At 42.8% G+C, this 144,179-nt stretch overlaps 1 protein-coding gene across 1 annotated transcript; it reads right to left on the minus strand.

The window, feature by feature from the left end:
- Positions 1–47,410: 47,410 nt before the first annotated feature.
- LOC115103390 (pinopsin-like) lies at positions 47,411–107,045 on the minus strand. Its single transcript, XM_029624301.2, has 4 exons — positions 106,673–107,045; positions 92,118–92,446; positions 64,819–65,052; positions 47,411–50,021 (listed from the first exon to the last, which is right to left on the minus strand). Exons 1-4 carry the CDS (start codon positions 107,043–107,045, stop codon positions 49,668–49,670), a joined length of 1,290 nt encoding a protein of 429 aa, XP_029480161.1. The 3' UTR covers positions 47,411–49,667.
- Between the last annotated feature and the right edge of the window lie 37,134 nt (positions 107,046–144,179).

Here is a 144,179-nt window from a genome sequence, read left to right on the forward strand (position 1 = left end):
TAGGAAAGGTTGTCTTTAGCTCACAATCTGTGGATGCTATACGATTAGAAAAGGTTTTTAAAAAATGGTGTAAAACATCACAGCACAATTTAAAAATATATGGCTCACGGAAACCAAACGAGGGTGGTCTATGGTGATAGGTGGGATGGGCTGAGAGTGGCTGAGGGGCGGGATTAAAGAGCTGAGGTCTATGGTGATAGGTGGGATGGGCTGAGAGTGGCTGAGGGTTGGGTTTAAAGAGCTGAGGTCTATGGTGATAGGTGGGATGGGCTGAGAGTGGCTGAGGGGCGGGTTTAAAGATCTGAGGTCTATGGTGATAGGTGGGATGGGCTGAGAGTGGCTGGGGTTGGGTTTAAAGAGCTGAGGTCTATGGTGATAGGTGGGATGGGCTGAGAGTGGCTGAGGGGCGGGATTAAAGAGCTGAGGTCTATGGTGATAGGTGGGATGGGCTGAGAGTGGCTGAGGGTTGGGTTTAAAGAGCTGAGGTCTATGGTGATAGGTGGGATGGGCTGAGAGTGGCTGAGGGGCGGGATTAAAGAGCTGAGGTCTATGGTGATAGGTGGGATGGGCTGTGAGTGGCTGAGGGGCGGGATTAAAGAGCTGAGGTCTATGGTGATAGGTGGGATGGGCTGAGAGTGGCTGAGGGTTGGGTTTAAAGAGCTGAGGTCTATGGTGATAGGTGGGATGGGCTGAGAGTGGCTGAGGGGCGGGATTAAAGAGCTGAGGTCTATGGTGATAGGTGGGATGGGCTGAGAGTGGCTGAGGGGCGGGATTAAAGAGCTGAGGTCTATGGTGATAGGTGGGATGGGCTGAGAGTGGCTGAGGGGCGGGATTAAAGAGCTGAGGTCTATGGTGATAGGTGGGATGGGCTGAGAGTGGCTGAGGGTTGGGTTTAAAGATCTGAGGTCTATGGTGATAGGTGGGATGGGCTGAGAGTGGCTGAGGGTTGGGTTTAAAGAGCTGAGGTCTATGGTGATAGGTGGGATGAGCTGAGAGTGGCTGAGGGTTGGGTTTAAAGAGCTGAGGTCTATGGTGATAGGTGGGATGGGCTGAGAGTGGCTGAGGGGCGGGATTAAAGAGCTGAGGTCTATGGTGATAGGTGGGATGGGCTGAGAGTGGCTGAGGGGCGGGATTAAAGAGCTGAGGTCTATGGTGATAGGTGGGATGGGCTGAGAGTGGCTGAGGTTGGGTTTAAAGATCTGAGGTCTGGTGATAGGTGTGATGGGCTGAGAGTGGCTAATTAAAGAGCTGAGGTCTATGGTGATAGGTGGGATGGGCTGAGAGTGGCTGAGGGTTGGGTTTAAAGAGCTGAGGTCTATGGTGATAGGTGGGATGGGCTGAGAGTGGCTGAGGGGCGGGATTAAAGAGCTGAGGTCTATGGTGATAGGTGGGATGGGCTGAGAGTGGCTGAGGGTTGGGTTTAAAGAGCTGAGGTCTATGGTGATAGGTGGGATGGGCTAGGTGGGATGGGCTGGTGAGTGGCTGAGGATTAAAGGGGTCTATGGTGAGTGGGATGGGCTGAGGTGGCTGAGGGGCGGGATTAAAGAGCTGAGGTCTATGGTGATAGGTGGGATGGGCTGAGTGTGGCTGAGGGTTGGGTTTAAAGAGCTGAGGTCTATGGTGATAGGTGGGATGGGCTGAGAGTGGCTGAGGGGCGGGATTAAAGAGCTGAGGTCTATGGTGATAGGTGGGATGGGCTGAGTGTGGCTGAGGGTTGGGTTTAAAGAGCTTATGTTTGGTAATGTATTATTGTTATGTGACTGCTTTATATAAAAGTACCACGTATGTAAAATGTGTATGCAAAATGTATGTATATGTATCAGAAAAGCTGTAAAATAAATATAGATATATTTGTCCTCTGAAGAGGGGCAGGTGGTAGAGGGGTTAAAAAATAAATAAATAAAATAAAATAAATGCTTTGTGGGTGTATTTTGGATAGCTAATTTGTGTGATTGCATCTCTCAGCACCCCCCACCCCCGCCTAAGACACACACACACTGAAATACACACACACAAATACAGAATCTCTCTCTCTTCGTCACACACACACTCATTGAATCATTGGAGCTCAGCTTTGATTAATCCCTCTTCCAGGAGCTGTGGAGAGGACCATTGCTTTACTTGATTTCAGCAGCTTGATGTTAAAGCCATTACTCTGATTAGTACATGAATTAAACACACTTAAGGTGCACCGCTCAACATCCATCTAACCTTCTTTTATAGGTCCCTCGAAGAAATCCCTTTAAAGCACCAGTGCATGACATTACCGGCAATATTAATATACTATGTGGTCAATACTCAAAGTAACTGTCCAGTGTTTCCATATTTCTATGAAATATGACCTTTAATTAATTACAATATGAGCGAAATAGTTTTCCTTCCAAAACATTTTAATTCTTGGCTGATTTCTTTTGAGTTTCCCATGATGTCAAGCAAAGAGGCAGTGAGTTTGAAGGTAGGCCTTGAAATACATCCACGGGTACATCTCCAATTGACTGAAATTATGTCAATTAGCCTATCAGAAGCTTCTAAAGCCATGACATCATTTTATGGAATTTTCCAAGCTGTTTAAAGGTACAGTCAACTTAGTGTATGTAAACTTCTGACTCACAGGAATTGTGATACAGTGAATTATAAGTGAATAATCTGTCTGTAAACAATTGTTGGAAAAATTACTTATGTCATGCACAAAGTAGATGTCCTAACCGACTTGCCAAAACTATAATTTGTTAACAATACATTTTTGGAGTGGTTGAAAAACGAATTTTAACTTCAACTGTAGTTCTGTCCTTGAGCTGTTCTTGTCTATTAGTGTTCTATATTATGTCATGTTTCATGTTTTGTGTGAACCCCAGGAAGAATAATTGCTTCTTTTGCAACAGCTAATGGGGATCCTAATAAAAAATACCAAAAGTGAAAGGAGGTAGAAACATTCTGAACATTGAAAGAGTATCTGTAATGTGTTGTTTTGTTGAAAAATACATTTAGGTGGGTTCGTAAATTCACTCTGGTGTGCCAGAGAGCGTTCAGAGTGCGCTCTAGGCGTTCATAAATTCAGAGCGTTGTCAGATTGTCTGTTCATAAATTCATAGCGTTTCACTCTCGGAGCGTTGGTGTCTGTAACTGTGCTGCTGGCAACAATTGAATTACTCTCTTTTTGCAGACATTTACACCGGCCATATTCAACTGGTGTTGAGCGTTCATAAATTCATCAGTTATTCTGCACTCTGGCACACTATCTTACTTCATTTGCACACATTGTATATATACTTATTTTTCTCTATTGTGTTATTGACTTTATGTTTGTTTATTCCATGTGTAACTCTGAGTTGTTTGTGTCGCACTGCTTTGCTTTATCTTGGCCAGGTCGCCGTTGTAAATGAGAACTTGTTCTCAACTAGCGTACCTGGATAAATAAAGGTGAAACAAAAATTGAAAAAAATAAAACACTCAGAGACAAGAATGCTCTGAAATCAGAGTAGATAGCCAGAGCGAATTTACAAATGCACCTTTAATATCTTTATTTGTATTATTCACAAAAGTGCATTGATCTATAGATGCATTATTTAAATAAGTGCTTTAATCAAGAGGCACATGCACATCATTCTAGAACAGAGTGCATTGTTTAAAGAGGTCGCCATGGAGATGAAGACTGATGCAGTCTTTAAGCATTGTTTCAGAGACCTTGACATCGCGTATCCTGAAAACGTTACAAGTGAGTCAGGGGAAAAAAAGTTTTATCCTGCTGTAAAAGCGAACAAGGGAATAAAAGGAGTCCTTCTGTTCTTCATGGATGATCCTAATGCTTTTCCATAAGACCAACAATTAACTTAAAATGTCCGAAAACAGAACAATGAGGCAACTGTACATTGGTTCCAGCCCCAAATTTAACATTAATATTTATAATAACGACACTGATGGTTCAAGGTTCGGAGACCAGTCTGGATCATTTGTCTTCTACTTCGACCAAGTAATCCTCTTGGTCCTCAGGAGCAACCTCTTGTTGCTGAACTTAAAACCTCTCCACTGTCACTATCTGCTACAGTCTCCACTCCCTCTGTTCCCCAATATGTAGTCTCCAGCACAGCTTGGCTCCTCAAACCATATCATTATTCACACTTAGAGACTTCCACCCTGACACCATCCAGAGGGTAAATGCTAGCCTCTCTCAGGACCGTGTGCGATGACCCAACGACGGTAGTGCACCACGTGATGCAGTAAACACCATGTATCATTCACATCATCAGCCCTCATATGCTGAGAGTTTGGAGCTTCGCTAGCCACACTGCCCTCCACACCACCCTCCTCAATTCCCCCCACAACCTCCCTCTACTTTTGGTTACCTTCCATACTCTCATTCCCTGGACAGGCCTGGGAAACTCCTGTTCCCCATAGCAGGCCCAACACTGCAAAAGGAGCCACACCAAGGCCTCCTGTGCACACCCAGAATGGAGCATTGGCAGCCCCTCCGATCCCCTGCAGCAGTTCCACTCTTTTGGCTGGAGCTTCATCAGGGTGGACTGAGCTCTGCCAACACTGCTCTTCCAGTTCCCGCCCCAGCCCCTGCATCCAGCAACTTGAGGGAAGTCTGTCAAATGCTCAGTCTACTCTGCTCTCACATGGTTGACCAGGGGCCTTGGCAAACTCTCAGCTCACTCAAAGAATAGCTGCAGATGACCCTATGCCTGTTAGCTCTTATATGAATGTGCTGAATATCCTCTGACTCTAAATCTCGTAGTGGGCTTGAGCTAACGCACCTAAACGTGCAAAGTATGATTTAAAAAATGGACACAACTGACATTTGGTTATGGAGGACTGGCCACCCCACATATGCTCTCTCTAATTCTCTCTTTCTTTCTCTCTCTCGGAGGACCTGAGCCCTAGGACCATGCCCCAGGACTACCTGACATGATGACTCCTTGCTGTCCCCAGTCCACCTGACCGTGCTGCTGCTCCAGTTTCAACTGTTCTGCCTTCTTATTATACGACCATGCTGGTCATTTATGAACATTTGAACATCTTGGCCATGTTCTGTTATAATCTCCACCCGGCACAGCCAGAAGAGGACTGGCCACCCCACATAGCCTGGTTCCTCTCTAGGTTTCTTCCTAGGTTTTGGCCTTTCTAGGGAGTTTTTCCTAGCCACCGTGCTTCTACACCTGCATTGCTTGCTGTTTGGGGTTTTAGGCTGGGTTTCTGTACAGCACTTTGAGATATCAGCTGATGTACGAAGGGCTATATAAATACATTTGATTTGATTATCTCGGAAACATGGTTAAATGGTTCTGTATCTGATAAAGACATTGAAGTAAATTATTATAATGTATTTAGATGTGAAATATTACATTAAGGGGGAGGAGTGGCCATACATTTAAAATCTAATTTCATGACGTCCCAATCTTTAAATATTTCTGTTCCCAAGAAATTTGAGTTTATTTGTTGCTGGGATTTACCGTCCCCCCTGCTGCCATGGCGGATGCTACTGGTGCTCTATCCGAGTGTTTATTATTTGTTGCTGGGATTTACCGTCCCCCCTGCTGCCATGGCGGATGCTACTGGTGCTCTATCCTACTGGTGCTCTAGTGTTTATTATTTGTTGCTGGGATTTACCGTCCCCCCTGCTGCCATGGCGGATGCTACTGGTGCTCTATCCGAGTGTTTATTATTTGTTGCTGGGATTTACCGTCCCCCCTGCTGCCATGGCGGATGCTACTGGTGCTCTATCCGAGTGTTTATTATTTGTTGCTGGGATTTACCGTCCCCCCTGCTGCCATGGCGGATGCTACTGGTGCTCTATCCGAGTGTTTAACACCTTTTTTGTCCTCGGAGTTCTGTTCATTTTAGGGGATCTTAATCTGGATTGGCCTCAAATCAGTTTAGGAGTATATGCATTGATTTTAATCTGACTCAATTGAGCTCAAAACCCCCACGGCTAAATGTGAAAAACCCTTTTAACTCCTCATTGATTGATTTAATTCTTACTAACATCCCCCATAAAAATGTGTCAAGTGGAGTATTTGCATATAATTTCAGTGCACATTGTCCCATAGTATGTATTAGAGATACGAAACAGCATCCTCGTTTAATTAAAAAAGAGAACATTTAAAAATATTTATTTTCAAGGGTTTTTACATGACAGGAGTTGGCTCTAGAACATTTCTCTTCCATATTTATTCCTCTGGCAGATATACAATTCTAACCCTTGGTTTTCTTCTGAGATATCGGAGCTCATTCTGATGAGAAATCAGGCCTGAAAAAAAAACTGACTCTGTAGTAGACTGGCAATCTGTCACACCCTGATTTGTTTCACCTGTCTTTGTGATTGTCTCCACCCGCTCCAGGTGTCGCCCATCTTCCCCATTATCCCCTGTGTATTTATACCTGAGTTCTCTGTTTGTCAAGTCAACCAGCGTTTTTTCTCAGCTCCTGCTTTTCCAAGTCCCTGTCCTGACCCTGAGCCCGCTTGCCTGACCACTCTGCTTGCCCCTGTGCCTGCCTGCTGACATGTACCTTTGCCCCACCTCTGAATAATTGACCTCTGCCTACCCTGACCCTCAGCCTGCCTGGTGCTGTTGCCCTACCTCCAGTTACTGACCTCTGCCTGCCTTGACCTGTCTATTGCCCCTGTTGGATTATTAAACCTTTGTTAATTCAACATTGTCTGCATCTGGGTCTTACCTTCATACCTGATAGTACGAACTGCCCGACTGACCCAGCAGACTCAGGCCAGCTGTGCAATGCCATCTCCTCCCAAGGAGCCTCCATTGGTAGGCACGAGGAATTGCTTCGTGGTCTCAGACGTTGGTTGAGCGCCATGACCGGACGTTGGACATGGTGCTGGAACAATTTCGCGGGTTGTCTGGGGGGCAGTCTGCCATGGTGGTAACCCCACCGCCCCTCAGTAAATCGGCGGTTAGCAGCGCCGCCCCACCGGCCTCTCCACTTTCCTGGTAGCCCCGTTTACTTCCACCCGGAACGCCTTAATGGCGAGCCGAGCACCTATCGGGCGTTTTCAGCTCAGTGTGCCCTTATTTTCGAGCTTCAGCCCTCCTCTTTCCCCTCGGATCACACCAAGACAGCCTACCTCATCACGCTGATGTCTTGGAGGGCTCCCACCATTTGGGGACAACGGTCGGCCATTTGCGTGAGTCTGGAGGGGTTTGTGGGAGAGGTGAGGAAGGTTTTTGATGCCCCGTTCTCTGGGAGAGAAGCTGCCCGGAAGCTAATCCAGCTCCGGCAAGGGGGCCGACTATGCGGTGGATTTCCGGAGAGTGTGTGGAACCAGGAAGCACTTTGGCAGCGGAGAGTGTGTGGAACCAGGAAGCACTTTGGCAGCAGAGAGTGTGTGGAACCAGGAAGCACTTTTCGACATGTTCCTGCACTGAGCTTCGGAGGTGGTTAAGAATGAGCTTGCTGCTCGGGAGTTACCCATGGATCTTAACTCCCTCATAGCCTTGACCCCTTGACCGTAACGATCGATGGGCGCCTATGGGAATGCAGGAGGGAGATGAGGTCTGTTCTCGGCCACACTCGCTCATCCACGGTTTCTCCCTTGCCTCCGAAGTCGTCCTCAGAGGTCCCCAATGCCTGCATTCCTAAGAGAATCCGAAGACCCGAGTCCCCTCGGGAATCATCGGGGACTGGTAACTCATCTCCAGAGTCTCTAACCATCTCTAAACACAACCGCTGGCCGTGTTGAAGGCGGTCTTCCACTCGTCCTCCTCTCGTTTCCAGATCCAGCTTGGAGAAAACAGTGGCCCCCTGGAGTAGGGGCCACTAATTACCTCCGATAAAGCCATGAAGGAGGGTGTCTCCGGGTTCCACTCTCGGCGGCCAACGTGCGAAAGTCTACCGCATAGTCTGCCACACTGTGGAAGTCTTGACATAGTTGAAGTAGCTTCTGAGACTCTTCTCTCCCAGACCCCAGAGAATCAAACATCTTCCTCACCTCCGCTATGAAATCCTCCAGACCAAGGCAAACAGCAGAATGTTGCTCCCACACCGCCGTAGCCCCGGTGCCCTTAAGACATCAGCTTTTGAGATACGCTATCTTTGGACAATCTTGATTTATTATTAGAACCGGCTTGCTGCATGATAGATAGTCTGAGATCTTTTACACGCACCAATACTACATTTCAACATTCTGCCAAGGTGACGTACTTCCATAAGTAGGCTGCTTCATTTCAATATTTATTGGCACAGTCAGTTGGGTCAGTCATCACAGTAAAATTAACTTTCAGATACCCATCAAAAATGGCAAAACGGAAGGTGGATACTGAGAACTCAGGGATGTAATAAACAAGGGGGAGGCAAATGTTCAGAGATTAGTAATCCTGGAAAACCTGTGTGTCTTCTGTGCGGCAGAAAGGCTCAGGGTCAGGTCAGTGAAAGACATGTCTGAGACGGGAAGACTAGAACACAAACTAGAGGAAAAAACAAGAATATGGACATGGAACAAAGGCTACAAAAGGCAGAGGAATTAAAACGAGGCCTCAAAAATCGACAGGGCACAGACAGAAAACGTAGGTTGGTGGAGACAAGCACAAGACAGGTGAAACAGATAAAAATGCTCTGTCTAAAAAGATCTGTCTGCCAAATCAAGAAGGCCAGGCTGCTGTCAAGGCCAGTTTTATTTTGGCAGAAGAGATGGTTTAATCAGCCCTGGTCATTTACGGAGGGGATTTCCTCCCTCTGCCAGATTAAAGCTGACTCAAGTTTGCCCTGAAAAAGGCAATCTTTGTTTTTGTCAGTTCAACAAAACACCATTGCCGATGAGTAGACCAGTTGTTGATTGATCTAAAAGAGCAGCTTGTGAAAAACGGAAAAGATTTTATTGCATATTCCTTGGCTGTTGATGAATCACCGACCATTTTTTCTGACATTGCCCAGTTGTCAATTTTCATCCGCGGAGGGACTCCAACCTAAGCGTGACAGAGGAGTTTTTGGCTTTACGTCCTTTGCATGGCACAAAATACGGGCATGATTTGTATGAAGAGGTGTCAAGATGTGTAAATGAGATGGAGCTGCCTTGGGAAAACTTGTGGGTTTGACAACCGACGGAGCACCTGCAATTTGGGACACAGGAGCTTTCCATGGACTAGCTAAAAAGATATCCTGGAAAAGATGCAAGAGGAAAACGCTAAGGTGATCTTTCTTATCTTTTTTAGACCAGGTACACCAGGATACTGTTGATCACTGTAAAGCTTTCTTCAACTTGAAAATGGAGCATGCAACTGAGCATCAAAATGCTTGACACAGTTAACTTTATCAGAGCCAAAGGTTTGAATCACCGCCAGTTCAAGGCATTTCTGACTCGAGTTAGAAACGGAGCATGTGATTTGCCTTATCACACAGAGGTGCTGGCTAAGCCAGGGAAACCTTCAAAGATGTTGATCTGTTGTGTATGCTATGAGGAGATTTGTCTGTTCTTGGATTGTATTAGGGAAAACACAACACAACTCCTGAAATTAGTAATGTTTCTGTGTGAAATGGCTTTTCTGTGTGACATTAAAAATCATCTGAATGCAATAAACTTGCAGCTGCAGGTCGGGATCCGTGTCATCTCTGATATGTACAGTACAGTGAAGGCATTTAAAACCAAACTGACTTTGTGGGAGACGCAGATGCTGAAAGAAAATTTGAGCTTTTCCCAGCTGCCAGACCATGAAAGAGAAGCTCTTATTCCAGTGCATTCCCGAGCACACAGTTGGCTGATCAAAATAGGTACTGCTTTCATTAAAGCTGACTTTGCACATTTGCTGACTTTGAAGCACAAAAATTAGGTTGGAACTGCATTCTCTAACCCATTTGGTTGGCCTTGACGTGGAAAGTCATCACCAAACCTCCAAATGGAGTTGATTGACTTCAATGCAATGATGCACTGAGGGAAAATATGCTAGTGGGTTCAGTTATAAAACCCTTCCTCCCCTGCACAATGCCCCAGCTGCGCATCCAGGCTGCTCAAACTTTGTCTATGTTTGGCAGCACATCCCTGTGTGAACAACTGTTTTCTTTGATGAACCTGAACAAAACATCACACAGACATCCCACTGTACTGCTGAACACCTCCACTAAACTTTGAGACATTTCTTCATCTTCAGAGCCTTACATCCCACATTGATGAACTCTTCAAAAGATGGGACATCCACCTGTACCACCATCTTCAACCTAAACAAGTGAACATCCCTGTGCAATCTTCACTAAACTTTAGACATTTTACCTAACAGTTCAAAACTTTAAACATCCCCCTTAAAATCTTAATAAACTTTTCACATGCCCCTGTTACCTAACATCTTAAACAAAGTGTTGTTTTTGATTAATAACATTTTTGCACTTTATTTTTTGTATTTCAATCCAATTATATTTAAAATATTTCAGTTGAGTTGATAGAAATCCCACTTGCTATTATTGTTTTTTCACTAAATTTAGACATCCCTTTTGCTAAAATAGAAAATATAGTCATACCCCTGGTGCCTAATATCTTTTCTTTCACTTTAATGTCCCCTGTTACCTAACATATTTATAAAAGGAAATCCCCCTGTCCTAACATCTTTGAAAATTAAAGATTACTGACAGAGCATCTTAAGAAAATATTGCATTATTTATCTGATCATATTGTAATATATTTGTTAGGTTTTCCACTGTTCAATTAGGTTCACTAGACTATAGACATCCCCCTTACCTAATCTTCACTAAACATTAGACATCCCCTGTACCTAGCATCTTGTACTGATTTTTTTATTTCCCCCGTCCATCTTCACTTTGACATCCCCTGTCCAGACATCAAACAGCAGAATGTTGCTCATCCCCCTGTAGCCCAACATCCCTTACAAACATCAGCTTTATGAGATACGCCTATCTTTCAACAAACTTTAGGAGGTTTCACTTGTGGCTTCTGCATAAACTAGATAGTCTGACATTGCTCACTAATTAATTGAAACCCTGGTCAAGGCATTCTGCCTAAACTTTAGACATCCCCTGTACCTAACATCTTCACTAAACTTTAGAATCCCCCTGTACCTAGCATCTTCACTAAACTTTGGACATCCCCCTGACCAGTTCTTCTACTAAACACAGGATGAGATCCCCCTGATACAGACATCTTCACAGATGGTTAGACATCTCAGAGATGTAATATATTCACAAACTTTAGGGGTAGGCAAATGGCAGAGATTAGTAATCCTAAGAAGAGTCTTCAGGCTAAACTTTAGGCATCCCAGGGTCAGGTCTTCAAAAACATGTCTGACATCCGGGAAGACTAGAACATCAAACTAGAGAGAATCCCACTGAAAACATCTTGACTAGATTTAAGACAACTGGCAACAGACAGACAGAAAACGTTATAAATCCCACTAGGAGATAATGGGGAAAACTAGAAGAGACTTGTAGACAAGCACAAGACAGGTGAAACAGATAAAAATCCACTGAAGTGTACATCTTACTAAACTTCTTCCCTGTCTAAGCAAGATCTTCTGACTGAAACTTTAAGAATCCCCCTGATAAGTATGCATTTTCATCATTTTATGACATCAGGCTTTTTAGTTGAGAGAAAAGGTGGTTTAATTGACCCTGGTCAGTTCAGTAAACTGACATCCCCCTCTGCCAGCATCTTCTAAACTGACTCAACGGTTAACCTGTCTAGTGAATCTTTGACATTTTCATTTCAACATCTTCACTAAACTTTGATGTCCCGATGCTGTGCTTATGATCTTGATGTAAAAATAAATCCCACTTGTACCTAACATCTTCATCTAAACTTTGACATCCCCTGCCTCCCTGATTGCTGAATCATTAACATTATTTTCAACTTGACAATTATATCCCCTGTACCTAACATCTTCACTAAACTTTGGAAGGCATCCCATGTACTCCATCTTCACAAAAGTTTGATCCCCCTGTGACCTAAATAATTTTTTTAAATCCCATGTACCTAACATCTTCACTAAACTTTCATGGACTACCTAAAATACTAAACTTGATTAATCCTCAGCCTAAGATCTTTCATCTTTTTTAGACATCAGGTCCTAGCATCTTCACTAAACTTTAGATCCCTGCTAATTCAGAGGCTTTCTTCAACTGGCCTAGACCAGGCTGCATGCAACTGGTTTAAATGACCCCTGACAGATAGAACTCCATGTGTATCTACTGATGTTGTTCAATCAGGTATCCTGGATATTACAAAACTGACTTGCAGGGATCGATTCTGGGTCCTGTACTTTTTACTGTTAACATATTGTCTGTAAAACTTTAACCTGCAATGTATGCTGATGATACTTTGTGTATGCTATTGCTCCCACCTTGACCAGGCTCTAACTATAGTCTGCCTTCATTGTATCTTCAGAAAACTTTATTGACCTGAAATTAGTATTGAACGCCCCTGTAAAACTAAGTATACAGCATGTTGTTCTCAGAGCACTTAAAAATAACTGATTTCAACATATGTATGATGGTGTCCCATACTGACCGTGTACATCTTCACAAATTTCTTGGCATCTGGATAGATGAAAAGCTGTCTTTAAAAAGCATATTGCATGTTAAGAAGCTGAGGATACAAATTGGCTTCTTCTAAAGAAATAGGTCCTAACATCTCAATAAATAGTAGAAATCCCATTATTCCGTAACATTCCTATCTTTAGTCCTAGACTATAACATCATCTATATGAACACAACTGCCACTTCATTAAAGCCGTTAGATGCTGTTGCACACTGCGCTTTATTACGACAATATTAGTACTCATCACTGCATTCTCTACCAGAAAGTTGGTTGGCATCCCCTGTGATGTCACACTAACATCTTGGTTGGCACTAAACTTTATACATCCCACTGTACCTAACATCTTTTAAACTTTAGACATCCCCTGTACCTAACATCTTTAAACTTCAGACATCCCACTGTACCTAAAATCTTTACTAAACTTTAGACATCCCACTGTACCTAACATCTTTACTCAACTTTAGACATCCCACTGTACCTAACATCTTCACTAAACTTTAGACATCCCACTGTACCTAACATCTTCACTAAACTTTAGACATCCCACTGTACCTAACATCTTCACTAAACTTTAGACATCCCACTGTACCTAGCATCTTCACTAAAACTTTAGACATCCCCCTGTACCTAACATTTTCACTAAACTTTAGACATCCCACTGTAACATCTTCTATCCCACTGTACATCTTCACTAAACTTTAGACATCCCCCTGTACCTAACATCTTCACTAAACTTTAGACATCCCCCTGTACCTAACATCTTCACTAAACTTTAGACATCCCACTGTACCTAACATCTTCACTAAAACTTTAGACATCCCCTGTACCTAACATCTTTACTAAACTTTAGACATCCCCTGTACCTAACATCTTCACTAAACTTTAGACATCCCCCTGTACCTAACATCTTCACTAAACTTTAGACATCCCACTGTACCTAACATCTTCACTAAACTTTAGACATCCCCCTGTACCTAACATCTTTACTAAACTTCAGACATCCCACTGTACCTAGCATCTTCACTAAATTTTAGACATCCCCCTGTACCTAACATCTTCACTAAACTTTAGACATCCCACTGTACCTAACATCTTCACTAAACTTTAGACATCCCACTGTACCTAGCAACTTCACTAAACTTCAGACATCCCCCTGTACCTAACATCTTCACTAAACTTTAGACATCCCCCTGTACCTAGCATCTTCACTAAACTTTAGACATCCCCCTGTACCTAGCATCTTCACTAAACTTTAGACATCCCACTGTACCTAACATCTCCACTAAACTTTAGACATCCCACTGTACCTAACATCTTCACTAAACTTTAGACATCCCCCTGTACCTAACATCTTCACTAAACTTTAGACATCCCACTGTACCTAGCATCTTCACTAAACTTTAGACATCCCCCTGTACCTAGCATCTTCACTAAACTTTAGACATCCCACTGTACCTAACATCTTCACTAAACTTTAGACATCCCCCTGTACCTAGCATCTTCACTAAACTTTAGACATCCCCCTGTACCTAACATCTTCACTAAACTTTAGACATCCCCCTGTACCTAACATCTTCACTAAACTTTAGACATCCCACTGTACCTAACATCTTCACTAAACTTTAGACATCCCACTGTACCTAACATCTTCACTAAACTTTAGACATCCCCCTGTACCTAACATCTTCACTAAACTTTAGACATCCCACTGTACCTAGCATCTTCACTAAACTTTAGACATCCCCCTGTACCTAACATCTTCACTAAACTTTAGACATCCCCCTGTACCTAGCATCTTCACTAAACTTTAGACATCCCCCTGTACCTAGCATCTTCACTAAACTTTAGACATCCCCCTGTACCTAACATCTTCACTAAACTTTAGACATCCCCCTGTACCTAACATCTTCACTAAACTTTAGACATCCCACTGTACCTAACATCTTCACTAAACTTTAGACATCCCACTGTACCTAACATCTTCACTAAACTTTAGACATCCCACTGTACCTAGCATCTTCACTAAACTTTAGACATCCCCCTGTACCTAGCATCTTCACTAAACTTTAGACATCCCACTGTACCTAACATCTTCACTAAACTTTAGACATCCCCCTGTACCTAACATCTTTACTAAACTTTAGACATCCCACTGTACCTAGCATCTTCACTAAACTTTAGACATCCCACTGTACCTAACATCTTTACTAAACTTTAGACATCCCACTGTACCTAACATCTTCACTAAACTTTAGACATCCCACTGTACCTAACATCTTTACTAAACTTCAGACATCCCCCTGTACCTAACATCTTCACTAAACTTTAGACATCCCACAGTCAATCACGGACTACATGAAGAAACCCAGCCCAGTCACGGACCAGGATGTCTTGCTCCCAGGCAGACTAAATAACTTTTTTGCCCGCTTTGAGGACAATACAGTGCCACTGACACGGCCTGCAACGAAAACATGCGGTCTCTCCTTCACTGCAGCCGAGGTGAGTAAGACATTTAAACGTGTTAACCCTCGCAAGGCTGCAGGCCCAGACGGCATCCCCAGCCGCGCCCTCAGAGCATGCGCAGACCAGCTGGCCGGTGTGTTTACGGACATATTCAATCAATCCCTATACCAGTCTGCTGTTCCCACATGCTTCAAGAGGGCCACCATTGTTCCTGTTCCCATGAAAGCTAAGGTAACTGAGCTAAACGACTACCGCCCCGTAGCACTCACTTCCGTCATCATGAAGTGCTTTGAGAGACTAGTCAAGGACCATATCACCTCCACCCTACCTGACACCCTAAACCCACTCCAATTTGCTTACCGCCCAAATAGGTCCACAGACGATGCAATCTCAACCACACTGCACACTGCCCTAACCCACCTGGACAAGAGGAATACCTATGTGAGAATGCTGTTCATCGACTACAGCTCGGCATTCAACACCATAGTACCCTCCAAGCTCGTCATCAAGCTCGAGACCCTGGGTCTCGACCCCGCCCTGTGCAACTGGGTACTGGACTTCCTGACGGGCCGCCCCCAGGTGGTGAGGGTAGGCAACAACATCTCCTCCCCGCTGATCCTCAACACGGGGGCCCCACAAGGGTGCGTTCTGAGCCCTCTCCTGTACTCCCTGTTCACCCACGACTGCGTGGCCACGCACGCCTCCAACTCAATCATCAAGTTTGCGGACGACACAACAGTGGTAGGCTTGATTACCAACAACGACGAGACGGCCTACAGGGAGGAGGTGAGAGCCCTCGGAGTGTGGTGTCAGGAAAATAACCTCACACTCAACGTCAACAAAACTAAGGAGATGATTGTGGACTTCAGGAAACAGCAGAGGGAACACCCCCCTATCCACATCGATGGAACAGTAGTGGAGAGGGTAGCAAGTTTTAAGTTCCTCGGCATACACATCACAGACAAACTGAATTGGTCCACTCACACTGACAGCGTCGTGAAGAAGGCGCAGCAGCGCCTCTTCAACCTCAAGAGGCTGAAGAAATTTGGCTTGTCACCAAAAGCACTCACAAACTTCTACAGATGCACAATCGAGAGCATCCTGGCGGGCTGTATCACCGCCTGGTACGGCAACTGCTCCGCCCTCAACCGTAAGGCTCTCCAGAGGGTAGTGAGGTCTGCACAACGCATCACCGGGGGCAAACTACCTGCCCTCCAGGACACCTACACCACCCGATGTTACAGGAAGGCCATAAAGATCATCAAGGACATCAACCACCCGAACCACTGCCTGTTCACCCCGCTATCATCCAGAAGGCGAGGTCAGTACAGGTGCATCAAAGCTGGGACCGAGAGACTGAAAAACAGCTTCTATCTCAAGGCCATCAGACTGTTAAACAGCCACCACTAACATTGAGTGGCTGCTGCCAACACACTGTCATTGACACTGACCCAACTCCAGCCACTTTAATAATGGGAATTGATGGGAAATGATGTAAATATATCACTAGCCACTTTAAACAATGCTACCTTATATAATGTTACTTACCCTACATTATTCATCTCATATGCATACGTATATACTGTACTCTAGATCATCGACTGCATCCTTATGTCACTAGCCACTTTAATTATGCCACTTTGTTTACTTTGTCTACATACTCATCTCATATGTATATACTGTACTCGATACCATCTACTGTATGCTGCTCTGTACCATAACTCATTCATATATCCTTATGTACATATTCCTTATCCCCTTACACTGTGTATAAGACAGCAGTTTTGGAATTGTTAGTTAGATTACTTGTTGGTTATCACTGCATTGTCGGAACTAGAAGCACAAGCATTTCGCTACACTCGCATTAACATCTGCTAACCATGTGTATGTGACAAATAAAATTTGATTTGATTTGATTTGATTTTTACCTAACATCTTTACTAAACTTCAGACATCCCCCTGTACCTAACATCTTCACTAAACTTTAGACATCCCACTGTACCTAAAATCTTCACTAAACTTTAAACATCTTCACTAAACTTTAGACATCCCCCTGTACCTAACATCTTCACTAAACTTTAGACATCCCACTGTACCTAACATCTTTACTAAACTTCAGACATCCCCCTGTACCTAACATCTTCACTAACCTTTAGACATCCCACTGTACCTAACATCTTCACTAAACTTTAGACATCCCACTGTACCTAACATCTTTACTAAACTTCAGACATCCCCCTGTACCTAACATCTTCACTAAACTTCAGACATCCCCCTGTACCTAACATCTTCACTAAACTTTAGACATCCCCCTGTACCTAACATCTTCACTAAACTTTAGACATATGAGTTTTCTTGCACCTTATTTGTGGAACAATCTTCAAAATGTTCTTAAATGTAATGTTGTGGTTCCTCTAGGGCTGTGGTTCCCAAACTCGTTATAGTCCCGTACTCCTTCCAAACACTCAACCTCCAGCTGCGTACCCCCTCTAGCACCAGGGTCAGCGCACTCTCAAATGTTGTTTTTTTCCATCATTTTAAGCCTTCCACACATACACACTATACGATACATTTATTAAACATAAGAATGAGTGTGAGTTTGTCACAACCTGGCTCGTGGGAAGTGACAATGAGCTCTTATAGGACCACGGCACAAATAATAATATAATTTTTTATTTAACCATCTTACATATAAAACCTTATTTGTTCTTCGAAATTTGTGAATAACTCAACACAGGTTAATGAGAAGGGTGTGCTTGAAAGGGGGTTGTATTGGAGAGAGCCTCAGTCTTAAATCGTTTTCCACACACAGTCTGTGCCTGTATTTAGTTTTCATGCTAGTGAGGGCCGAGAATCCACTCTCACATAGGTACGTGGTTGCAAAGGGCATCAGTGTCTTAACAGCGTGATTTGCCAAGGCAGGATACTCTGAGCACAGCCCAATCAAGTAATCTGGCAGAGGCTTCTGGTTAAATAAAATTTTCACAGAACCGCTTATTGCAATTTCGATGAGGCTCTCTTGTTCAGATATCTGTAAGTGGACTGGAGACAGGGCATGAAAGGGATAACGAATCCAGTTGTTTGTGTCATCCATTTCGGTACCTGTCTAATTGCACACCCAACTCACTCAGGTACTTTGCTATATCTCATTTGACATTGTAGGTAAGCTTGAGTTCATTTGCACACAAAAAAAATCATACAATGATGGAAAGACCTGTGTGTTGTCCTTGTTAATGCAGACAGAGAAAAGCTCTTCTACTTCTTAACCATAGCCTCAATTTTGTCCTGCACATTGAATATAGTTGCAGAGAGTCCCTGTAATGGGAGAGTCCCTGTAATCGTAGATTCGGATCATTCTGGCGAGAAGAAACATCACCCAGAGAGGCCAGTCGTGTGAGAAACTCATCATCATGCAAGTGGTCAGACATGAAAATTATGGTCAGGAAAGAAAAGTTTAAGCTTGTCTCTCAATTCAAAAAAACTTGTCAATACTTTGCCCATATCATTGCATAGTGCAGAAAATACACGAGAGTTCAGGGGCCTTGCTTTAACAAAGTTAACCATTTTCACTGTAGTCTTTCAAGCTGTCAGGCATTCAAATCAAATCAAAATTTATTTGTCACATACACATGGTTAGCAGATGTTAGTGCGAGTGTAGCGAAATGCTTGTGCTTCTAGTTCCGACAATGCAGTAATAACCAACAAGTAATCTAGCTAACAATTCCAAAACTACTACCTTATAGACACAAGTGTAAGGGGATAAAGAATATGTACATAAGATATATGAATGAGTGATGGTACAGAGCGGCATAGGCAAGATACAGTAGATGGTATCGAGTACAGTATATACATATGAGATGAGTATGTAAACAAAGTGGCATAGTTAAAGTGGCTAGTGATACATGTATTACATAAGGATGCAGTAGATGGTATAGAGTACAGTATATACATATGAGATGAGTATGTAAACAAAGTGGCATAGTTAAAGTGGCTAGTGATACATGTATTACATAAGGATGCAGTAGATGATATAGAGTACACTATATGAGTATGTAAACAAAGTATGAGATGAGTATTACATAAGTAAACAAAGAGATGAGTATGGCATAGTTAAAGTGGCTAGTGATACATGTATTACATAAGGATGCAGTAGATGATATAGAGTACAGTATATACGTATACATCCTGGGAGAGAGTAACGTTTAATGTGATTGACGAGGCCACCTGTATTTGACATTGTGTTGTTATTTCGCTGAACACTAGATGGTTTAATTGTATTTTTTGGCAGTGAAATGAGGCTACTCAGGCGAGAGAAGAAAAAAAAAACACACCCAAATGTATAGCCCTTTGAAAAATATAAACGGACTGTTTGAACATTTTAAGAAAAAAAGTGTTTATACATTTAAAAAAAAAAAGTGAATCACCTTATATTTGGTGTACCCCCCGACGGCAGGGGTACCCCAGGTTGGGAATACCTCCTTTAGGGTCATTCAGAAAGCTGATTGAGGACCATATTACTGATGAATGTGTTTGTTTTTTATGACCCTGTTTTTCTTTCTACTTGCATTTTGGATTTATATTGACGTGTGTATTTTCTATAATTTAGGGCTCATCTATTAAGAAGGTATTGTAATGTTGGGTGTATCACCAGGTAAGGCCTTCAGGAAACATTTGTTTCTGTCAGGATAAATATCACAAAGTATGTGGTAGTAGTTATCAGACTGGTGCTGATCTTAAACTTATATGTCTGCCTGTCTCAGTATGACTCCCTGATAAAATAAAAAGTTAAATAAAGAAATAATATCTTTAACCTGGTTTAGGGGAGGTAATTTTCCTAAACAAGACTAGTCAACATTCATGCACTGTGATAAAAAAAAACAGTACAACAAAGTGCAAAGGTCAGTTGGAACACTATGAAATGCAATGAAAGGGTCATATTGAGATGGCCCTATGATTTCTCCATTGAAGAGCATGATCTGTCCCTGAGCATTCTTTGCTCAGAAATTAGATGGTACAACTGGTACTCTCTGCTACTTACTTAAAATAATTACCCTTTGGTGACTAAACTGACTATCAAAATGGTACAGCCTATGAAAGGAAGACCTTACACCCGTCAATTAAAATGTTTTACAGCTAAATCAAGTTTACACCGCAGAGTCATTTTGTTCTAGAGTTGGGGTTATGCACACGAGTTAGAGTATCTTGGGCCGATAAATAAAATGATGCATCCCTTTGATAATGTCTTATAACTAGCCCATTGTAGCGTATACAATCCTCTTTAGAGCTATCATGAAGAGGCAACTGGGTAAATAGAGGGGTAGCTGGGTAACTACAGAAGGGTTCCAGCATTCATCTCACTTTCCAGTAGTGCCGAAGATCAGAATTGTTTCCCTTAGAAAAATAGAAAAAAATCCTCTGTACATTATCTCACTGAGAGAAATGAAGTTTGACGTCCAATCAATCTCACAAACGAAGCTTTCGGATCATCTCTGCCGATAAGAGAGACCTCCAATTATCATAGCAAAAGGATCTCACACAAAGGAATTGCAGAAGCTCTTGAGACGTTCACAGAGGGAATATTTTAGTTTATTGTCTATTCCATTTTCTTTGGCAATGTAAACATATATTTCCCATGCCAATAAAGCCCACGGAATTGAATTGAGAGTTGTGGGCAGTCTTACCTCGATTGATTCTAAAGTTACACATTGTGGTCCTGGAGTTTCAGTGATATAGTGCAGAGTTCAGTTCCAACCAGGCGACCACTCCTGACTGCTAATCAACACACTAATTTAACTAATTGACCTATCACACCACAACTTAAAATATTTATCTATCTCAATGATTAGTTGAATTCCACCTATCTGGTCTCTCAGGTTCTAAGGCAAAGTGGGTAATGTCGTGTTCATTAGGGCACAACACAATGGAAAATAGAATGTTTTTTAGTGGACACGTTCAGATAGCGACTTCCCGTTTCACTCTGTTTTGGATCGTTTTCTTCATTTTTGTGCCTACTGAACACAACCCTGTACTTGGGGCTCTTCAAAGACCAGGGTGGCCTTCCCCTATATTAGAGGCTTGTTCAAAGCAATGTATAACAGCCAAAGAGCGCTGATGATTTGATTGAATGGATAGTGTGATGGACATCTTTATTGCACTAGTTCTCGATTGGTATAGCACGTTATAGTACTTTCAGTTGAATGGATAGTGTGATGGACATCTTTATTGCACTAGTTCTCGATTGGTATAGCACGTTATAGTACTTTCAGTTGAATGGATAGTGTGATGGACATCTTTATTGCACTAGTTCTCGATTGGTATAGCACGTTATAGTACTTTCAGTTGAATGGATAGTGTGATGGACATCTTTATTGCACTAGTTCTCGATTGGTATAGCACGTTATAGTACTTTCAGTTGAATGGATAGTGTGATGGACATCTTTATTGCACTAGTTCTCGATTGGTATAGCACGTTATAGTACTTTCAGTTGAATGGATAGTGTGATGGACATCTTTATTGCACTAGTTCTCAATTGGTATAGCACGTTATAGTACTTTCAGTTGAATGGATAGTGTGATGGACATCTTTATTGCACTAGTTCTCGATTGGTGTAGCACGTTATAGTACTTTCAGTTGATCTGTACAACGTCAGCTAGCCTGCTTTCTTCCAAAACCAGAATGTCCTGTCATTTTATGGTGATAGACACGGAACGTAGAATGTAATTGGTTAATAATTGGTTAAAGTAAACCAATGGCAGGTCCCTCCCTAGTTCAGGAGGAGAGATCCCTAACATTCAGAAGTTTAACAACTGGAAGGACGGGTGGAAGCATAACATTTAGAATCCATGAATTTCTACAAGGTACACTTACAAAACTTTAATAATTTTACTTAAGTTAGCTTTCAGTTGGAAATACAGACAGTTATGCAAATAGTTTCTCAGCTGTGAAAATGTATTTGGGATTTTTTAAATTGCTGTTGTATAATCATATTTGTAGCAAGAAGCAACAAACCATATAAACCACTGTAACTCAATTCACCTTCGTACTTTAACTCTCATTCTGTTATCAGTCTTTCCCCTCCCTCCCCTCCCTCCCTCTCTCCCTCTAGCCTTCAGCCTCAGGGACCCAGGAAATTAATTAAACGACGGAAAATGACAGGCTCTCTTTCTCCCAACTCGCCCCAGCAACTGTCCTTTTCCCTCAGGCCCCAGGGACGACACATTGATTTCCCCGCTGTCTAATTTTCTCAAGCCATGTCTTCCAGGGGAAGTTTTTTGTAGCTTGAGGGGGTGGGATAGAGAGAGAGAGGGAAGAGTGAGAGGGTGGATAGGAGGGAACACACAAACAGTCACTGTCAGTGAAGGCCCTTCAATAACCCACAGTGCCGTTCCCTAGGCATACCCTCCCTTTTTTTAAATGTTTTTTTCCCTGGCTCATGGAGGAAGGTCACCCAACAAAGGAAGGACTCCTGTAGTGGCCGCAATTAAGATGCCGTATTGCTGTGTAGCTTACTTGTAATAGGCTGCAGTATAGGAGGGACTTCATGTGGGTTTGTCTGATGCACAAACAACAACAAACATATTCAGTTGATCAGAATAGGGATTGACTGTTGATAATTGTGAAGTAAATATATTGGTACTGTGTTTTTAATTTACGGTAAAGAGTCCTTACACATATTTATACTGGGGATATTTCAATTTCTCGACTCAGAGCTCAAACAATATATATGTATATATATTTTTTTTTTATAAAAAAACATCCATCTTGCCTGCTGTTCTTCTAGCTTTAGAGAAATACGTAAATATACAAATACATCACAGTGACTAGTCTGTTTGAGGGACCAAGCCCCCATTAAATACGTCAAGGATTTTGTCAGGCAATGATGGAGAGGATAATAGTTATTATTTTTTTCAAACCTTAAGTGTGCTGCCCTTTACAGCCAGAATTGCAAAAGTACTGGTTAAAAGCAGGTTAGCGTTTTTTTGTCAGGAATCCCGTTCTGGAGGCAGCTCTGTAGAGTGGTCACTAGCTGGCACAGCCACAAAGTCATACAATCTGATTAGGCAAGTCAGTAAAGAACAAATTCTTATTTACAATGACGGCCTACCCCAGCCAAAACCGGCCGACGCTGGGCCAATTGTGCGCCACCCTATAGGACAGCTGAATGTGATACAGCCTGGATTCAAACCAGGGACTGTAATGACACCTCTTGCACTGAGATGCAGTGCCTTAGACCGCTGTGCCACTCGGGAACCTTAACCACACTGCTAATCCTGATGTCTAACCATAAACGTACATGAATAACAATGTCTGTGACAAATGACATTGTTCCAGTATGAAAGATGATGACTTGGGATTCATGGCATTGACAGGTGTGTCAAGAAGTTCAGGTCGGGGCCTCCAAGTGGTGCAGCGTCACGACAGATCCAGGTTAGATCCCGGGCTGTGTAGCAGACGGCCGTGACCAGGAGACCCATGGGGCGGTGCACAATTGACCCAGTGTTGTCTGGGTTAGGGGAGAGTTTGTCCCGGGCCGGGATGTCCTTGTCCCATCGCGCTCTAGCGACTCCTTGTGCCGGCTGGGTGCATGTACGCTGACTTCTATCGCCAGCTGTACGGTGTTTCCTACGACACATTGGCGCAGCTGGCTTCCGGGTAAAGCAAGCATTGTGTCAAGAAGCAGTGCGGCTTGGAGGGGTCGTGTTTTGGATGACGTACGGCTCTTGACCTTCGCCTCTCCTTTTCAACAGGACAATGACCCAGCACACCTCCAGGCTGTGTAAAATATATTTTGATTTGTTTAACACTTTTTTGGTTACTACATGATTCCATAGGTGTTCTTTCATAGTGTTGATGTCTTCACTATTATTTTATAACTCCCCAGTCCTTAACGATTACAAGCATACTCATAACATGATGCAATCATCAGAATGCTTGAAAATATGGAGCGTGGTGCTCAGTAATATGTAATATTTGTTTTGCCCCAAACATAACGTTTTGTATTCAGGACAAAAAGTTAACGGCTTTGCCATATTTTTTGCAGTATTACTTTAGTGCCTTGTTGCAAACAGGATGCATGTATTGGAATATTTGTGTTCTTCACAAACTTCCATCTTTTCACTCTGTCAATTAGGTTAGTATTGTGGAGTAACTACAATGTTGTTGATTCATCCTCAGTTTTCTCCTATAATAGCCATTAAACTCTAACTGTTTTAAAGTTGCAATTGTCCTCATGGTGAAATCCCTGAGCAGTTTCTTGTAGTCACTGGGTGTATTGATACACCATCCAAAGTGTAATTAATAACTTCACCATGCTCAAAGGTATACTCAATGTCTGCTTTTTACATTTTTTTTTATCATCTACGAATAGGTGCCCTTCTTCGCGAGGTATTGAAAAAAAAACTCCCTGGTATTTGTGGTTGAGTCTGTGCTTGAAATTCGCTGCTCGACTGAGGGTCCTTACAGATGATTGCATGTGTGGGGTACATATATATTAATTGGCACCTTCTACCATACCTGGCACCTACTACCATACCCCTTTCAAAGGCAGTGATGTAAAATATTTAAGTAAAAATACTTTAAAGTACTACGTAAGTTGTTTTTTGGAGTATTTGTACATTGCTTTACTATTTATATTTTTTACAACTTTTACTTTTATTTCATTACATTCCTAAAGAAAATAATGTACTTTCTACTCCATACATTGGAACATCCCATCCTACTGCCTCTGATCTGGTAAACTCACTAAACACACGTTTGCGTGTAATTTATGTGGAGTGTTTCATTGGCAATCTGTAAATAAAGAAAAACAAGAACAAGAAGATCACTTTTAATTGAGTCATTTTCTATTAAGATATCTTTACTTTTATTGAAGTATGACAATTACGTACTTTTTCCAATACTGTTCAAAGGCACTTCATCTTTTGTCTTGCCCATTCACCCTCTGAATGGCACACATACACAATCCATGATCTCAATTGTTTTAAGGCTTAAAAATCCTTCTTTAATTAACCTGTCTCCTCCCCTTAATCTACACTGATTGAAGTGGATTTAATAAGTGACATCAATAAGGGATCATTGCTTTCGCCCGGATTCACCAGGTCAGTCCAGGTCATTGGAAAGAGCAGGTGTTCCTAATGTTCTGTACACTCAGTGTATATAAGAAACATGTCCAGGTTGATATTGTATGACAATATCTTGTTTCCCATGATGCCGCAGTCATCCCCCTCTTCAAAGGGGGAGACACCCTGGACCCAAACTGCTATAGACCTATATCCATCCTGCCCTGCCTATCTAAGGTCTTCGAAAGCCAAGTCAACAAACAGGTCACTGACCATCTCGAATCCCACCGTACCTTCTCCGCTGTGCAATCTGGTTTCCGAACGGGTGCACCTCAGCCACGCTCAAGGTACTAAACGATATCATAACCGCTATCGATAAAAGACAGTACTGTGCAGCCGTTTCATCGACCTCGCCAAGGCTTTCGACTCTGTCAATCACCATATTCTTATCGGCAGACTCAATTATTTCTCGGATGACTGCCTTGCCTGGTTCATTACTTTGCAGACAGAGTTCAGTGTGTCAAATCGGAGGGCATGCTGTCCGGTCCTCTGGCAGTCTCTATGGGGTGCCACAGGGTTCAATTCTCGGGCCGACTCTTTTCTCTGTATATATCAATGATGTTGCTCTTGCTGCGGGCGATTCCCTGATCCACCTCTTTCTATATACTTTCGGCCCGTCATTGGACACTGTGCTATCTAACCTCCAAACGAGCTTCAATGCCATACAGCACTCCTTCCGTGGCCTCCAACTGCTCTTAAACGGAGTAAAACCAAATGCATGCTTTTCAACCGATCGCTGCCTGCACCCGCATGCCCGAAGCATCACCACCCTGGATGGTTCCCCCTTGAATATGTGGACATCTATAAGTACCTAGGTGTCTGGCTAGACTGCAAACTCTCCTTCCAGACTCATCAAACATCTCCAATCGAAAATCAAATCAAGAGTCGGCTTTCTATTCCGCAAGCCTCCTTCACTCACGCCGCCAAGCTTACCCTAGTAAAACTGACTATCCTACCGATCCTCGATTTCGCGATGTCATCTACAAAATGGCTTCCAACACTCTACTCAGCAAACTGGATGCAGTCTATCATAGTGCCATCCGTTTTGTCACCAAAGCACCTTATACCACCCACCACTGCGACTTGTATGCTCTAGTCGGCTGGCCCTCGCTACATATTCGTCGCCAGACCCACTGGCTCCAGGTCATCTACAAGTCCATGCTAGGTAAAGCTCCGCCTTATCTCAGTTCACTGGTCAATGGCAACACCCATCCGTAGCACACGCTCCAGCAGGTGTATCTCACTGATCATCCCTAAAGCCAACACCTAATTTGGCCGCCTTTCGTTCCAGTACTCTGCTGCCTGTGACTGGAATGAACTGCAAAAATCGCTGAAGTTGGAGACTTTTATCTCCTCACCAACTTCAAACATCAGCTATCCGAGCAGCTAACCGATCGCTGCAGCTGTACATAGTCTATTGGTAAATAGCCCACCCATTTTCACCTACCTCATCCCCATACTGTTTTTATACTGTTTTTTTATTTTATTTATTTATTTACTTTTCTGCTCTTTTGCACACCAATATCTCTACCTGTACATGACCATCTGATCATTTATCACCCCAGTGTTAATCTGCAAAATTGTATTATTCGCCTACCTCCTCATGCCTTTTGCACACATTGTATATAGACTGCCCATTTTTTTTCTACTGTGTTATTGACTTGTTAATTGCTTACTCCATGTGTAACTCTGTGTTGTCTGTTCACACTGCTATGCTTTATCTTGGCCAGGTCGCAGTTGCAAATGAGAACTTGTTCTCAACTAGCCTACCTGGTTAAATAAAGGTGAAAAAAAAAAAAAAAATAGATGAAATCACATTACTATGGTCCGGACTTGATTCCTGCCCAGGTCAATGGATTATTCCACTGATGGATGATTAAGGGGCTTGGGTTCAGGGGGTCCCTAAAAAAAATCACGGCAACTCTTACTTAATCCATCACGTGAGGGGTGTAATCACTTGTTGATGGGTGCGTCTATACAGGGAGATGGGGGTAGGGCGAGACTGATGAAGATCAAGGGAGTAGTGGAGGAGAGGAATAGGAGGAAGGTAAATCACTGCCTCTGCTTCAACAATTTAGACCAGCCGTCAGCCAGTGAGAGATTAATGGAGAATGGAACACTATCGGTTTTCCCTGGAAATGTTCTCCTCTGGCCTGAGTGATTCAACTCCTGATATCCTCACTCTATCTCCAGTTTTTCCCCTTCGCCCAACCCACTGGGCACAGGCGTTAGTTTACTTTCTAGTTTTGATTTACATTTGGTTGAGTTTGCAAATAACGTGAATTCAACAAAACATTTTTCCATATCATTGGATTTAGGTTAAAAGTATAAATATGAAATGCCCTTACGTTGCCCATTGGCACAGACATCAATTCAACATCTATTCCACGTTGGTTCAATGTAATTTAATTGAAATGACGTGGATACAACGTTTATTCAACCAGTCTGTGTGCTGTGGGTAATGACTTTTTGCAAATCCAATCAGTTTTCCATGTTGATTCAACATCACATATATTTGTTCTGTTGAAATTAAACTTGTGTACTAAACTTAAGTATAGTGGTTCAAGGGATACTTCAGGATTTTTGGCAATCAGTTCATGTTCATTGGGTTCGTGATGAAAAAGGATGGCTCCTGGGAGGAGTACGTTGAGGAGCTCCAATGATTTTTCGTTGCTAATGACATTGATAAGGCCGTAAAGAAATGCACTGTGTGGCTGAGTTTGTGCAGGGGGGGGTGACATATTCTACATGACATTCTCTGCTCGTCTCCGACCCTGCTTTCTGCAAAGGGTTATGAGGATACAGTGACATGTGAAGTGACCAGCTCCGTCAGAAATTGTGCAGAGATTTCATTTTCACAACTGTAAACACAAGGCAAATCAAAATGTCTCCAGTTTCATTGCGTAGGTCTGCGTAGGTTTTCGGTGCACTGTAATTTTGGAGATCAGCTGGAGCCGATGTTGCGTGACAGAATTGTTTGCGGGGTATCAGATTAGTCTCTCCAATGGCACCTATTGGCTAAAACCCAAATCCTTGGCGGCTTAGACTGCTGCAAATAGTGCTGACTGCTTTACACTGTGAGACCAGATTCTCTGACTGTGTCTGACATTCATCTCACTGTACGTAGTCGGCTTGGGGGGGAGGGCTGTTTCACATGTGTGTGTGTGTGGGGGGAGGGGAACAATTCCAACAGCTGTAGGTTTAGTGCTGCAACCTGTTACTATCGTAAACACAGGGGACGTATAGCTCGAGTATGTTTGAAGAAGTCCCAGTCTCTGGCAGCTGACCCATGCCCACTAGGGCCACACAGCAGACACATTTGATAAACTGTGAACCCTGAGGAGTAGGTGGTCTATGGTACTCATGGAGGGCCACAGCCTGAGAGGAAGAAGGCCTGTATGGCCACAGTGCTGCAAAATGGCCAAAAGCATGTCATAGAAATATATACAGTAAATGCCATTTAGCAGATGATTTTATCCAGTGACTTACAGTCAATACAATTTCACTTATGGGAACCAAACCCATAACCCTGGCATTGCAAGCATCATATTCTATCAACTGAGCCATACAGAACTGGAAGTTGACTCAGGCTCTGGATGTTTCACTGATTAGCGAGGAAACCTTCCATCGGTTGTGTACACAGAGCTCTTACAAGGTAATGTCGTTTTAAGGCAATCGTCCCAGGTCCAATTGAAGTTCTGAGTAAGATGTTGTGGACGTAAAAGCTATCGAACGGACCATAGCAAGCTACCCCTGATCCTCATTTAGGCCACTGGAGCCAGATAACTGGGCTGCGATTGGTTTGTGCCTTTGGCCATCGAGGTCACGGGGGTTTTATCACATTCAAAACTCTCTGGATTTGATTATCAAGCAGCATGAAGAAGCTTTCCAGAGCCTTGGGCTTTGCAGAGGGACCCTTTTGTCCATAGCCATCAACCCCAAGTAGCCCCCTAAGTCCTTAAAAGGTCACTCAGTACCCTTCACTCTCCGGCTGAAGGTAGACGAGTCTCTGGATAAATTACTGGCTCAGGGGTTTTCAAACCAGTGAAGCACTCTAAGTGGGTTACATCCATTGTAGATGGGCTGCTAGCCCACTATGATGATAGAAAACCCCTGTTACTGGTCTGTGATGCGTTTCCATATGGTCTCTGTGCCTTGTTGAGTCATGTGGAATATAATGGTCGGGAGGCACCTGGGTGCTTCGGATCTAGGACCCTAACTGCCAATGAACAGAACTACAGTGCCTTGCGAAAGTATTCGGCCCCCTTCAACTTTGCAACTTTTTGCCATATTTCAGGCTTCAAAGATAAAGATATAAAACTGTATTTTTTTGTGAAGAATCAACAACAAGTGGGACACAATCATGAAGTGGAACGACATTTATTGGATATTTCAAACTTTTTTTAACAAATCAAAAACTGAAAAATTGGGCGTGCAAAAAAGGGGGCCGAATACTTTCGCAAGGCACTGTATACACAGCTGGATAAAAAAAAGCCCTGGTGATCATTTTTTTCCGTCAAGAAGTTCCATCAGTATTTGTCAGGTCGCCATTTTGTGGTCTACACCAACCGCAAGCTCTTATTGGGCCTGTTCCATCATATGAAGTCAGAGCTTGATACTGGGACCCCATAGTTATGAGCTCTGCTATCATCCAACAAAAGCAGCTGGCTAGTCTCCTGCCACTCGCTACACCTGTCTGAGCCACCACCTCCCTGGGAAGTAATGCTGTTGGAGGGGTGGTGCCTGATGCCGCTCTCCATGCTTCTAGGATAGCCGCACTGACCTTGAAGGATCCTGTATGGATGGGCCTCCGGGAGGTTCCTAGCAGACAGTTTTCGCCCTACTGGTCTCGTCAGAGGAACTTTGTGTTGAGGGGCAACCAGGTGGTGGTTCCTGGCCTGGCAAGGGAGGGGGTCATTTCCATGCTGCATGATATGCATCCTGGAATAGTGAGGATGAAGGCACTGGCACAGAGCTATGTTTTTTTTCACCTTTATTTAACCAGTTAGGCAAGTTGAGAAGGGGGGGGGTAGGAGTGTTTTGGATATAGTGGTAGTGGGCACCCATTGGTGTTAAAGTTCACAGTCACCTGCAGACACGTTGTTCATGTCCATTGCCTGCACCATGGAGTAAATAGCCTAAACTTACCGTTGTGCCTCCTCGTTGTTGGATTTCTACTTTCACCATGTCACAGACCTAATTGAAAGTAACCAGTGGAAAGTGATCCAACTTCTAATACCTTCACTCTATCCAACTGCTGATATCTCCACTGTATCCAACTGCTGATATATCCACTGTATCCAACTTCTGATATCTATCTCCACTGTATCCAACTGCTGATATCTCCACTGTATCCAACTGATGATATATCCACTGTATCCAACTGCTGATATCTATCTCCACTGTATCCAACTTCTGATATCTCCACTGTATCCAACTGCTGATATCTATCTCCACTGTATCCAACTGCTGATATCTCCACTGTATCCAACTGCTGATATCTCTATTGTATCCAACTGCTGATATCTCCACTGCATCCAACAGCTGATATCTATCTCCACTGTATCCAACTGCTGATATCTCTATTGTATCCAACTGCTGATATCGCCACTGCATCCAACAGCTGATATCTATCTCCACTGCATCCAACAGCTGATATCTATCTCCACTGTATCCAACTGCTGATATCTATCCCCACTGTATCCAACTGCTGATATCTATCCCCACTGTATCCAACTTCTGATATCTATCTCCACTGTATCCAACTTCTGATATCTATCTCCACTGTATCCAACTCCTGATATCTATCTCCACTGTATCCAACTCCTGATATCTATCTCCACTGTATCCAACTCCTGATATCTATCTCCACTGTATCCAACTTCTGATATCTATCTCCACTGTATCCAACTGCTGATATCTATCTCCACTGTATCCAACTGCTGATATCTATCTCCACTGTATCCAACTGCTGATATCTATCTCCACTGTATCCAACTGCTGATATCTCTATTGTATCCAACTGCTACATTTTACATTTACATTTAAGTCATTTAGCAGACGCTCTTATCCAGAGCGACTTACAAATTGGTGCGTTCACCTTAAGACATCCAGTGGAACAGCGACTTTACAATAGTGCATCTAAATCTTTTAAGGGGGGTGAGAAGGATTACTTTATCCTATCCTAGGTATTCCTTAAAGAGGTGGGGTTTCAGGTGTCTCCGGAAGGTGGTGATTGACTCCGCTGTCCTGGCGTCGTGAGGGAGTTTGTTCCACCATTGGGGGGCCAGAGCAGCGAACAGTTTTGACTGGGCTGAGCGGGAACTGTACTTCCTCAGTGGTAGGGAGGCGAGCAGGCCAGAGGTGGATGAACGCAGTGCCCTTGTTTGGGTGTAGGGCCTGATCAGAGCCTGGAGGTACTGAGGTGCCGTTCCCCTCACAGCTCCGTAGGCAAGCACCATGGTCTTGTAGCGGATGCGAGCTTCAACTGGAAGCCAGTGGAGAGAGCGGAGGAGCGGGGTGACGTGAGAGAACTTGGGAAGGTTGAACACCAGACGGGCTGCGGCGTTCTGGATGAGTTGTAGGGGTTTAATGGCACAGGCAGGGAGCCCAGCCAACAGCGAGTTGCAGTAATCCAGACGGGAGATGACAAGTGCCTGGATTAGGACCTGTGCCGCTTCCTGTGTGAGGCAGGGTCGTACTCTGCGGATGTTGTAGAGCATGAACCTACAGGAACGGGCCACCGCCTTGATGTTAGTTGAGAACGACAGGGTGTTGTCCAGGATCACGCCAAGGTTCTTAGCGCTCTGGGAGGAGGACACAATGGAGTTGTCAACCGTGATGGCGAGATCATGGAACGGGCAGTCCTTCCCCGGGAGGAAGAGCAGCTCCGTCTTGCCGAGGTTCAGCTTGAGGTGGTGATCCGTCATCCACACTGATATGTCTGCCAGACATGCAGAGATGCGATTCGCCACCTGGTCATCAGAAGGGGGAAAGGAGAAGATTAATTGTGTGTCGTCTGCATAGCAATGATAGGAGAGACCATGTGAGGTTATGACAGAGCCAAGTGACTTGGTGTATAGCGAGAATAGGAGAGGGCCTAGAACAGAGCCCTGGGGGACGCCAGTGGTGAGAGCGCGTGGAGAGGAGACAGATTCTCGCCACGCCTACCTGTCAGGTAGGACGCAATCCAAGCGTGGGCCGCGCCGGAGATGCCCAACTCGGAGAGGGTGGAGAGGAGGATCTGATGGTTCACAGTATCGAAGGCAGCCGATAGTGATACAGAGAAGAGCAGTCTCAGTTGAATGACTAGTCTTGAAACCTGACTGATTTGGATCAAGAAGGTCATTCTGAGAGAGATAGCGGGAGAGCTGGCCAAGGACGGCACGTTCAAGAGTTTTGGAGAGAAAAGAAAGAAGGGATACTGGTCTGTAGTTGTTGACATCGGAGGGATCGAGTGTAGGTTTTTTCAGAAGGGGTGCAACTCTCGCTCTCTTGAAGACGGAAGGGACGTAGCCAGCGGTCAGGGATGAGTTGATGAGCGAGGTGAGGTAAGGGAGAAGGTCTCCGGAAATGGTCTGGAGAAGAGAGGAGGGGATAGGGTCAAGCGGGCAGGTTGTTGGGCGGCCGGCCGTCACAAGACGCGAGATTTCATCTGGAGAGAGAGGGGAGAAAGAGGTCAGAGCACAGGGTAGGGCAGTGTGAGCAGAACCAGCGGTGTCGTTTGACTTAGCAAACGAGGATCGGATGTCGTCGACCTTCTTTTCAAAATGGTTTACGAAGTCATCTGCAGAGAGAGAGGAGGGGGAGGGGGAGGAGGATTCAGGAGGGAGGAGAAGGTGGCAAAGAGCTTCCTAGGGTTAGAGGCAGATGCTTGGAATTTAGAGTGGTAGAAAGTGGCTTTAGCAGCAGAGACAGAAGAGGAAAATGTAGAGAGGAGGGAGTGAAAGGATGCCAGGTCCGCAGGGAGGCGAGTTTTCCTCCATTTCCGCTCGGCTGCCCGGAGCCCTGTTCTGTGAGCTCGCAATGAGTCGTCGAGCCACGGAGCGGGAGGGGAGGACCGAGCCGGCCTGGAGGATAGGGGACATAGAGAGTCAAAGGATGCAGAAAGGGAGGAGAGGAGGGTTGAGGAGGCAGAATCAGGAGATAGGTTGGAGAAGGTTTGAGCAGAGGGAAGAGATGATAGGATGGAAGAGGAGAGAGTAGCGGGGAGAGAGAGCGAAGGTTGGGACGGCGCGATACCATCCGAGTAGGGGCAGTGTGGGAAGTGTTGGATGAGAGCGAGAGGGAAAAGGATACAAGGTAGTGGTCGGAGACTTGGAGGGGAGTTGCAGTGAGGTTAGTGGAAGAACAGCATCTAGTAAAGATGAGGTCGAGCGTATTGCCTGCCTTGTGAGTAGGGGGAAGGTGAGAGGGTGAGGTCAAAAGAGGAGAGGAGTGGAAAGAAGGAGGCAGAGAGGAATGAGTCAAAGGTAGTTGTGGGGAGGTTAAAGTCGCCCAGAACTGTGAGAGGTGAGCCGTCCTCAGGAAAGGAGCTTATCAAGGCATCAAGCTCATTGATGAACTCTCCGAGGGAACCTGGAGGGCGATAAATGATAAGGATGTTAAGCTTGAAAGGGCTGGTAACTGTGACAGCATGGAATTCAAAGGAGGCGATAGACAGATGGGTAAGGGGAGAAAGAGAGAATGACCACTTGGGAGAGATGAGGATCCCGGTGCCACCACCCTGCTGACCAGAAGCTCTCGGGGTGTGCGAGAACACGTGGGCGGACGAAGAGAGAGCAGTAGGAGTAGCAGTGTTATCTGTGGTGATCCATGTTTCCGTCAGTGCCAAGAAGTCGAGGGACTGGAGGGAGGCATAGGCTGAGATGAACTCTGCCTTGTTGGCCGCAGATCGGCAGTTCCAGTTCCAACTGCTGATATCTCTATTGTATCCAACTGCTGATATCTATCTCCACTGTATCCAACTGCTGATATCTCTATTGTATCCAACTGCTGATATCTATCCCCACTGTATCCAACTGCTGATATCGCCACTGCATCCAACTGCTGATATCTCCACTGTATCCAACTGCTGATATCTTCACTGTATCACTCTCCAACTCATGATATTCTCACTCGTTCCAGTTTTTCCCACTCCTACGAGGCCCCGGAATGATTTAAGATCTTTCCATCGTTCCATTCCACTTGCTGGGCCTGGGAGCCCGGCAGTGGTGCTTAGTGACAAATGTGGGGGGAAAGAGGAAAGGAAGAGGGGGGGGGGGGATGACGACCATAGAGGAGAGAGAGCTTCTTGATGAAACCTTAGTGTCAGGGTCGTGGTCAAGGGGCACAAGGGAGAATACGCTGAAATTAGTTATCGTAAATGTCACTGGCAATATCCAAAGGGACTTTTTGAAGGAGAGATATCTGTGACCTAAATGAGAAAACTGGGGCGAAAGGGGGTTTCGTTTATCCCTGCAATAGGAATCCAATTTCAGTTGGGGAAACCCATGAAGGGTAGTTAGAAACGATTGTGGTAACAAAATGAACAAGAGACCATTTGAAAAACTCAAAGTATATGTTTTTTTACTGATTTAATCTTTATTTATCCAGGTTAGTCTTATTGAGTTCAAATCTATTTTTCAAGAGAGCCCTGGTCCAACCAAGAGGTGATTTTATTTTCAGGCGTAACAACTTATACAGTTACGCTCCATAAACAAATGATATACGTAGACACACATTCATTACAGTTACAGTGCATTCAGAAAGTATTCAGACCCCTTGACTTTATCCATATGTTTTACATTACAGCCTTATTCTAAAATAGATTTTTTTTAAATGTTCATCAAATCTACACACAATACCCCAGAATGACAAAGTGAAAATGTTTGAAAATGTATAAAAAATTTAAAACAGAAATACCTTATTTGCATAACCATTCAGACCCTTTTGCTATGAGACTCGAAATTGAGATCAATTGCATTCTGTATCCATTGATCATCCTTGAGATGTTTCTACAATTGGATTGGAGTCCACTTGTGGTAAATTCAATTGATTGGACATGATTTGGAAAGGCGCACACCTGTATGTATAAGGTCCCACAGTTGACAGTGCATGTCAGAGCAAAAACTAAGCCATGAGGTTGAAGCAATTGTCCGTAGAGCTGCGAGACAGGGCTGAGTCGAGAGACAGATCTGGAGAAGGGTACTAAAACATTTCTGCAGCATTGAAGTTTCCCAAGAACACAGTGGCCTCCATAATTCTTAAATAAATGAAGTTTGGAACCACCAAGACTCTTCCTAGAGCTGACCACCCGGCCAAACTGAGCAAACAAGGGGGAGAAGGGCGTTGGTCAGGGAGGTGAAAAAGAAACCGATGGTCCCTCTGATAGAGCTGTAGAGTTCCTCTGTGGAGATGGAAGCACCTTCCAGAAGGACAACCATCCCTGCAGCACTCCACCAATCAGGCCTAGAGTGGCCAGACGGAAGCGACTTCTCAGTAAAAGGCACAAGACAGCCTGCTTGGAATTTGGCAAAAGGCGCCTAAAGACTCTCAGACCATGAGAAACAAGATTCTCTGGTTTGATGAAACCAAGATTGGACTCTTTGACCTGAATGCCAAGTGCCACATCTGGAGGAAACCTGGCTCCATCCCCAAGGTGAAGCATGGTGGTGGCAGCATCAGGCTGTGGGGATGTTTTTCAGTGACAAGGACTGCGAGACTAGTCAGGATCGAGGCAAAGATGAACGGAGCAAAGTACAGAGAGATCCTTGATGAAAAACTGCTCCATAGTGCTCAGGACCTCAGAATGGGGTGAAGGTTCACCTTCCAACAGGACAACGACCCTAAGCACACATCCAAGACAATGCAGGCGTGGCTTCGGGACAAGTCTCTGAATGTCCTTGAGTGGCCCAGACAGATTTTGGACTTGAACCAGATCAAGCATCTCTGGAAAGACCTGAAAATATCTGTGCAGCAACGCCCCCCATCCAACCTGACAGAGCTTGAAAGCATCTGCAAAGAAGAATGAGAGAAACAACCCAAATACAGGTGTGCCAAGCTTGTAGTGTCATACCAAAGAAGACTCGAAGCTGTAATCACTGCCAAAGTATCTTCAAAAAGTACTTAGTAAAGGGTCTGAATACTTATGTAATTGTTTTTATTTGTTTTTATTTGGAATACATTTGAAAACATTTATAAAAAATGTTTTTTCATTGTCATTATGGGGTATTGTGTATAGATTGAACTATTTAATCAATTTTAGAATAAGGCTGTAACGTAACAAAATGTGGAAAAAGTCAACGTTCTGAATACTTTCTGAATACACTGTACATACAGAAACATAGAAAAAATGTAGATAAAAAATTAATCATTTGGATTAATTGGTCATTTGTTATTTTGGTTGGTATGAGTAGACATTTTTCTTTTCTTTCTTTGATATAACTTTTGTTTAAAATAATTGATGGAACCCTTTATAACACTTGAGTGGAAAATCTGACACAAATTGCACTGTTAATTTTTAGACAAAGAAGGGGACAATGATTGAGCAATTGTGGAGTGTTGAGCCCAAGACGATTATCCTACTGTACTGATTGACAATATAGTCAGTTGCTATGACAGAAGAAAAGTGGAAATGGAATAGACAAGGATTTTGGAAAGCATGTCCATTGTTGGCAGGCTAAACAATGAAAATCAAGTGAACAATTAATGACCTCTTTGTTGACCTTTTGACCTTTCTTTGGGAGGCTAAAAAGTGCCAGTATTTCACTAAGGTCATTTTACGATTGAAATAGATAAAACAGGAAGTTTTGTAGTCCCAGCCCTTGGAGAGCTGCAGTGTCTGCAGGCATTTGTCCCGTCCAGACAGCGAAGCCTGAATCGGCAGCAGAGCTCGTAACCTCCTCTGTGAATGGGATAGAAACTAAATTGTCTCGATGAAGACAACAATCAGTTAAATGTGATATGTGCTGCCTCCCAAACGGTGCAGTGGTCTAAAGCACTAGCAGCGCCACTATAGATTCTTGGTCCAGACTCCATTGCAACTGGCCGCGACAGAGAGACCCATGCACAATTGGCCCAGCTCACGCTGACACGGTCACCAGGTGTATGGTGTTTCTTGCAACACACTGAAGAGGCTGGCTTCCGGGTTAAGTGGGCATTGTGTCAAGAAGCAGTTGGTTGGGTTGTGGTACTTTTTCTGGTAGCAGAACGTAAATCCAGTTCTTTCACACTGGCATTGAACTGTGAAGAAGTGTTTTGAGTTTTGAGAAATATCCACATTGTCCCCACGTTGTTTCTTAACACCATTGCATCCAGGCTGTATCACATCCGGCCTTGTTTGGGAGTCCCATAGGGCGGCACACTATTGGCCCAGCGTCGTCGGGGTTTGGCCAGAGTAGGCCGTCATTGTAAATAATAATTTGATCAAGAAGCGAATGTCAGCACGCTTACTAATGTCCTGCTAGATTTTAGATTATGTAAACATTTTAATTAACCTTCAAAAACAACTTTATCTCACAACCAATCAATCACTCTCATTTTCTAAACTTCAGCAGCCTTAGAAATGCTCATATCTAACATTTACATGCATCTGAGACAAATGTACATGGAATTTACATACATGTAAAACTCATTCTAAAATAACTTTTTAATATTTTCAAATATCCATAATAAATCCAACAGTAAAGATGAACATATTAAGCTTGGGGCATGACCTCTTCAGGCAAAGCCTAACACTGTTTGCTGGCTCTCAGTTCAACCAAGGTGCGTGACATGAGTAACAAACTGGACCTACAGAGGGTGCTCAGCCACTCTAAGGAAATTGGAATTTTAATAAAAATCTATAGTTTTAAATAATACAAAATATACCTTTTTATTGAACTTATCTTCAAGTGTTGCCAAATATCTTCTGTAATGTCCCACCTTTCTAACCTATGTCCACCCTCTAGTGCAAGTGCCCCCCTACTCTCATTTCACCACCAGACAGACTCCAACCCAAACTATAGCTATTTCATCCCTCTCTTCCCTTTGTATCAATCATTACCTGAAAGTGTGATACCACTGAAAAGTTCATTGCTATCTGAAAAAAAAAAATCTCATGCTACAACAATAAACAAAAACAAAAAATATATATGTTTCTCTGACAAACACTTTAGACTTACAGTTTTAATTTGTCCCTCAGATTTAGAGTTTAATGCAGGCCTGGGAATCTCCTCGGGGGCCTGATTGGTGGTCACACTTTTGCCCCAGCCCCAGCTAACACACCTGACTCCAATAATCAACTAATCATGATCTTCAGTTTAGAATGCAATTAGTTTAAATCAGGTGTGTTCGCTAGGGATGGGGAGGAAAGTGTAACACCAATCCAAGGACTGGAATTGCCCAGGCCTGGTTTAAGAGAGAAGGTCTCATCATATTAGATGGGGCAATTAACATGTCCGTGCATAATCATCTCCCTTTTCTGTCTATTATTCGTCTAATTCCCATCAACCACTGTCTATGTAATTGAATTGTATAATCAACCCACTCTGCACTGTGGAACATTACAGAGACAAAGTGTGACCTTAATATAAATCACTCTGTCACAATGACTTGTATGATCCTTTATGCTTCTGTCTTCCAACCGTGACCTAGTGGGCATCCTTTATGCTTCTGTCTTCCAACCGTGACCTAGTGGGCATCCTTTATGCTTCTGTCTTCCAACCGTGACCTAGTGGGCATCCTTTATGCTTCTGTCTTCCAACCGTGACCTAGTGGGCATCCTTTATGCTTCCGTCTTCCAACCGTGACCTAGTGGGCATCCTTTATGCTTCCGTCTTCCAACCGTGACCTAGTGGGCATCCTTTATGCTTCTGTCTTCCAACCGTGACCTAGTGGGCATCCTTTATGCTTCCGTCTTCCAACCGTGACCTAGTGGGCATCCTTTATGCTTCCGACTTCCAACCGTGACCTAGTGGGCATCCTTTATGCTTCTGTCTTCCAACCGTGACCTAGTGGGCATCCTTTATGCTTCCGTCTTCCAACCGTGACCTAGTGCGAGTCCTTTATGCTTCCGTCTTCCAACCGTGACCTAGTGCGAGTCCTTTATGCTTCCGTCTTCCAACCGTGACCTAGTGGGCATCCTTTATGCTTCTGTCTTCCAACCGTGACCTAGTGCGAGTCCTTTATGCTTCCGTCTTCCAACCGTGACCTAGTGCGAGTCCTTTATGCTTCTGTCTTCCAACCGTGACCTAGTGCTCGTCCTTTATGCTTCCGTCTTCCAACCGTGACCTAGTGGGCATCCTTTATGCTTCCGTCTTCCAACCGTGACCTAGTGCGCGTCCTTTATAATGCATTGCTTTTGAGCAGAAGATAATAGAGTGCCATTTGCGACACAGACTTTTGTCTTCTGTGGTGATAAGGCAGACCCGCAGTGTGTAGAAGTGTTAAAGTGTAGGAATAGGCTACGTGATCATGTCAGTCAGAAGGCGCTTCATCTGTGTTGTTGAATTGGATGATGCTTTCCTTAATGGATCATTATCAGCTAATAAATTCTTTAGTGTCCACTATTTCGAGATCTTTGAGGAACTTGTCTCTTTTTTTTCACACACTTTTTCACAGATTACTCTACATACACTCCCCTCTTAGATTTGAATATAGAATGTCACCTTATATATTTTTTGTGTATTTTCATACATATCATTACCGTTTCGAAATAAAAGCACTTTTGGCATCTAGTCCCCTCATTTGAAGAAGTCAGAAGTAGTCAAGACGTTTTCACTAGGTTTACTTTAGTATATTAAAGTAATTGTTATTAAGTGTAATTGGTCCGATAATTGGTCACAAGCAATGACTACATACAGCTTGTGACTCTACAAACTTGTTAGATGCATTTGCGGTTTGTTTTGAATGTGTTTTAGATTATGTTTAGCCTGTTTCCACAAAGCGTCTCAGAGGAGGAGTGCTGTTCTAGGATCAGGTCTCCCCGTGTCCATATAATCATATTTACTATGATCTAAAAGGCTAGATCAGCACTTCAGAGTTAATTCACCTGGAATTCTAATCCTGACCCTGTAGAGCTTTCTAGTCATGGATTTCACAGCCTGTCACTCCAATGTTATGCTTGTTATGATAACCGACTGATGCCAGAACGTGTCTTGGAACTAGAATGGCATTTCTAAAGTAAATCATCCGTTTGTCATTATTATGACATCGTCCGGTTTAGTTTAGATGGCTATGTTACCATTATCTATCACCTATCGTCATCAAAAGCCTAAACTCAGCTAAACTCTGGTGCTCTTCATGCAATCTGAGGTAGCTAGCTAACGCTACGCTAAAGAAAGGCGGGAAAACATTTAACTGCCTATACAAAATTGGAGGTATGGCTGTCGTCTGCAGTTGCTGTCAACACAACAGCAGTAGTTATGTGAGTGGGTCACACAAGATCCCAAGTGTTTGAGTCCCCCTCGACAACAACTAGGCCGTCATTGTAAATGAGAATTTGTTCTTAATTAACTGACTTGCCTAGTTAAATATTAAATAAAAGTAAAATATTTTTAAAAAAACATGGACTGATACAAAACTAGAAGAAATAGTTTGTCTGTCTGTTTGTACAGGATATTTCCCAGTGCATTTGAAAAATGAAAAGAATGATATATATGAAAACCAGCCAAAATTAATTGATTGAAAGCAAGGATATTGGGCAACTAGGCTTATCTATTTTTAATTTTCTCATTATCATCCTCAGTGGGGAGTCCTCATCACCAGTACCAATTTAGGAAGTCGTGAAAAGGGGGAGAGGAAGCTTACATCTGCTCCAGACTCCAGTGGTAATTGGCTCCAGGGTTTTGAAAGGTTTTCTAGCAGAGCAGGGCTGTTTATACATTTTTGTTCTGAGCCCAAGTCTGCAATGTTGCTTAACAAAAAGGCTGTATAGCCTACTGGGGGCTATATTCTATCAGATCTACTGGGGTCTATATTCTATCAGATCTACTGGGGGTTAGATTCTATCAGATCTACTGGGGGCTAGATTCTATTAGATCTACTGAGGGCTAGATTCTATTAGATCTACTGGGGGCTGGATTCTATTAGATCTACTGGGGTCTAGATTATATTAGATCTACTAGGGGCTAGATTATATCAGATCTACTGGGGGCTAGATTATATTAGATCTACTGGGGGCTAGATTACAATAGATCTACTGGGGGCTAGATTACATTAGATCTACTGGGGGCTAGATTCTATCAGATCTACTTGGGGTGAGATTCGATTAGATCTACTGGGGGTTCAATTCTATCAGATCTACTGGGTGCTAGATTCTATCAGATCTACGGGGGCTAGATTCTATCAGATCTACTGGGGGCTAGATTCTATCAGATCTACTGGGGGCTAGATTCTATTAGATCTACTGGGGGGTTCAATTCTATCAGATCTACTAGCCGACACTCACATAGCGGTTGATTTGGCAGTGTTGGAGCCGGAACTGTGTTAGAGCTGTCAGATCCACCAGTGGCTCTCGGCATTGTACATTTACATTTTAGTCATTTAGCAAACGCTCTTAAGAGGATATTGCTAAGCGGACATAGCCATTGGCTGCATGGAGTCGCATTAGCAGGAATCCCATATAGCCTTGTTAACAAGTTCGAACACTGGAATGTGAGATTATCAACACCTCGATTAGGCTAATAGAAATACTCATTATTTTGTAGAATGATTTTCCATTTGGCTGTCATTATGTCTATATAGCCTTCACTTTCTTATTCTGAACTTCTAATGGGAGTGGGACGGGTGTGGCTTCGTGACAATGACCTCACGAGCAGCCGCTCACCAATTTGAAAGCTCTAACGCAATTACATCTCCGACACGGCCAAAAGAAACACAGGTCGGCGGGTGTTGTTGGCTATCACGTGTTAAAGCTTGAATTGATTGAATTTAGGCCTAGGATAATGTGTGGGGTTTCAAAATGGACAGACTGGGACCAGAAATCAGCCTTGGAAACATTTCGGGCGATTTTGCTGTGACATTTAGCTTCCATTTCTTGCTGCTCACTACACACTCGTTATTATAAACATAATACAATTTCCCAAATACAATAGTTTTTTTGTACTCTATTTGTCAATAAATAATCACATATATTTCTTGTAATATGTCACGCCCTGATCTGTTTCACCTGTTCCTGTGATTGGCTCCACCCCCTCTGGGTGTCGCTTATTTTCCCCAGTGTATTTATCCCTGTGTTTCCTGTCTCTCTGTGCCAGTTCGTCTTGTATGTTAGTCAAGTCAACCAGCGTGTTTTTCCCGTACTCCTTTTGACATTCTCTTTTTGATACTCTTCCTGGTTTTGACCCGTGCCTGACTCTGGACTACTTTCCCTCCTGCCTGATCATCCTGCCTGATCATCCTGCCTGCCCTGACCTTGATTCTGAATGTCCTTCGGTACCATTTGGACTTTTTGACCCATTTGCCCCTGTTCACGACCATTCTCTTGCCTAACCCTTTGGATTAATAAATATTGTAAGACTCCAACCATCTGCCTCCTGTGTCTGTATCTGGTTCTCGCCTTGTGTCATGATATAATACATAATTGTATTTTTACAATGCCCAAACAATGAGCTTATTAATTAAATAACCACAACAATGATACCAATAACCATGGCTATTTGCTTGTGTTCAGACTACCCCTTAGAGGTGAAATTTGATTTGTGCACCCATCATGTCATCATATGTATTCTGTATCACTACAGAACCGATAAGAGAAAGGTGAAGTAAGCAGTACGTTAATTTGATCGTTTGACAAACCCTTACCCATGTCCTTTCTGCAATGCAATAATGATTGCCACATTAGTGGACTCCTTCGAATTGCCAACAAATAAGGTGTTCTGGAACTGATTTCAAGAGTAATCTAAGGGGGAACATGCTGCTGCAAACACATCCTGAGCGTCCTGAGCGGTCAGATGGACTAATAGTCTTTAAAAACAATCCAACGAAGCAACTTCTTGATATAATACATATAATGAATCAATTAGCTATTGAACTTCCTGGCTCATCTCTCTGTATATTTACTCAGTGGTTCATCATTTTGCTGCTGGCCATCCACTGACAGCTGGGCACACAGCCAATCGCCATGGCAGTGAGTGTTATTTGGCATGAGCGGAAGATAAATTCCACCTGTTGGGGGTGAGTCAATTCAAGACAGATTTGGAGCACTACAGGTGTCACAGACGCTATTCATTTACAGGAGCAGAATACAAAAAAAACATCAACAGCCTCCAAGCCATGTGCTATGATTTAAATGTAATTTCAAATCTCACAGAATATTTCTCAGTGGTCTAACCTGTGGTTAAGAATAAGAAGAACATGCATTTTGTACAGATAATTGCCACAAAATGGAAAAAAACTAAATCACAAAAACAATTATGAATAATTATAAAAATCAGTTAAGGATTACTTTTATTAACACTAGAGTAATCTAAAAGTTATTGATTTAAAACAATGCTAATTATTCGTAGTGGCAGCTTGTGTGAACTGTGAAATAAAAATGAACGGCAACATGATGGAATGGAGGCGAGTAAATCATGGGGGAGGGGGAAATAACTAAGTGGAAAACCGTCCTCATTACTCAAAAGAAGTCAACTTTCCGTCAAAGTTCAAGAGCAGCTTTTCATTTCCTCCTGCTGTTTTTGTTTTCCTCTTATTTAATCACATCGAGGAGTCCTTGATGTTCTACAACTGCAGGAAGGTAAAGCTAGGACGCAGGACCTGTGTCATTACAGGGCAGGTATTTATCAAAACAACTGAATTAATCATTTTCTTTGACCATTCAGAATGTGAGGACACCAGGCTGTCCACAAGGTTAATAAGCAAGTACCTGCAGCATTCTGGTGGAAATCACAAGACCTAAGACAATGCGGGCCAGCCATGTGGATTATTAAAGTAACTCTTATCTCTACTCTGCTAAGGCCTCTCTGAACACTAGTGTCCAAATTATAGCCCCACACCGCAAACTCCAAATGTCTACTTCACTCCAGGCTGATAGCATCAGTTTGGGTCTTGATTCCATCAACCCCAAGGTCTATTACAAGGAGTACAATCTAGAGAGGCCCTGGCCACAGTGCCACAAGGAGGATAAGTCCCTCTTCTCAAGAGTCTGGCTGGCATACTCTTCTGCCTCCCTTTGTTAATATGACATTTTTTAATACATTTTTATTTAACCTTTATTTTATCAGGGAGTCTTACTAGATTCTATTAGATCTACTGGGAGTTAGATTCTATCAGATCTACTGGGGGCTAGATTATATCAGATCTACTGGGGGCTAGATTCTATCAGATCTACTGGGGGCTAGATTCTATCAGATCTACTGGGGGCTAGATTATTTCAGATCTACTGGGGGCTAGATTCTATCAGATCTACTGGGGGCTAGATTATTTCAGATCTACTGGGGGCTAGATTCTATCAGATCTACTGGGGGCTAGATTCTATCAGATCTACTGGGGGCTAGATTATTTCAGATCTACTGGGGGCTAGATTCTATCAGATCTACTGGGGGCTAGATTCTATCAGATCTACTGGGGGCTAGATTATTTCAGATCTACTGGGGCTAGATTCTATCAGATCTACTGGGGCTAGATTCTATCAGATCTACTGGGGGCTAGATTATTTCAGATCTACTGGGGGCTAGATTCTATCAGATCTACTGGGGGCTAGATTATTTCAGATCTACTGGGGGCTAGATTATATCAGATTTACTGGCTCTCTTTTACAGATGATAACTGAATTACAGAAATTACAGAAAAATTCACAGAAAAAAACAAATACAAATGCAAGCCGAAAGAAAACACGAACATACCAATAAATACACAGCCATTCTGAGTGATTGTCTTCAACCTATGGAGAATCATTTCTATCCTGTTGGGAGTGATCTTTTCCAGGATGACAATGGCCCCATCCACAGGGTATAAGTGGTTAATGAATGGTTTGATGAGCATGAAAACAATGTAAACCACATGCCATCTCAGTCATCATATATTATTAACCCAATTGAACACATCCTGGAGCGACACCAATCCACCATCAACAAAACACCAAGAATGGTGTTGCATCCCTCCAATAGAGTTCCAGACAGTTGTAGAATCTATGCCAGGGTGCATTGAAGCTGTTCTGGTGGCTTGTGGTGGCCAAACGCCCTATTAAGACACTTTATGTTGGTGTTTCCTTTATTTTGGCAGTTTGCCAGAAAGGCTTGTGGTTTAAACTTGTGGTTTAAGCTTGTGGTTAAACTCGTGGTTTAAACTCGTGGTTTAAGCTCGTGTTTAAGCATGTGGTTTAAGCTTGTGGTTTAAGCTTGTGGTTTAAGCTCGTGTTTAAGCATGTGGTTTAAGCTTGTGGTTTAAGCTCGTGTTTAAGCATGTGGTTTAAGCTTGTGGTTTAAGCTCGTGTTTAAGCATGTGGTTTAAGCTTGTGGTTAAGCTCGTGGTTTAAACTCGTGGTTTAAGCTCGGGGTTTAAGCATGTGGTTTAAGCTCGTGGTTTAAGCTCGTAGTTTAAGCTTTGAAGGCCATAAACAGTATAGGTTACATTATATTGTCTGTTACGGATTCCCTACTGGCAACTGTTATCAGCACCTCACAACCCTGAGCTTTCGATCCACTCCCCATCACCCACAACCGGAACCTGGGAGTTTAGGGGGAACCATAAACCTGCCTCTCAAACTCTCTCTAACCTGCGTGACCTGTGCCCTGATAGGTTGCTAGGGTTACTAGGGGGTCGGACATCTGCCCTTACTCTTGACTCCACAGCTCATGTTTGTGAGGTGTTGATGCCTCCCTCAAGCAGTTGCAGAGAGCAACATCTCGATCTCTGCCCATCAACAACGAAACTCATTTACATTAAGTGTACAAAATATTAAGGACACCTGCTCTTTCCATGATATAGAAATACCAGGTGAATCCAGTTGAAAGCGTTGATCCCTTATTGATGTCACTTGTTAAATCCACTTCAATCAGTGTAGGTGAAGGGCAGGAGACAGGTTAAAGAAGGACTTTTAAGCCTTGAGACAATTGAGACATGGATTGCGTATGTGTGCCATTCAGAGGGTGAATGGGCACGACAAAAGATTGAAGTGCCTTTGAACAGAGTATGGTAGTAGGTGCCAGGCGCACCGGTTTGAATGTGTCATGAACTGCAATTCTGCTGTTTTTTTCCACACTCGACAGTTTCCCGTGTATCAAGAATGGTCCACCACCCAAAGGACATCCAGCCAACTTGACACAACTGTGGGAAGCATTGGAGTCGACATGGACCAGCATCCCTGTGGAATGCTTTCGACACCTTGTGGAGTTCATGCCTTGACGCATTGAGACTGTTCTGAGGACTAAAGGGGGTGCAACTCAATATCAGGAAGGTGTAAATCTCTGGACTGGTGAGATTGTGTGCGTGCCCAAAGGGAGTTGTGTGACATTAGTATATTGTTCTTCGTAGTTAGTTACTACTCTTGTCCCTCTGAGTTTACTGTGGGATGTAATATGCTGCAGGTGGCATATGCAATCTATACATTCCCTATTCTCTAAGATGTTGTGTCTGTGTATTTGTGCCCGGGTGTATTCATTGGATATGTATGTATTCATTACCTCTGTTACAATACCACTATCATTCCCACTTTTCATCCCCATGTTCATCTTCCTCAGTGTGTTTAAATACACTTTACTGGGTGTGTTAACTCTTGAGCTGCCTGTTGAGTGGGTCCAAGGTCAGAAACTACGTAGAGCCGGGCTGTTAAGTGGATCTAAGGTCAGCAAATAGTAGAGCCAGACTGTTCATTACCTGTAACCTAGCCCTTACCTAAAGCTATTCAAATGGCCTTCTTGACCAGGTAGTCATACGTGGAAGGGAGGATAAGTGAAAAAAGGTGTCTGAATGACTATTACTACCGTAACAGTGTAATTTAAAAGTTGGCACTACTCAGCGACCTTGTGGTTAGAGTGTCTGCCCTGAGATTGGAAGGTTGGGGGTTTAATCCTTGGTCAAGTCACACCGAAGAATCTAAAGGACCTGATGCCTCTCTACTTGGCACTAAGGAGATAGATTGGGGGGTGTAAGGCCTTGTGATAGACTAGATCTGTCCAGGGGGGGTGTACTTTTCATCAAGATACCTCACACTACAGAGATAGGCTTCTGCCCTATGGGTCGTTCCAGCTCAGATAATGCTACCTTATTATCATTGGTCTGCATATTGTGTAACACCTCTATATAACTTTATTTTACAGTTATCAGATACTTGTTTGTACTTTCATTGGACCCAGTGTGTACAGCAGCTCTGTACAGAATACATCAACAACAGAAGACATTGTTTAAAAATTAAAAATAAACTTTATTAAACCGCAACTGTCAAAACAGTATGAAATTCTTCTCACTTTGTTGTAACATTATTTAAGTACTGTAACTGGTCTGTACATTTATTTATTTATTTATTTCTAAAAACAAACATACAGTCATACAGTCCATAGTCAACTGTCTCTGTGGTCAGTTAGTTAAAGACACATCTATGTACAGTGTTGAATGCATTCTTTCCCCCCCCCAGTGAGATAACATTCCACTACATGATGGTTACACATATTCACCGTGGTCAATTCAAGCATTTAATAACTCCTACATAACCATTCTATTGTTAATATTTTTAAAAAAATGGTGGAACATCAACTTCTCTGATTTTAAGCAAACAAACACATTTCAAACCATATGCAAATGTGGGACTCCTGTCAGCTCATTGTAAATAAGTTAACTGACTTGTCTAGTTAAATAAAGGTTACATTTAAAAAATATATATTTCAGATTTGAACAACAATGTGCTCCAGTTAAAATGAAAATAATTCAGAAAGTGTGCTTTGTTCATACTGCACTCACTATACATGAAGTGGGCCATTGGGCTTCCTTACTGCTGCGCCAATCCACATTTTCATTTCCACCAGAAGCACTGGGCATAACCTCTAAAGTTGGGGTGCAACATCTACAGTAAATGATGTAAGGCTCAAGGCCAGTAATAGTAAAACTCATAGGATCACATGCTCTTAACGACTCCTCTACTTCCTCTTTGTACCGCCATGTCATAACAAGCCGCGCACTTTGTCATTCTTCAGACCCAATTGGGTATGATGTAAACGTGATTATTTTCATTGTGTTGTACTTAAACTGATATTCAAATTAGACCAATTAGTCAAAGTAAACAAACTAGCTAGCAGTACAAGTAGCTAGCAGTAATTCATATATTATCACTGTATAATGTCCAGGTAATTACTGTCAGACCTTTTAATTGATAACTTCAAAGTATTTTTTTTTTATATAGATGAGGCCTGCGTTGTTTGAAGCATTTTACAATACGACAGAAGTGTACTACAATCATTTCACGTCATTATAGGCTTAACCGGGAAGTCCCTTGTTTTGACCAAATGTGGGTAACACAAACTGGCAAAAAGAAATGTAACCAGGGATGTAGTGGTAGTGATAAAAAAGAAATGTAACCAGGGATGTAGTGGTAGTGATAAAAAAGGGTAATTGCTGATTACCAATCAAGATGATGGGTGGCGAGTAACGCCCATGTTAACGTTAGCAATTCTAATTTAGTGGGTTGATATCTAACCATGTCTACAGTAAGACACATTCTGTCTCGACACCTAGCTAATCGTAGGCCTAAATCATAAAATCTGCAATCATATTTCACATGAAAAGAAACAAACTATTGTATCGTAACGCTGTAAAGTTGTTTAAAGGCCCAGTGCAATTTTTTTTTAAACGTGATTTTCACACTATGAGGTTGGAATAATACTGTGAAATTGATGATCATGCCAAGTTTGGTGTAAGACAACCAAAGAACCTTTTTGGAACCCTTTTTTCTAACCCTGGACCTCCAGCCTCCACATTTTATCACCTGGTGATACGTTTTAAGTCGTTTTTTGTACTTTTTTACATATTTACATAAAATGAAGAAATATACATACCAGACATGCTACCTATGTTTATGACAAATGATATACAACAAGTAACGTGTGACTAGTTACAGTTGAATACGTTTTAAGTGTCGAGTGATGAAACCAATTTAAAATATTTGATAGAAAATGTAACACAGCAATAGATCAATGCTCAGAATTCATTAACAGTTCAATTTCCTCGTTACCTTTTGTGGGGGTTTTTTTCTTTTTTTTTCTGAGGGCTTTGTCATCTTCACACCTTTGAAACGTGTCTCCTGAAAATACTTGAAATACAATACTTGAGTTCCCTCAATCTGTGACTCCAATCTCTGCTCAGTACAAAAATACACTCTTCATCTCTCTCTCTGTTTTTTTGCACTATAAAGGTACACTGACAGGGGGTGAAATCACATTGACATGTCATGGAACTAATATATTTTACAAAACATTAGAAATTGCCCAAAATAAATTGGGGTTCTTCGTACCATTCTCTCCCCACTCTCGGTCCATAGGCGTATTTGAGCTAGTAAACGGCGACAGAATGTATACTCTTGTGCAGACCCAGACAGATTGATGTCCTTCCTCAAGATGCACTAGCAGCTCCTGCGGCTCCCCTTCCAAAGAGTCCGGAGGCATTCCGATTTTATAGCCTGCTGTCCATCATACTGACAGCACTAAATCCACTTTGATGACTCCTCTGGATCCTCCTCCCCTCCCTGTAATTGGTTCCTAGGGGTTGTAACCCCTGTTCGCCCCAGAACGCCGTTGTAGTGTGCCACTAGCGACACAATGGTGGGCCTGACCATGTCAGAGTAAGCAGGGGCGGCTGAGTCCAGGGTTGCATTCCCCAGCTGGGGGACGTCGCTGGTGGGCTGCCCAAGGGAGGTAACCATGAAAGTTAAGTTGTGTTGGTTGGTTTTGCGGGCACTGCCTCGGGCGGCTTTGGGCGGTGCCTTGGAGGAGTTCCTGAGGCTGGAACCCCGCTGAGGCTCTTGGCACCTCAGCAGCGCTCGGAAACACCTGTGGAACTGGCATACCAGTGCACACACACACACGCCCACGTTCAAACACACACCCAACATGCAGACGGACAAACAGAAGGATGCAGAGACAGTAGATAATCTGTTGGCTGTGTATTATCAGATTGGTCCACTAAGGAATGGTCAGGCTAGAAAACACATCCAGTCATGGCCTTTCTTAAAATGGGGAAAACAAATGATGTATGTACTATCGTTAGCCTTTATTCATTGCAAACAGCAGTGTTAAGGTTTAAGGACCATTTACTAATGTACCTACTTCAAGTTGTTACCAACCCCAACTCCACGAAGACTACTTAGAGATACAAGTGTACCTGCTTGAGGTTAATATATGCCATTTAGCATACAGTCATGCGTGCATACATTTTACGTATGGTGGTCCCGGCAATCGAACCCACTACCCTGTGGTTACAACCGCCATGCCCTACCAACTGAGCTACAAAATCACATCTCTGCAGGCACAATCACATAAACTCTCCAACTTCCTGCTGACAAACAAGGGGTCCATACAAGTTGAGCCTTCCTCACCAGGGAAATTAATTCGCTCCGTGACACATGACTCCCGCTCTCTTTCTCTTGAGAAGTGCAATGGTCGATAATTACGAGCAATTCAGAGCCGTCTGATTGGAGACCTCCGTTTCCTTTTCATGTGGAACAAAGCTGAGAGACACTAATTATTTGTGCATTTCCCAAATGGAATTAAATGCTGAATTAATTACATTCTCAATCAAGAATGGAACAATTTCAGCTTTTTCAATTGGATAAGTGTTTGCTAATGTGAGGTACTGGTGACCTTAAATGGAAAAAGCCTGCTGAGGTAAGAGGACAACAGAGACTTATTTTCTCATCCGTACCCTAACCACCACATCATAGTCCCGTCCCAGAGAGATGAGCAATGATTACAATAATGGACTAGATGGAGTCAGGTCTATAATTATTGGCACCCTTGATAAAGATTAGCAAAAAATATTGTATACATTAAATAATACAAATACTGAACCATATTGTATTCTCAAAAAAAAACACCCTGTTTGCAGCACCCTCCCCTTGCGAGGGTAACAACACTGAGCCTTATTCTAAAATGTTTTATGACATCGGAAAACATGTTGGGAGGGATTTTAGAACATTCATCCATACAGAATCTTTCCAGATCCTTGATATCCTTCGTCTGTGCTTATGGACTGCCCTCTTTCATTCAAACCACAGGTTTTCAATAGGGTTCAAGTCCAGAGACTGAGATGGCCATTGCAAAATGTTTATTTTGTAGTCAATTAACCATTTCTTTGTGGATTTGAATGTGTGCTTGGGGTTATTTTCTTGCTGGAATATCCACCTCCGGCCAAGTTTCAGCTTCCTGACAGAGACAACCAAGTTTTTGGCCTTAATGTCCTGGTACTGGGTAAAGTTCATGATGCTGTTGACCTTAAGAAGGGCCCCAGGACCCGTGGAAGCAATATAGACCCATAACATCAAAGATCCACCATCATATTTTACCGTAGGTGTAAGGTACTTTTCTGCATATGCTTCTGCCTAGCAACAGAAATAGATTGGATTCTGCATGAACACGCCATCTATATTTAAAACCCACAGTGATCAGGAAACTACAGATGATCTATCTCACGTTTCACTCCAAAGTCAAAAACTCACAGCTCAGATATTTAATTTATTGACAGCAGACAGATTGAATTATTAAAAAACTCCAGATCCCGTTTTAAAAGCATAACAATTAGGCCATTGGTTTGTTTTTATTCCAGGCATGCACACATTCAGATGGAGACAGAGACCTTAGTAGAAAAATCCTATGGCCCAGGCTGAACTTTCACAACCCTCCCGTCCTGTACCGCCATCTTAAGGGCACTGACGTCACCTCCCTTGAGAAAACGTAGTGTACTTAGTATACTCAGCATATTTCATGTATACTTATAGTCTACTACATTTCCTCAAGAGAAGTCAAAAAGTAGAGAGCCCTACGGCACTGTTGCCTCTTCAGACGGAAATCACTAAAACAGAGACACACACCCCTCCCCCCACACACACACACACACACACACACACACACACACACACACACACACTCACACACAGAGAAAAGATAATCCAGACAAAACCAAGATACAGTAACAAAGATCCACAATCCCCATCTCATGATGTCATATCGGAGAGGCTAGAGACTGGCATGAGGTGGATAGAACCTCTATGATCTTGTTGTTGAGCATCCCCTGGTTTTTGTCAGCTGTCAAAACACAAACCCTACTGGGGAGAGGATAGGATAGATGAGTGAGAGGTGGAAAGCAGAACATGAGACTGCAAAAGGCCATAATACTGTATGGGTGATATAGGGGGAAACATCAAATAGTGGGTCTAAGACCCGGATGGAAAGAACTGTGATACGTAGGTGGAATGAGAGAAGTTGTGGGAAAGTTTGTAATGAACTTTGACTGTTCTGGTCTGGTTCAGTGCACTGAAGCTAGATCTAAATGTTTCATTGGCACTGGTTGAAAAACACCTGAGGGGTATGTCACGAAGAGGGGTGGAGGAGTTGGTTAGCTCCAAGGCTGGCTCTGCAAACACAGCAGTTTATATAAGGCCGGGAGTCCATCCGAACCTTCTAGTTGACAAAGGAGATTCAAGGTAAATTGAAGGTAAACGCTGCAGATGTTGGCTCAATTCAAAACTATCTTTTTTAAAGCGGCAATCACTAATTGAAACAATAACAAAGAGTACTCCCACTTATTTTATTTAACCGTGTAAGTCAGTTAAGAACAAATACTTATTTTTACAATGACGGACTACTGTGGAACAGTGGGTTAACTGCCTTGTTCAGGGGCAGAACGACAGAAATGTACCTTGTCAGCTCAGGGATTCAATCCAGCAACTGTTCAGTTACAGGCCCAACGCTCTAACCACTAGGCTACCTGCTGCCCCAAAATGACTGACCATCCATGATGTCAAAGTCATATTTGTAATGTTTTGAGGCTATACGGAGTTTCTTTATACTTACATTGTTTACAAACATTGGAGTAAAACAGCTTATATTTTGTGTTCTGATGACATACGACAATTGAACTAAGCTCATGGAGGCATTTATAAGTTACATCAATGGGTACATATATAGTACCAGTCAAAAGTTTGGCCACACCTACTCATTCTTTATTTTTACTATTTTCTACATCGTAGAAAAATATTGAAGACAAAACTATGAAATAACACAATCATGTAGTAACCAAAAAAAAGTGTTAAACAAATCAAAATATATATTTATATTTGATATTCTTCAAAATAGTCACACATTGCCTTGATGACAGCGTTGCACACTAATTTGAAAGGAAATACACAGAGTATACAAAACATTAAGAGCACCTGCTCTTTCCATGACATAGACTGACCAAGTGAAACCAGGTGAAAGCTAGGATCCCTTATTGATGTCACTTGTTAAATCGACATAAATCCGTGTAGATGAAGGGGAGGAGACGGGTTAAAGAAGGATTTTTAAGCCTTGAGACAATTGAGACATGGATTGTGTATGTGTGCCATTCAGAGGGTGAAGGCGAAAGACACCATATTTAAGTTCCTTTGAACAGGGTATGGTAGAAGGTTCCAGGCACACTGATTTATATCAAGAACTGCAACGCTGCTGGGCTTTTCACACTCAACAGTTTCCCATGTGTATCAAGAACAATCCACCACCCAAAGGACATCCAGCCAACTTCACACAACTGTGGGAAGCATTGGAGTCAACATGGGCGAGCATCCCTGTGGAACGCTTTGTAGAGGCCATGCCCAGACAAATTGAGGCTTTTCTTTAAGGCAAAAACGGTGTTCCTAATGTTTGGTATAGCCAGTGTATATAGACAATTTTCTTCACAAAAACTGTTGTGAGCCAACTGTTGAAAGGACATGGGGAAGAAAGGGAATGGTAAAGGGGTGGTTGTACCTAGTCAGCTGTACAACTGAATGCCTTCAGCTGAAATGTGTCCTAAACCCCTCAAGAGTTGTAATGTGAATGACCTCGCTGACAGGAACTGATCATAAAAGCGGGGAGATGTACACAGCCGGACAACAGTTTTTCTCCGTCATTACTACCGATATGTGATTGAGGTGGAAATGTTACATGTTTGATTTGCCAGTAGAAATGTCAGATGTATAACCTTTAAAACGCTTCAAGTGCTTCATTCTTTTATCCGCAGACTATTTTCACTTTGTTTGGCAGCTCCTTTACTGGGCCTTTATAAAGGTAGCAACTCTAAACAAAATGCTACAGTTCAGCAACATCATTTGGATATGTGTTTCCTTACCTCATAAAGCAATGAGGAAATGTGAATTATTGTTTGGATTATAATTAATGGACATTTTGGTTGGGGTTTGATAAATGTTTAGTCGGGACAATTGTCTGACATTATTTGTCTGACATGTCTGACATTATTTAAAGTGGAAATTACAAACTTTAGAAGCCTTTTTAAACCTCAAATACACTACAAGTTTGCATTATCTGCTGTGCAGGACATTTCCTGCAAAAAAACAGGGTGATCAAATGAAGACCCTGCATCTGTACGCTCGTTTTTGTAGCCATTTTAACAATCTACCCATCTGCAACATCCCATGGCCACCTTCACTGTACTAAGAGGGAGAGAAGAAGCTAATTGTACTCACCATATACACAGTGCCATACTGTTGTCTTCGACGGTCTTCAGTGAGACAAACACATACCGCTACTTGTATCTGTACAGCATTTTTAGTCTTCAACTCGCCTCAACTCACAGTTTCCATTGTTACGGGCTGGGAGGAATTGAAGACTGAAAATGACATACAGGACATTCCGGTCTCCGATGAGCGGGCTCAAAACATATTTTGAGGTCAGCCATTGGTGGGATGTATTTGAGGTCAGCCATTGGTGGGATGATTTGAAAGACGCACGATGAGACAATGGAGCATTCATACTGTCATTATGTAGCATTATATCATTCATATAATTGTGAGCAATAAACCTACATTCAAGACATAGAGGGCTTTCAACTGTGAACACCAGGGTTTTACTGTTGAGTAAAAGTTGCACTTGATACACACAATGCTGGACTCATACGAAAAAGTTAATGGAGCTGTATGTACATAACTACCTCAATTACCTTATACCCCGGCACATCGACTCGGTACTGGTGCTTCCTGTGTATACAGTAGCCATGTTATTACCTGGTACTCCCTGTATTTACAGTAGCCATGTTATTACCTGGTACTCCCTGTATTTACAGTAGCCATGTTATTACCTGGTGCTCCCTGTATTTACAGTAGCCATGTTATTACCTGGTACTCCCTGTATTTACAGTAGCCATGTTATTACCTGGTACTCCCTGTATTTACAGTAGCCATGTTATTACCTGGTGCTCCCTGTATTTACAGTAGCCATGTTATTACTTGGTACTCCCTGTATTTACAGTAGCCATGTTATTACTTGGTACTCCCTGTATTTACAGTAGCCATGTTATTATCTCCCTGTATTTACAGTAGCCATGTTATTACCTGGTACTCCCTGTATTTACAGTAGCCATGTTATTACTTGGTACTCCCTGTATTTACAGTAGCCATGTTATTACCTGGTACTCCCTGTATTTACAGTAGCCATGTTATTACCTGGTACTCCCTGTATTTACAGTAGCCATGTTATTACCTGGTACTCCCTGTATTTACAGTAGCCATGTTATTACCTGGTACTCCCTGTATTTACAGTAGCCATGTTATTACTTGGTACTCCCTGTATTTACAGTAGCCATGTTATTACTTGGTACTCCCTGTATTTACAGTAGCCATGTTATTACTTGGTACTCCCTGTATTTACAGTAGCCATGTTATTACTTGGTACTCCCTGTATTTACAGTAGCCATGTTATTATCTCCCTGTATTTACAGTAGCCATGTTATTACCTGGTACTCCCTGTATTTACAGTAGCCATGTTATTACCTGGTACTCCCTGTATTTACAGTAGCCATGTTATTACCTGGTGCTCCCTGTATTTACAGTAGCCATGTTATTACCTGGTGCTCCCTGTATTTACAGTAGCCATGTTATTACCTGGTACTCCCTGTATTTACAGTAGCCATGTTATTACCTGGTGCTCCCTGTATTTACAGTAGCCATGTTATTACCTGGTGCTCCCTGTATTTACAGTAGCCATGTTATTATCTCCCTGTATTTACAGTAGCCATGTTATTACCTGGTACTCCCTGTATTTACAGTAGCCATGTTATTACCTGGTACTCCCTGTATTTACAGTAGCCATGGTATTACCTGGTGCTCCCTGTATTTACAGTAGCCATGTTATTTTTACTCATTGTTATTCATTATTCACTGTGTATTTATTCCTCGTATTGCTCAAACATAAAACCTAACAGAATAACTCAACAAAAATACACTGCTTTATTTGTCCGCGAGTGTAATACATTTGATAACAAAACAGTGTGGGGGGGATATAGTATATCAGAATTCGTACTGATCAATTATTTGGGTGTTTGTGGATATTTTATTAATCACCTCTTTGATAGGTATGCAACTCCAGGCTTTATACTGAAGCAACTGTCTGTATGACAGTTCACTTCCTTGCCCTGACCACTGTTCAAAACCCCTTTATTTGACTCACTGGTCCAAAGAGCATTATAACTCAAAAATAACACACACAATACAAAGGTTGGAACCGGTTCAGGGAAAAGAACCAAAAACCAGAGAATAACCACATTTTTCATGGAACAGAACCATAACTGAGAATGATAGTGATCTACACTGTTTCCAGGAAGCATTACTCTAAAAGCATGGGAATCAGTTAATGACGATATTTTATGTTCTGGGATTTTTTTTCTTCAGGTCCACAAAAAAACAAAAAACATAACAAAGCCTCTACACAAATCCCTCAGTGTCACTCAGAAACGAATTCCAGTGTCTGCCTGCCATTACCAGTGTGTGTGTAGGCTACTCCCTCCCCCCCCCCCCCCCCGAAGCAAGCGTAGACTACTGTAGTTAATGACGTTACATACGATTGAGAAATTAGGGAGAGAGATTTTTTTTTTCACTAGAGAACAATGGATTCACTTTATCAATGCTAGTTAAGGAGACTATCGTTATCACGTTTCACATTGGATTTATTAACTACAAAAAAGGTATGTGTTTTTATTTTCATTCTGGTGCCTCTCTGCACACACAAGCTTGTTAGATAGCCAGCTCATTAGATAGCCAGCTCGTAAGCTAGCCAGCTCATTAGATAGCCAGCTCGTAAGCTAGCCAGCTCGTTAGCTAGCCAGCTCGTTAGCTAGCCAGCTCGTTAGATAGCCAGCTCATTAGATAGCCAGCTTGTTAGCTAGCTCTGGTCTAGCTCTTGAAAACTCAAAGCGGCACTATGTGTAATTTTAAAAAGATATATATATTTCACCTTTATTTAACTAGGTAGGCTAGCTGAGAACAGGTTCTCATTTACAAATGTGACCTGGCCAAGATAAAGCAAAGCAGTGTGACACAAACAACAACACATGGAATAAACAAACGTACAGTCAATAACACAATAGAAAAAGTATATATACAGTGTGAGCAAATGGTGTGAGGAGGTAAGGCAATAAATAGGACATATTAGAGAAGTAATTACAATTTAGCAAATTAACACTGGAGTGATGGATGAGCAGATGATGATGTGCAAGTAGAAATACTGGAAATAGAGGTGCGCAAAAGAGAAAGAAAAGTAAATAAAACAATATGGGGATGAGGTAGTTGGATGGGCTATTTACAGATGGGCTATGTAATGTAATGGAACTGAGAGTCATGATCAGGGGCTAGCTCTGGTCCAACGATAGGTAGCTCTGATCCAACGATAGTTAAACCAACTCTCTGAAGTTCAAAGACATTGAAAGTTCCTCCATAGAAGCCACTCCTCCGTAGGTATAATACTGTGGGCCTAATTCAGATACGTCATAACAACAAGATGCCTAGCGCTTCATGCCCAGCTCTCTCCTTACACACAAAATGTCAGTCCTACTCCACACCTTACACTACACTTGTCTGTCTAATGCATGTACATAGCTTGCACGCTCCATAGCAATCTGCTCTATCCATTGGTGAAGTAATTTAATTTTAATCTAAATGTTTCCAAAATATATATTTGATTTTAGAGGTTTAAAAAGGAACAGAAAGGAACGATATGAACTGTAACTTTTTGTTTGGGTTCAAACCGGTTCAGGACTTTATTTTGCTGGTCGGGAATAGTGGACTGGAACAAAACAAATAACGGGTTCTGTTCAGAACGAAACGATTGGAAAATCATTTTGGTTCCAACCCTTGCAATGTGGCAGTACTTTCGATTGAGTTACAGTTCCCGTCTCTTAGTTGGCACGGCCTTGATGTTTCTGGGAATAAAGCAAATGTCCCTAACAACAACTGCATTCAGAGCAATAGTCATCCACTCTGCCCACATGATAAAGGAACAACACTAGGGTAACATCAGTCCGTTTTACTGACTGATTAGGCAACAACACTAGGGTAACATCAGTCTGTTTTACTGACTGATTAGGGAACAACACTAGGGTAACATCACATGAATGTATAGCCTAAGTGGTAACAATAAATTAGATTAGAACGATCTTATCAGAAATAACTTAAAGTGAAGTGGGTGACAAGGACGTTTCACAAGTTGTTAAACATACAAGATCAGCCAATTCTTTTTGACAGTTGGTCGTATTGAGAGAGAGAAAATGCTGTCTCAATGACAAAACTACAACCGATGACTTTTAATTACGTTAATTGTCTCCGATTGATTGGTTGTTTGCTTATGAGGAAATATAGAAACTAACTGTTACGGTCTGATGAAGGGTTGAACATCGTAGACAAAATGGATCAGCAGGGAATATACAATGAGGTCCAAAATTATTGACACCCTTGATAAAGCTCATTTAAATACTGAGCTATATTGTATAAACAAACAAAAAAGGAAGTTCTATTATTTTATACTATTACAAATGCTTAGAGAGATTTTGTTTAATGTAGTTTTTCTCAAAAAGGTTAGGGTAAAAATGATTGACACCCGTTTTCAATTGAAGCACTAGAGCAAAGCATTATATTATACAGCTGATGCTGCAGATGCAGCGAAATCCTTTGTCCGCGCACACACACACACATTCACACGCACGCACGCTCGCTCGCACGCACACACACGGACACTCACACACACACACATACACAGCTGTCTTTTTAAACATGTCTGGAAAAAAACTATACTATACCTTTGTCGAAAGAAATGATCTGAGCTGCATGCGATTAAACACGCGCTCCTTTCGTTGCCTTCATTTGGACACCAAACCCAAAGAAATGTAAACACATAGAGTTTGCTAAACGGCATTGGAACTTGGATTGGAACCGGTGCTTTGGTCAGATGACATGAAATTATAGGTATTTTTTGGGCACGCACACCAGTGGTGGGTTCGGCATGGAAATGAGAATGCATCAGCAGACAAGAGCCCCGTACCTACTGTAAAATATGGTGGTGGATCTTTGACATTACGGGGCTATTCTGCGACCATGTCTCACAGCTGTTTACTTGTGAAGGTGTACTGAAGGAGTACTGAAGGAATACTGAAGATCTACTCAAGGAATACTGAAGGAGTACTGAAGGAATACTGAAGGAATACTGAAGGTGTACTGAAGGTGTACTGAAGGAATAATGAAGGAATACTGAAGAAATACTGAAGAAATACTGAAGGTGTACTGAAGGTGTACTGAAGATGTACTGAAGGAATACTGAAAGAGGACTGAAGATCTACTGAAAGAATACTGAAGGTGTACTGAAGGAATACTGATGTGTACTGAAGGTGTACTGAAGATGTACTGAAGGAATACTGAAGGTGTACTGAAGGAATACTGAAGGTGTACTGAAGGAATACTGATGTGTACTGAAGGTGTACTGAAGATGTACTGATAGTTTACTGAAGGAATACTGAAGGAATACTGAAGGAATACTGAAAGAGGACTGAATATCTACTGAAGGAATACTGAATGAATACTGAAGGTGTACTGAAGGTGTACTGAAGATGTACTGATAGTGTACTGAAGGAATATTGTAGGAATACTGAAGGAATACTGAATGTGTACTGAAGGAATACTGAAAGAGGACTGAATATCTACTGAAAGAATACTGAAGGTGTACTGAAGGAATACTGATGTGTACTGAAGGTGTACTGAAGGTGTACTGAAGGAATACTGAAGGTGTACTGAAGGAATACTGATGTGTACTGAATGTGTACTGAAGATGTACTGATAGTTTACTGAAGGAATACTGAAGGAATACTGAAGGAATACTGAAGGAGGACTGAAGATCTACCGAAGGATTACTGAAGGAATACTGAAGGTGTACTGAAGGAATACTGATGTTTACTGAAGGTGTACTGAAGATGTACTGATAGTGTACTGAAGGAATACTGAAGGAATACTGAAGGTGTACTGAAGGAATACTGAAAGAGGACTGAAGATCTACTGAAGGAATACTGAAGGTGTACTGAAGGAATACTGATGTGTACTGAAGGTGTACTGAAGATGCACTGATAGTGTACTGAAGGAATACTGAAGGTCTACTGAAGGTGTACTGAAGGTCAACTGAAAGTGTACTGAAGGTGTACTGAATGTCTACTGAAGGTGTACTGAAGTTCAACTGAAGGTGTACTGAAAGTGTACTGAAGGCCTACTGAAGGTCAACTGAAGGTGTACTGAAGGTGTACTGAAGGTGTACTATAGGTGTACTGAAGGTGTACTATAGGTGTACTGAAGGTCAACTGAAGGTGTACTGAAAGTGTACTGAAGGTCAACTGAAGGTGTACTGAAGATGTACTGAATATGTACTGAAGATGTAGTGAAGGTGTACTGAAGGTGTACTGAACGTCAACTGGAGGTGTACTGAAGGTGTACTGTGTCACATGGAATAAATGTTGTGGATCTTAATGTTTTTCCTCATAAACCTGGACTATCGGACCTCCATTTTATTACGTTTGCAATCGCAACAAATAATCTGCTCAGACCCCAACCAAGGTGCATCAAAAGTCGAGCTATAAATTCTCAGACAACACAAAAATTCCTTGATGCCCTTTCAGAATCCCTCTGCCTACCCAAGGACGTCAGAGGACAAAAATCAGTTAACCACCTAACTGAGGAACTCAATTTAGTCTTGAACAAAACCCTAGATGCAGTTGCACCCCTAAAAACAAAACAAAAATTCTCATAAGAATCTAGCTCTCTGGTATACAGAAAATACCCGCGCTCTGAAGCAAGCTTCCAGAAAATTGGAACGGAAATGGCGCCACACCAAACTGGAAGTCTTACGACTAGCTTGGAAAGACAGTGCCGTGCAGTACCGAAGAGCCCTCACTGCTGCTCGATCATCCTATTTTTCAAACTTAATTGAGGAAAATAAGAACAATCAGAAATGTATTTTTGATACTGTCGCAAAGCTAACTAAAAAGCAGCATTTCCCAAGTGAGGATGGCTTTCACTTCAGCAGTAATAAATTCATGATCTTCTTTGAGGAAAAGTCATGATCATTAGAAAGATAATTATGGACTCCTCTTTAAATCTGCATATTCCTCCAAAGCTCAGTTGTCCTGAGTCTGCACAACTCTGCCAGGACCTAGGATCAAGAGAGACACTCAAGTGTTTTAGTACTATATCTTTTGACACAATGATGAAAATAATCATGGCCTCTAAACCTTCAAGCTGCATACTGGACCCTATTCCAACTAAACTACTGAAAGAGCTGCTTCCTGTGCTTGGCCCTCCTATGTTGAACATAATAAACGGCTCTCTATCCACCGGATGAGTACCAAACTCACTAAAAGTGGCAGTAATAAAGCCTGTCTTGAAAAAGCCAAACCTTGACCCAGAAAATATAAAAAACTATCGGCCTATATCGAATCTTCCATTCCTCTCAAATTTTTTAGAAAAAGCTGTTGCACAGCAACTCACTGCCTTCCTGAAGACAAACAATGTATACGAAATGCTTCAGTCTGGTTTAGACCCCATCAAAGCACTGAGACTGCACTTGTGAAGGTGGTAAATTACCTTTTAATGGCGGCAGACCGAGGCTCTGCATCAGTCCTCATGCTCCTAGACCTTAGTGCTGCTTTTGATACCATCGATCACCACATTCTTTTGGAGAGATTGGAAACCCAAATTGGTCTACATGGACAACTTCTGGCCTGGTTTAGATCTTATCTGTCGGAAAGATATCAGTTTGTTTCTGTGAATGGTTTGTCCTCTGACAAATCAACTGTAAATTTCGGTGTTCCTGAAGGTTCCGTTTTAGGACCACTATTGTGTTCACTATATATTTTACCTCTTGGGGATGTCATTCGAAAACATAATGTTAGCTTTCACTGCTATGCAGATGACACACAGCTGTACATTTCAATGAAACAAGGATGAAACCCCAAAATTGCCCTCTCTAGAAGCCTGTGTTTCAGACATAAGGAAGTGGATGGCTGCAAACGTTCTACTTTTAAACTCAGACAAAACAGAGATGCTTGTTCTAGGTCCCAAGAAACAAAAAGATATTCTGTTGAATATGACAATTAATCTTGATGGTTGTACAGTCGTCTCAAATAAAACTGTGAAGGACCTCGGCGTTACTCTGGACACTGATCTCTCTTTTGACGAACATATCAAGACTGTTTCAAGGACAGCTTTTTTCCATCTACGTAACATTGCAAAAATCAGAAATGTTCTGTCCAAAAATGATGCAGAAAAATTAATCCATGCTTTTGCTACTTCTGGGTTAGACTACTGCAATACTCTACTTTCCGGCCACCCAGATAAAGCACTAAATAAACTTCAGTTAGTGCTAAATACGGCTGCTAGAATATTGACTAGAACCAAAAACAAATATCATATTACTCCAGTGCTAGCCTCCCTATACTGGCTTCCTGTTAAGGCAAGCATTACATGGGCTTGCTCCTACCTATCTTTCCGATTTGGTCCTGCCGTACACACCTACACGTATGCTACGGTCACAAGACGCAGGCCTCCTAATTGTCCCTAGAATTTCTAAGCAAACAGCTGGAGGCAGGGCTTTCTCCTATAGAGCTCAATTTTTATGGAATGGTCTGCCTACCCATGTGAGAGACGCAGACTCGGTCTCAACCTTTAAGTCTTTACTGAAGACTCATCTCTTCAGTGGGTCATATGATTGAGTGTAGTCTGGCCCAGGAGTGTGAAGGTGAAAGCTGTCTCTGCCTGGCCGGTTCCCCTCTCTCCACTGGGATTCTCTGCCTCTAACCCTATTACAGGGGCTGAGTCACTGGCTTACTGGTGCTCTTTCATGCAATCCCTAGGAGGGGTGCGTCACTTGAGTGGGTTGAGTCACTGACGTGATCTTCCTGTCTGGATTGCCCCCCCCCCTTGGGTTGTGCCTTGGTGGAGATCTTTGTGGGCTATACTCAGCCTTGTCTCAGGATGGTAAGTTGGTGGTTGAAGATATCCCTCTAGTGGTGTGGGGGCTGTGCTTTGGCAATGTGGCTGGGGTTATATCCTTCCTGTTTGGCCCTGTCCGGGGGTATCATCGGATGGGGCCACAGTGTCTCCTGACCCCTCCTGTCTCAGCCTCCAGTATTTATGCTGCAGTAGTTTATGTGTCGGGGGACTAAGGTCAGTTTGTTATATCTGGAGTACTCCTGTCTTATCCGGTGTCCTGTGTGAATGTAAGTATGCTCTCTCTAATTATCTCTTTCTCTCTCACGGAGGACCTGAGCCCTAGGACCATGCCTCAGGACTACCTGTCATGATGACTCCTTGCTGCCCCCAGTCCACCTGGCCGTGCTGCTGCTACAGTTTCAACTGTTCTGCCTGCGGCTATGGAAACCTGACCTGTTCACCGGACGTGCTACCTGTCCCAGACCTGCTGTTTTCAAATCTCTAGAGACAGAAGGAGCGGTAGAGATACTCTTAATGATCGGCTATGAAAAGCCAACTGACATTTACTCCTGAGGTGCTGACTTGCTGCACCCTCAACAACTACTGGGATTATTATTATTTGACCATGCTGGTCATTTATGAACATTTGAACATCTTGGCCATGGTCTGTTATAATCTCCACCCGGCACAGCCAGAAGAGGACTGGTCACCCCTCATAGCCTGGTTCCTCTCTAGGTTTCTTCCTAGGTTTTGGCCTTTCTAGAGAGTTTGTCCTAGCCACCGTGCTTCTACACCTGCATTGCTTGCTGTTTGGGGTTTTAGGCTGTGTTTCTGTACAGCATTTTGAGATATCAGCTGATGAGAGAAGGGTTATATAAATAAATTTGATTTGATACTGAAGGTGTACTGAAGGTCAACTGAATGTGTACTGAAAGTGTACTGAAGGTCTACTGAAGGTCGACTGAAGATGTACTGAAGGTGTACTGAAGATGTACTGAAGGTCAACTGATAACCCTATTTTTTTCACTTTGTATTCATGTGGATGATTACGATCGTGTCTCTCTCAACTAGTTATGAAGATATAGGTAACCCAATGTTGTAATGTTACGTTATGACAGTCATGTAGGTGAACCCATGGTATAATGTTATGTTATGAAGATGTACGTGACCCCATGGTGTAATGTTATGTTATGACAGTCTTGTAGGTGACCCCATGGTGTAATGTTATGTTAGGAAGCTGTAACCTTTCCCCTAATTCGCAGGTTTTCCAGAAATTCCCAGAATCCTCCAACCTTGATTTCTGAAAAACCTGAGAATTTTGCAAGTATGACCATTCCGTTCTAACAGTGATGAGCATGATTATCTATCTCACCTGCTTGTTCATGAAGATATAGATAACAGGGTTGAAGACCGTGCTGGTCTTGGCCATGATCGCGGGGACGATGCTGGCCTCGGGGGTGACCAGGCCAGGGCGTCCGAAGGTGGCCAGCAAGGCCATGACCCCATACGGCAACCAGCACATCAGGTACACCATCACCATGACTACCACCATGACGAGAACACGCTGCTCCCTCTTCCTGCTCATAGCTGTGTTGATGGCGGTAACCTGCCGAGGCAATAAGCAGGGGAGGAGAGACGACGTGTGCAGTCGATGAAAGAGAAAGGTAACAGAGGGGGGGGGGGGCATAGAAAGACAGGAAGCGAGAGAGAATAACCTTTAGAATGTCATTCTTGCTCCTCAGACACAGGGAACTCAGTGGCATTAGAGTGGAATCAGAGAAAGACAATGAAGGGAATGAGATGGAGTGGCTTTTCCCAGACAGGCATGTTCTGACAAACAAACAGAAAGTGCTTAGCTACTATTTAGGAGTCCTCATTTTATAGATTTTTCCCCAATTGTAAACAGTTGGTCAGCACCAGAGGAGGCTGGTGGGAGGAGCTATATATATATATTTACCTTTATTTAACTAGGCAAGTCAGTTAAGAACAAATTCTTATTTACAATGACGCACTATCCAGGCCAAACCCGGATGACGTTGGGCCAATTGTGCGCCGCCCTACGGGACTCCCAATCACGGCCGGCTGTGATACAGCCTGGAAATGAACCAGGGTCTGTAGTGACACCTCTACCACTGAGATGCAGTGCCTTAGACCACTGCACCACTTGGGAGCCCCGTTCCATAAAACACATCATATGGAAACCACGTTTGACTCCTTCCATTATTAATTCCAGACATTACAATGAGCTGTACTCCTATAGTGCCTGCCACCAGCCTCCTCTGTTAGGCACAATGCAACATCAGGGATACATGTCACATATCTTGACATGGCTGGATTGTGAGGAACATACTCATGCACACACACTATAGAAACACACACACTATAGAAACACACACACAGTACCCGCTGGGATTCTTGCTCCGCACAAACATGAGCTGTTTTTATTTCACTGTCTGTGGCTACCCGTAATATCAAATCAAATGTTATTTGTCACATGCTTTGTAAACAGGTGTAGACTAACAGGGAAATGCTTACTTAGGGCCCTTCCCAACAATTCAAAGAAAAAAAAGATAAATTAATAGTAAAATGTATATTTCTTTAAAGAATAACACGTGGACCAAATAAACAAGTTTCCACGGAGACAGACACATTTACATTTACATTTAAGTCATTTAGCAGACGCTCTTATACAGAGCGACTTACAAATCTGCTAAATGACTTAAATGTGTCCTTTAGTTTCCATTGGGCTGACCATTATTGTTACAATGTCCATTGGTGCATGTGAGTACCTGTGCTGTGTGTTTTGGCTCTTGTGCCATTGTGGATTGCGCAGATGATTACGGGTCTCGTCCCGTGTGTTAATCATTGTGTGCTTGTGTTATTTATTCAAGGTACTCCTCTCTTTTGTTTGGGTTTCTACCCTGTGTTTTGTTACATGGTTGTTTGGTCTTCATACCTTTACACGGCGCGCTGTAATTTGGGCTTAATAAAAGAAACGATTAAGCATTCCCGTGCCTGTCTCCCGAAACATTTATGCCAGCGTGACGCACTCAGACAACATCAGAAAAAAACATTACTGAAACCTAAAACAACTTCCAGGTTTCAGCCATCAATCACTAATCTCATGGCAGCTAATCATGACAGCAAGATTCACTCAATCCGTCTCTGCCTTTGTCTCTCCAAAGACAATCCTGTGATGATTTGATAAATGTTGGTCTCTTCCCACTCCCCTATGTATTGTGGGTTAGGGTTAACTAGGCACTAGCGAACAAGGGGTTATTATCACATTTCAAAGTATTTTGATATAAATTAGTCCCAAACATTACCATAATTATTATGTTTACAGTGGGAATTACCAGGAAATTGGTTAAGGATTGGACTGCTTGGGACTCTTTATTCCTGCTGCTGTTGAGGCCTCTGCGTCATAAGCAACTTTTTTCAGTTTGGCCTAGAGGCAGAGACCAATTTAACCAAAAGCATTTTAAGCAGGAAAAGGTCAGAATTGGAGAGGAAATGTCAAATCTTCGATGGATGCAAGGCTTTTCATCCACTCCATTTTGGCTCTAAACAACGCTTTGGTCCATAAAATAACTGTTCGTCTGGTGAAAGGGCACTAAATGGGTTCAAAGAGCGTTAGATTGAACCCATTAAGCATCCTTTGATTTCCCCAAACAGTCGACTAAAAGGTTGATTGGGTAAATCATGACTCTGCTCATTAACTTTAAAAGCCTTGGAAAGAGGAGATACAAACACAGAAAACAAAATGTCCCTCAAGGAGCATAGTGTTGTAGCCAAGAAGAGGTCAACATTATTGACATCCCTAAAGGTTCTTAGAAATAAAGTAATGTATAGTTTTGAATTTGGTCTCATATGCATACCACACAATGACTACATCAAGCTGGTGACTACAAACTTTCTGGATGCATTTGCAGTTCGTTTTGGTTGTGTTTCAGATTATTTTGTGCCCAAGAGAAATTAATGGTAAATATTGTATGAGTGAGAAAGCTACAGAGGGTCAAAGATCATAACCCTAAGACATGCTAACCTCTCACCATTACCAATTACAGGGGAGCCCCCCGCCCCCCCCCTTTATTGGGGGAAAATGTACTTACTATGACTGTCATATGTGGTTGACCCACCTATCTCTCTGTAAGTCGATCTGGATAAGAGCGTCTGCTAAGTCAGGGGTTCCCAATTTTTTTCACACAGGCCCCTCTTCCAGTATTGGGGAACATCCCAATTTTTCAAATGTTGTACTAATGAATACAAAATGAAAAGCTGAAATGTCTTGAGTCATTAAGTATTCAACACCTTTGTTATGGCAAGCCTGAATAAATTCAGGAGTAAAAATGTTGCATTGGCTCACTCTGTGTGCAATAATAGTGTTTAACATGATTTTGAATGACTACTTCATCTCTGTACCCCACACATACAATTATCTGTAAGATCCCTAAGTTGAGCAGTGAATTTCAAACACAGATTCGACCACAAATACCAGGGAGATTTTCCAATGCCTCATAAGGGCACCTATTGATGGATGGGTAAAAAAAACAGAAATTGAATATCCCTTTGAGCATGGTGAAGTTATTAATTACACTTTGGATGGTGTATCAATACACCCAGTCACTACAAAGATACAGGCGTCCTTCCTAACTCAGTTACCAGAGAGGAAGGTAACTGCTCAGGGATTTCACCATGAGTCCAATGGTGATGGTAAAACAGTTACAGAGTTGATTAATGACTGTGATAGGAGAAAATTGAGGATGGATCAACAGCATTGTGGATATTTCCCAATACTAACCTAATTGAAAGAGAAAAATTAAGGAAGCCTGTACAAAATAAAAAATATTCCAAAACATGCATCCTGTTTACAAAAAGGTGCTAAAGTAATACTGCAAAAAAGGTGTCAAAGCAATTCACTTTTTTACCTGAATTACAAAGGATTGTTTGGGGCAAATCCAATACAAAACATTACTGAGTGCAACTCTCCATATTTTCAAGCATAGTGGTGGCTGTATCATGTTGAGAGTATGCTTGTAATTGTTAAGGACTGGAGAGTTTTTCAGGATAAAAAATAAATAGAATGGAGCTAAATACAGGCAAAATCCTAGAGGAAAACCTGGTTCAACCTGCTTGTCACCAGACACTGGGATATGAATTGCCGTTTTAGCAGGACAATAACCTAAAACACAAGTCCAAATCTACACTGGAATTTCTTACTAATAATACAGTGAATTTTCCTGAGTGGTGAAGTTACAACTTTGACTTAAATCTACTTTAAAAAATGTATGGAAATACCTGAAAATGGGTGTCTAGCAATGATCAACAACCATTTGGCAGAATTTAAAGAATAAAAAATCAAATAAATTGGGCAAATGTTGCACAATCCAGGTGTGGAAAACTCTTAGAGACTTACCCAGAAAGACTCACAGCTGTAATCACTGCCAAATGAGCTTCTCCAAGTATTGACTCAAGTGTGTGAATATTTATGTAAATGTATTTTTCAATACATTTGCTAACATTTCTAAAAACATGTTTTTACCTTGTCATTATGGGGTATTTTGTGTAGCTATTGTGTGTAGCTCCATTCAGTTTTTTGTTTTTCCTGAAAAATTCTCCAGTCCTTAACAATTACAAAAATACCCACAACATGATCACAGCCATTAAACTCTTTAACTGTTTTAAAGTCAAAATTGACCTCATGTTGAAATCCCTGAGCAGTTTCCTTCCTCTCCGGCAACTGAGTTAGGATGGATGCCTGTATCTTTGTACTGTCTTCGTGTATTGATTTTTTCTGAAGGCATTGTATATGTAGTATGGAAGATGTATTGGTGGCCTAAGATCAGTGAAACAATACTACACAGAATAGAAGCAGCAGTAAGGGAAAGGGGAATACCTAGTAAGTTGTACAACTGAATGCCTTGAACTGAAATGTGAGTCAGAGAGGTAAGGGGGGCTGCCTTAAACGACATCTTCAGCACCCGGGGAACAGTAGGTTAACTGCCTTGCTCAAGGGCAGAGTGACAGATTTACATTGTCAGCTCTGGGATTTGATCCAGCAACCGTTCAGTTACTGGCCCAACACTCTAGCCACTAGGCTAGTAGCAGTAGTAGCAGCAGCAGTAGCAGTAGTACTAGCAGTAGAAGTAGTAGCAGTACTAGCAGTAGAAGTAGTAGCAGTACTAGTAGTAGAAGTAGTAGCAGTAGTAGCAGTAGAAGTAGTAGCAGTAGCAGTAGAGGTAGTAGCACCAGTAGTAGTAGTAGTAGTAGTAGTGGTGGTAGTGTAGCAGCAGTGGTAGCAGTGGCAGTGGCAGCAGCAGTGGCAGCAATGGTAGTAGTGGGGTAGTAGCAGCAGTGTAGCAGCAGTAGTAGGCAGTAGTGGTAGTAGTAGCAGGTAGCAGCATCAGCAGTGTAGCAGCAGTAGTAGCAGCAGTAGCAGTAGTAGCAGTAGCAGCAGTAGTAGCAGCAGTAGCAGCAGTAGTAGCAGTAGCAGCAGCAGTAGCAGCAGTAGCAGCAGCAGTAGCAGCAGTAGTAGCAGTAGCAGCAGCAGTAGCAGCAGTAGTAGCAGTAGCAGCAGTAGTAGCAGTAGCAGCAGTAGCAGCAGTAGTAGCAGTAGCAGCAGCAGTAGCAGCAGTAGTAGCAGTAGCAGCAGTAGTAGCAGTAGCAGCAGTAGTAGCAGCAGTAGTAGCAGTAGCAGCAGCAGTAGTAGGCAGCAGTAGTAGCAGCAGTAGGCAGCAGTAGTAGTAGTGGCAGTGTAGCAGTAGCAGTAGCAGTAGTAGCAGCAGTAGCAGTAACAACAGTAGCAGCTGTAGTACCAGCAGTAGCAGTAGCAGCAGTAGCAGTAGAAGTAGCAGCAGTAGAAGTAGTAGCAGCATCAGTAGCAGCAGTAGCAGTAGTAGTAGAAGCTGCAGCAGTAGTAGTAGCATATCCTGTTTCTGTAGCTGAGACAGCTTGATGTACAAGTACCACAAGACCACTGAGTTGGTAAATTCACAGCATAACCCTAACCTTCAATGAGTATTCAACCTCTCTGTAGTGTGAACAAAGAACCCATTGTCTTTTGAATGTAATACTGCAGTCCATTTATTTTAAGCAGTCTCAAAAAAATGGTTTAGAATTTAGATTTAGAAAAATAGTTGTGGTATTACATATAATCAAGGTGCTGTGTCAGTGTGTGCCAGTGTTACTCTGGCTGACACTGTAATGGCAATAAACTAGAATAATTAGCATGTGTCAAATGAGTGTCCCTCCCTGGGGACAAAACGGTCTGAAATCTGGTTCCATTGGAAGTTTCATTTTAATAACAGCAAGGCAACGTGTTAAGGCTATGACGGACCCTCAGAAGGTCTGAATGTGACCTTTGACCTCCGTTGCCCTCACAAGCTACACACAAAACAACAACAAAAACTATGTTTATGAGGACTTGTGGTATAAACATAGGCGAGGGGAAACGCTGATGGACACCGCCTCACAAATGCACTTCTATACGTGCTTAATTGTATGTAAAATCAACTTAAACTGTGGCCTGCATAAAAGTATTAAGAGCCACGGGTTATTCCAGAGCCCTGTCTCCGAAGTCTGACTGACCAGCTACACTACGTATAGTGCTGTGAACAGGGTGTTAAATTGGAATTACATGCGCTGTCAAACAATGTAATGTCAGTGAAAGGCAAGGGCGAATACCATATGGTCAACTTCTTTTTGCCTGAAATGTATTTGAACATTAGCATTGCTTACAGTACATCTATGCGTCATCCTTACAACTCTGGCTAACAATTAATCTGGAAGTCTATACTGCCCCACACCAGTGTCTCCTTAAAGCGAGCCAACAACTACGAGAAGACACTTTCTTTGCAGACACAGCGCCGGCACCAGCCCACAAATTAGAGTGCCTTAATGGACTTAATTAATCCACATAATCAGTCAATTTAAAGCAGTAGACAACCTAAATGGATTAAACGTGTGCCCCTAATGCTGGAGTGAGTCGATACCTCGCGTCCCCCGTGCTGTCTGCTTCCTTCAGCGCCAGGGACAACATGGACCTGCAGGTAATTATACTGGATGAGTGGAAGGTTGCCTGTATGTCCTTGTCGAAGGTGAAATCTGGGGCCTCTGATTTGAGTGTAATGCTCAGGCTACTATAATGAATTACCCTTAAGGTGCAGGAAGTGCTGGGAGAGCAAGAAACCTGTGGCCTCTCATGCCCATGTAATGTCCAATCTATTTCCAGCGTGTGTCGTATCACAGAGGAGTTGGGTGATAAATTACGTGTTCATAAGCCCCCCTCCCCACCTTCTCTATATTTTAGATGGAGGTGATTAGCATCGGTGGCTCGCCAGCCTTGGAATAGGTGAGCCTCTACGTCGACTGGGCAGTGAAGCGAAAGCAAAATGACCGTGTACTGTTAGCCGAGGGAAGACAAAAAGGCCTCTCACCTTTAGTGCTTTAATGCCTCACTCATCAACCCCAGAAAGACAAACAGGCCTATTCCACCTATAGGGATGCATGCCGCAAGCAACAACCCACAAACCTGCCACCCGCACCACCACATGGCTTCCCTCAGAAGACTCTTATAAAGCAGAGGGCAGATCAATGTGGGTTAGCATCTGTCAAACAAAAGAGGTCTGCCAGAATGTATCGTCTACGCCTCACAATCTTGGTAGAGATGAGCCGGAACAGAATGGTTTACAAAAGATTAAAACTTTCTGAGTGAAGACTGAATTTCATATCTCCCTAACATAATCCTGAGACCAGAACCACACCAGTTTCTCTCAGGGGCTTTTAAAATCAAGGCAAGGCCTGAAACCAAGGCAAGGCCTGAAACCAAGGCAAGGCCGCAATCAAGCTTTATAGCGATGCTTATTCTGACCTCTGGATAGGTTTCCTTTCCTAAAATTCTGTATAGTGAGGAAGAATCTGTGGAATCATAAGGGAATCAATCAGGCCATCTTGAAGTTCTAATGATTGTTCTAATGACAACATTATCTGTTCATTCATTACAGTCCTTTAAAAACCGGGTGTATGTTAAATATTGTGTGCTATTGGAAAAAAAAAATGTTTGACTTTGGATGACCAAGTAATGATGTTTGTAATGAACTTTAGGTCTGTTTTCCTCAGAAGTTAAATACGCGTTGTGTTTTGTTTCCTTCTTCACACCTGAAAATATATTTATCAAAGGCTCTTTCTATGTTGTTCAGTATTAGAGGGGGTGGGGAGGTCATACACCTCCCAACAAAACAAATAAAGACACACGGGCACATTCATTTCAAATCAGACTCAAACAGCCACACAATGACATATTCCCAAACACACACCAGACACACACCAAGCCCAGAAAGACACACACCAACCCGATAAATATACACACCAGACACACACCAACCCCCTAAAGACACACACTAACCCCAGAAAGACACACACCAACCCCAGAAAGACACACAAACCCCATAAAGACACACACAAGCCCCCTAAAGACACACACCAAACCGATAAATATACACACCAGACACACACCAACCCCCTAAAGACACACACCAACCCCAGAAAGACACACACAAATCCCATAAAGACACACACAAACCCCCTAAAGACACACACCAACCCCCTAAAGACACACACCAACCCCAGAAAGATACACACGCAGCACTTTTGACTGCCTGTTTCGCTTCAGCATTCCAATTCCTGAGTCCACATGGAGTCCCTGCCAGTCCTGCTGTAAGCCTGTTAAATGTGATAGATCGTACACTTTGGGTCTCCCACATTAGGCTACACGAGGCTATAGTGGCCTGCTGAGACTCACTTGTAAAGCTCTCTCTCTGTAAGAAGACTAAACACTCAACTGCGCCCAGCAACAAACGTTCACAATCATTTGACATTTTAGGTGACACTCTTATCCAGAGAGACTTACAGTAGCAAGGGCATACATTTTCATATCACCCCCACCCCCGTAATGGTTCCCCCGTGATGAATCTTACCCAAAACCCTGTCATTGCAAGCACCATGCTCTACCAACAGAGCCACACGGGACCCCACCAAACCCTCCTTCCCTTTGTGTCACACCATCAAGGTGTTTCCCTTCTGTGCGAGAGGTCAGACACAGGGAATGATTATTGCTTTAACTGAAGGAAAAAAAACAGTGCTACATTACATTGAGGCAAAGCACCGCCAGGTGTTATTAAAACATTATGTTGAGGCAAAGCACCGCCAGGTATTATTACAACATTACGTTGAGGCAAAGCACAGTCAGGTGTTATTAAAACATTACGATGAGGCAAAGCACCGCCAGGTGTTATTAAAGCATTATGTTGAGGAAAAGCACCGCCAGGTGTTATTAAAGCATTATGTTGAGGAAAAGCACCGCCAGGTGTTATTAAAACATTATGTTGAGGCAAAGCACCGCCAGGTGTTATTAAAACATTATGTTGAGGAAAAGCACCGCCAGGTGTTATTAAAACATTATGTTGAGGTAAAGCACAGTCAGGTGTTATTAAAGCATTATGTTGAGGCAAAGCACCGCCAGGTGTTATTAAAGCATTATGTTGAGGCAAAGCACAGTCAGGTGTTATTAATGTCATGCCTGCTCCTGCTCTTCCCCCCTGGCAGTCGAGGGCGTCAGGCTGCCCTGCATTACACACTCCTGCCACCATAATTTACGCACACCTGCCTTCCCTCGTCACGCGCTTCAGCGATATTGGATTCACTCAATCACCTGTTTATTACCTCCCCTGTGTTTGTCAGTTCCCCAGCTCTGTTCCCCACTGCTGCATAGTTTGTCATCTGTCTTTGTGTTTCCCAGTTCTGACGCTGTTCCTGTCCTGTTGCCTGTCCATTCCTAATTAAATGTCAACTCCCCGTACCTGCTTCTATTCTCCAGCGTCATCCCTTATAATCAAAGCATTACGTTGAGGCAAAGTACAGCCAGGTATTATTAAAGCATTATGTTGAGGCAAAGCAACGTCACGCGTTATTAAAGCATTATGTTGAGGCAAAGCACCGCCAGGTGTTATTAAAGCATTATGTCGAGGCAAAGCACCGCCAGGTGTTATTAAAGCATTATGTTGAGGCAAAGCACCGCCAGGCATTATTAAAGCATTATGTTGAGGCAAAGCACCGTCAGGTGTTATTAAAGCATTATGTTGAGGCAAAACAACACCAGCTGTTATTAAAGCATTATGTTGAGGCAAAGCACCGCCAGGTGTTATTAAAGTAGGTTGAGGTTAAAAGTTTAGAGTCAATTGGAGGTGAAGTTCAGGAGGGTGCAGTGATTTTAAATCAGAAGGCAACGGTTAGGAGTGCTGAGATTCCGGCTTGGAGGAGTGCTGAGATATATTCCGGCTTGGAGGAGTGCTTAGACATATTCTGGCACCATGAGCGCCAGCTCTACGCAAATAATAATATAAATGAAAAAGCAGAAGTGACATATTGGAGCTCCTGAGTGGCACAGTAGTCTAAGGCACTGCATCTCAGTGCTTGGGGCTTCACTACAGACCCTAGTTTGATTCCAGACTGTATCACAACCGGCCATGATTGGGAGTCCCATATGGCAGCGCACAATTGGCCCAGCATCGTCCGGGCTTGGGGAGGGTTTGGCCAGGGTAGGCAGTCATTGTAAATAAGAATTTGTTCTTAACTGACTTACCTAGTTAAATAAATAAAATATTGGACACATGGAGCATCCGAGATCGCTCCTGCAAACACCCGTGGAAAAACAAAAAAAGAAAGGAAAATCTTTTTCATGAACTGCCTTGAAACCTTAAAGAGTCTTGTTTAACTCTACATGAGTGTTGTCCTGGTTGATGAGTTCATATTGGGTCAGCTACACTGCTGCCACCAAACCCAACCATCTGGAGAGGTTCCAGAGAGCCGAAGTGTCTGCCTGTCTGCATGCCTTCATTCCAACCAGGAACAGAGTAATACGTTTGAAGAACAAGAACTCGTGGTCAAGGCCAATTAGGTACTACTTGTGTTGTTAAGGAGATGAGCTATTTAAATAAATGTACTGAGATGATGCACGAGTACAATGGTCCTGAGGAGCATCAGAGTCTACAGGCTTCAGCTGTTGTACTCAAGGACAAGAAGCATGTCACACCCCTTAGTATTCAATTAACCAATATTACTCATGTGGTTGTTTTGAACTGCAGTGAACACGAGCGTGAGGCTCTCTGGTCTTTCTTAACCCTTTAAACCTAGCCCCCCCCCCCCCTCCCAGCATTCCTGCGATAATTTATATAATGTGTCCTTTTGCAGTTCAGTGTTGGGGCATTCTAACTTTACCCACTCAGAGGCTGTAAAAACACTCAAAATCAGTTACCAAAGATCTGGGATAAAGGCAGGAATTCAGTTGGTGAGGGATTCATATTGCACCATTAGTAGAGACCTTGAAGAGTAGGAATACTGAAGATAAATATTTGCAATGTAAAAAGGCTAAAAAGCAAGAATTCTTTGAGAAAGAAATTGCTCAACCAGACGGTTGATATGTCAAGTAAAAAAGTATGGTGGATTTATTTTGTATTAAAAATACTTATTTTGGTGAAAAAATATAATTGAATTGTTGACACACTATATTAGGTATCATAAATTGGTTAAACCACATTTCATGACCCATGACCCATTAATCGATATTGAGACTTAAGATTACCTATAAATGTATGCCTATAATGGTAATACTCTCAAGATTAGTCTGAACATGTGGTGAACACGGTGGAAGAAACTAGATCAATTGAAATTTTAAGAAAACCACTGTGAGGGACATTGCACTATTCAGCACTTGAAAACTACATTCATTTCAATGTATACTGAACAAAAAAATAAAAACACATTCATTTCAATGTATACTGAACAAAAAAATAAACACATTCATTTCAATGTATACTTAAAAATATAAGCTAAACATGCAACAAATCCAAAGATTTTACTGAGTTACAGTTCATATAAGGAAATCAGTCAATTGATATAAATTAATTAGGCCCTAATCTATGGATTGCACATGACTAGGGGAGGTAGGGGCATGGATCAGAAAAACAGTCCGTATCTGGTGTGACTGCCATTTGCCTCATGCAGCGCAACACATCTCCTTTGCATAGAGTTGATAAGGCTGTTGATTGTGGCCTGTGGAATGTTGTCCCACTCTGTTGTTGGATATTGGCGGGAACTGGAATAATCTGCCGTATGTGTCGATCCAGAGCATCCCAAACATGCTCGATGGGTGACATGTCTGGTGAGTATGCAAGCCATGGAAGAACTGGGACATTTACAGCTTCCAGGAATTGTGTACAGATCCTTGCAACATGGGGCCGTGCATTATCATGCTGAAACATGAGGTGATGGCCACGGTTGAATTGCACAACAATGGGCCTAAGGCCCTTATCACGGTAACTCTGTCATCAATAAAATGCAATTGTTTTCGTTGTTCTTATGCCTGCCCATACCATAACCCTACCGCAACAACGGGGCACTCTGTTCACATCAGCAAACCGCTCGCCCACATGACGCCATACATGTGGTCTGTGGTTGTGAGGACAGTAGGACGTACTGCCAAACATTCTAAAACAACATTGGAGTCGGCTTATGGTAGAGAAAGGAACATTTAATTCTCTGGCAACAGCACTGCTGGACATTCCTGCAGTCAACATGCCATTCGCATGCTCCCTCAAAACTTAAGACATCTGTGGCATTGTGTTGTGTGATAAAACGGCACATTTTAGTGTGGCCTTTTCTTTTCCCCAGCACAAGGTGCACCTGTGTAATGATCATACTGTTTAATTAGCTTCTTGATATGCCACACCTGTCAGGTGTATGGATTATCTTGGCAACGGAGAAATACTCACTAACAGGGATGTGAACAAAATTTACTGACTTTGGACTTCTTAACCACCGGTAGAGCTCTGTTATTTCCTAAATAAACATAAAGTTGAGGGAAAAAACTATTAGAGTTCTTACTGTAGTAATATAATATAATATATAGTATAATATAATAATTTTACACTTGACAAACATGGTGTAAAAACTAAATATAGGCAGGTTAAGCAAACACCAGGACACCCATTACCAGACAGAGATTCATTTACACATGTGCACACACACACACACACACACACACACACACACACACACACACACACACACCTCCCAACCTCAGAACAGGGAGAATCTCCTCCCTTGAGCTTTAAACCCATTCAGTATGCCATCATTCTTATTCATAGTCCCAGTATGGCTCCAGTTTTAATGCATTGTAGGGATGCTAAATTCCAACAGCAAATTAATTGTATTCATGAATATTTTATTTCAAATAACACAAAGAGCAAACCATTAGAGGTGTGAAATGTGTTTGTTTTTTTAGAAACATAATAACAGATAGGCGACGTCAGTTGTTTTAGGAAGGCTTGTATTTATCATAGACATTGGATTGCTGCAGAACACAAAATATCTGTAGATAGCTAAATATCTCAGGTTGTTATTGAGGCTTTCACATGTTGCAGCTACAGTATATTTAACTATTGAGCAATTACCACATTATGTGCACTGCTTTATCATGTGCCTTTTAAAAGTAATTCACGCATCCCACAGAGTTTACCATGAATGCGATCTTTGCAAACATTGTGGAAATTGCCTTTAATAAAAGGCGCTTTGTTGGTAGTGCAGAACGAATTAATCCTGTCCAAAGAGCCAGCGGGTGTACTGAACCACGTTGAGATGCGCATCGTTTCCACATTGCCTGATGTCTGTGGGAGACACATATTTAGGATTGTGTCCATAGAAATGTTTATTTCGTTTTCATGGAATGTTTCATCCTATCGTTATTTTTTTTATTAATGACACTTTATTTATTCACTGTGTACTCAAGACAGGGAAGACTGTAAAATAAGACAATCTCCCGGAGACTAAGCCATCCTAACATCTGTAAAGTTATTTCCATCTGGATGTTCTGACCTTAGTTCTGTTGTTATGTCTTTGTTTAGTATGGTCAGGGTTGTGAGTTGGGTGGGTTGTCTATGTTCCTTTTCCTATGTTTTGGGATTTCTGTGTTTCTGTGGCCTGGTATGGTTCTCAATCAGAGGCAGCTGTCAATCGTTGTCCCTGATTGAGAACGATACTTAGGTAGCCTGGTTGTCCCTGATTGAGAACCATACTTAGGTAGCCTGGTTGTCCCTGATTGAGAACCATACGTAGGTAGCCTGGTTGTCCCTGATTGAGAACCATACGTAGGTAGCCTGGTTGTCCCTGATTGAGAACCATACGTAGGTAGCCTGGTTGTCCCTGATTGAGAACCATACGTAGGTAGCCTGGTTTCACTTTTGAGTTGTGGGTGATTGTTTCCTGTTGTAATGTTTGTTTCACATTTCAGGACTGTTTCGGTTTTCGTTTGTATCATTCACTTTGTTATTTTGTATTCTTTAGTGTTCAGTTTAATAAACTAAAATGGACACTTACCACACTGCACATTGGTCCGATCTCTCCTACTCCTCCTCGTCAGAAGAAGAGGAGAACCGTTACACTGGAATCTTCTTCTTTGATTTAGCAAAGACCCTCAGTTTTCCAAACCAGAAACAAGCAAGTGGCTTCACTGTTAAACAGAACATTTTAAGGGGCAATCTGCAATTGCGACATCTGCTTTCTTTTACTTTTAATTCATGACATATACCCATTGATTCATGAAGAATACAACTTATACACTGAGTATACAAAACATTGAGAACACCTGCTCTTTCCATGACATAGATTTACCAGGTGAATCCAGGTGAAAGCTATGATCCCTTATTGATGCCACTTGTTAAATCCACTTCAATCTGTGTAGATGAAGGGAAGGAGACAGGTTAAATAAAGAAGGAACATGGATTGTGTCTATGTGCAATTCAGAGGGTGAATGGTCAACCCTGCTGGGTTTTTCACACTCAACAGTTTCCTGTGTGTATCAAGAATGGTTCCCCACCCAAACTGTGGGAAGCATCTGAGTCAACATGGGCCAGGATCCCTGTGGAACCCCTTGTTTTTTCCTTTGTTTGTAAACAAAGTAATTGTAAACAAACGATGTATCGCCTCAAAACATGGTTAAAACAAAACATTTGTGTACAGATCGAAATAGGTTGGCAAGAAAAATCTGCTAATCAGCCAGGCCAGTGCTTCAATTCCGATGTAGAATTCTCTGGGGAATAAAGATATCTAATCTCACAAGACAGACGTGGAGACAGGAGTAAGATTCACAGTGGCTTTCCTGAATATGCCAAAGTATGACAGTGATATTACCGTTCATCACTCACAATCGTTGAATGAATGCCAGGGCCTCAGCACTCGATGAGCTGCTACACTTTGTTTTGGATAGATGGTGAAGGAGCGTCGGTGTGAGGCACCAAATTATATATTTTATAGCTAAAGACAGAAAGTAAAATGGGTTTGTTTTGGCAATGCTCACACTTGTTGTCATTGAGTCGGAGGCTGTAGCACTAAGAAATTAAGTGAATTAACACGAATCAACTCGACCCATGCATAGATTGATATAAACATTTAAAATAACACCTACCCCCACTGAATGTGCTGTAACTGGAAACCCACTCAGATGGACGGTGACAGCTTGTATGAAGTGGAATGGGTGGAGGGAGATATTAGCAACAAAGCTAACATATTCCTCAACGCTGTGTTGTACACTCTCAAAGAGTTTATTTGACTTTTGCCACCAAAGATGGCAGACCATAAATGTTTGCAAAATGATGAAGAGATTTTTTTTTAGCTTCTTTGAACTTACCCCTTTTCCCTTTTTGTTTGGCCCTGATGCTAAACTATTGTCCCTCTCTGACGCTCGAGATCATCAGGCTGCTCATTATTACGCACACCTGTCACCATCGTTACGCGCATTGGGGCATCATCAGACTCACCTGGACTCAATCACCTGCCTGATTACCTTCCTATATCTGTCACTCCCTTTGGTTCTTTCCCTAGGTGTTATTGTTTCTGTTCTGTTGTTTCATGTCTGTACGCTACTCATGTTTCTTGTTTTGTTCCTTGTGTTATTTATTATTAAAACTCACTCCCTGAACTTGCTTCCCGACTCCCAGTGTACACGTTACAACTATGAAGAGCTAATTTAGCTTTCTGTCGGTTTCTACAGTGACGGGTAGGTAGCTAATTGAGATGCTTCAATATGGTCCTATTGAGCCCGTTAAATGTTCTCTAGAACCGTGTGGAGCTTTTTCTTTTTGAAGTTTTTGTCCGAAGAAACGGTCGACCAGCTCCCGTGTTTGGATAGGTGTATAGGTGCCGTCTCAGATTATTGCATGGTTTTCTTTTTTCGTAAAGTTTTTTTTAAATCTAACACAGCGGTTGCATTAAGGAGAGGTATCTCTATAATTCCATGTGTATAACTTGTATTATCATCTCCATTTATGATGAGTATTTCTGTTGAATCGATGTGGCTATGCAAAATCACTTGATGTTTTTGGAACTAGTGAATGTAACGCGCCAATGTACACTCAGATTTTTTTATATAAATATGAACTTTATCAAACAAAACATACATGTATTGTGTAACATGAAGTCCTATGAGTGTCATCTGATGAAGATTATCAAAGGTTAGTGATTCATTTTATCTCTATTTGTGCTTTTTTTCTCTCTCTCTTTGGCTGGAAAATGGCTGTGTTTTTCTGAGTTATTGGTGACCTAACATAATCGTTTGTGGTGCTTTCGCCGTAACTCCTATTTGAAATCGGACACTGGTGGGATTAACAATAAGACTACCTTGAAAACGATATAAAATACATACATGTATGTTTAAGGAATTTTAATTATGAGAGTTCTGTTCTTTTGAATTTGGCGCCCTGCACTTTCACTGGCTGTTGTCATATCAATCCCGTTAACGGGATTGCAGCCATAAGAAGTTACAAATCCTTTGAATTTGGGGAGAATTTGTTTTGATGTTGCACTGACAAGCACACCCACAAAATCTACAGCAATACTTTACGTAGTGTAGATTGTTCATTTTTTTTCTATTACATTATATCAACCCATGATGCAGTGAATGGTCCTGTGTTGCAACCTTTTTCCAAACAGGAAGAAAATAAATAGAAAACATTATTTTTGGGGGGGACTTCTGTCACTGAACATGAAAGCAAAAACACTTTGGTAACTAAGCAACACGTGGTAATAAGTGTGAGGTATTGCCTACGGGTCGGCCAGATGTGGCAGACCTCGCTAAGTGAAAATCCCAGATGTGGCAGACCTCGCTAAGTGAAAATCCCAGATGTGGCAGACCTCGCTAAGTGAAAATCCCAGATGTGGCAGACCTCGCTAAGTGAAAATCACAGATGTGGCAGACCTCGCTAAGTGAAAATCACAGATGTAGCAGACCTCGCTAAGTGAAAATCACAGATGTGGCAGACCTCGCTAAGTGAAAATCACAGATGTAGCAGACCTCGCTAAGTGAAAATCACAGATGTGGCAGACCTCGCTAAGTGAAAATCCCAGATGTGGCAGACCTCGCTAAGTGAAAATCACAGATGTGGCAGACCTCGCTAAGTGAAAATCACAGATGTGGCAGACCTCGCTAAGTGAAAATCCCAGATGTGGCAGACCTCGCTAAGTGAAAATCTCAGATGTGGCAGACCTCGCTAAGTGAAAATCACAGATGTGGCAGACCTCGCTAAGTGAAAATCACAGATGTGGCAGACTTCGCTAAGTGAAAATCACAGATGTGGCAGACCTCGCTAAGTGAAAATCACAGATGTGTCAAAGTAAATACGATAATCACCTAAAACTGAGGGATTGCGGAAAAATGACTAAATCTGAACGGATATTCACTGTCAAGGGATAAATGTCCGTCACTCTATTGCTAAATCGGTGCTCTTACCCACTTTACAGCTAATTGTATTATTAAAAAAAGCTTTTACCATCACCAAATGTAGTAGCCTGGGCACCAGTCTCCTTACCTAACATTCCACTCCTTTGCATCACTGTAATTTTCCAAAGTCTTTGACAAATGACAATACACAGTGGACATGTAACAAACAAATAGACACTCAAACTGACATACACCAAATACACAGACAGCACATTGACACCTTAAGAGTATAATTAGGAGGTGTCATTGTAATAAAGACTTTAAGCACTTTCAATACAAAGCCATGAACTAACGAAAGACTACACTCTGGTGTCCATGCCAAATATTTCTCTATTTTAATGCAACAGGTGTGTGGTATCATCTTGACAGCTGTGAATCCCTCTCACACCTTCCTATCGATAGAAAATGGTTGCCCAAATCAACAGAAATTGGACCGGAGAAGAGACATGGTGGAATGGCAATTACAGAGAGGAGAAAGCTTTCATTGGGAATGAAGGATATGGAAAGAGTCAGACAGAGAATTAAACAGACAGAGAAAGAATCAGACAGAGAAAGAATCAGACAGAGAAAAAGTCAAGACAGAGAGGGTCAGACAGAGAGGGTCAGACAGTGAAAGTGTAAGACAGTGAAAGTGTCAGAGTGAGAGTCAGACAGAGAAAGAGTCAGACAGAGAAAGAGTCAGACAGTGAAAGAGTCAGACAGTGAAAGAGTCAGACAGTGAAAGAGTCAGACAGAGAAAGAGTCAGACAGTGAAAGAGTCAGAGTGAGAGTCAGACAGAGAAAGAGTCAGACAGTAAAAGAGTCAGACGGAGAAAGTCAAACAGTGAAAGAGTCAGACAGTGAAAGAGTCAGACAGTGCAAGAGTCAGACAGTGAAAGAGTCAGACAGAGAAAGAGTCAGACAGAGAAAGAGTCAGGCAGAGAAAGAGTCAGACAGAGAAAGAGTCAGACAGTGAAAGAGTCAGACAGAGAAAGAGTCAGACAGAGAAAGAGTCAGACAGAGAAAGAGTCAGGCAGAGAAAGAGTCAGACAGAGAAAGAGTCAGACAGAGAAAGAGTCAGACAGAGAAAGAGTCAGGCAGAGAAAGAGTCAGGCAGAGAAAGAGTCAGGCAGAGAAAGAGTCAGGCAGTGAAAGAGTCAGACAATGAAAGAGTCAGACAGAGAGTCAGACGGTGAAAGTCAGACAGTGAAAGAGTCAGACAGTGAAAGACTCAGACAGTGAAAGAGTCAGAGTGGGAGTCAGACAGAGAAAGAGTCAGACAGTAAAAGAGTCAGACGGAGAAAGTCAAACAGTGAAAGAGTCAGACAGTGAAAGAGTCAGACAAAGAAAGAGTCAGACAGAGAAAGAGTCAGACAGAGAAAGAGTCAGGCAGAGAAAGAGTCAGACAGTGAAACAGTCAGACAAAGAAAGAGTCAGACAGAGAAAGAGTCAGACAGAGAAAGAGTCAGACAGAGAAAGAGTCAGGCAGAGAAAGAGTCAGACACAGAAAGAGTCAGGCAGAGAAAGAGTCAGACAGAGAAAGATTCAGACAGAGAAAGTGTCAGACAGAGAAAGAGTCAGACAGAGAAAGTGTCAGACAGAGAGCGATGACCAAACATAGAAGAGAAAAATAGCAAAAGGGAATTGCAGAGAAAGAAGCCACGGGTCAGGAATATGGGCTCTGTTCCAACGTTCACACTAACAGTGAGAATGATTAGATGTATTGAGCATGCTTTCTAACTGTTTGAACCTAGACTGTCTGATAATCAAATGGTTCTTTACCTGCAGTTTCATGTCAATCATTTCACCTGCTAAAGGTTTCTCCAAGGTAGATCATTACCACATTCCCTAAATCTAATTGGCCGCTGAAGTTTCTCCCAATCTATTAGGTCAGCTTCAAATAAATACAATTTCATAAACTAACAGGACATTGCAAATATCAATCCAAATATGTAGACTATTCATCGGGGCGACAGGGTAGCCTAGTGGTTAGAGCGTTGGACTAGTAACCTCAAGGTTGCAGGTTCAAGCCCCCGAGCTGACAAAGTACAAATCTGTTGTTCTACCCCTGAACAGGCAGTTAACCCACTAGGCCGTCATTGAAAATAAGAATTTGTTCTTAACTGACTTGCCTAGTTAAATAAAGGTAAAATGAAAAATCAGAGTTTATTTGTTGTCACACTTTAGAGTGGTTGTGACTTTATTCTAGTGGAAGTCACAGAGATATAACGTTCCATTGATCAAAACACACATGGATTATACATTACGTGTCTTTAAAAGGGAAATAGGATGTTTGATGGTGACCATGAAAGTACCTCCAGACAAATACATCACCCAATGAATGCATTAATTATAACACACATACAGTATAAGGTTTCAGATGATACAACCTCAACTCTCTTTATATGTCCTCACAAAAACAATCAGATACCTCCGACAAAATTACTGAACCGATGGCCTCTTGTCAATTTTAATTCTAGCAATTTCGTCAGAGCAAATATAGAGCCAAGATAAAGGATAATTCAAGTTGCGGGGGAAGCCAAATTGAAATGTAAGATGTCAGGTCGGCGATGCAGACAATTAAATATTAGGCGGTTCCACACTCAGGAACGTTATCAAAGACATCCCTAATAGCTGAGTGATTCATCTTCAGTGGTTGATGTCAGTCATAAAGTGTCCACGGCTTAATGGAAAGGAATGACATCTATGATTATGGCCTGGCACCTTGCCATGGAAAAGTAGTCATTTGTTTTTATGAGTACTCTGTGTGTGTGTGTGTGTGTGTGTGTGTGTGTGTGTGTGTGTGTGTGTGTGTGTGTGTGTGTGTGTGTGTGTGTGTGTGTGTGTGTGTGTGTGTGTGTGTGTGTGTGTGTGTGTGTGTGTGTGTGTGTCATTTCACATCAGTAATAAATTACATTCACTAGGACGGTTCTTCTCATAGCTTGCAAATGGCATCAGGCATCGAGAATCTCCTCATTACTAATGCCTCATGTAATACAAAATCACACACACACAAACACACAGCTCTCCAAAGGGCTCACTTCGCCCAATCCCCCAAAGCAGGTACAATTTCATACACACCTTGCACACCTTCAAAACAGACACACTCTTTGCTTCACTGCTTTTCGTTTAGTCCCCTGAGACACACACACACACACACACACACACACACACACACACACACACACACACACACACACACACACACACACACACACACACACACACACACACACACACACACACACACACACACACGCGTCCTGGGACCCGTTCTGGTTATAACAGCCATATTATCAAGCAACTGGAAGCTCTGCACCCAATAGGGAGGAGGGAGTGGAGGAGGGGGTCGAACCCTTCAGCAACGCAACACAAAGTGAGTGGGGGACCAATTACAGTATTTCAGACAATCAAAGTGAGTGTGATGCTGTCAAAAAATACGGAGGGTGGAAAGGGGCTCAATTGCAGGAGGCCACTGGGAACGTCATTCCATGTCACTGTTATGAAACAGCAGAGTACTTTAATAACAGCTGTAAATCTAAATCACATTAAATCTAATCAAATCATAAAAGCTTGCAGCCTTTTGTCACTCCCTCAAACCACACAACTGCGATATAAACCAATTACAAAGAACAAAAAAATAAAAACAAGACAGCCACTTCCTGATAATTTCCCTGTTTTTTTTCTTCTCTAGCAGCCTTTGTGGCGAACTTGGTTGGTTCTGGTGCAGCACTGATAGTGGCTGTGCATGTCGGTCATCGTGTGTACCTGTCAGAGACAAAACTGGCACATGTGGCATCTCTGGTCTACCTCTGGCTGACTATTGGCCATCACATTTGGCAATCGACGTCAGTCTGCACAACTGGCTGTCACAAAGCTTCAGAATTGAATTGCATTATAGGACAGATATATAGGACAGTATCTTAACGTCCTCTATTGGCTATGCAGTACTAAATTGGTTTCATCATAACAACAAATGTAAATCAACTTGTATATGTCAGTAACAGTTTGTATAGATATTAAAAGTTCTGAATGGGACATTTGGACCCAGCCTAATAACTGCTCATACCTGTCAGATCTACAAGAAGTGTCTGGTGCAAAGGATAGATTTTAATTTGAACACACGACTCACCCTCCTAAGCAAATGGAAACTTCACATCACCTCTTTGAGCGTCTTCAATCAGGCTTTAGGGTCACAATCACAGCACGGAAACTCTGGTCAAAGTGGCCAACAATCTATTACTAGCGACTGAATCTGGCAATCTTAGCTTTCTCATCCTACTGGACCTCTACACTTCCTTTGACATTGTTTACCATTCTATCCTCCTTGGAATAATGGAAAAGACTAATGGAAAAAATCACCGGAACAGCCTTGGTTCATGTCCTAGCTGTCAGACCGGCAGCAGTTTGTGACCCTGGGGCATTTCAAATCCACCCATGCTCATGTCTGCTCCTGTCCCCCACAAGGCTCAGTCCTAGGGCCTCCTTTTGGCCATTCCTTTTCAATATCTACATCCTGCCCCTCGACCAAATCATCCGCCAACACGGTCTCCATTTGCACTGTTACGCTGATGACACAGAAATCTATTTTCACTCCAAACCCACCACTGACCTCGTCACTCATCAACCTCCTAAAATAAATAAAATCATGGATGAGCTCAAACCTTCTGAAGTTCAACGGCAATAAGACAGAGGCCATGTTGTTGGCACCCAGATCTCTCCTGAAGAAGGATAGGAGTTGAGGAGTTTGACCTCGACATCGACTGCTGCCCTGCCTCTCAGGTGAAGGATCTTTCCTTTGATGCCCACACTAAAACCATCACTAAATCTGCCTTCTTTCTCAAGAACATCGCCAGACTCCACCCCTCCCTTACAGACTCAGCTGCTGAAACCCTTATACATGCCTTCATTACCTCATGCATGGACTATTGCTTAAATATATCAAGAACTCAGCTGCGAGACATCTCACCCGCCCTAAATCCTGAGAGCACATTACACCCACACTCTTCCACCACTGACCTCCAATCAAAATCAACTTTAAAATCCTTCTACTCAAACAACGAATCCCTGCATGACTTGGCTCCCTTCTATCTCTCTCACATGCTACACAGCTGCAACAAAAACAATCTAAAAACACCACAATCATTCAAATCCAACAAGTATTCAAATCCATAAAATAGGCATCATTACAAAGATAATTTATTATTAATTTGTTACATGCATGTCTTAAGAAACACTGCTGTGCTTTGAGTGTTGTGAGCGTATGTAATCGCAGTAATTATATTTTGAAATAGAGCTCAAGGGGTCATTTGTAAGAGGTGTTTGGCAAGGTGATTTGAAAAACTGTAGCTCTTTCTGATATTTTTTTATAGTGTCTTACTTGTTTCGTTTCCCTGCGTCAATTCCAAGCTCTGCTGTTCATCAGATTCTTCATATATACGATTTAACAATTGATAATATTCTCACCCATTAGTCTATGGTCAATTTAATCTTGTCTTTAGGCTAAACTCTATTATTATATGTGTGAAAATGTTTTTCCCGATATAGTTTAGTTGTAGTTTCGATGGACCATCATCAGCCGTGCAGACTAATTGCTAGTGATGGACATGGTGGTGAATGACGGGAAGGGGGGTGGGGGGGGGGGGGGAGTAACATGTCCTCTTAAAACTACTTACAAAACAAATGATGTTTGTGATATTAAGGTTCTAACAACGACAGTGTGTTATTTGCGGTCACTTTTGATAATGGTATTTTCCCACTGCCATGTGCGCATTGCTCCACTTAAAATGTGAAGAAAAAGCCTAATAGTTGATCAACATTTAAAGCTAAACGTTCTGATCTGTTGCGTCAGCCACATTGTGTAAAGGTTTTCCTCCTCTTCGTCTGAAGAGGAGGGAGGTGTAGCAAGGATCGGACCAAGATGCGGCGTGGTAAGTGTCCATGGTTGTTTATTTAAAAAACATAAACTGAACACTAAATTAAATACAAAACAATAAACGTGAACTAAACCGAAACAGTACCGTGTGGTAAACAAACACAGACACGGAAACAAACAGTGAAACCCAGGCTACCTAAGTATGATTCTCAATTAGAGACAACCAGGCTACCTAAGTATGATTCTCAATTAGAGACAACCAGGCTACCTAAGTATGATTCTCAATTAGAGACAACCAGGCTACCTAAGTATGATTCTCAATTAGAGACAACCAGGCTACCTAAGTATGATTCTCAATCAGAGACAACCAGGCTACCTAAGTATGATTCTCAATTAGAGACAACCAGGCTACCTAAGTATGATTCTCAATTAGAAACAACCAGGCTACCTAAGTATGATTCTCAATTAGAGACAACCAGGCTACCTAAGTATGATTCTCAATCAGAGACAACCAGGCTACCTAAGTATGATTCTCAGTCAGGGACAACCAGGCTACCTAAGTATGATTCTCAATCAGAGACAACCAGGCTACCTAAGTATGATTCTCAATCAGAGACAACCAGGCTACCTAAGTATGATTCTCAATCAGAGACAACCAGGCTACCTAAGTATGATTCTCAATCAGAGACAACTAATGACACCTGCCTCTGATTGAGAACCATACTAGGCCGAAACATAGAAATCCCAAAATCATAGAAAAACAGACTGCCCACCCCAACTCATGTCCTGACCATACTAAATAACGACAAAACAAAGGAAATAAAGGTCAGAACGTGACACATTGACTGAAAAAGTTTTTTTGATGCTAGTGGTTGTATTAATGTGGGATGTATCGCATCCCACAACTGTCCCAGAATATGTTTGGAATATTTATTTCTCACACAGACTAGGTAAACTTTTGTACTATGGGGGATAGTAAATTGACATATGTTAGTGCTTTTGTTGTTCTTTAGGCCTACTCATCTTGTTGGCTGACGAAAAGTAAATGTGGACAGTTCTTCCAATATCTTCAAAATGCACCTCAGAATTGGATAAGGAAACTCACAGTTGCGTCCTCTATGTGTCTGTCTTCACTTGTAGCTTGTGAGAAAGACCAGATCACGTGATGGAGAGCCATGTGAGTGAGAGATACTTCGGAGTGCTCTACACTCAGGGAGAAGGGAACAACATAGCACTCCGTGCCAAAGGTGCCTTACGGCCACACAAAGGGGATGCCGCCATGAAATTCGAGGCATTATCAAGTGTTGTCAAATTGTGAATGAGAGACTGATGATGTGTGTACAGTCTGAGCAACAAAAACAAAGCAGAGCTCATGCCTTTCAAGCGACTTATTTCAAATAATCATTAGAGTCGCATCATGCAACATTACAATGTATTACAAATCATAACATATAGCCCAGTGTTTGTAGAACAACTAAAGTTACATGCATTACTCTAAACTCTAAATTAAATATATAGGAAATCCTATTTCTTTGTTAATCACTCAACACAGAATAGCCTCATGTCCACACTTGTCACGACTTCCGCCGAAGTTGGCTCCCCTGCCTGTTCGGGCGGTGCTCGGCGGTCGTCGTCCTACTAGCCGCTACCGATCCCTTTCTTGTTTGTCTGTTGGTTTTGTCTTATTAGTTTCACCTGTGTGTATTTTGGTTTAATTAGCTTCCCTATATGTAGTAGTTTGACCCGCCCTTGTTTTGTGCGGGATTGTCTTTTGTTACGTGTGTACATATTAGGTCGTAGTGTATTTTATTTTCTATACTGGACACCCTGTGGTTTTGGGTTGTCTGGTATAGTGTCCTGCGCCCTGTATTGTATTGGGCTTATCAGTTTGGTGTGCAATAGTAAAGCACTTTACTCCGTTACTCTCTCTCTGCGTCTGATTCCTGCACACACACCTAGTCCCGCGTGACAACACTCCCTCAAATCGTTTGGAGAAAATACCCTTTCTATTTTATTCAGCTTTGTTCAATTGTATTCTTCATACTATAAAAAAAATATATTATATAATGCCACATAATTCTAAACAAATCTTGCCTGCTAAATGAACTAGTGTAGCCCACAGCCATCACGACCTAACATAAGGACAACTCAGAGTATGCTATTCAGTTCTTCTGAACAACATTTTCTTCATATTATGCTTCTTTAGACCTGTCTAAAATAAACAATGGATTTATTGTGAAGGGGTAGGCTATATTACATGGCTTTACTAGACTTTTGTAAATGTAGATGTTCCAAAGGTCTGCATCAGTGGCTTGTAGGCAATGTGTGGAAGCCAGGAGATGCTACGTGTGTTTATGTTAATTAACAGTCAATTACTGTGAGACCGGCAGTTAATTGCTTGACAATCCCCCTGACAAAATTTTGTGACCGGCACAGCCCTAGTTCCAACCCCTGCCTTTGGAGAAACCTTTGGGTTTCAGGTAGAACCCTTTTCACAGAGGGTTCTACATGGAACCCAAAATAGTTCTACCTGGAACTGAAAAGGGTTCTTCAATGTTGTCTACCACGGAACAGCCAGAAGAACCCTTTTGTAACAAATTTTTCGGAAAGTGTTGTGTTTTAACAGATTATTGTCAAGGTATGCTCTCCATTTGAAGTGTTACCTACATGAGTATCTACAGACAAGCCTGTCTTTGGAAAAAGAAAAGCAAGGGTACTACTGGATATTACATGGTATCAATAGGCATTGATCAATCAAATATCACATTCTCTGCATTGTTGGGAAGGGCCCGTAAGCATTTCATTTAAGATTTGATTTCATTTGATTTGAATAACATTTGATTTTATACGGAGTGACTTGGTGTAGGTTTCAGGGTCCTACACTCTTAGAAAAAAAGGGTTCCAAAAGGATTCTTCTGCTGTCCCCATAGGAGAACCTTTTTTGGTTCCAAGTAGAACCCTTTTGGTTCCAGGTAGAACTATTTTGGGTTCTATGTAGCACCCTCTGTGGAAAGGGTTCGACAAAAAAATACATTAACACCGACAATGGGTAAGCTGCATCATTCCAAATGTCCCTCCCTCACCTCCCCTACGGTGAGTGGCTATTTATCATTGATAAGGTAGAGATGGTGGAGCCTGTCACAGCTTAAAATAGATGAATCGATTTCGCTATCCTCGTGTGGCTCGGACCAAAGACGAGCACTTTAGTACATTGGGGAATTCAACTCTGTCAGCTTCTCTGCTTTATTGGTCAAGTACTTGCTTGACAGGGAATAATTTAAGAAGAAATATCATTTTAAAAAAGAAAGGAGGGAGGGATATGCTTATTAAAATAATGGAAAGTGGTTATTATTCATGGCTGCACGTCACTCCTCATGGTTGTTGAAGAGCCGCTGAGTGTTTATCATTTTAAGACATGATGCACTGACAGTTGAGCGAGCTGTACTCCTGGGAAGAAATCAGAGCAGGGCGAGATACACTGAGAGAGAGAGAGAGAGAGACCTCCCCGGAGCGACAACGCTGCCTTTACAGCTTGTCTGCTCATATTTCCCCGGTCAGAGATGAGTGTGGAAGTGAAAACAGGACTTGCTGTAGTTCATCATGATTTAGTGTGTTGGAAGTATCGTAACATACGTAATGGTTTCAGGCGAGACACAATTGTGGTTTATTCCATATACTGTATTTAACAGCTGAACTTGGTTGAAAAAATATTTTTTAAGGCATTTTAAGGCAGGTGGTAAAGTTCCTGCAACAGTAAAGTTGCTGCAAAAATACCCCACAGTGTCTATCGTTCTAAGTAAGGAGGGGGAGGTCTAGAAAGGGCCCCGATGGTGATAACATACTGTATGTCTCTGTATCTGCAACTCAGCACTGCTGAGAAATAGTCCATGCATTTAATAGTGTGCACTGTAACACAGTTATGTGTGCGATAGCCACTGTTTTATGAGTTAATTCATGAATTTAAGAAAACAAGTGTCGTTGTCCTACTCACCTGTTTGATTGCATGCATCAGTTTAGCATAGCAGTAGACTATGACCAGGAAGGGGACGATGAGGCAGAAAACAAAGAGGCAGATGATGTACGAGATGTTGTTGGCGCTCTTGGCCATCCAGTCCACTGAACAGGTGGTGCCGGGCCCCTCGGGGCCGTAGCGGCTCCAGCCGAAGAGTGGCGGCAGGGTCCACATCAGTGAGTAGACCCAGGAGAAAGAGATGCCCAAGGCTACCTTCCGGTAGTTGGTGGAGTCGGCCTCGGTTGGACCCATCATGGTAGTGTAACGCTCGTAGGAGAGCACGGCCAGGGAGATGAGGGACACGATGCCTTGGAACCAAAACACAGACACGTGCTCAGAATATGTTGAACAGGGCCAATACAGAAGTTCATACAGGGAGGGCAAGACAACATCACAGACAACACTTCTGACTTCAAACACATGTTTACCTTTGGGGTGTTTGAACAAAAGGCAGACAAAGCAGTGGGAGTGCTTATGCAGTTAAGTAATGAAGCACAAGGTGGTGGGGTATATTTGATTTACCTTTATTTAACTAGGCAAGTCAGTTAAGAACAAATTCTTACTTACAATGACAGCCTAGGAACACTAAGTAAGAATTTGTTCTTAACTGACTTGCCTAGTTAAATAAAGGTAAATAAAATATACCCCACTACCACAATCCCTGAGCTGACAAGCTTTATTTCTGTCATTCTGCCATGTTCAGTGGCAGAAAGACAGAAATGTATCTTGTCAACTCAGGGATTTGAACCAGCAACCTTTTGGTTACAGGACCAAAACTCTAACCACTAGGCTACCTGCCACCCCCTCTAATCACTAGGCTACCTGCCACCCCCTCTAATCACTAGGCTACCTGCCACCCCTCTAACCACTAGGCTACCTGCCGTCCCTACACTAACCACTAGGCTACCTGCCACCCCCTCTAACCACTAGGCTACCTGCCACCCCCTCTAACCACTAGGCTACCTGCCAACCCCTCTAACCACTAGGCTACCTGCCACCCCCTCTAACCACTAGGCTACCTGCCACCCCTCTAATCACTAGGCTACCTGCCACCCCTCTAATCACTAGGCTACCTGCCACCCCTCTAATCACTAGGCTACCTGCCACCCCCTCTAATCACTAGGCTACCTGCCACCCCCTCTAATCACTAGGCTACCTGCCACCCCCTCTAATCACTAGGCTACCTGCCACCCCTCTAACCACTAGGCTACCTGCCACCCCCTCTAATCACTAGGCTACCTGCCACCCCCTCTAATCACTAGGCTACCTGCCACCCCACGGCTAAGGCCTGTTCTTATCTCACCACAAACTCCCAAGGTAAATTATTGCTATTATAAACTGGTTACCAACGTTTTATTAGAGTAGTAAAAGTACATGTTTTGTACAGACCGTGGTATACGGTCTGTCAGCCAATCAGCATTCAGGGCTCGAACCACCTACTGTAGTGCATATGCTGTGTATGCTGGCTTCCAACTGTAATGCATTCATTTCGGTTGCTATTACTTTGCAAAGAGAGATTCCAATGTACTGTGGAAAATGTAAGGGTGATCACTCTACATACAGTAGCAAAGGGGCAGAATTCAGCTTTTAGACATTATGCAGGAGGGCCCATTATACCAGCAATGATTTATATTTTATTTAACAAAGAGCGAGATGATGTAAGTCAATTAAGAACAAATTCTTACTTACAATGACGGCCTACCGGGGAACAGTGGGTTAACTGCCTTGTTCAGGGACAGAACAACAGATTTTGACCTTGTCAACTCAGGGATTCGATCCAACAACTTTTCAGTAATTGGTTTAACGCTCTAACCACTGGGCTACCTACCGCCAAATTGATGCCGCAAAACCTGTCAATGCACACACTTCCTGCTACTGCACCCCGAAACCTGACCCCCGTCATCTTCTTTGTCTTGTTTGTCATTTACTTTGAAGTGAAAATGATCCATGAGGATGTCCTTCATGGCCATTGATTTCCAACAGCAGTGAAGCAGACGCAACCAGTCCTCTAATTAAAGAATATGGACCAGACCTTTTTTCCTCTATAGTTCTCCTCAGCTTATAAAGGCAATGGGGGATAATGTACTTGGGCTGTGGCAGCGCAGGTTGTTAACGCTGGTTCACAGTATTAATAAATAACATTCCTGCCTGAGTACATACTGTACGATCACAGCTGCTACATTGTGGGTTTGCATGCTACATTGTGGGTTTGCATGCTACATTGTGGGTTTGCCTGCTACATTGTAGGTTTGCATGCTACATTGTGGGTTTGCATGCTACATTGTGGGTTTGCCTGCTACATTGTAGGTTTGCATGCTACATTGTGGGTTTGCCTGCTACATTGTGGGTTTGCATGCTACATTGTGGGTTTGCCTGCTACATTGTAGGTTTGCATGCTACATTGTGGGTTTGCATGCTACATTGTGGGTTTGCCTGCTACATTGTAGGTTTGCATGCTACATTGTGGGTTTGCATGCTACATTGTGGGTTTGCATGCTACATTGTGGATTTGCTTGCTACATTGTGGGTTTGCCTGCTACATTGTGGGTTTGCTTGCTACATTGTGGGTTTGCTTGCTACATTGTGGGTTTTCTTGCTACATTGTGGGTTTGCTTGCTACAATGAGGCTATCAATTCAAACTTGGTATGTTTTCATTGATATTCTTGACCCATCTGGGCTGGTGAGATTTGTGGATTTATGAGTTCTGAAATTGCAATATATATAATATATATATTAAATGACACCAATACATTTTTACTGTATCTCATGGTTTCTATACATAGACATTCAGATACTCCATTAAAAATAAAGTGCCCAGTATCTTCTCCGTGCACTGACCCCAGGACCCCAGTGACATCTAATTAAACAACAAACCATCTAATCCAACAACAAACCATCTAATCCAACAACAAACCATCTAATCCAACAACAAACCATCTAATCCAACAACAAACCATCTAATCCAACAACAAACCGTCTAATTAAACTGATGCTCCGCTGATGGAGAGCTGTATACAGCCAATCAAATTACTCAAATCAAATAGAATTACTCTAAAATAATTTGTGTTTTATCCATGACTCACACAGAGTGACAGCGAATACGAAATCTAATATTCCCGTCGTTATGTGGAGTAACCAACCCGGCGTCTGTCCTTGGCCCTCAGGGCATAACGCAAATCTTATTTAAGGTTAATTTGGACTTTTTGTAAATAGGTTATGTTGGTTGGCAAAGCAGATGCCTCTGCCCAAGATTGGGCCACCTTGCTAGCATGTAATTGACATGGGACTGATTATTCAAAATAGGGCCTTATGGAGTGGGACACCAACTCGTAGGACGTCTTTTCTTCTGTAACTAGGACCCCGGTGTAATCAGAGAGGCCAGCTAAATCTAATAAACTCAAAATAAATGTGATCTGAAATGTTTTTAAATGAATTTAATAAGATTAAATTCACTTGAGCAGTTCCCCCATCTTTGGTTAATCCCTCATGCATTGTGTGTTTGTTTTTCACACAAAAAATGTAATAAAGTAAATGTTCTGGTATTATACGGTTTGTCCCACACAAGATGGAATGATACCTACATTTGTCAAATAATTGACTGCCGTCATTTCTGATAACCATTGTGGCCGATAACTAAACATCTGGAGATCTTTAATCAGTGCAATGTTTTCAGACAAGTTTCCCTATCAAATAGATACTTGAGAGCTCACCACATTTCACCACAACTGTTTTGCTAAAGGTTTTCATGCATACACATCTGTAGTTCAACCCTAGTCTGTATGGGTTTATATTTGAAGATTAAGGCTGTACAAAATACATAACCTAGCGTCAGAATCTTTTGTACCATAAGGAAAATATAATCAGCAAGAGAATGAATAGAGGCCCATTGTTAAAGGTTTGGACATAGAACTGAAATGCACAGTTCCTTCAGAAAGTATTCACACCCCTTGATCTTGCCAAATGTTGTGTTTAAACTGATTTAATTGTCTTTTGTTTTTGGTAACGATCTACACAAAGTACTCTGTAGTGTAAAAGTGGAAGAAAAATTGTTTACAAATGTTAGAGTTTATGAAAAATAAAACACTAATATATCTTGATTCAATGAGTATTCAACACGCTGACTCAATACATGTTTTTTAGACCTACCTTCAGCAATGCTTCGTGATCATGCATACGTGATATCCGATGAAGGTAAGAACGTTTAAAAAGAGGAAGAAAGTATTTTCCAGTACAATGGAGGACAACAAATGTTCTGAAAGATAAGGATAAAAATGCAAAGAGAAGAGTTGGACTGGCTAAATGGGAGGCCGGGGCTGCTAACTAAGCAAGAGAAGAAGAGTTGGACTGGCTAAATGGGAGGCCGGGGCTGCTAACTAAGCAAGAGGAGAAGAGTTGGACTGGCTAAATGGGAGGCCGGGGCTGCTAACTAAGCAAGAGGAGAAGAGTTGGACTGGCTAAATGGGAGGCCGGGGCTGCTAACTAAGCAAGAGGAGAAGAGTTGGACTGGCTAAATGGGAGGCCAGCCTGCTAACTAAGCAAGAGAAGAGGAGTTGGACTGGCTAAATGGGAGGCCAGCCTGCTAACTAAGCAAGAGGAGAAGAGTTGGACTGGCTAAATGGGAGGCCGGGGCTGCTAACTAAGCAAGAGGAGAAGAGTTGGACAGGCTAAATGGGAGGCCAGCCTGCTAACTAAGCAAGAGGAGAAGAGTTGGACTGGCTAAATGGGAGGCCGGGGCTGCTAACTAAGCAAGAGGAGAAGAGTTGGACTGACTAAATGGAAGGCCGGGGCTGCTAACTAAGCAAGAGGAGAAGAGTTGGACAGGCTAAATGGGAGGCCAGCCTGCTAACTAAGCAAGAGGATAAGAGTTGGACAGGCTAAATGGGAGGCCAGCCTGCTAACTAAGCAAGAGGAGAAGAGTTGGACTGGCTAAATGGGAGGCCGGGGCTGCTAACTAAGCAAGAGGATAAGAGTTGGATTGGCTAAATGGGAGGCCAGCCTGCTAACTAAGCAAGAGGAGAAGAGTTGGATTGGCAAAATGGGAGGCCAGCCTGCTAACTAAGCAAGAGGAGAAGAGTTGGACTGGCTAAATGGGAGGAGAAGAAGAGGAGAAGAGTTGGACTGGCTAAATGGGAGGCCAGCCTGCTAACTAAGCAAGAGGAGAAGAGTTGGACTGGCTAAATGGGAGGCCGGGGCTGCTAACTAAGCAAGAGGAGAAGAGTTGGACTGGCTAAATGGGAGGCCGGGGCTGCTAACTAAGCAAGATGAGAAGAGTTGGACTGGCTAAATGGGAGGCCAGCCTGCTAACTAAGCAAGAGAAGAAGAGTTGGACTGGCTAAATGGGAGGCCAGCCTGCTAACTAAGCAAGAGAAGAAGAGTTGGACTGGTTAAATGGGAGGCCAGCCTGCTAACTAAGCAAGAGAAGAGTTGGACTGGCTAAATGGGAGGCCAGTTGGAGAATAGTTGGACTGGCTAAATGGGAGGCCAGCCTGCTAACTAAGCAAGAGAAGAAGAGTTGGACTGGCTAAATGGGAGGCCGGGGTTGCTAACTAAGCAAGAGAAGAAGAGTTGGACTGGTTAAATGGGAGGCCAGCCTGCTAACTAAGCAAGAGAAGAAGAGTTGGACTGGCTAAATGGGAGGCCAGCCTGCTAACTAAGCAAGAGAAGAAGAGTTGGACTGGCTAAATGGGAGGCCAGCCTGCTAACTAAGCAAGAGAAGAAGAGTTGGACTGGCTAAATGGGAGGCCAGCCTGCTAACTAAGCAAGAGAAGAAGAGTTGGACTGGCTAAATGGGAGGCCAGCCTGCTAACTAAGCAAGAGGAGAAGAGTTGGACTGGCTAAATGGGAGGCCAGCCTGCTAACTAAGCAGCAAGAGAGAAGAAATGAGTTGCAAGACTGGCTAAATGGGAGGCCAGGGCTGCTAACTAAGCAAGAGGAGAAGAGTTGGACTGGCTAAATGGGAGGCCAGCCTGCTAACTAAGCAAGAGGAGAAGAGTTGGACTGGCTAAATGGGAGGCCGGGGCTGCTAACTAAGCAAGAGGAGAAGAGTTGGACTGGCTAAATGGGAGGCCAGCCTGCTAACTAAGCAAGAGAAGAAGAGTTGGACTGGCTAAATGGGAGGCCAGCCTGCTAACTAAGCAAGAGGAGAAGAGTTGGACTGGCTAAATGGGAGGCCAGCCTGCTAACTAAGCAAGAGGAGAAGAGTTGGACTGGCTAAATGGGAGGCCAGCCTGCTAACTAAGCAAGAGGAGAAGAGTTGGACTGGCTAAATGGGAGGCCAACTAAGCAAGAGAAGAAGAGTTGGACTGGCTAAATGGGAGGCCAGTCTGCTAACTAAGCAAGAGGAGAAGAGTTGGACTGGCTAAATGGGAGGCCAGGGCTGCTAACTAAGCAAGAGGAGAAGAGTTGGACTGGCTAAATGGGAGGCTAAGCAAGAGGAGAAGAAGAGTTGGACTGGCTAAATGGGAGGCCAGCCTGCTAACTAAGCAAGAGGAGAAGAGTTGGACTGGCTAAATGGGAGGCCAGCCTGCTAACTAAGCAAGAGGAGAAGAGTTGGACTGGCTAAATGGGAGGCCAGCCTGCTAACTAAGCAAGAGGAGAAGAGTTGGACTGGCTAAATGGGAGGCCAGCCTGCTAACTAAGCAAGAGGAGAAGAGTTGGACTGGCTAAATGGGAGGCCAGCCTGCTAACTAAGCAAGAGGAGAAGAGTTGGACTGGTTAAATGGGAGGCCAGCCTGCTAACTAAGCAAGAGGAGAAGAGTTGGACTGGCTAAATGGGAGGCCGGGGCTGCTAACTAAGCAAGAGAAGAAGAGTTGGACTGGCTAAATGGGAGGCTGCTAAGCAAGAGGAGAAGAGTTGGACTGGCTAAATGGGAGGCCAGGCTGCTAACTAAGCAAGAGAAGAAGAGTTGGACTGGCTAAATGGGAGGCCAGTCTGCTAACTAAGCAAGAGGAGAAGAGTTGGACTGGCTAAATGGGAGGCCGGGGCTGCTAACTAAGCAAGAGGAGAAGAGTTGGACTGGCTAAATGGGAGGCCGGGGCTGCTAACTAAGCAAGAGGAGAAGAGTTGGACAGGCTAAATGGGAGGCCAGCCTGCTAACTAAGCAAGAGGAGAAGAGTTGGACTGGCTAAATGGGAGGCCAGCCTGCTAACTAAGCAAGAGGAGAAGAGTTGGACTGGCTAAATGGGAGGCCAGCCTACTAACTAAGCAAGAGGAGAAGAGTTGGACTGGCTAAATGGGAGGCCAGCCTGCTAACTAAGCAAGAGGAGAAGAGTTGGACTGGCTAAATGGGAGGCCAGCCTGCTAACTAAGCAAGAGGAGAAGAGTTGGACTGGCTAAATGGGAGGCCAGCCTACTAACTAAGCAAGAGGAGAAGAGTTGGACTGGTTAAATGGGAGGCCAGCCTGCTAACTAAGCAAGAGGAGAAGAGTTGGACTGGTTAAATGGGAGGCCAGCCTGCTAACTAAGCAAGAGGAGAAGAGTTGGACTGGCTAAATGGGAGGCCGGGGCTGCTAACTAAGCAAGAGAAGAAGAGTTGGACTGGCTAAATGGGAGGCCAGTCTGCTAACTAAGCAAGAGGAGAAGAGTTGGACTGGCTAAATGGGAGGCCGGGGCTGCTAACTAAGCAAGAGGAGAAGAGTTGGACAGGCTAAATGGGAGGCCAGCCTGCTAACTAAGCAAGAGGAGAAGAGTTGGACTGGCTAAATGGGAGGCCAGCCTACTAACTAAGCAAGAGGAGAAGAGTTGGACTGGTTAAATGGGAGGCCAGCCTGCTAACTAAGCAAGAGGAGAAGAGTTGGACTGGCTAAATGGGAGGCCAGCCTACTAACTAAGCAAGAGGAGAAGAGTTGGACTGGCTAAATGGGAGGCCAGCCTACTAACTAAGCAAGAGGAGAAGAGTTGGACTGGCTAAATGGGAGGCCAGCCTACTAACTAAGCAAGAGGAGAAGAGTTGGACTGGCTAAATGGGAGGCCAGCCTACTAACTAAGCAAGAGGAGAAGAGTTGGCCAGGCTAAATGGGAGGCCAGCCTACTAACTAAGCAAGAGGAGAAGAGTTGGACTGGCTAAATGGGAGGCCAGCCTACTAACTAAGCAAGAGGAGAAGAGTTGGCCAGGCTAAATGGGAGGCCAGCCTACTAACTAAGCAAGAGGAGAAGACTTGGCCAGGCTAAATGGGAGGCCAGCCTGCTAACTAAGCAAGAGGAGAAGAGTTGGACTGGTTAAATGGGAGGCCAGCCTACTAACTAAGCAAGAGGAGAAGAGTTGGACAGGCTAAATGGGAGGCCAGCCTGCTAACTAAGCAAGAGGAGAAGAGTTGGACTGGCTAAATGGGAGGCCAGCCTACTAACTAAGCAAGTCACAGGAAAGATGTGACTACAATAATGTTTTCCAGTGTTTAACCTGCTGTGGTCTCAGGCCATTAAGTCGAGGCAGCAGGTTCTAAAGTCATTAAGTCGAGGCAGCAGGTTCTAAAGTCATTAAGTCGAGGCAGCAGGTTCTAAAGTCATTAAGTCGAGGCAGCAGGTTCTAAAGTCATTAAGTCGAGGCAGCAGGTTCTAAAGTCATTAAGTCGAGGCAGCAGATTCTAAAGTCATTACAGACATCACTTATCTACAATAATGGCAGCTTAGGTCCAGGGGCAAGACGGATGTATGCAACATTCAACTGTTTAACAGATTCTAAAAAATAATTTTAATAATCTTACTATGGCTAGCAGGGTTGGTCAATTCCATTTCAATTCCAGTCAATTCAGAAAGTAAACCGAATTCAACATTTTCCTAACTGAAAAGGATTAAAGAGAATTGTAATTGAAATTTCAGTGTACTTGATTTGTCTGGAAATGAAATGGAATTGACCCCAACCCTTAAGCTGGTCAACTCACAACATCAACTAAAGGACGGTATGCAGACTTGAGATCTGCAGTCTCTACTTGAAACTACAATAAAGCTGTCACCCCGCCTACGTTTTAGTCTGATCTGTTTCACCTGTCTTGTGCTTGTCTCCACCCCCCCCCATAATCCCCTGTGTATTTATACCTGCGTTTTCTGTTTGTCCGTTGCTAAGGTCGTCTTTTTTTGTCAGGTCTTACCAGCGTGTTTCCCATTTCTCCAGTTCTCAACTTCTTGTTTTCTAGTCGTCCCAGTTCCGACCCTTCTGCCTGTTCTGACCTTGAGCCTGCCTGACGTTCTGTCCCTTATTGACTCTGCCTTGGATTACGAACCTCTCCCTGTGTCACGACTTCTGCCGAAGTCGAAGCCTCTCCTTGTTCGGGCGGTGCTCGGCGGTCAACGTCACCGGTCTTCTAGCCATCATTGATCCATTTTTCATTTTCCATTGGTTTTGTCTTGTCTCCCTACACACCTGGTTTCAATCCCATTCATTACCTGTTGTGTATTTAAACCTCTGTTTCCCCTCTTGTCTTGGTCAGAGATGGTTTGTTATTCAGTATTGTGTTGTTTTTGTATTGGTGTGCGACAGGTCCTCGTACCCACTTTGTTTATTGCTTACATTTAGTGTTTGGAGTACGTTTCGTTTATTGTTATTAAATAGCTCCATTCCACTTCTCCTGCGCTTGACTTCCCTGCCACCTATACACACGACTCTGACACCCTGCCACCTATACACACGACTCTGACACCCTGCCACCTATACACACGACTCTGACACCCTGCCACCTATACACACGACTCTGACACCCTGCCACCTATACACACGACTCTGACACCCTGCCACCTATACACACGACTCTGACACCCTGCCACCTATACACACGACTCTGACACCCTGCCACCTATACACACAACTCTGACACCCTGCCACCTATACACACGACTCTGACACCCTGCCCTCAACCTGCCCTTTGACTGCCCCTTTATTATAATACATATTCTGAGAACTGGACCATCCGCCTCCTGTGACTGCATCTGGGTCATTTCCTGAGTCGTGCTAGTTATGCTAAAAAATGCTGAGGTATAGGCCGGGAGAAATGTAACCACTCTCAAATTCATAGACAGAGCTATGGACGCAAGGACTGACCATCCATGATATAAAAAAAAATATTGTTTTAAAGATGCACTATGCAGAAATCACTCCGCCATTTCCTGGTTGCTAAAATTCTAATACCGTAGTTCGCCTAATTTCAGTTTGTGACAAAACAAGCAAGTATGACGTAAAGAATCATTGTACCCTCTAGACATGCTGTGAAATATATTTTCCATTAACAAAAATCTTGTATTTTCAGCTGCTTGAAGCTGGTGTACAAAACCCTAAAGTAAACTAAAAAAATAAACTTAAAAATGGGAAGCATAGAAATAGAGCACATAGAACAGATCTGCCGCTTCTTAGACTTGCTTACAATGAGAATGACCGATCTATATCTCACATGTCTCTGTGAATTTGGTCGGGTTGCCCAAAAAAGTGACATATTGCAGCTTTAACCATCTTTTGGTGCTACTATGGTGTTTGTTTACATTTACATTGTTTACAAACATTGGGGTTAAACAAGCTTATATTTTAGGTTTTGATGGGGTGTGACAGTTTAACTAAGCTCATGAGGCATTTAGAAGTTATATTTTTGAAGAATCAATGGGTATATTATAATTAATTTATAAGTCCAAAAATGGATGTTGCAACTAAGGATTCTAGCCTCAACACACATTTCTGAGGAAGTCTTCCATTGACATGAATTAATGATTTAAGCAAAATTCTGAGTATTGCACGCTTAACTCAACTCTGAATTGGCTCTGATGTGAGAGGTTATCCCTGGTCAGTATTTTCCGTCACACAGCTAACAGTGTGGGTGCTGACGAGTGTGGACTCTTGCTTCACACTCTATCGCGCATATCAAGATATGTATCTCTGATACCTAACATATAAAAAATGTTGTACATTATGTGTATACTTTCTGTTTTGGTCCCCAAAAGTGATTCTCTCTTAACAGCATGATGATGTATGACACATACTGATGATGTATGACACATACTGATGATGTATGACACATACTGATGATGTATGACACATACTGATGATGTATGACACATACTGATGATGCATGACACATACTGATGATGTATGACACATACTGATGATGCATGACACATACTGATGATGTATGACACATACTGATGATGTATGACATGATGATGACACATACTGATGATGTATGACACATACTGATGATGTATGACACATACTGATGATGTATGACACATACTGATGATGTATGACACATACTGATGATGTATGACACATACTGACGATGTATGACACATACTGATGATGTATGACACATACTGATGATGTATGACACATACTGATGATGTATGACACATACTGATGATGTATGACACATACTGATGATGTATGACACATACTGATGATGTATGACACATACTGATGATGTATGACACATACTGACGATGTATGACACATTGTTCCTCCTCTGAGTATTTTCCTGACAAGCCTGCATAAAACCAGCCTGAGTCCATAACACTGAAACAGAGAAATAATCACTTCAGCAGTGACTCTGTGACTTGTACAGTAATTCCTTAGCCACAGCTGATGGAATAAGGAGCCTTGTTGTGGTAGCTAAGCAACAGTGCTTAGCTACCACACTCCGTGCCTCAGATTCAGATGCCAAATACTTGTCAAAGAGTTTTAGTAAATTGTCTCCTTGCGGATGGCACTGTGGCTGTGTTTATATTTGTTTCACTAATTGGTATTTTTTAATTGGAAAAATCAGATCAGAAAAAGATCTCTGAAAAAGATCTTATGTGATTGGTCATAAACTCAATTTGTAGAAAATATGTCCGAATTGGGCTGCCTGTGTAAACGCTGCCTGAGATACCATTTCAGAGGCTAATTTAAGCAATGCGAAACCACGAATATCTCTGAGATTTAGTTGGTAACCTAGAAAGCAATAAAGCGAGACTAAGAGACGTGCTTCAGTGTGTCTGAAATGATCACAATGAAATACCAAATCCCATCCAAAATTACTAATACATCTCTGAGGAGCTGGTATGATGGTGTGTGAGCTTCCTTTCAATTTGGAGGCATAAAACTCTTTGAGAAGAGAAAAAGTCAAGAGTGTTCTGCGAGTATAAAACGTTTTAACAATGTCACAAAGAAACCACCAATGTAGCCTGAAGGGATGTACTAACAATGTTCCTATATCAAAGAAAGTTGTAAATGTGTTCTGATGCTGCCCACAACGCCACAGAAAAGCACTTTTTTCGAGTTTCAGAAGAAAGCTGTTGAAGACAGGAGAACATCATTTTTCGAACTATATCAACTTTCTTTCTCATTTCCCAATAACACATTAATTACAGCCTGCTGGAGTATCACTCAAAATAATTTTCATGGAAAACGCATCTATATATTTAACAGGCCAATAGTGATGGTTGTATTCTGTTGTTCACCGTGGCTCACTGCCACTACCTAGGAAGCATTTCTAGGCAAACCAGTGTGGAAGACTTTTTAATGAAACATTTCATCTAAATTGGATGGCAAATACTAGATTCATGATACAAAGTTGAATGTGCAATTTGAGACTGTGAGCATTTGCCCCCCTCTGAATGTCTCTGCACCGCCCTGCATCGCTTCATCACAAGGGACAGATGGAAAACCAACACGTATATCTCTTTGTGACCGCATGTCGGGCTGACAGTACAGCCTTTAACGTTGGTCATCACGAAAGGGACTAGTATTGGCTGTGATTTGGGGCAGCTAAAAACTGCTTTAGATGTGCCATACTGGATTGAAACGTGACATTTATTTTCAAAATGGTGCCAATTGGTATCAATGCAGGTCTGGACAAATAAAAAACGTGTATGCTAGTGGGTTTTTTAACGGAGACTATTAACGAGAGCTATAGCTGCTCAATACTGTTGTATTAAGATAACAGAGAGCCCAAGATGTTATTAAAAGAGAAGGGGAATCTAGAACAACCTGAGCAGCCCCAAATACGGCCAGTTGAATTAAACTTGTGTTTTTATTGGCAAACAGATCGCAGGAATATAGATGATTCTTCCTGTGCAGCCTATTGAGGCATGGTTGGATGGACTAATGCACTTTGGACAGTTTAATGTGCAAGGCAGCAAGAGAGTTTGGCTTTGGGGAGAGTTATGAGGATGCCCAACTCCAAAAACAACTGTAAAAACCAACAACACAAAGAGGTCGACTGATATCTCTGAATACGCCAGACTGGAGTATTTACATCAGCAGACAATTTATCTCATGAGACTAAGCCAGCATGGCACAGATCTAAATCAAATAATCAAGGGAAACTCCAGACATTTGTGAGGGAGTGAAACAGCATCACAGAACTGATAACATTGCACAATTCAGCTCGCTTGAAATCACATGACATTAATTCAAGGGTATCCTGAATATCTGGTAGACAGCGAACCTATTACACAGCATGTTTGATCAGTAATTATAAACTGGGTGGTTGGAGCCATGAATGCTGATTTGACTGGCAGATGTGGTATATCAAACAGTATACTGTACCACAGGTATGACGAAACGTGTATTTGTACAGCTCTAATTACATTGGTATTCACTTTATAATAGCAATAAAACACCTCGGGGATTTGTGATATATGGCCAATATACCACGGATAAGGGCTGTGTCGAGGCACCTGCATTGGCCATATACCACACACCCTCGGGCCGTATTGCTTAAATAGACAGTTATAACACCCACAGCTGATTGTGACTGAAGCTATAAGTATCTTTTGACTATTATAATGTTATATATGATTCTTGGCAAAGAGGCCTATGGTGAGTCTATTGTCGACTTTACAATATGTCTTGCACAGTCATCCAACCAAAATGCAAGGTCGGTGAGAGTACATGACAGCGACCTGCCGGTGCCCTCAAATGCCTTTTCTATTATCCTTTGAAGTCAACATATTTCATGGCAACTTTGATAGTAGCCTTCCTGACAGTTCCTGAAAACCATTAGAACAGACTATAACATACAGTATATGACTCGCGATACGTTCAAGGGGGCTTTACACAGTTATAACGAATAGACAAAATGTCTAAACGCTTTTTGCAAATATGATGAGTCCTTTAATGTATATGGACGCCAGTGGACGGAAGAGCTATTTACATGTACTGTAGCCTATACTTACAATGATGAACAACATAATGCAGATAGATCGACCAGAGATATTTTTTTACTAGCCTGTTTTGAAAATGTTTATGACAAGTTAAGGTATTTCATTTATTTTTAATATTTTAGCTATCACAAATAAATGAGTGACAGACTTCAGAAGGGATTTTGCGACAAGATTTCTGACCCATCATTAACCTTGACCTGCAAACCATCGTAAGAAGCCTGTCGACGTGCAATTGTAACATTCAAATGAAATTATTAAAATAATACTACCAAGCATAGGCTGTCCCCTCTTTACGCATTGTGCTGGCCAGATTCCAAAAGTGCACACCACATCTAGGGTAGACTAGCTCTTTTAAAACCACATTTTGAAACGTAACCAAACATTAATGAAGCAAAGTTACAGTACACTTACCTAATAGTGAATTGGCAAAGCCGTACCATACACACCCACTTTCTCCTATGAGCCATCTTCCCTGTGTACTTGCCGCGAAACTGAACGGAGTTCCCACCACACACACCAGCAGATCACTGAATGAAATGTTAATCAGTAGCAAGTTGATAGGCGAGCGCAGCACCTTGTAACGGCAGAAGAGGACGAGAACCAGGAGGTTGTTGAGGAATCCGAAGCTGCCAATAAAGCCCAAACACACTGAGACTATCAGGTTCCCGGTCGGGCTGAGAGTGGTGCGGGATAAATTGTGTTCCAGGTGCCTGTCTGCAGCACCAGTACACAGCGCGCTATTGGCCCTCGTGCAGCCGCTGAAGCTCACGTTGGACACGATCATCGCAATCCGTTTTCGCTATACAAGCGCGCGCAGTGGATTGAACAAGAGCTAATTTGTGCTTGGCATTTTTAGGAAAGTTGGAAAAATGTGGGCTTCTGAGTTGGCTAACAATATATTAAAGTTGATGGCAGAGTCACTTGTTGCTCTGGGGAATTTGTTTTCCAAAAGTGGATCAAAATAGGCCGCGCGCTCGTTGGGAATGTATAACTTTGTTTTCCAGTTCAGGGTTTAAAACCAGCACAAAGTTTGAGGGGGCTGTGCTCCACCGTGTGGTAGTCTACTTAGAATCCACACGCACGGCTGGACAAGACGCCCCCCGTCAGTGTTTATATTGCTGTACCACTTTCACAGCTGACGTCTGCGCCAGTGAACAGCACGTCCTCACAGGGTCTGTGCTATGCTATCCCGGGTCCTTGGAACATTACAGAACAAGTGGACTACAGCATGCTACACCTTCCATATGCTGCCGACTCTCAATTTATTTCGATTAAAATCTAACAAGATTTAGGCTAAATGCAGTGCTGTGATAGTTTCAGTGATAGGCTCATGTTATTTTGTGCGGTAGTAACCGCCACACGTTCCTGTTGGTTGCGGGCGCTGTCCATGGTCCTGCAGCCTGTGTGTCCTGAAGTCATTGCCAATTTGACATCAAAGTTCTAGAAAACGCCAACAATCAACGGTGCGGACAATTTCAGAATCCCCTGAGAGAAGAGTCTTCTGTATCAGGCCAAGACTGTTCCTATTGTTTTTCTTGCCTTTTCAGTGGTAGCACTTAATCACTTCTTAAAAGGTTAAATCAAATGTAAGTCAGTTATAGGCTACCTACAGCCTGTGCCTGTTTTGTGCTTGCTATCAGTCTGTATTTGTTGTTAGGGCCATTAATAATTTCTCAGTAAAACAAAGTTAAAGTTGCAGATCCACTATAGTCTGTTCATTCTCTGTAAAGTGTGTTTTATTGTCATAGTAGGTGATGGAGAATCTCAGACTGAAAAGATAGGACATTTCATACCATTTTTTTGTTAGGATTAGAGCTCCTGTTCAGAGTGTGGTGTGTGTGTGGTTTAGGATATAGATGGGTGAAAGTGATACATTGCCACAAACACTAGCACATACTTTTTGAGACTATTTCAATCGTTCCATTGTATACTGGACAAGCTTCAAACTAACCTCAAGTATTTGCAAGTATTTTACATACATTTGGAAAGTATTCAGACCCCTTTACTTTTTCCACATTTTGTTACGTTACAGACTTATTCTAAAATTGATTAAATCGTTTTTTCCTCATCAATCTATACACAATAACCCATAATGACAAAGCAAAAACAGGTTTTTAGAAGTTTTTGCAAACTAAAAACTGAAATATCACATTTACTTAGGTATTCACCCTTTACTCAGTACTTTGTTGAAGCACCTTTGGATACGATTACAGCCTTGAGTCTTCTTGGGTGTGATGCTATTTTGTTTTAAACGCTCTACAACCAATCTTTCTTAGTGTCCAACAAGCTTTCTCTGCCCTTGACCTTGTTCTGAACACCTCCAAAACAAAGGTCATGTGGTTTGGTAAGAAGAATGCCCCTCTCCCAACAGGTATGATTACTACTTCTGAGGATTTAGAGATTGAGGTAGTCACCTCATACAAGTACTTGGGAGTATGGATAGACGTTACACTGTCCTTCTCTCAGCACATATCAAAGCTGCAGGCTAATGTTAAATCTAGACTTGGTTTCCTCTATCGTAATCGCTCCTCTTTCACGCCAGCTGCCAAACTAACCCTGATGCAGATGTCCATCCTACCCATGCTAGATTACGGAGACGTAATTTATAGATCGGCAGGTAAGGGTGCTCTCGAGCGGCTAGATGTTCTTTACCATTCGGCCATCAGATTTGCCACCAATGCTCCTTATAGGCCACATCACTGCACTCCATACTCCTCTGTAAACTGGTCATCTCTGTAGACCCGTCGCAAGACCCACTGGTTGATGGTTATTTATCAAATGCTCTTAGGCCTCACTCCCCCCTATCTGAGATATCTACTACAACACCTGTTCTGCCAGTCACATTCTGTTAAAGGTCCCCAAAGCACACACATCCCTGGGTCGCTCGTCTTTACAGTTCGCTGCAGTTAGCGACTGGAACGAGCTGCAACAAACACTCAATCTGGACTGTTTTATTTCAATCTCTTCATTCAAAGACTCAATCATGGACACTCTTACTGACAGTGATGGCTGCTTTGCATGATATATTGTTGTCTCTACCTTCTTGCCCTTTGTGCTGTTGTCTGTGCCCAATAATGTTTGTACCCTGTTTTGTGTTGCTACGATGTTGTGTTGTTGTCATGTTGTGTTGCTACCATGTTGTGTTGTCATGTGTTGCTGCCATGCTACGTTGTTGTCTTAGGTCTCTCTTTATGCAGTGTTGTGTTGTCTCTCTTTTCATGACGTGTGTTTTGTCCTATATTTATTTATTTTTTATTTTTTATTTTTAGCCCAACCCCCGTCCACACAGGAGGCCTTTTTGCCTTTTGGTAGGCCGTCATTGTAAATAAGAATTTGTTCTTAACAGACTTGCCTAGTTAAATAAAGGTTATATAAATGTAATTTTAAAATAATAATAATAAGCGTGGCACACCTGTATTTGGGGAGTTTCTCCCATTCTTCTCTGCAGATCCTATTTTCAGGTCTCTCCAGAGATGTTAGATCAGGTTCAAGTCCGGGCTCTGGCTGGGCCATTAATTGACATTCAGAGACTTGTCCAGAAGTCACTCCTGTATTGTCTTGGCTTTGTGCTTAGGGTCCTTGTCCTGGTGGAAGGTGAACCTTCACCCCAGTCTGAGGTCCTGAGGGCTCAGGAGCAGGTTTTCATCAAGGATCTATGTGTACTTTGCTCAGTTAATCTTTCCCCCATCCTCACTAATCTCCCAGTCCCTGCCACTGAAAAACATCCCCACAAGCATGATTCTGCCACCACCACGCTTCACCGTAGGGATGGTATTGGCCTGGTGATGAGTGGTGCCTGGTTTCCTCCAGACGTGACACTTGGCATTCAGGCCAAAGAGTTCAATCTTGGTTTCATCAGACCAGAGAATCTTGTCTCTCATGGTCTGAGAGTCCTTTAGGTGCCTTTTGGCAAACTCCAAGCGGGCTGTCATGTGCCTTTTACTCAGGAGTGGCTTCCGTCTGGCCACTCTACCATGAAGACCTGCTGCAGTGCTGCAGTGCTGCAGAGATGGTTGTCCTTCTGGAAGGTTCTCCCATCTCCACAGCAAGCGATTGCTCAGTTTGGCCAGGCGGCCAGCTCTAGGAAGAGTCTTGGTGGTTCGGAGCTGTCTCTGATCTCTACGGACAATTCCTTCTACCTCATGGCTTGTTTTTTTCTCTGACATGCACTGTCAACTGTGGGACCTTATAGAGACAGGGGTGTGCCTTTCCAAATAATGTCCAATCAATTGAATTTACCACAAGTGGAATCCAATCAAGTTGTACAAACATCTCAAGGATGATCAATGGAAACAGGATGAACCTGAGCTCAATTTCGAGTCTCCATAGCAAAGGGTCTGAATACTTATGTAAATAAAGGTATTTCTGTTTTTTAATTGTAATACATTTGCAAAACTTTGAAAAATTGTATGTAGATTTAGGAGTGAAAAATGGTATTAAAACATTTTAGAACAAGGCTGTAACGTAACAAATGTGGACAAAGTCAAGGGGTCTGAATACTTTCCGAATGCACAACCAGATCTTAACAACCAGGTCTTAACAACCTGGTCTTAACCACCAGGTCTTAACAACCAGGTCTTAACAACCAGATCTTAACCACCAGGTCTTAACAACCAGGTCTTAACCACCAGGTCTTAACCACCAGGTCTAACAACCAGGTCTTAACAACCAGGTCTTAACAACCAGGTCTTAACAACGTACTGTTTTTCCAGCTCACGGACACACAGTGTTGCACAACTACATTATCTGTGAACTTTTTGTTCTCCCTTTTGAGCTGTATTTCCCCTCAGTCCCATTGTTTCTGTGTAGCTTCTCACTTGACATACAAGTAGAGTTCTAAGGACTCTATTGAGATATACTGTAGTACAGTGGCAGAGCACACTTGGTGGTTCAGGCTTGATTTAAACAGTTCCTTTGGATTCCTTGTTGTTTCCCTCAAAAGCCACTGATGCTATAATGGGCATAATGCATTTCTGAATGGAATCGCATGACTCCCTGACTGACTTGTGAATTGTAAAAACAACGGCCTCTCTTGAAAGATTACCCGCTAGCCTGCATGGAGCACGAAGCACGACTCTCATGTCATGGACAGTTATAATTGACCTGTTCTGAGAGAACTGTGAATTCCTTGCTACTTTCTTTGCATTTGTTTGAATTATCTCTGTCAGTATATACATTTGAAAAGCATGTTGCCTATTGTCTGTCTAAATCCAATGTTTTATTGATATGTTTAATAATGTATCGACCTGCACAGACTGTTTAGTGATGTGTGTTATACGGCTATTAGTTGGTTGTGTTGTACTTACCAGTACCCAGTGTTCATGGGGTCCGCCATGCCAATCAACCTGCTGTCTGCCAATCACGGGAATGCCTGGAATGTTCTGATGCCGGGCATCCTGGTGGTTGGTGGAGAGGCGTGGAGGGGGGTTGGGCAGGGAGCATTGGAAATTAAGACCAGGTTTGGCCATTGTTCTCTCTGGCCTTCACAAGAGAAGGTCACGGTTGTTTTGTAGGTTATCCTTCATTTTTTGGGCTTGGACTACGGCCAAACAGTAGCCTGTGTGAAGTTGGGTTAATCAAATTTAAATGTGTAAACACAATCCTCTGTCTGGACAATTGTTCCTTTATATGATCTAGTCAGGTCATATTAATAATCAAAAAAAAATATATATATATATATATATATATATATATATCACACACATAAAAAACAGCCTTAGGGCTCTATTCAGTCTGAATCGGATTGCGCAATAGAAATGGAAGGTAATTTCCAATTGAGCCGACATATGCAATGTTTATTGTGAATGCAGTCTCCGCTAAAATCCCTTACATTTCAATCATGCTGTAAAACTAAACTTCCGCAATGTGGATTAAATATAGCCCCTAGTAGCCTATTGATTTGATGACATAATGAAAAACTGCAGAAATGGCAACTTGATGACTAATGTATGATTTTCATAATTTACAACTCACTCATAAAAAAAACTATATTCTACAGTATATAAGGAATATGCATGTAATGGTGTGTTAATTAAGCAACACTTAGCATCAAGGGGCCTATGACGGAACCCTTAGAACACAGCATTTAGAATGGCACCTTCAGCACTCTCTAACATGCAGAACACATATCATTAGAATGGCACCTTCAGCACTCTCTAACATGCAGAACACATATCATTAGAATGGCACCTTCAGCACTCTCTAACATGCAGAACACATATCATTTAGAATGGTACCTTCAGCACTCTCTAACATGCAGAACACATATCATTAGAATGGCACCTTCAGCACTCTCTAACATGCAGAACACATATCATTAGAATGGCACCTTCAGCACTCTCTAACATGCAGAACACATATCATTAGAATGGCACCTTCAGCACTCTCTAACATGCAGAACACATATCATTAGAATGGCACCTTCAGCACTCTAGAATGGCAGCACTCTCTAACATGCAGAACACATAACATGCAGAACACATATCATTAGAATGGCACCTTCAGCACTCTCTAACATGCAGAACACATATCATTTAGAATGGCACCTTCAGCACTCTCTAACATGCAGAACACATATCATTAGAATGGCACCTTCAGCACTCTCTAACATGCAGAACACATATCATTAGAATGGCACCTTCAGCACTCTCTAACATGCAGAACACATATCATTAGAATGCCTCACTATATTTATATAATAGAACTGTGAACTTCTATTTGCCAACATTCTGACATTTCTGTGGCCCTTTGCATAAACTCAAAGGAACCTATTATATTCCCTGATAAACTTGGAAACTGCTGATGATGACATAAGTACTCCTGAATCACATGGCACGGACGCTTTCCAGATGTCGCCAGTATGAGACAAATTCATTGCTGGCAGACCTCTCCTCCTTCGTGCATACATGTACATAATGTATGTCAGTAGATTTTGTGCATCAGTGTTGCACGTGTAGCCTACACACTACGCTAAGTGGTTTGGGAGTTATGTAATGTAACACTTTTCTATTGTCACTTGCATGGCCATATTCTTTCCTATTCTTACTCCTACACTAAGGAAAGTGCTTTCCTTTGGATCCACACTTCCGTTGTATTTAAACATTTTTAAAAAAAAGCTTAATTACCCCTGAAAATAGCATGGCGACATTTAAGAGGACAAATACGCAGCTCTAATTGGGTTGGATTAAGACATTATAGGTCCTCTGCTGAATATCATTTCCATTGAATAATCTCAGTGGGCCTTCCGTGGTATTTCAACAAGGTTTTCAGGTCAATAGTGTAGATAGAATTCAGAGAGCTATCATTGTACAAGAGCGCCTGACTAAAGTCACAAGGTTATTGGGTTTAACCTTTAACCTTTATCCAGGACATTCTCAACTGGATGTTGGATGGTTCCATTAATCAGTGTCACGTCTGTGAGTCCAATGAGAACCCAAATAACAAAACCTTAGGCTATTATTAGTCTAATCAGTGTGACCATTTACAGCATGTTCATGTACACCCACTGCAGACCAGTAAACCAACTGCTATGTTTTTCCCATATGAGTCAGATGGAGACCTGAGCCAACTCCCCGTGCTTACCGTGGCGAGCGTCGTACTGGTCAGGCACCGTGTTATGTGGTGGAGCGCACGGTGTCTCCAGTGCGCGTTCACAACCCGGTGCGCTACATCTCAGCTCCCCGAATCTGCCAGGCTAGGGTGAGCATCCAGCCAGGGCGGATGGTGCCGGCTCAGCACGCCTGGTCTCCAGTGCGTCTCTTCGGCCCTTCGTCTCTTCCTGTGCCGGCTCTGCGCACTGTGTCTCCGGTACGTCTGCACAGCCCAGCACGTCCTGTGCTAGCGCCCCGCATTTGCAGTGCGAAGATAACCACCCAGCCAGGACGGGTTGTGCAGGCTCTAAGCTCGAGACATCCAGTGCGCCTCCACGGCCCAGTGTATTCGGTGCCTCGGCCACGGACAAAACCTCCTGTATGTCTCCACAGCCTGGTGAGTCCTGTGCCTGCTCCCAGAGCCAGGCCTCCTTTGTGTCTCTCCAATCCAGTGTTGATCCATGGCAGGAAGCCTCCAGTGATGATCCATGGCAAGAAACCTCCAGTGATGATCCATGGCACGAAGCCTCCATTGATTATCAATGGCAAGAAGCCTCCAGTGATAATCAATGGCACAAAGCCTCCAGTGATGATCAATGGCAAGAAGCCTCCAGTGGTGATCTGTGGCACGACGCATCCAGTGAGGAGTCATGGCACGAAGCCTCTAGCGACGGCCTCCAGTCCGGAGCCTCCAGCAACGTTTCCCAGTCCGGGGCCCGCAACGAGGGTCCCCGCACCAGAAGTGCCACCAAAGTGGGGTGAGCCAGTGGTGGAGCGGGGTCTGTGTCCCGCACCTGAGCCGCCACAGCGGTTAGATGCCCACCCAGACCCTCCCCTGTAGGTTCAGGTTTTGCGACCGAAGTCCGCACCTTTGGGGGGGGGGGGGCTTTTTATCTCTCTATTTGGTTTGGTCTCTATTTGGTTTGGTGTGGGCATTCTATGTTTTTGTTTTCTATGATTTTGTATTTCTATGTTTTGGCCGGGTATGGTTCTCAATCAGGGACAGCTGTCTATCGTTGTCTCTGATTGGTAACCATACTTAGGTAGCCCTTTCCCTCCTTTCAGTGTGGGAAGTTAACTTTGTTTGTGGCACATAGCCCTTCAGCTTCACAGTTGTTTTTGTATTGTTTATTGTTTTTGTCGGCGTCATCCTAATAAAAAGGAATATGTACGCTTACCACGCTGCACTTTGGTCTACTTCATTCGACGGCCGTGACATTATTGAAAATAATTAATCACACAAAAAACAACAATAGTCCAACTATTGGTCAATTGGTCAGATTACATTCTTGTGGCTAGAAATAGTATTGTATGCCTCTTATATCACTACCTATATGAAGTTGTGAGATTTTTTAAAGGCCCTAATGTAGCTGTTTTTATCTCCATATCAAATCATTTCTGGGTAACAACCTTTCTGTAATAGTGTCCAATTAAAATGGTTAAAAATAATAATAATAATAATAATAATAATAATAATACATTTAGCTTTTTAAACAAAGAAAACTCTTCCTCAAGACATAATTTTGCTAGGGCTGCCTGGGAATGGTCTGAGGGGGAGGGGAAGGGCACCAAAGTAGTGGTGAGGCCAAATGGGAGGGAATCTGAAATCCAGTTGTTATTATAGAAGAAACACTTGAGTCCCAAATCTTCAGTTTTTTGATTTACGTGGCAATTTCCTGGAATATTGGATCATGGTCTCATAATTGTAAATGTTAATTCAAGAACCTATTATCTGAGCCTAGTTGTGTGGGTCGCATAAAAAGCACAAGGCTGTCTTTACTCTGCTTGATGATATATTTTCTCTCCTAGGTTCTGTGCCTGTCTAGTGAAAGGATAAAAGCCGTCTATCCAGAAAAGCTGTATTGAAGGTTATGAGAAATGGAAAGTACACTGTATCCACATATAGAAACGGAACATAAAGAACTTGTATAGTCTCATGATGTAAGTTGTTGAATACTGTTGTGTCTCGTTGGTTTCATAACCTCGTCTTTCAAACAATTCAATAACGATGAGACCGGAAACAGGAATCCGCTCCACCATTTATATACAACGTGCTCAGTCTTAGTACATAGAACCCTCATGATGCTCTGCGGCACAACTCCAGTACATCACATCTCCTCCCCCTACTTAAAACCTCTTAAGGATCCGCCCCTTTTAAAAATTTTAGCCTAAAATGACATACCCAAATCTAACTGCCTGTAGCTCAGGACCTGAAGCAAGGATATGCATATTCTTAGTAACATTTGAAAGAAATCACTTTGAAGGTTGTGGAAATGTGAAAGGAATGTAGGAGAATATAACACATTAGATCTGGTAAAAGATAATACAGACAAAACCAAACGTTCTTTTGTATTTTTTTTGTCCCATTATCTTTGAAATGCAAGAAAAAGGCCATAATGTATTAATCCAGCCCAGGTACAATTTAGATTTTACCCACTAGATGGCAGCAGTTTATGTGCAAAGTTTTAGCCTGATCCAATGAACCATTGCATGTCTGTTCAAAATGTTGTATCAAGACTGCCCAAATGTGCCTAATTTGTTTATTAATAACTTTTCATGTTCAAAATTGTGCACTCGTCTCAAACAATAACATGGTATTCTTTCACTGTAATAGCTACTGTAAATTGGACAGTGCAGTTAGATTAATACGAATTTAAGCTTTCTGACAATATCAGATATTTTTTATATTTTTTTATTTTTTTATTTCACCTTTATTTAACCAGGTAGGCTAGTTGAGAACAAGTTCTCATTTGCAACTGCGACCTGGCCAAGATAAAGCATAGCAGTGTGAACAGACAACACAGAGTTACACATGGAGTAAACAATTAACAAGTCAATAACACAGTAGAAAAAAAAATGGGCAGTCTATATACAATGTGTGCAAAAGGCATGAGGAGGTAGGCGAATAATACAATTTTGCAGATTAACACTGGGGTGATAAATGATCAGATGGTCATGTACAGGTAGAGATATTGGTGTGCAAAAGAGCAGAAAAGTAAATAAATAAATAAAAAAAACAGTATAAAAACAGTATGGGAATGAGGTAGGTGAAAATGGGTGGGCTATTTACCAATAGACTATGTACAGCTGCAGCGATCGGTTAGCTGCTCGGATAGCTGATGTTTGAAGTTGGTGAGGGAGATAAAAGTCTCCAACTTCAGCGATTTTTGCAGTTCGTTCCAGTCACAGGCAGCAGAGTACTGGAACGAAAGGCGGCCAAATGAGGTGTTGGCTTTAGGGGTGATCAGTGAGATACACCTGCTGGAGCGTGTGCTACGGATGGGTGTTGCCATCGTGACCAGTGAACTGAGATAAGGCGGAGCTTTACCTAGCATGGACTTGTAGATGACCTGGAGCCAGTGGGTCTGGCGACGAATATGTAGCGAGGGCCAGCCGACTAGAGCATACAAGTCGCAGTGGTGGGTGGTATAAGGTGCTTTGGTGACAAAACGGATGGCACTATGATAGACTGCATCCAGTTTGCTGAGTAGAGTGTTGGAAGCCATTTTGTAGATGACATCGCCGAAATCGAGGATCGGTAGGATAGTCCGTTTTACTAGGGTAAGCTTGGCGGCGTGAGTGAAGGAGGCTTTGTTGCGGAATAGAAAGCCGACTCTTGATTTGATTTTCGATTGGAGATGTTTGATGTGAGTCTGGAAGGAGAGTTTGCAGTCTAGCCAGACACCTAGGTACTATGTCTATGTCCTGGGAAATGTTCTTGTTACAACCTCATGCTAATCGCATTAGCCTATGTTATCTCAACCGTTGCGTGGATGAGACACCGCTCCCGAAGAAGTTAAATTGTCCCCATTATGAACAACAGTCCTGAGACGGTGACGGTGAGGCCCTAGGTGTCGACTGCTGGGTCAGGGTGTCACCCAGGAAAAGTTCTGGACCACTCACGACTGGTGGGTCTGTCGGTTTGGCTATTTTCAACAGTAACTGATTTGTGTGCCTTCTCCAGATGACGTCCTCTGCAGTCTGGACAGTGTAGGATACAGTTCAATGACTGTAGCAGGAACCCACTTCGGTCCTGTCCTAGCTAAGACAGTTTATCAAGGATTGAAAGCTCTGTCTTTTGCTTTTCAGTTGACAACGTTTGACTTGCCTCTGTTGACGTCACGCTGTCTCCTTTGCGGTCGGAGGTTTGAATAGGTCAAAGCTTGTGCGTAGCTCTCTCTTCCTGAATAGTGATACAGGCGAAGCCTTGGTGGTTGTGTGAGGCATGTTGCTGCAGGATAGAAAGTAGCTGTTCAAGCCTTGTTACAGTGTCCCTTGACCCTGGGACACTTTTAAGGCATGTTTCATGGTCTGTACAAACTCTGATCACTTGCTATGAGCACGAGAAACATTCTGTCTTCAAATGGGCCTGTGAAGGTGATGTGTATGTATTGACACGCCTCTTCGGGCCAATCGAACAGATGAAGAGGTGCAAGTTGAGGTATGTTGCAAACCTTCTGACATGTTTTCACTTTCTTCTCAATGCTTCCATCCAATCCAGACCACCAGAAATAGCTTCATGCGATTTCCATCATGCAAACCATTCCACAATGACCTGAGTGTAGCTGTTGCAACACTGGTTTCCTCAGCGAAGGCAGAATGATAACTCTCCTCCCCCACAGCAGACAGCTTTACTGACTGCTCAGTTCTCCTGGAAAGGTAAGGTTTCAGTTCAGGAGCATCTCCTACGACTTACCTTTAATGATAATGTCTATCACTTCAGATAACAACCAGGTAGTTTCTGGTGTTTCTCTGAACTTGGGTTGAAGTGACTGGTGCGGTTAACAGGTAATGTTAACCTGGAAAGTCCATCATTGTTGCAGTGCAACTCTGACTTGCAATACTTGGGGTATCCAAGATAGCCTTGTGAAGGCATGTGGCATCAATGACGTGTCCAAGGTATTCAACCGCTGATTTCAATAGTTTTTTATTGAACTTTTATTTAACTAGGCAAGTTAGTTAAGAACAAATTCTTATTTACAATGACGGTCTACCGGGGAACAGTGGGTTAGCTGCCATGTTCGGGGGCAGAACAACATATTTTTACCTTGTCAGCTCAGGGATTACCACTAGTGCCCCAAAAGCACATTTGTCCTTACGACCTCACAGTCCGTAGTCCTTCCACATCTGTAAGGTCGCATCCAAGTTTCGAAGATGGTTTTCTTTGTTTTATCCAGTTACGAGGATGTCATCCAGATAGCGTTGTTCTCCTAGCGATTCACTCGAGATCTGCTCCATCGCCCTCTGGAACAGCGCTGGCGCACTTGTGATTCCAAACGGTAGATACCTGAAGAGTCTCTTGTGTGTTACGACAAAGGTCAGAAGCTCCTTTGACATTTCATCCACGTGCATCTACAAGTAGGCTTGGCAGAGGTCAGTTTTGCTATACTTTTGACCCCCAGCTAAGCCCACAAAAAGGTTGTTGATGTGTGGTAGCGGATGCTGCTCAGCGGACAACACAGGGTCCACATATCCTAATTCCACCATCCTTTGTAAGGACTGGTATGATGGGTGTTTCCCCTTCACTCACAGTGACCGGCTCCGGTACTTTGTTCTTGACTAAAGCGTAAGGTTGTGCTTTTCAAAAATGTTGTTTGCTGTCAGGCTTTTTTATTTAACCTTTATTTAACTAGGCAAGTCAGTTAAGAACAAATTCCTCCTTTCAATGACAGCCTAGGAACAGTGGGTAAACTGCCTTGTTCAGGGGCAGAACAACAGATTTTTACCTTGTCAGCTCAGGGATTCAATCTTGTAACCTTTCGGTTACTAGTCCAACGCTCTAACCACTAGGCTACCTGGTGGTTCCTAGTCCAATGCTCTAACCACTAGGCTACCTGGTGGTTCCTAGTCCAACGCTCTAACCACTACGCTACCTGGTGATTACTAGTCCAACGCTCTAACCACTAGGCTACCTGGTGGTTCCTAGTCCAACGCTCTAACCACTAGGCTACCTGGTGGTTCCTAGTATAACGCTCTAAACACTAGGCTACCTGGTGGTTACTAGTCCAATGCTCTAACCCCTAGGCTACCTGGTGGTTCCTAGTCCAACACTCTCACCACTAGGCTACCTGGTGGTTCCCCTTCCAACGCTCTAACCACTAGGCTACCTGGTGGTTACTAGTCCAATGCTCTAACCACTAGGCTACCTGGTGGTTCCTAGTCTAAGGCTCTAACCACTAGGCTACCTGGTGGTTCCTAGTCCAATGCTCTAACCACTAGGCTACCTGCCGCCCCTCAGGCAGGCTTAATGCTAAACTTCACTGTAATGTATTTCATGATACCCTGCTCTTCATGAAAGACTCCTCCATGTTTCTTTAAGATGGAGGTTAGACCTGTGTCTCCATGTATCATTGTATGCACCGATGGCCAGTCCAGGGGTGACTTTCTCCAACCATGAACGTCCAAGTGATGGATAGTCTTCTTTCACACTGTAAAGTGGCAGCTTTTCAATTTGTTTCCGTTGAACTGAACTCTGATCTCAGTGATGCCTCTCACGGCAACAGATTCACCTGTGTAAGTCTTTAACACAATGTGCGCTGGCTGAAATTAAAGGTGTCTCAGTGTTTTTTTTGTAGACTGTGTCTGACACAAGAGATACAGCTGCCCCTGTGTCAATCTCCATGGGTACCGGCTGCCCCTCTAGTAAAGGAGAGACATAGTCGCCGTGTGGCCTCCCAGCAGCAGTCAGTATATTCAGTGTGACTTCCTCGTCTGATGAGTCACTCACCTCTGTTCTCCTGAACAACAACGTGAACGTGTCTCTTTTTCTTTCATTGGAATGACTCTTTTCTTGTTTTCAATGTTTGACGTTTTCTTTGAGGATTTTTTTTCTTCTGCAGGCTCATTTGATGTGTCCCTTTTTATCACAGGCTGGGCCATCCATGTCCTTTTTTATTTTTTTATTTTTTTATTTTACCAGGCAAGTCAGTTAAGAACAAATTCTTATTTTCAATGACGGCCTGGGAACAGTGTTCAAGGGCAGAACGACAGATTTGTACCTTGTCTGCTCGGGGGTTTGAACTTGCAACCTTCTGGTTGCTAGTCCAATGCTCTAACCACTAGGCTACCCTGCCGCCCCAAGGCTGGGCCATTCATGTCCTTTATCACAGGCTGGGCCATCCATGTCCTTTACCACACACTGGGCCATCCATGTCCTTTACCACACACGGAGCCATCCATGTCCTTTACCACAGGCTGGGCCATTCATGTCCTTTACCACACACTGGGCCATCCATGTCCTTTACCACACGCGGAGCCATCCATTTCCTTTACCACAGCCTGGGCCATCCATGTCCTTTACCACACGCTGGGCCATCCATGTCCTTTACCACACACTGGGCCATCCATGTCCTTTACCACACGCGGAGCCATCCATGTCCTTTACCACAGGCTGGGCCATTCATGTCCTTTACCACACACTGGGCCATCCATGTCCTTTACCACACACTGGGCCATCCATGTCCTATACCACAGGCTGGGCCATCCATGTCCTTCACCACAGGCTGGGCCATCCATGTCCTATCTCTGCGTTTCAGTTTTCAACACTTTTCCTAATGAACTCAACTGCTGAGCCTCTTTAGCAGCTCGTTCCGTGGACACACTAACTTCAATGGCCTTTCGCCAAAGTCATATTACTTTCAGTCAATAGACTCTTGTGTAGCTTCACTCCGTAGCCCACGTAATAGTCTGTGTCAAATCTGTGTTATTTAGAACACAGATGACGAGTCCTAATCCAGGCACTCGTCATCTCCCGTCTGGATTACTGCAACTCGCTGTTGGCTGGGCTCCCTGCCTGTGCCATTAAACCCCTACAACTCATCCAGAACGCCGCAGCCCGTCTGGTGTTCAACCTTCCCAAGTTCTCTCACGTCACCCCGCTCCTCCGCTCTCTCCACTGGCTTCCAGTTGAAGCTCGCATCCGCTACAAGACCATGGTGCTTGCCTACGGAGCTGTGAGGGGAACGGCACCTCAGTACCTCCAGGCTCTGATCAGGCCCTACACCCAAACAAGGGCACTGCGTTCATCCACCTCTGGCCTGCTCGCCTCCCTACCACTGAGGAAGTACAGTTCCCGCTCAGCCCAGTCAAAACTGTTCGCTGCTCTGGCCCCCCAATGGTGGAACAAACTCCCTCACGACGCCAGGACAGCGGAGTCAATCACCACCTTCCGGAGACACCTGAAACCCCACCTCTTTAAGGAATACCTAGGATAGGATAAAGTAATCCCTCTCACCCCCCCTTAAAAGATTTAGATGCACTACTGTTCCACTGGATGTCATAAGGTGAATGCACCAATTTGTAAGTCGCTCTGGATAAGAGCGTCTGCTAAATGACTTAAATGTAAATGTAATTAAACTCACAGTACTCGGATAGCTTGTTTAAATGCAGCAGCAAACATTGTCACTGATTCTCCTTCCTGTTTTCTTCTGTGGAACGTTTCAACAATAACTAGTGGTTTTTGGTTAAAAGTGTCCTTTCAGTATTTCCACAACGTCTTATTACCTGGCCTGTCCGGCTGTACCAGGCATTGTAGTAAGTTAAATGTATTTAGCCCCATAACACACAAAAAATGTAGCCGCAATTTTGTCCTCATCAATGTCAAGGACAAAATACTCAAACCGTTCTGTATATTAGCTCCATTGCTCAATAAATCAAACTGTCCAATATTTCCAACATTACCAGACATTTTTTGTTTCTCAATAGGCTCCTGATTGTAAATTACTTCAGTATTGTCCTCAACCACGGCAATATGTTCCTCAGTCACGTGATCTTCATTCACTTCAGTATTGTCCTCAACCACAGCAATATGTTCCTCAGTCACGTGATCTTCAATCACTTCAGTATTGTCCTCAACCACGGCAATATGTTCCTCAGTCACGTGATCTTCAATCACTTCAGTATTGTCCTCAACCACGGCAATATGTTCCTCAGTCACGTGATCTTCAATCACTTCAGTATTGTCCTCAACCACGGCAATATGTTCCTCAGTCACGTGATCTTCATTCACTTCAGTCACTGATGTTTCATCCTTAAGTTCGCTCATTTAACAGTTTTATATTCCAAAAGTTCAACGTTGAATAACTGTCCTTTGCTTTTTAATCACGTTGTTTTCCCGCTCCAACGTCCTTCTCAAATCCTTTTCTGCCGTCCATGACGATGCTAACTCTTTCTCTCTTAGCTAGCAATACACTGTGCTAACATTAGCCTAGACGGTACCATGGAAAAGAACAGTTTCCTGTAGGTTCAGACTTACCGGTCGCCAATCTTTTGTTATGCCCCTATGATGCTTTGCGGCACAACCTAATTACACCCCAGAATACACTGTTAGGCTATATTTCGGTGCCATGATACCGTAATAAGTGATTGATATGATTCCTCTTACAATCATTCAGGGCAGCTCATGTTTTTTGAAGAAAAAATATATTTTTTTCTGGTTTATTTTACTTACTTTAGCATTTATTTACTTAATTATAATGAAAATTCTATTTTAGCCATGGCTGGAAAATATTGTGGCAGCCATGGCATGTTTGTACTTGCATTGTGAAGTAGAGGCCTTTACGATTCAAGGTAAAGTGTCACCCGTTGATGTTGCACTTCATTTAAATGACTCTCATGTAGAATCTCTGGATCTCTGTATGCATGTGGGCATTCCGTTGCCATATTGTCAGAGACAAAAACATGTCACAACAGAGGCAAGGAGAGAGAGTCAGTGGAAACAAATAGCAGGAGAGAAGAGAGAGAGAACACGTGAAGAGTACAACAGGCAGAGAAATTGCGTCTGTGAGTGACAGAGAGGGGTACACATAGAGGTTAGTCATTAACAACACAGCAGCCAGGCCTTCACATGGCTCTGTGTGTATCAGCTCGGGGTGGATGATGGAATGTTGTATAATCGAATGAAACTAAATCAAACATTATTTGCCCCTTTCCCCGAATACAAGTGTAGACCTTACCGTGAAATGCTTACTTTTACAAGCCCTTAACCAACAGCGCAGTTCAAGAACCGTTAAGAAAATATTTACAAAATAAACTAAAGTCAGATAATTGTGCACTTTAATGTAATAAATTACAAGTTCAACCTAATGGACGAACAGAAGAATGTGTGTATGCTAGCCTGGTATGGCAGCCTGGTATGGCAGCCTGGTTTGGTAGCCTGGTATGGCAGGCTGGTATGGCAGCCTGGTTTGGTAGCCTGGTACGGCAGCCTAGGGGTTCAAAGCGTTGGGCAAGTAACTGAAAGGTTCGAATCCCTGAGCCTGTCAATGTGCCCTTGTACTGTCAATATGCCCTTGTACTGTCAATGTGCCCTTGTACTGTCAATGTGCCCTTGTACTGTCAATATGCCCTTGTACTGTCAATGTGCCCTTGTACTGTCAATATGCCATTGTACTGTCAATGTGCCCTTGTACTGTCAATATGCCCTTGTACTGTCAATGTGCCCTTGTACTGTCAATGTGCCCTTGTACTGTCAATGTGCCCTTGTACTGTCAATATGCCCTTGTACTGTCAATATGCCCTTGTACTGTCAATGTGCCCTTGTATAATGCCCTTGTACTGTCAATGTGCCCTTGTACTGTCAATATGCCAATGTGCCTTGTACTGTCAATGTGCCCTTGTACTGTCAATATGCCCTTGTACTGTTAATGTGCCCTTGTACTGTCAATGTGCCCTTGTACTGTCAATGTGCCCTTGTACTGTCAATATGCCCTTGTACTGTCAATTTGCCCTTGTACTGTCGATATGCCCTTGTACTTTCAATGTGCCCTTGTACTGTCAAAGTGCCCTTGTACTGTCAATGTGCCCTTGTACTGTCAAAATGACCTTGTACTGTCAATGTGCCCTTGTACTGTCAATGTAACCTTGTACTGTCAATGTAACCTTGTACTGTCAATGTAACCTTGTACTGTCAATGTGCCCTTGTACTGTCAATGTTCCCTTGTACTGTCAATGTGTCCTTGTACTGTCAATGTAACCTTGTACTGTCAATGTGCCCTTGTACTGTCAATGTGCCCTTGCAAAAGGCACTTAACCCTAATTGCTCCTGTAGGTTTCTCTGGATAAGAGAGTCTGCTAAATGAATAAAGAGAGCGTATCCTGTGTATGAACATTACATGGGGAGATAGACCGATAGACAATAGAGTCCATTTCCAATAAGTTTGCATGACCTCCTCACCTCTTTCCCTCTGCTGAAAAATCATCACCACTCTAGCGAGTAGCTGCAACTTAATTTGCCTCGGGGACTAAGGGTTCAGGGGCCAGAATTCACGGATAAAGTGCCATGGAGCATATAGATTTAACCTCAACACCCGTAATAAATGGGGTCAACACGGCACCCAGTTTATCTGGACACTCGTGTTTTTCTGAGCTCATGTATTAAAGGCTTGGGTGTGCAGTTTGTCAAGTAACACTTGAGAGGACTACATTTCAGCTGATTGCTGGGATATGAAGTAACAAAGGGAAATACATAGAGCATTAGAAGTATTTTCGCTGGAAGCAATCATGTGTTAGACAGTTGAAATGAAATGTTGAAAAAGTGCCCGTGGCTGCATGCCTGTTCTTGTGGATTTCTAGGAGTGAAGAAGCTGTCTGACATATTACAACTTTGATAGAGTTGATGATTGATAACCGAACAGATGATTGAATGTCATTTTGGGAAAGGAACATGGATTGGTCCTGGTTCCTTATCTACAGAGCCTTCAGAAAGTATTCATACCCCTTGACTTATTTCACATTTTGTTGTGTTACAGCCTGAATTTAAAATGGATTAAATTGATTATTTTTCTCATCCATCTACACACAATACCCCATAATGACAAAGTGAAGACATGTTTTTAGAAATGTTCGCAAATGTATTGCAAATTTAATACAAAAATGTCTAATTTACATAAGTATTCACACCTTTGAGTGAATACTTTGTAGAAGGATCTTTGGCAGTGATTACAGCTGTGAGTCTTTCTGGGTAAGTCTCTAAGAGCTTTCCACACCTTGATTGTGCAATAATTGCCAATAATGTCCTTTTTTAATTCTTCAAGCTCTGTCAAATTGGTTGTTGATCATTGCTAGACAACCATTCTCAAGTTTTGCCATAGATTTTCAAGTTGATTTAAGCAAAAACTGTAACTCGGCAACTCATGAACATTCACTGTCTTCTTGGTAAGCAACTCCAGTGTAGATTTGGCCTTGTGTTTTAGGTTATTGTCCTGCTGAAAGGTGCATTAATCTCCCAGTGTCTGGTGGAAAGCAAACATTCCTCTCGGATTTTGCCTATGGTTAGCTCCATCCCATTTCTTTTCATCCTAAAAAACTCCCCAGTCTTTGCTGATGTCAAGCATACTCAGACCATGATGCAGCCACCACAATGATTGAAAATAAGGAGGCAGTTAGCTACTCAGTGATGTGTTGTGTTTGGTTTGCACCAAACATAAGGCTTTGCATTTAGGCCAAAACAGTGTATTCCTTTGCCGTGTTTTTTGTGTGTTTTTTTTGCAGTATTACTTTAGTGCCTTGTTGCATACAAGTTGCATGTTCTGGAATATTCTGTATATTTTTATTCTTCTGTCATTTAGGTCATTATTGTGGAGTCACTACAACATTGTTGATCCATGCTCAGTTTTCTCCGATCACAGCCATTGAACTCTGTAGCTGTTTTAAAATCACATATGGCCTCATGGTGACATCACTAAGCAGTTTCCTTCCTGTCCTACAGCTCAGTTCAGAAGGACGACTGTACCTATGGTGTGTCTTAGTGGTTTAATACATCATCTACAGCATCATTATTATTAACTTGACCCTGCTTAAAGAGATATCCCATGTGTAATTTGTTATTCTTACCCATCTACCAATCACTCCCCTTCTTTATGAGGTTTTGAAAAAGCCCCCTGGTCTTTGTATTTGAATCTGTGTTTGAAATTCAATACTTGACTGAGGTACCTTACAGATGTTGTATGTATTGGGGAAAGAGGAAGGTTTAGTCATTCAAAAAACAAGCCAACCCCTATTATTTCATGCAGACTTAGTCCAAAGTACTTATGTTATTTGTTAAGCCACATTTTACTTCTGAACTAATTTAGGATTGCCTAAACAAAGGGGGTGAATACTTATGCAACAACTATATTTTTGTTATTTAATTTCTATTCATTTGTAAAAAAAATATATATATATATATATATATATAAATAATAAATAAATAAATATTTTCACTTTGACATTATGGATTTTTTGGTGTAGATTAATGCCAATAAATACAATTAAATCTATTTCATTTCAACTTTGTAATGACATTCAAGGGGCTGTAGACTTTCTATAGGCCCTGTACCTGAGATAGTCATACAGTACCTGGTATAGACAAACAGTACCTGAGACAAATAGCCCCTTAGGCATAGCTCAGAGGCAGACATTTTTAGAACAAAAACAAGCGGCATTGCTATCAAAATAGTATATACAGTGCCTTGCGAAAGTATTCGGCCCCCTTGAACTTTGCGACCTTTTGCCACATGTCAGGCTTCAAACATAAAGATATAAAACTGTATTTTTTTGTGAAGAATCATCAACAACAAGTGGGACACAATCATGAAGTGGAACGACATTTATTGGATATTTCAAACTTTTTTAACAAATCAAAAACTGAAAAATTGGGCGTGCAAAATTATTCAGCCCCTTTACTTTCAGTGCAGCAAACTCTCTCCAGAAGTTCAGTGAGGATCTCTGAATGATCCAATGTTGACCTAAATGACTAATGATGATAAATACAATCCACCTGTGTGTAATCAAGTCTCCGTATAAATGCACCTGCACTGTGATAGTCTCAGAGGTCCGTTAAAAGCGCAGAGAGCATCATGAAGAACAAGGAACACACCAGGCAGGTCCGAGATACTGTTGTGAAGAGGTTTAAAGCCGGATTTGGATACAAAAAGATTTCCCAAGCTTTAAACATCCCAAGGAGCACTGTGCAAGCGATAATATTGAAATGGAAGGAGTATCAGACCACTGCAAATCTACCAAGACCTGGCCGTCCCTCTAAACTTTCAGCTCATACAGGGAGAAGACTGATCAGCGATGCAGCCAAGAGGCCCATGATCACTCTGGATGAACTGCAGAGATCTACAGCTGAGGTGGGAGACTCTGTCCATAGGACAACAATCAGTCGTATATTGCACAAATCTGGCCTTTATGGAAGAGTGGCAAGAAGAAAGCCATTTCTTAAAGATATCCATAAAAAGTGTTGTTTAAAGTTTGCCACAAGCCACCTGGGAGACACACCAAACATGTGGAAGAAGGTGCTCTGGTCAGATGAAACCAAAATTGAATCGAACACCATCCCCACTGTCAAACATGGTGGTGGCAGCATCATGGTTTGGGCCTGCTTTTCTTCAGCAGGGACAGGGAAGATGGTTAAAATTGATGGGAATATGGATGGAGCCAAATACAGGACCATTCTGGAAGAAAACCTGATGGAGTCTGCAAAAGACCTGAGACTGGGACGGAGATTTGTCTTCCAACAAGACAATGATCCAAAACATAAAGCAAAATCTACAATGGAATGGTTCAAAAATAAACATATCCAGGTGTTAGAATGGCCAAGTCAAAGTCCAGACCTGAATCCAATCGAGAATCTGTGGAAAGAACTGAAAACTGCTGTTCACAAATGCTCTCCATCCAACCTCACTGAGCTCGAGCTGTTTTGCAAGGAGGAATGGGAAAAAATTTCAGTCTCTCGATGTGCAAAACTGATAGAGACATACCCCAAGCGACTTACAGCTGTAATCGCAGCAAAAGGTGGCGCTACAAAGTATTAACTTAAGGGGGCTGAATAATTTTGCACGCCCAATTTTTCAGTTTTTGATTTGTTAAAAAAGTTTGAAATATCCAATAAATGTCGTTCCACTTCATGATTGTGTCCCACTTGTTGTTGATTCTTCACAAAAAAATACAGTTTTATATCTTTATGTTTGAAACCTGAAATGTGGCAAAAGGTCGCAAAGTTCAAGGGGGCCGAATACTTTCGCAAGGCACTGTATATATATGACTTGTCATTATCTAAACATCTGTCTCAACAGTCATATAGAAACCCATTTGGGGTCCGCAGTGTGAAGGCAGAAATAATGTGGATTTGGAAGGTAACCACATTTCGAAACTGTACACCTGGCTCAACGTAGTCTCAAGTCTGTGATTGAACCTGTGATGTTTCAACATTTCGACAAAGGTGGTATAGATCGCTTCAAATGATTGTAATCTAAATGGAATAGGAAATGTAATCTAAATGTAACAGGAAATGTAATCTAAATGTAATAGAAAATGTAATCAACGCCATTACCAAAATGTATTATTTATCATCAGAGGGGCCATAAACAATAACTAAGAATGCTGCATACTCCAGGAAAGGTTCAAATCTCGCCTTTATGGTAAAACTAGTTCAATTGCTGAGATGTAGTCATTTTAGAGGACACAAGCTCAAATACACAGTAGAAATATGATGAAAATATTCAATATTCAATATTTTATGATGTATTTCCTGTTCAATAAAACTTTATGAATACGGCTTCAAATAAGAAATAGTCTTCCTTATAACTGCAAAATACATATTTGTGTGTTCAGTGTTAGAGAACATTTGCTTATTTTCTAACGGTCTCTCTTGATCAAAACGTCTGACTCCATCGTTGTGAACGTCTCATAGTGCTCTAGCTTGGCTTCCTGAACTCATTAGGAACTCGCCTTTCATCTCATATTAATCTGTGAACGTCTCACAGTGCTCTAGCTTGGCTTCCTGAACTCGTTAGGAACTCGCCTTTCATCTCATATTAATCTGTGAACGTCTCACAGTGCTCTAGCTTGGCTTCCTGAACTCGTTAGGAACTCGCCTTTCATCTCATATTAATCTGTGAACGTCTCACAATGCTCTAGCTTGGCTTCCTGAACTCATTAGGAACTCGCCTTTCATCTCATATTAATCTGTGAACGTCTCACAGTGCTCTAGCTTGGCTTCCTGAACTCATTAGGAACTCGCCTTTCATCTCATATTAATCTGTGAACGTCTCACAGTGCTCTAGCTTGGCTTCCTGAACTCGTTAGGAACTCGCCTTTCATCTCATATTAATCTGTGAACGTCTCACAGTGCTCTAGCTTGGCTTCCTGAACTCGTTAGGAACTCGCCTTTCATCTCATATTAATCTGTGAACGTCTCACAGTGCTCTAGCTTGGCTTCCTGAACTCATTAGGAACTCGCCTTTCATCTCATATTAATCTTGTCCGTCTATGATAAACAAATTTGTTTATAATCTATTAATTATTTTAGATGAATGGTTATAAATTGATCTGAATGTGCTACAGTGATGAAACCACTCTCTCCTGCTGCGCTACAAAAAGAGACATACTCCTGTGTCTGTGAGAATCAGGGCTACCACTCAATGCAAGCCTTTTTGAGCTATAATGTCCACAGATCAATTTATAAGCGCAAAATATCAGTCGGAGCTGGTACAAGAACCATACAGATCCCTAAAACAGAGGACTTTACATCTAAGAGGTAATGTCAGTGTGTCTTCTCTGTGTTGACAAAAATGGGCCAAAATCCTGACTTCAAATACACGTGTGTAATTCATGGGTGTCAATTCATGATTGACAGAACAATTTGTGTCCCTGCACATGAATCTCAAGTCAGAATTCAGCCCAGGAACACAAGCCTGTCTGTTACAACAAGGTCACTGCATTGACAGCCATTTTATGTCCCAAAGGATACTTCTGTTATGGAAGTAAACTACTAAAGCCATCACTCATCACCAGTGAAACTGAAGTTAAGGTTATTGGAATCAATGTGCAATCAAGGCTCAATACCCACAGTCATTGCTCCTCTTGTCAAAGCTGAGCAAGCAGAAATATATATTGGGTAGCAGTGCAAAGAATCACTTTGCCAGGGTTTTCAACAAGGTCACTATCGCTTATCACACTAATAATCAAATTATGATGGGATATTACTGTAAACCCATGTACAGCATTGTCTCAAGACCTGATACATTTTTTATGTTGATGGTGTAATCTCATCAAAGCTTCCAACAAAAACAGTTTTATTATCATTGTTGTATTACTGTGTGTTGTGTGTATGTGTGTGCGTGTGTGTGCGTGTGTGTGCGTGTGTGAATGTGCGTGTGTGTGTGTGCGTGTGTGTGTGTGTGTGTGTGTGTGTGTGTGTGTGTGTGTGCGTGTGTGCGTGTGTGCGTGTGTGCGTGCGTGCGTGCGTGCGTGCGTGTGTGTGTGTGTGTGTCTTTGCTGTACCAGCAGTTATGAGGTAAAAACAAGAATTGCACGATACATAGTATACGATCAAGTCTGTCCTGTGTGTAACAGCCCATAAGAGTCACCTATAGACATACAATTATTTACTTGGTCATTTCACCTGAAATGTGTCATATGATATGAGCTTGTGAAATGAGCGGTGAGTGGCGAGCATCATCCTCCCAACGGTTAGTCATTACTCTTCGTCAAGGAAATGGAAAATGAGGAGTTGGAGAACAATGCAGCATTAAAGCCACAGCAAAACAATATGTAGCAATTAACGGAACTGCTCTGACTTTATCCTCAGGGAGCCAATGCCATTTCAGAAGCACATAAACAAGAAGAAGCAGGGCTGGCCCTAGCCTAATGGGGGCCCTAAGATATATTTTCTTTGGGGATCTCAGACGATACAAAAGAGAGGTTGAATAGGCTAGTAACAGGGGATAATTTTAGAAAGACAGGTCCAGATTATCTAGCCCAGCTGATTTGTAGGGATCCAGATTTTGCTGCTCTTTCAGAACATCAGCTGTCTGGATTTGGGTTAAGGAGAAGCAGGGGGCGGCTTGGGCAAGTTGCTTCAGGGGGTGCTGAGATGTTGGCCGGGGTAGGGATAGTCAGGTGGAAAGCATGGCCAGCCATAGAAAAATGTAACTGACTGACTATATTGGTTCCTGACTTCCCTGAAAACTTGCATATCACGGGGGCTATTCGATGCTGATGCTAATGCTGAACGCCACAGGATGTTTTTGTGCTGGTTAAGGGCAGTCAAGTCTGGGGTGAACCAAGGGATACATCTGTTCTTAGTTCTACATTTTTTGAATGGGGCATGCTTTTTTAAGATGGTGAGGAAAGCACTTTTAAAGAGCAACCAGGCATCTTCTACTGACGGGATGAGGTCAATATCTTTCCAGGATACCCGGGCCCGGTTGATTAGAAAGGCCTGCTCGCTGAAGTGTTTTAGGGAGCGTTTGACAGTGATGAGGGGTGGTCGTTTGACCGCGGACCCATTACGCACGCAGGCAATGAGGCAGTGATTGCTGACTTCCTTGTTGAAGACAACAGAGGTGTATTTAGAGGGCAGGTTGGTCAGGATGATATCTAGGAAGGTGCCCATGTTTCTGGATTTAGGGTTGTATCTGGTAGGTCAGGACACTGTATTCTACTTGTTTTGGTTGCTTATGGCTAGGGCCGGCCCTGAGAAGAGGTCTTTGGAAGAGGAGTTTTGTATTGTGTTGGGTGGCAGTCTGGTCTGATGTGATTTATTACATTTGACATTTTAGTCATTTAGCAGACGCTCTTATCGAGAGTGAATTACAGTTAGTGCATTCATCTTAAGATAGCTAGGTGGCACAAACACATATCGAAGTCATCGTAAGTACATTTTTCCTCAATAAAGTAGCAAAGTCAGAGCTAGTAAATCATGTTTCAGTAAAGGGAGTTCTGACACAAATAAACACAAGCATCAAAACGGCAGCCATTTTTATATCAATATCAAATCATTTCTGGGTAATAATTAAGTACCTTACTGTAATAGATTTCCATTGAAATGAGCAAAACAATATTTTTAGCAAAAAAACGATTTTTCTCAAGCAAGAATTTTGATAGGACTGTCTGGGAGTGGTGTCGGGAGGGGAAAACTGAAAACCAGCTGTTATTGGCAGGGAGATTTGGAAGTCTCTTTGATTCTGATTGGTTTTTAAATCAATCCACCATTGTGCCAATTCATGTCAGACATGCTTTTAAGTTATGTTCCCAGTAGGTCCCTCCGGTCCTCTGGCACTGGCCTTTTAACTATCCTAAAGCCTGGGACCAAGAGGCATGGAGAGGCAGCCTTTAGTTACTATGCCCCCAGCCCTCTGCCAGAGAACCTGAGGGGACCAAGAGGCATGGAGAGGCAGCCTTTAGTTACTATGCCCCCAGCCTCTGCCAGAGAACCTGAGGGGACCAAGAGGCATGGAGAGGCAGCCTTTAGTTACTATGCCCCCAGCCCTCTGCCAGAGAACCTGAGGGGACCAAGAGGCATGGAGAGGCAGCCTTTAGTTACTATGCCCCCAGCCCTCTGCCAGAGAACCTGAGGGGACCAAGAGGCATGGAGAGGCAGCCTTTAGTTACTATGCCCCCAGCCCTCTGCCAGAGAACCTGAGGGGACCAAGAGGCATGGAGAGGCAGCCTTTAGTTGCCCCCAGCCCTCTGCCAGAGAACCTGAGGGGACCAAGAGGCATGGAGAGGCAGCCTTTAGTTACTATGCCCCCAGCCCTCTGCCAGAGAACCTGAGGGGACCAAGAGGCATGGAGAGGCAGCCTTTAGTTACTATGCCCCCAGCCCTCTGCCAGAGAACCTGGAGGGGACCAAGAGGCATGGAGAGGCAGCCTTTAGTTACTATGCCCCCAGCCCTCTGCCAGAGAACCTGAGGGGACCAAGAGGCATGGAGAGGCAGCCTTTAGTTACTATGCCCCCAGCCCTCTGCCAGAGAACCTGAGGGGACCAAGAGGCATGGAGAGGCAGCCTTTAGTTACTATGCCCCCAGCCCTCTGCCAGAGAACCTGAGGGGACCAAGAGGCATGGAGAGGCAGCCTTTAGTTACTATGCCCCCAGCCTCTGCCAGAGAACCTGGGGGGACCAAGAGGCATGGAGAGGCAGCCTTTAGTTACTATGCCCCCAGCCCTCTGCCAGAGAACCTCAGAACCGAGGGGACCAAGAGGCATGGAGAGGCAGGGGACCAAGAGGCATGGAGAGGCAGCCTTTAGTTACTATGCCCCCAGCCCTCTGCCAGAGAACCTGAGGGGACCAAGAGGCATGGAGAGGCAGCCTTTAGTTACTATGCCCCCAGCCCTCTGCCAGAGAACCTGAGGGGACCAAGAGGCATGGAGAGACAGCCTTTAGTTACTATGCCCCCAGCCCTCTGCCAGAGAACCTGGGGGGACCAAGAGGCATGGAGAGGCAGCCTTTAGTTACTATGCCCCCAGCCTCTGCCAGAGAACCTGAGGGGACCAAGAGGCATGGAGAGGCAGCCTTTAGTTATATATGCCCCCAGCCTCTGCCAGAGAACCTGGGGGGGCTGAAACTGTGGACATCTCTTAAAACACACCTCTTTAGCTTTGCTTTTCATTCGGGTACTTTTTAGTTGTTCAGTTTGTCACTATTGTGTTTTTTTATCTATTGTTTGTTGTGTAGTAAATATTTAAGCTTTTTCTTTTCATTAATTTGAATGAGTGTTTCCTGTAAAGCACATTGCGTTGAATTCCATGTCTGAAATGTGCAGAATAAATATAGCTTGATTTGATTTATTCTTGGTCTATTACCTAATTTATCACATGATGATGTCACCATGGAAGGCCAAAACTCCATCTCACCAAAATGGAATTATCATAATTTTCACAATTTCACAGTATTATTCCAACCTCATAGTGTGGAAATATATATAAAACACAGGAACATATATTTATTTTAACTACACTGGCCTCTTAATGGCCAACAAACTTCAAAGTGTTTCCTTTCAAATGGTACCAAGAATATGCATTTCCTTGCTTCAGGGCGAAAATTGGAAAAAAAAGGGGCGGATCCTTAAGAGGCCAGACAGAGTTAAAGCAACGAAATCTTTCCCAAGTTGGTATTTTCTCCTTAACTCTCCTTAAATCTCCTTAACTCTCCTTAACTCCTTAACTCTCCTTAACTCTGTGCCAAATGTGCTTTCTTTGTTGCTGCACTATACGCCCTATACTGAATGAGTGACGTTATGCTTATTACAATGTACTTAAAGCTGATCCTTTCCCTTGAGCGCTTTAGACACCCCCAATATCTTGCTTGCAATATAGTAACAACATTAACGCAGGGATTCATTCCTCAGGGATGTTCTCGTATTCTCAGGCAAAAATCACATTCAAGGATGAATGCTGCAGTTGTCGGCTCAATTAAAATGACCTTTAAGTGTCTATATGCGCTATAACACATTTTGGATTGAATCCCAGCATTAGTCTTTACAGTTTCTTAGGCGTTTGGCGATAAGAGCAACATTTTAATCGGTCTTAATAAACAGGCCCAATTTATATGCTTCACAACTTCCCTTATGGCACGACGTACTATAGCGCTCACAGACATGCACTCAAAGACCTCACGGAATTCAAATTTAGAAACACTGTTAAAAGGATTTCAAGCATGCAAAATCTCCTTGGAGGGGGACATGGTGGAGATGGAACGGAGAAATGTTAAGCATTTAGTGCAGTTCTATATTTAGAGCTCTTTAAATTAGCATCCGTTCTCCACCTCCACCCCATTCTGAACAGTAATTTAGCCGGCAGTGAGCCGGAGAAACTGTCCACCACCGACACACCATGCAGTGACATGGTTGATTTCCTACCTGGGGACCACTGACACTTTTAATCACGTCCTCAGGGACAGAGGGAGGGAATGAGGAAGACAAAAAAGAAAGGGAATAACAGACACTTAGTAAAACAGAGAGAGGGAACCACCCTATTAGGTCAACAGTCAGTGACAAACCTAAACAGCACATAGAACATTCCTGTTAATTAATTTTGTTAGCTAGGGTAACAGGACGTAATTTTGTTAGCTAGGGTAACAGGACGTCATTTTGTTAGCTAGGGTAACAGGACGTAATTTTGTTAGCTAGGGTAACAGGACGTCATTTTGTTAGCTAGGGTAACAGGACGTAATTTTCTTAGCTAGGGTAACAGGACGTAATTTTGTTAGCTAGGGTAACAGGACGTCATTTTGTTAGCTAGGGTAACAGGACGTCATTTTGTTAGCTAGGGTAACAGGACGTAATTTTGTTAGCTAGGGTAACAGGACGTCATTTTGTTAGCTAGGGTAACAGGACGTCATTTTGTTAGATAGGGTAACAGGACGTCATTTTGTTAGCTAGGGTAACAGGACGTCATTTTGTTAGCTAGGGTAACAGGACATCATTTTGTTAGCTAGGGTAACAGGGTGTCATTTTGTTAGCTAGGGTAACAGGGTGTCATTTTGTTAGCTCGGGTAACAGGACATCATTTTGTTAGCTAGGGTAACAGGACATCATTTTGTTAGCTAAGGTAACAGGACATCATTTTGTTAGCTAAGGTAACAGGACGTAATTTTGTTAGCTAAGGTAACAGGACGTCATTTTGTTAGCTAGGGTAACAGGGTGTCATTTTGTTAGCTAGGGTAACAGGGCGTCATTTTGTTAGCTAGGGTAACAGGACATAATTTTGTTAGCTAGGGTAACAGGGCGTCATTTTGTTAGCTAGGGTAACAGGGCGTCATTTTGTTAGCTAGGGTAACAGGATGTCATTTTGTTAGCTGGGGTAACAGGACGTCATTTTGTTAGCTAGGGTAACAGGACGTCATTTTGTTAGCTAGGGTAACAGGACGTCATTTTGTTAGCTAGGGTAACAGGACATCATTTTGTTAGCTAGGGTAACAGGACATCATTTTGTTAGCTAAGGTAACAGGACGTCATTTTGTTAGCTAGGGTAACAGGACGTCATTTTGTTAGCTAGGGTAACAGGGCGTCATTTTGTTAGCTAGGGTAACAGGACATCATTTTGTTAGCTAGGGTAACAGGACGTCATTTTGTTAGCTAGGGTAACAGGACGTCATTTTGTTAGCTAGGGTAACAGGACGTCATTTTGTTAGCTAGGGTAACAGGACATACTGTATGCATCACAGCTTTTGTAAACCTTTAGAATGTGATTTTCACAAGCTGGAGTGTTTGACTGGTTCTAAGGGTTTCTGATTGTTACCTAACTTTGGACAATATACAGTATGGTAGCAGCGTCCAGTCTTATACTCCACAAAGTCAATCAAACACACTTGGAGGCCAAATTATGACTTGAAAAATAAGCACCTTAAATACACTTTTGTTAAAGTCTTCTATTGTCGGTAAAAGCCCAACCCAAGAAAGGATTCAGCCACATTCATCTACTTGCCCTCTGCACTCAACCTTGAATACGCTTTCACTGAAAAAACTAGGAATTTGTTCATGGGATGCCACTGCACAAGGCCGCTCTGTATATAAAGGACCTCTGAGTCATTCTTGAATTGAAGCGGTAAATGTTGTCCCTTGACTTTGGCACCATGTAAAATCAATTTAAAATGACAAAAACATGACAAGTAAAACTAGTTGTGTTTTTATTTAGCTGTTATTTATTAGCTGTTATTTATTAGCTGTTATTTATTAGCTGTTATTTATTAGCTGTTATTTATTAGCTGTTATTTATTAGCTGTTATTTATTAGCTGTTATTTATTAGCTGTTATTTATTAGCTGTTATCTATTAGCTGTTATCTATTAGCTGTTATCTATTAGCTGTTATTTATTAGCTGTTATTTATTAGCTGTTATATATTAGCTGTTATCTATCAGCTGTTATTTATTAGCTGTTATCTATTAGCTGTTATCTATTAGCTGTTATCTATTAGCTGTTATCTATTAGCTGTTATCTATTAGCTGTTATTTATTAGCTGTTATCTATTAGCTGTTATCTATTAGCTGTTATCTATTAGCTGTTATCTATTAGCTGTTATTTATTAGCTGTTATCTATTAGCTGTTATCTATTAGCTGGTATTTATTAGCTGTTATATATTAGCTGTTATCTATTAGCTGTTATCTATTAGCTGTTATCTATTAGCTGTTATCTATTAGCTGTTATCTATCAGCTGTTATTTATTAGCTGTTATCTATTAGCTGTTATCTATTAGCTGTTATCTATTAGCTGTTATCTATTAGCTGTTATCTATTAGCTGTTATATATTAGCTGTTATCTATTAGCTGTTATCTATTAGCTGTTATCTATTAGCTGTTATATATTAGCTGTTATCTATTAGCTGTTATATATTAGCTGTTATATATTAGCTGTTATCTATTAGCTGTTATCTATTAGCTGTTATTTATTAGCTGTTATCTATTAGCTGTTATCTATTAGCTGTTATATATTAGCTGTTATCTATTAGCTGTTATCTATTAGCTGTTATTTATTAGCTGTTATTTATTAGCTGTTTATTAGCTGTTAGAGGTGACAGGGTTGGAGCGAGCCGGTCGCATCCGCGTTTCGGTCTCCTTCGGTCTGCAGGTTGCATAACTTTTTCATTACATTTCATTACATTTCATTATAGTACAACGGTCTGATTTGTCTAATCTTAGCAATTTCTTCTTAGCTAGCTACATAGCCGTCGTTGTATCAAAGATAATTGCGTAATTATCGTATTTCGTCGTCCTCCTATCTGCCCAACACGTTCACCGTCTACCGTAGCACTGTAGTAACTATCACACTCAACTGAACGACTTGATTAGTGTAGTGTTAGCTAGCTACATAGTTGTCTTTGCTGTCTTCGTATCCAAGATAATTGTGTAGTTTAGAGTGTGGAGTCTTAGAGTGATAATTGCGTTATTATCGTATTTCGTCGTCCTCCTATCTGCCTAGCAGCTAGCCAGCTAGCATACGTTCACCGGCTACCGTAGCACTGTAGTAACTATCACATTCAACTGAACGACTTGATTAGTGTAGTATTAGCTAGCTACATAGTTGTCTTTGCTGTCTTCGTATCCAAGATAATTGTGTAGTTTAGAGTGTGTAGTCTTAGAGTGATTATCTTAATTTACCGAGGTTAGCTAGCCAGCTATTTTGTCGTCCTTAACGTAGGAGACACTCCTAGCTAGCCAACAGCCAGCCAACGTCTACTGAATAGAACTTTCGCATTCCGGTCGCATTCCGCTTCGCTCCACAGGTAGTATCACATTTTCATTTCATTTCATTACAGTCCCAACGGTGTGATTTGTTTGATCGTAGCTAGCTACATAGCTAGCTACATAGCCGTCTTTGTTTCAAAGATAATTGTGTAGTCTAGAGCGATTTTCTAGGTTAGCTAGCCAGCTATTGTCGTTCTCCTAACGCAACGTAACGTAACCAACACTGCTAGCTAGCCAGCTAGCCCCGAATAGCAGCATTGTAGAAACTTCACACTCAACGGAACGACTTGATTAGGGTAGTGTCAACAACGCAGCTAGCCTACCTCAGCAGTACTGTATCATTTTAATCATTTTAGTCAATTAGATTCTTGCTACGTAAGCTTAACTTTCTGAACATTCGAGACGTGTAGTCCACTTGTCATTCCAATCTCCTCTGCATTAGCGTAGCCTCTTCTCTAGCCTGTCAACTATGTGTCTGTCTATCCCTGTTCTCTCCTCTCTGCACAGACCATACAAACGCTCCACACCGCATGGCCGCGGCCACCCTAATCTGGTGGTCCCAGCGCGCACGACCCACGTGGAGTTCCAGGTCTCCGGTAGCCTCTGGAACTGCCGATCTGCGGCCAACAAGGCAGAGTTCATCTCAGCCTATGCCTCCCTCCAGTCCCTCGACTTCTTGGCACTGACGGAAACATGGATCACCACAGACAACTCCGCTACTCCTACTGCTCTCTCTTCGTCCGCCCACGTGCTCTCGCACACCCCGAGAGCTTCTGGTCAGCGGGGTGGTGGCACCGGGATCCTCATCTCTCCCAAGTGGTCATTCTCTCTTTCTCCCCTTACCCATCTGTCTATCGCCTCCTTTGAATTCCATGCTGTCACAGTTACCAGCCCTTTCAAGCTTAACATCCTTATCATTTATCGCCCTCCAGGTTCCCTCGGAGAGTTCATCAATGAGCTTGATGCCTTGATAAGCTCCTTTCCTGAGGACGACTCACCTCTCACAGTTCTGGGCGACTTTAACCTCCCCACGTCTACCTTTGACTCATTCCTCTCTGCCTCCTTCTTTCCACTCCTCTCCTCTTTTGACCTCACCCTCTCACCTTCCCCCTACTCACAAGGCAGGCAATACGCTCGACCTCATCTTTACTAGATGCTGTTCTTCCACTAACCTCATTGCAACTCCCCTCCAAGTCTCCGACCACTACCTTGTATCCTTTTCCCTCTCGCTCTCATCCAACACTTCCCACACTGCCCCTACTCGGATGGTATCGCGCCGTCCCAACCTTCGCTCTCTCTCCCCGCTACTCTCTCCTCTTCCATCCTATCATCTCTTCCCTCTGCTCAAACCTTCTCCAACCTATCTCCTGATTCTGCCTCCTCAACCCTCCTCTCCTCCCTTTCTGCATCCTTTGACTCTCTATGTCCCCTATCCTCCAGGCCGGCTCGGTCCTCCCCTCCCGCTCCGTGGCTCGACGACTCATTGCGAGCTCACAGAACAGGGCTCCGGGCAGCCGAGCGGAAATGGAGGAAAACTCGCCTCTCTGCGGACCGGGCATCCTTTCTCTCCCTCCTCTCTACATTTTCCTCCTCTGTCTCTGCTGCTAAAGCCACTTTCTACCACTCTAAATTCCAAGCATCTGCCTCTAACCCTAGGAAGCTCTTTGCCACCTTCTCCTCCCTCTTGAATCCTCCTCCCCCTCCCCCTCCTCCCTCTCTGCAGATGACTTCGTCAACCATTTTGAAAAGAAGGTCGACGACATCCGATCCTCGTTTGCTAAGTCAAACGACACCGCTGGTTCTGCTCACACTGCCCTACCCTGTGCTCTGACCTCTTTCTCCCCTCTCTCTCCAGATGACATCTCGCGTCTTGTGACGGCCGGCCGCCCAACAACCTGCCCGCTTGACCCTATCCCCTCCTCTCTTCTCCAGACCATCTCCGGTGACCTTCTCCCTTACCTCACCTCGCTCATCAACTCATCCCTGACCGCTGGCTACGTCCCTCCCGTCTTCAAGAGAGCGAGAGTTGCACCCCTTCTGAAAAAACCTACACTCGATCCCTCCGATGTCAACAACTACAGACCAGTATCCCTTCTTTCTTTTCTCTCCAAAACTCTTGAACGTGCCGTCCTTGGCCAGCTCTCCTGCTATCTCTCTCAGAATGACCTTCTTGATCCAAATCAGTCAGGTTTCAAGACTAGTCATTCAACTGAGACTGCTCTTCTCTGTATCACGGAGGCACTCCGCACTGCTAAAGCTAACTCTCTCTCCTCTGCTCTCATCCTTCTAGACCTATCGGCTGCCTTCGATACTGTGAACCATCAGATCCTCCTCTCCACCCTCTCCGAGTTGGGCATCTCCGGCGCGGCCCATGCTTGGATTGCATCCTACCTGACAGGTCGCTCCTACCAGGTGGCGTGGCGAGAATCTGTCTCCTCACCACGCGCTCTCACCACTGGTGTCCCCCAGGGCTCTGTTCTAGGCCCTCTCCTATTCTCGCTATACACCAAGTCACTTGGCTCTGTCATAACCTCACATGGTCTCTCCTATCATTGCTATGCAGACGACACACAATTAATCTTCTCCTTTCCCCCTCTGATGACCAGGTGGCGAATCGCATCTCTGCATGTCTGGCAGACATATCAGTGTGGATGACGGATCACCACCTCAAGCTGAACCTCGGCAAGACGGAGCTGCTCTTCCTCCCGGGAAGGACTGCCCGTTCCATGATCTCGCCATCACGGTTGACAACTCCATCGTGTCCTCCTCCCAGAGCGCTAAGAACCTTGGCGTGATCCTGGACAACACCCTGTCGTTCTCAACTAACATCAAGGCGGTGGCCCGTTCCTGTAGGTTCATGCTCTACAACATCCGCAGAGTACGACCCTGCCTCACACAGGAAGCGGCGCAGGTCCTAATCCAGGCACTTGTCATCTCCCGTCTGGATTACTGCAACTTGCTGTTGGCTGGGCTCCCTGCCTGTGCCATTAAACCCCTACAACTCATCCAGAACGCCGCAGCCTGTCTGGTGTTCAACCTTCCCAAGTTCTCTCACGTCACCCCGCTCCTCCGCTCTCTCCACTGGCTTCCAGTTGAAGCTCGCATCCGCTACAAGACCATGGTGCTTGCCTACGGAGCTGTGAGGGGAACGGCACCTCAGTACCTCCAGGCTCTGATCAGGCCCTACACCCAAACAAGGGCACTGCGTTCATCCACCTCTGGCCTGCTCGCCTCCCTACCACTGAGGAAGTACAGTTCCCGCTCAGCCCAGTCAAAACTGTTCGCTGCTCTGGCCCCCAATGGTGGAACAAACTCCCTCACGACGCCAGGACAGCGGAGTCAATCACCACCTTCCGGAGACACCTGAAACCCCACCTCTTTAAGGAATACCTAGGATAGGATAAAGTAATCCTTCTCCCCCCCTTAAAAGACCTAGATGCACTATTGTAAAGTGGCTGTTCCACTGGATGTCATAAGGTGAAAGCACCAATTTGTAAGTCGCTCTGGATAAGAGCGTCTGCTAAATGACTTAAATGTAAATGTAAATGTATTAGCTGTTATTTATTAGCTGTTATTTATTAGCGGCTATTTATTAGCGGTTATCTATTAGCTGTTATTTATTAGCTGTTATTTATTAGCGGTTATTTATTAGCGGTTATTTATTAGCGGTTATTTATTAGCTGTTATCTATTAGCTGTTATTTATTAGCGGTTATTTATTAGCGGTTATCTATTAGCTGTTATTTATTAGCTGTTATTTATTAGCGGTTATTTATTAGCGGTTATTTATTAGCGGTTATTTATTAGCGGTTATTTATTAGTGGTTATCTATTAGCTGTTATTTATTAGCGGTTATTTATTAGCGGTTATTTATTAGCGGTTATTTATTAGCTGTTATCTATTAGCTGTTATTTATTAGCGGTTATTTATTAGCGGTTATCTATTAGCTGTTATTTATTAGCTGTTATTTATTAGCGGTTATTTATTAGCGGTTATTTATTAGCGGTTATTTATTAGTGGTTATCTATTAGCTGTTATCTATTAGCTGTTATTTATTAGTGGTTATCTATTAGCTGTTATTTATTAGCTTACCCTATTTAGCTGTCTATGAACTACCTCCGCAATAAATGCATGATTCACACTAATGTTTGAGTTAGGTCAAAGCATATACCCTGAAATTCCCTTTTTGAAAAAAAAGGTATTCTGTTCTCAATACAGATTTTAGCTCTAAAGCAACAAGATAATGACCCAGCTTGTTGCTATCAAAGGGTCTACTATCCTACACAGTGTAGAAACTACATAAAGACAGCTCCTCTTCCAGCGCTGAACGAGCCCTAGCATTCAATGCCAAATGAGGTCTTGACGATACGTTGGCACAACCTTTGTCAGTAACGGGGCATGACGTTGTCTTTTTCACCATGATCAATGAAGGAAAGACACAAATAAACTTGCGCTATCAGTTGCGTGATGGCAGAATGGTGTGGAGAGGGGGAGGGGGGCAATGTGAATAGTCTGGGTAGCCTTTTGACTAGATGTTCAGGAGTCTAATGGCTTGGGGGTAGAAGCTGTTTAGAAGCCTCTTGGACCTAGACTTGGCTCTCCAGTACCGCTTGCCGTGTGGCAGCAGAGAGAACAGTCTATGACTAGGGTGGCTGGAGTCTTTGACAATTTTTAGGGCCTTCTTCTGACACCGCCTGATATAGAGGTTCTGGATGGCAGGAAGCTTGGCCCCAGTGGTGTACTGGGCCGTTCGCACTACCCTCCCAGGTAAAAAAAACGTGAGCTGAATTCTCTTATGGCAGACAGCAGATGTTAACGCAACAGCTCATCTACTGATACTTAAGGGTATAACAGCCAATAAGAAGTGAAAAGGTCTAGTTAGTTAAGCGAAGTTTGTGAAGAAACTTAAATAACTTTAATAGGAGCCCATAAATAGGTGAAACTGATAGTTTGGCTATTCATCGGAATGGTACATTTGTGTTTCCGGGGGGTCAATGGCAAAGTTACATTACTGTTCCATAGCATCTACTTTGTGAATGTCAGACAGTTTTATGTCTGGAAGTCTATGAATGGTGTGCCTCTGTTATGCTGAGTTTCTGAATTATACTTTTGGGTATTTGGGAGTTTTCTGAATGAGTGGCCCTGCATCCCACTGCTGGCTTCTCTCTGAAGCTAAGCAGGGTTGGTCCTGGGTGGTCCCTGGATGGGAGACCAGATGCTGCTGGAAGTGGTGTTAGAGGGCCAGTAGGAGGCACTCTTTCATCTGGTATAAAAAAATATCCCAATGCCCCAGGGCAGTGATTGGGGACCTTGCCCTGTGTAGGGTTCTTTCTTTCGGATGGGACGTTAAACGGGTGTCCTGACTCTGTGGTCACTAAAGATC

Source organism: Oncorhynchus nerka, linkage group LG20, assembly GCF_034236695.1.
Source record: "Oncorhynchus nerka isolate Pitt River linkage group LG20, Oner_Uvic_2.0, whole genome shotgun sequence".
Classification (NCBI taxonomy): domain Eukaryota; kingdom Metazoa; phylum Chordata; class Actinopteri; order Salmoniformes; family Salmonidae; genus Oncorhynchus; species Oncorhynchus nerka.

Excerpts from the sequence above, each read along its gene's own strand:
- LOC115103390 (XM_029624301.2), bottom strand. The coding sequence starts at position 107,045 with ATGATCGTGTCCAACGTGAGCTTCAGCGGCTGCACGAGGGCCAATAGC. Across the intron at positions 92,447-106,672 it reads CTTTGCCAATTCACTATTAG|GCATCGTGTCCCTCATCTCC; the intron begins GTAAGTGTACTG and ends TTTGGTTCCAAG. Across the intron at positions 65,053-92,117 it reads TGATGCATGCAATCAAACAG|GTTACCGCCATCAACACAGC; the intron begins GTGAGTAGGACA and ends TTGCCTCGGCAG.